Genomic DNA, 144,179 nt, shown 5'->3' on the forward strand with positions numbered 1-144,179 from the left:
TCTTGCAAACATTCACCCCAAAGCTCTCCATGAAATTCAAGCTCACCCCTTCCAGTTCGTCTCAGATCAAACAGGCAGCAGCTGTTCACCATCCCTCCCAGGGCATTCGTGCACATGCGTCCCTATGGTAGCTGTACTCAAGGTCAGAGGCACAGTTGTCCCCTCTCTTCCAGGCAACAGTGGGTCCCCCAGATTAAAAAGGACTTTTTTCTTTTTAAACTTGTCTTTTTCCGTTGCAGGAGCGTTGTTTAGTTCAGCATTTATGAAAGCACATGCTGAGGCAGACCACCTAGGTTATATTTTGGGAGGACTTAGTTAGGTTAGCCATTCTTTCTTGGCTTCAGTTTTTTTCTCATTATTTCATTAAAAGCCACTGTCGAGGGCAGCCTAAGTGGCTTAGTCGTTAAGTGTCTGCCTTTGGCTCAGGTTATGGTCCCAGGGTCCTGGGATCGAGCCCCACATAAGGCTCCCTGCTCAGTGGGGTGCCTGCTTCTCCCTCTCCCACTCCCCCTGCTGTGTTCCCTCTATCACTGTCTCTCTCTGTCAAATAAATAAATAAAACCTTAAAAAATAAATAGAAGCCACTGTCGAGTAGGACTCTCTTGGGATCCAGGTATCAAGAGAAAGCACAGAGTTCTCATGTAACACTTTGGATTATTTCTATTCTAACAACTTTTGGATTATATCTATTATATTTTGCCTTTTGTTTTTATTTTTCATTGTGATAAAATACACAGAGTTTACCATTTTAGCCATTTTTCCAAGGGAAGACTGGTTTTCTTTTTATCGTAGTAAAGAACACATAAATTCATAAATTCACCATCTGAGCCATTTTGTAGTGTAGCTTTAGTAGTTGAGGACATTCCCATTGCTGTGAAACAGATCTCTGGAATGTTTTCGTCTTATAAAACTGAAACTCCATATTAAGCAATAACTCCCCATTTCCCCCCCTTCTCAGACCTTGGCAACCACTATTCTACTTTGTTTCTATGAACTTGACCATGTTAGAGTCCTCATATAAGTGGAATCATATGGTGCTCATCTTTTTGTGACTGGCTTATTTTGTTTAGTGCATGTCCTCCAGGATCTTCCCTGCTGTAGCGCGTGTCCCCGTCTCCTTCCTTTCAAAGGCTGAATAATACTCCATAGTGGCTCTCAACCACATCCTGTTCACCCTTTTATCCACTGCCGGGCCCTTGAGTAATTTCCACCTATTGACTGTTGGGATTTATTTGTGCTATAAGGAATATTTTTGTGTTTGGGGACAAGATATATTTGAAGGAAAAGTGAGCAGGAAGGGACGACAGGCCACTGCTGTTATTTCTGTATTTATTCTAAGCAGATAAACAGTCTTAGAAGAAAGTCTTTCCACACCAGTACCTAGGGTTAGACTTTGTGACCCTCTGGTCATTTGTGTTACCAACCTTGTACAGTCCCCAGTTTTTCTGTGCTTACTCTCTAACGAAACATGAGTCCCTTGGCTAATTTGGGACCGTTTGTCAGAGAACAGAATAAAGCGTTACACAGCAGCATCAGATAGGGACACTTATTAGAGGTACTATTTCTTTCTAGTTGAGATTTTATGTAATACCACATGCTTGCAAAGTGTTGTCGGATCAATTTGGCCAGGCAAGCATCTTAAAAATCCTGTGAGGATTTACATTTTAATCAGTTCAATGCCCTGCAGAGGATGGTGAAATTTCTAGATCTAATAGGAGATGAAGAGATCGGGTTATTCCTGTCCTAGCAGCACCGGTGGGTGGGGGGTGGGAGGGAGGAGAGAATGGGATGGAGAGGACCTTCTTGATGCCCTTTCATGAAATTCACATGCTACAAACAAAGCAAAATTTTCTCTAAGTCCCCCCGAAACAAAAAACTAGCTTTGGGACTCATGCCTTTGAGTCTCTAACAACTCCTCCGCTATATCTAAAGTTCAGTAAACAATACTGTGCTACCTTAAAGTCCTTCCAGTGACCTTCCTACATCATCACCAAGGGGAGCAACTAAAAATCACAGGCATCGACAGAATGGCAGCCGATGCCCAAGCAACTGCGGTCGAATAACCAGGGAAATGAAGTGCAAATTTCCAGGAAGGAATTCACCCCCAGCCCCAGAAAGTAACCAGTGCAGCAGCCTTAGTAGTAAGCCACAGACCTTGTCAGTATCTTTATCATCAGTAACCTAGATGTTAAAGGCACCTGTCCCCAAAGCATAACTACACAGAATTCACAGTAGGGCTCAGTGTCTCACCGTGAGCTAAGGAAGTGTTGTGTTACACAATTTAGCTGCTTTGACATCTCTGGCCATTTCGTCTTTTCTCTTGGCTCATTTTCTTCATACCTGATCATTCACTGTGGTAGCGGCCATGTAATTACACATTATTACAACAATCTTACCATTCCTTCTTCTCGCTGTAAGGGCGTATTTAGCCAGAGTGATTCCATCTTGGTTAAACAGTGATTTTGTTGTTTATGCAGTAAAACTTAAACTGACCCTTCCCCCGCCCCTCACCGAGGAACTTACTTAGAAGCAAGTCCGGGAAACCGGTAAAATATGGTTGACCAGTCCCAGATAACAGAGCCCGAATGCAAGGATGAGTCAGGCCAGGTGGAGACATCTGATCACTATCTCCCTAAAGAATGCGCACTTTGGGGGCCAATTCTGACGAAGGTGATAGGCTAGTTCAAATAGCTACTAGGGGGTGAATCGTAATTCAGTTGGCCACCCGTGTGTGACCTAGCATGACTGTGCAGCTTTCTCTGTGTGTTACAATCTCATTGGCCACCTCCCTGTGGCCAGGCCCAACCACATGGCCTTTGCTCTATAAAAGTTAGTCTGTGAGGCAGGGAGGGGTCATGCTCTCTGTAAGAGATGTGGCCCCGACTGGTTGGTTTGATTCTCCATGCTGGCGTGAAATAAAGCTTTGCTTGACCTTCGCTTTGTATCAGTCTCTCTCCTTTGATCATGGACCCTAATACTTGCCTAGCTGTGCTTTAAGTCCTTTGGGGACTTTGGCTTCCTGCTGGAAGGCTCCTCTTCTTCATGCAGCCTGATCTTGACTACACTCTGCTTTTCAGTCCCTTGCTTCTTCTAATTTAAGCGCAGTGTTTGCATCGAGCTTTCAGAGTACGTCTGCACAAGGCTGTACATGGGCTGGGTGTCTCCACCAGCTCTCCATCACCCCAAATAGCCGAAGAGCAGGAAGCTCAGGAGGGAGGAATCTAACCATCAGATCACCACTCCTCAAGGGCTGGTCCCCTATGGCGGCTCGTCTCAAATGTTAGTCTGCCTCAAACTGAAGGGCATGTTGAAGTGAAGGAATGCCAGGCCCCACTCCCAGAGCTTTTGATCGAGTGGGTCTGGGCTGGACTCAGAGAAGTTGCATATCTAACAAATTCCCTGGGTGACGCTAATGCTGCTAGTCTAGGGACCATACCCCGAGAACGAATGCTCAAGGCTAAAAATATTCACATCAGAAAGAACCACATCTCCTAGTTATTGGCCACTTATTATATGCAAGACACTATTCTACATGCTTTGCTCATTTGTCTTTACAACAGCTTTTAGTTTTTTCTGTTTTCAAATTGACTGATTCAGGACTGAATCACAGAGAGGTTAACTAGCTTTCCCAAAGTCACACAATAAGAGCTGGTGCTGGGCTGTGAAACTTCCTAGTCAGTTTCAGAGCCCATGGGTTTAAATTAACCTCCAAGATATCAAGTAGAGTTTCTTGAAATGAATATATTTGCACATACATTTTGTATTTACTTGTGTATGAACCTGTAAACATTCAGAAATGATTAAGAAAAACAATCCTTGTTAATATATTAAGCCAGTTATCGCATTTCCCCCAACTCTGTTCATTTTACTTACCACCGCCCCCCCGACAGTGAACCAGAATGAAGAATGAAAGAGGAATATCATAAAATTTTCTAATTGAAAATTTTAAAAAGATTCACCTCTCAAAATGAAGAGTGTTTGTGCATGGTTCTTCTCCCTTTCTTTCAAATACCCCATCAATCTTTAGGCATGGAAGCATTTCAAGCATGGAGTATGATCATTTGTGAAGATGTGCCTTATTACTTTGCTTCTTCCCAGAGAAGGGCTGTTTGTCTCTTTTTTTCTCTCTCTCTGCTCCGCTGATCCTTTAATCTGGGCTTTTCCAGGAGCTGAAACAGAAAAACATTATTGATTTGAGAGTTTGCTGCTTGAGTGACTGTAAACTGTGACAAATTAGCGCCTCTTAGGTCTCCACACCTGTGACCATGATAATTTAGAGCAAAAGTAAGGTCTTAAACCAATACTACTGTATTCCCTTAAATCCAAGATGCTACTGATTGTAGGAAGGACCATTATTTTGTGAATCACTAGCAGAGAAAAAGAATGCTGCCAATTAAGCTGAGGCACAGCTGGAGTCCTTATGCAGTAATTGGGCACACAAACCTCTCATTACTTTGACAGTTCTTTCATCTAGTCCGAGGGACTTGGCAAGACCTCCAAATTCATTCAGGTGCGAATCTTGGCATGTAATATGTCGATGCTTCTCAGACTTGACTGGGCACATGAATCGCCTGGGAGTCGTGTTAAAATGCAGATTCTGTCTCTGTCTACCTGTGATCTCTGTCAAATAAATAAATAAAAATCTTTAAAAAAAATTTTAAATTCAGTAGGTCTGGGATGGAGCTGAAATTTTGTATTTCAAATAAGGTCCCAGATGCTGCTGGTTGTCCACCAATTTTTGGGTAGCGAGGTGACAAGCAGTCTTTACATGGACCTCCTTAGCAGAATGTAACTCCTCTTGATCTGCTCATGGACATCTCCCTTTCTTAGGCCTCGGACAGCACTTGCTTGTTGCTTCGCAAGACAAGAGAGAGCCTGCAGTAACTCCTCCAACAATAAATATTGGCTTTACAGACGTCAAACTTGGGTCCCACACCTTCACCACCAGGCCTTCCTTTGTATCCAATGACTTTTTCCATGCAGAATCATAGTGTAAACATTTTCAAGACTTTTAAAAAAGCAACAAAGCTTAACGCATTCAATAGGACAATGTGTACAGCTTAACAGAAGATAATACGGGACAACCGCAACCAAGTTCATTAACACACAGGCGATGACAGCTAGATCACAGCTGCTGCCAGGAATACAGTGAACACAGGAGGCCATCACTTGTATGACTCATTCTGATTTCTCTGCAATAATAATATGTGAAAAAAGAAGAACATAAGAAAAGTATAATGATAGTATATTAAAAGAATAGGAACAATGAGAGGGCAAGGAAAAATACTGGAAATGAAACTATATATCATACCTTGCATTTATCTATTTGTTCATGATATATTTATTAAGTATTTATTTATTTATTTTTTAAATGATTTTATTTTATTTGACAGAGACAGAGATCACAGCAGGCTTCCTGCTGAGAAGACCGCCCGATGCAGGACTCCATCCCAGGACCCTGGGATCATGACCTGTGCCGAAGGCAGAGGCTTTAACCCACTGAGCCACCCAGGTGCCCCTATTTATTAAGTATTTATTATAGGTAAGGCACTGCTTTGAGAAATTGCATTGAACAGGAGCACCTGGGTGGCTCAGCCATTAAGCATCTGCCATAGGCTCAGGGGATCTAGCCCCGCATCAGGCTCCCTGCCCAGCGGGAAGCCTGCTTCTCCCTCTCCCACTCTCCCTGCTTGTGTTCCCTCTCTCACTGTCTCTCTCTGTCAAATATATAAATAGAATCTTAAAAAAAAAAAAAAAAAGAAATTGTAGTGAACAGGCAGATCCACAGTTCCTGCCCTCATGTAGCTTACAATTCAGCAGGGAGGCTGATATTAAAAAAACATACAGTCAATTCTCAGAGACACAGTCAAACCTCAGAAAAAGACAGTTCTGGCGGATTCTGTATTTGCAAATTTGCCTATGTATGGTCTGCTAGGTCTAGAACAAGATACTACAGATGGGGGTCTTAAATAGAAATTTATTTTCTCAGAGTTCTGTAGGATTTAAGTCCAAAATCAAAGTGCTGGAAAATTCAATTTCTGGCAAAGCCTCTCTTCTTTGCTTGCTGATGACTGATTTCTCATTATGCCCTTACATGAGATTTTCTCCACGAACCTGAAAGACAGAGAGAGGGTGTCTCCTTCTCTTCTTATAAGGATACCTGTCCTTTTGGGGTAAGGCCCCACCCTTATGATCTCATTTAATCTGAATTGCCTCCTTAAGGGCCTATCTAAATACAATCATGTTGGGAGTTTGGGCTTCAACAGGTCAATTTTGGGAAGTCTCAATTGAAAACTTGACAGCCTCCTTCCTAAAATCTACTTAACCCCCAAATCCGTACTTGTCATTAATAGACATATGTAGACCATCTCAAAATTTGTGTTACCGACACATCACGTTCCCAGTTGCAGTCGAACAGGGTGACTGTTGCCTTCTTGGTTCAGTTCTCATACTCTAAACAATGTCTTCTTCATGGTCTATAGGACTTTCAATAGTGTGTTTTTCAGTCACAAATTTTGAATCTCCATTAAAAACTATCAATGCATCCAGGGACATTTTTAGATGAATATAGGTGGTTTTGGAGAATATCAGGCTCTGATAGAAAGTCATCCCAGAAGTTGGAAAATTAAGCCTTCTCCATTCTTGGTTCCTATAAAGAAGCAAAATAAAGAAAGAAATGCATAGAACAGTCTTTCTTCATTTTCATAATAATTACTTTTTATTTTTTTCCAGTTTGAAACATTTCTTATTAGAGAATTTGATCTCATATACTTGAGAGGAATTGAAACGACTTTTTTCCAGTTCCATTCACGGCTTGTGTTCTGATTTCCAACCACCAGGTGGAGACCAAACAAAACTAATTAAAATGTTCCCAGCATCTTCTGGTTTATCCGGAATGAGAGCGATTCCGTAATCTAAATTAGGGGGCACAAAGAATTTTTTTCCTCCTGTAAGTGAACCACTGATGGATCTCTTAGGGAATAAAACCTCACAGATCCAAGACCACATGCAAATTCAAAACAAACATTTTTCGTGGAGAACCATCAGGTGTTCGATCAATGACTTTTAAAATTAACATCGGGAAACCTATATTTTAAATCTGTTTAACAAAAGCAAACATATTTACATTTCTGTGCTACGCTATGGCCAGATGGAGAATGGGTGAGATGAAGTAGGAAAAAAAAAAAAAAAAAAAACAGCAAAAAGAATGGGAAAGAGGAGGAAAGAGAAGAAGACACAAACAGGCTACACACAGTGAAACACGGAGCTGATTAAGGCTGAGTTGAAACACGGAATGGGAGCTGAGTCCGACTGTGTCCCAGCCTCTGTCTTGGGGCAGCACTTTTTTGATCCTTCTCCTTGTCCCTGTGCAGGGAGGGTATCTGGGTCAGCAATCCCACAGAGATCTTTCAAAAGCTGATTAACCTTCAAGCATCCCTTTTCTGAACTGGGAATCGGGTCTGCTTTTATTTGCAAACTTCAAAGTTCAATATTAAAGTGAAGATTTTTTTCCCCACTGAACTTGTAAGATCTTCCCACCTCATGCAAAGAAATCGCTTAAGCTTTTTAACTTCCCTCTGTAACTTGAGAAGTGTCTTTAGGGGTGAGATATTTGTTATTCACAAGCAGCCAGGGAGTTTTAGGTCTGTATATGTATATTTTTAAAGTTATAGGTTTCTCATTCTACCATATTTGAAAGTTATAGTTCATTCTAGTGGCCACATAATTATTCTGAACCTTACTGCCAATCAAATCGATGGTCTGCGCATGTGTGTGAGAGCCATAGCGGGTCACGTGCATGCTGCCTAATTAGAGCCTTGAGAAGATGTTCTATGACAGGAACAAAGATAAAATTTTTCTTCTGGGAACATAGGGTAAGGGCAGATCCTGCTTCCTGCCTCTTGAGGGATCCAAAAGTTTAAGTCACTACAGCTCACCACAAAGAGGGGGAAATGGCCCCGTGTCTGTAGCTTACTTCTCCTTATTTACCAGGAACTGGACACGATAAAATTAGGACTCAGGTCCCAGCTATGCGCAGAACTTCTTTGTGAGGGTCTCATTGTTCAGATGAAACGTAGCAAACTGTCTGGCACAGTTGTCATTGTAACTCTAGAAAGTAGTGGGGATATCGCACCCAGTCTCATTGTTTTAGAAAAGCCCATCTCATAGGTACTGTGAATCACCACCGTGTATCATATTTGATACTTCTGTGAAGTCACATCATATGGAGGTTGGTGGCCCTTTAAAAAGAAATCCCATGGTATTTCCATTTCTTCCTATACCCCTTGGAGATTTAAAAAAATAGAGCAAAAAAAAAAAAAAAGCCAACACTGTCTTGTTAATAAACCAGCCTCTACTTACTTTTTAAGCACTTTAAACAAAAACAAATTTAAAGAAAAAAAAAATAGGATTTTAACAAGCAGGGGAACGTCAGGCAGAGGGAGAAGCAGGCTCCCTGCTCAGGGAGCCTAAATGAGGACTGGATCCGAGGACTGTGGGATCATGACCTGAGCTGAAGGCAGATGGTTAACTGGCTGAGCCACCCAGTGTCCCTAAACAAAAACAAAATTGCCTCACTGGAAGCCAGCTGTGTGGCCTTGGAAGTTTCTGGGCCTCTGACTCTCCAAGGTAGAACAGTGTGCAAAGATGATATACTCAGGAGCCCGAAGAAGTGTTAGAATCTTTATTTACATTTTTTTCACCTAAAAGGTAAAGAAATATATTCAGCTCTACTAATATTTTATATATAGATCATGAGAGCACAAGTGTATAATTTATAAATGTACAAATTTGGGAAGTGCCTGCTCAAAAATATTTACTTTTAATGCATCCAATAAAAAAAGTGTGATTACTGAGCTAGACATTTCAAAGATTGGGTTAGATTTAGTTGGTTTTTTTTGTTTGTTTGTTTTGTTTTGTTTTTCCAAACTGGTGGTTGCAACCTATTGCTGGGATGTACAACTAGGGGATTTTTAAAGAGTGAAATAAAATATAAAATACTAGAGTGCATGGCTCCTAGCAAGAATAGCAAGAATTGAGTATTGTTCCGTGAAACTTTTTAGATGAACACATGTGAGCATGGGATCCAACGTAAAATGTTTCTCCTGTTGTGGCTTGTGGTTAAAAAAGTAGGAAGGAACTGGACTTGAGTGGTTCTCAAAGCGTCATCCCCGGGGCCAGCAGCAACAGAAGATGGGAACTTATTAGAAAGCCAAATTCTTCAGTCCTACCTCAGATGGTATCAGAAAGTGGGACTGGAACCCAGCAACTGTGGTTTAACGAGTGCTCTAGGTGATTCTGAGGTCCTAAGGTTCAGAGCCACTGGCCCCGAGCATCTCTAGGACCCAAGTGGTTACAAAAGTTTCAGACTCAGATATTCATTTAACTAAGGCAATGTTTTTCACGTCCCAAGCAGGTCTAGGATGGGGCTTTGGAATCTTATTTTTAACAAGTGTCTCTGGGGATGCTTGTGATCAGTCGCGTTTGGGAGACACCCGACGGAGAATGTGGAGAACAGAGAGTCTGCAGAACCTCTTTTCCAGAGCAGAAGCAGTGTTTTAGAGAAGTTAAGTTGAAAGCAGGGAAATAAGCCATTCAAACCAGAAGCCTAAAAGCTAAGAATTATCTAAACATTTCTAAACTGAGAGAGATGACTTTTCTTTCATCTGGAGTGAGCAGAAAAGGAGATACTCCTCTGAAAAGCTTGCCTTGGGGTTCTGTGCAGCATTTTGGATCTAGCACACAGTGGGCACTCACGACATGCTCATGCAGTGAGCCTTGCCTTCCCATGGTATGGAGTCCTTGGGGAGGCAGGCAGCTCCTGAGCTCCAGAGTTTGGGGTAGGTGTCGCAGGAGATGGTCTCAAATTCCTACATGGCTGAATCAGGCAAAATTTCAAATGCACTGGTGGGGTAGAGACCTCACTTTGAAAAGTAACTATCACAATCGACTTAGTTTTGCTACTGCTTAAACTACATTCACTGTTGATTGTAATGAAAAGTAAAGTCTTTATAAGTTAGAAAAATAATGTCTGTACATTTTAAGTATATACTATATATACTATAATATAAGCATATACTATAAGAAATACTATATACTAGATAAGTATAAATATCTGAAAATTCTCTGACACCCTCTCATTCTCAGCCCCCAATCCCCAAGTAACTATTGCTAGCAATTTGAAGGCTATTATCTGACTTTTTAGTAGACATATATATAGTCTTTAAAAAACAAAATTAATATTTAAGTCATTCTATAGTTTTTCAGGAGACAACTGATCCTGAATATTTTCCTGTGTCTTTCCATACCTCGCCAAAGCTTTTGAACAGCAGCAGATTTTAAATGTTGAATTTAACATACACCAAACTTATTTGACCTCAGAACACTTTTAAACTGAGAATGTATTTTGAGTGAATTATCCACAAGAACTCGAGGCAGACAACATGTGCTTGGATTAAATGAGGCAGCTTAAACAATGTTTCCTGAACACATTAATACTGCAGGAAATGATATAAATTTAATTTATTGCATTAAAAAAGTTTTAACAGGAAGAATAATAAGAGTGGAAAAAAATTAAATCATTGCATTTTACAAAGAACAAAGCATACAGAGATTAAGTAAAATGTTTTCATTTTATATGTTGTTATAAAATGTGACATAAAAACAAACTCTTAAAGATAGCAATTTGGACTTACTTTATGACATAGTTTAATAGCTGCAATACTGTTTTGGGGTAAAAATCTCATATGTGGCAAGATATCACATATGTTGTCTCCAACACAATATTTTTAAAAATCCCATTTTTAAACATAAAATATTGTAACCAAGGAAAGAAGTGCATAAACAGTACAAACATTTTACAATCTCTGTGTATTCTTGATTTAGATGCTCTAAAAATCTTCCATTATCTCCTTTGATAGCTTTGATATCAAAGTTTGATAGTTTGATAGTTCTCTGCTGATTTTTCTAGAAGCTGATGCATACAAGCTTCATTTTTATGCTGACCCAGTCAAACATTTTGCTCTTTTAATTTGTGCAAAGCTTTTGAACCACAAGACTGTTTTTCCATTGGAAACTTTCTTCTTTCAGCCTTCAGTCTGTGAGGAACAACTCTGTATGTTATAAGTTCTTAATAATAAACCTCAAATAATAACCTCAAATGAACATGGCAACTATGAGAAAAGACACTGGGGATTAAGCAGAGCAGTTGTCGTCCTGGAGAGAATGTGTGAGGAGATGGCTAGATGGATGTAGCAGCTTCACAGGCAGGCACTGACCACTGTAGGATGAAAGAAGTTTCCAATGTAAAACTCTGAGGCTCAGAGGCTAACGTGACTTGTGCAAGGTCCCTAAAATTCACATGTGTATTTGTGTGATGTCGAAGCCTGCTGCTTTCTCCACCATGGCTGGATTCCCTCCGCTTGAGTCATTTACCCACCATTAACATTTTCATTGCATGTCCTACAGCTTTATTTCTTGGTTAAGATATACTTTTAAATTGACTCATTTTTTTTGGTGTGTTTTACATAAGCATATCTTAAAAAAAAAAAAGGACATTTTATATTCGTAATCTTCGAAGTGGTGAATGAAGAGTTTCCAAGTGGAACCAAGAAAAGAGAGTTTTAAGGCGATTACTTTTCAGATCCTCAACATCCATAGTTGGAAGGTTTTTTTTTTGTTGTTGTTGTTTTTTAAGATTTATTTATTTATTTCAGAGGGGCGGGGCAGAGGAAGATAACCTTCAGCAGACTTCCTGCTGAGTGTGGAGCCAGATGTAGGGCTTGATCTTATGACCCTGAAGATCATCACCCAGGAGATCATGACCCGACCTGAAACCAAGAGTCCGATGCTTAAATGACTGAGCCACCAGGTGCCCCTTCCTTAGGTATTCTTTACTAATACAAGTCTACCTGGGGACACCTTCTTCTCTTCTCTTCTCTCCCTGTCCTATTCTTACTGTGAGGCCTTGCTCTGGTGGATAAAATTCTCTGGGGTCTAAACAGCTTAGGAATTGTTTGGGTAACAAGTCCTTTTGCAAGGTGGGAATTTCTCAATTTTTATTTCAACAAAATTGAAGAAAGCCCTAATTGAATTTTCAACATGTTGATCACTAAAAATAATATCTGAGGAGTAATCACTATGTGGATTTTGAGATAGAGCTCAAATGAATTCAACGATTGATGTTGCCATAACTAAACTCCCATTCCCATCTACTTATGCCAACAAGGTTTTTCAGAGCTGACATCTATAAAAATGAAAAATAAAAATGAAATTAATTCTAAATCTGTCTCATTCAACAAGTAAATAACATTAATCCATGGATACATTAATTAACTTAAAATTATCAGCAATAGTTCTCCTATTAAGATATGTATTTCCACTAGAGCTTTTTAAGTGTAAAATTTATCCTAATTTTTAATATCTTCTGGGGTTTTTTGATTAATTGTATATTGATACAATGATACACTAATAACTTCATTGAAAAAAGTTTTAACGCCTAGAACTTTATGGTCATGGGTAACAAAAATTGTTTTAGTCTGTTCAGGCTGCTATTACAAAAATAACTTAGACCATATGGCTTACAAACAACAGAATTAATTTCACAGAGTTCTAGAGGCTAGGAAGCCCAAGATCAAGGTGCAGGCAGGTTCAGAGCTGGTCAAGACCCCTTCCTGTTCATAGATGGCCATCTTCTTACTGTGTCCTTACATGGTGGAAGGAATGAGAGATCTCTCTGAAATCTTTCTTATAAGACTACGAATCCCATTCATGAGGGTTCCAGTCTTATGACATAATCCCTTCCCAAACACTGAACACTATCATCCTGTAGTTGGGATTACAACATATGAATTTGGTGGTGGTGTGGGGGTGTCCACAGTCTACAGCAAAAATGTATTTTGATTCTTTTTTTTTTTTTAATTAATTCCCTAATTTATTTTTAGTTCCTTAGCTTTTTTTTTTTTTTTAAGATTTTATTTATTTATTTGACAGACAGAGATCACAAGTAGGCAGAGAGGCAGGCAGAGAGAGAGGGGGAAGCAGGCTCCCTGCTGAGCAGAGAGCCCAATGCGGGGCTCGATCCCAGGACCCTGGGATCATGACCTGAGCTGAAGGCAGAGGCTTTAACCCACTGAGCCACCCAGGCACCCCTATTTTGATTCTTATAAGCACTTTTTCATTGCAGTAAGTAGGGGTATAAAGACTTTCAGGCTTAAGAATGTACGTTACGGAGTCAGGGTCTCTTAACCACAATACATTATAGGACAGTTAATTCTCTGTTGGTTGTTTTGGGGTTTGCTTTCCTGTGTTCTTAAGAATAATTAGCAGCATTCCTGACCTGTACCAACTAAACAGCAGTAGCATATTCCCCAACTCCCCAAGTTATGACAACCAAAATTGTGTCTAGATATTGCCAAAAGTTCCTTGTGGCACAAAATCACCAGTGGTTAAAAACCACTGCATTAGGTTATAATTTTGTGGGGGGAGTGAAATGGAAAATAGAAATTAAAGAGAAAAGGAATCATATGCAGTTTCTGCCTCTTAAAGGAGAGCTTGTTCATCTTTAGTTACTAATGGATATGTAGTCGCTATGAGATTTAGATTCTCCTGCTCTATATCATCATATAAATGGAAAACCAATTTTCCTTGCTGTTATGGGTTAAATTATGATTTCCTCAAAAGATACATTGCTAGCCCCTGTTTCCTCAGAATATGACAGTATTTAGAAATAGGGTCATTATAGGCATAGTCAAGTTAAAATGGAGTTATTAGGGTACGTCCTAATATGGTCTGATGGTATCAGTATAGAAAGGGAAAATTTGGACACAGACACAGAATACACAAAAGGAAAATGATATGAAGATAGCCATACATGTGGGAAACAGAGACTGCGCTGATGGTAAACCAGGGATGTCAAGACTTGCTGGTCAGCACAGGAAGCTATAAGAGGCAAGGAAGAATTCTACCCAGAGTCTCAGATGCAGCAGGGCCCTGCCAACACCTTGATTTTGGATTTCTAGCTTCCAAAACTGTAAACCAGTAATTTTTCTTTGATCATTCAGTTTGTGGTCCCTTGTTATGGCAGCCCATATAAACTAATATAGTTGCCATAAAAATAAAACCATAAAAACAAATACAATAAAAACAAGACTACTCTTAAATGTTATTAAATTCCAGCCAGATGCTTAGGAATCTACTAAAGACTGGCCAGGGCCTCACTATCTCTTTATTAAAAGGGAAGAATAGCCAGTGTTACCACCATGTTCATAGCAGCATTATTTGCAATAGATAAAAGGTGGAAGTAACCAGAGTATCCAGATGATGGATGTATCCATTGTATCTACTGATGGATGAATGGATAAACAAAATATGGTATACATATACAATGGGGTATTATTCATACTTAAGAAGTTCTGACACAGGCTACCACATGAATGAACTTTGAGGGCATTATGCTAAATGAAGTAAGCCAGTCACAGAAGGACAAATACTGTATAATTCCACTTACATGAGGTAGTTAGGGTAGTCAAACTCATGGAGATAGAAAGTAGAGTGGTGGTTGCTGGGGTAGGAGAGGGGAAAAATGGGGAGTTACTCTTCAGTGGGTACAGAGTTTCAGTTTTTCAAGATGAAAGGAGTTCTGTGGATGGGTGATATTAAAGGTAGCAAGAGATGTGAATGGAATTTATGCTACAGAACAGTACACTTAAAAATGGTTAACATGGTGGGGGGTGCCTGGGTGGCCTTTGGATTTCTTCCAAAGACTCAGACTCTTGATCTCAGTTCAGTTTTTGATTTCTGGGTCATGAGTTCAAGCCCTGTGTTGGGCTCCATGCTGGCTGTGGAGCTTACTTAAAAAAAAAAAAAGAAAAAGAAAAAGAAAAGGTTAACGTGGTAATTTTTTTTTTTTTTTAAGATTTTATTTATTTATTTGCAGACAGAGATCACAAGTAGGCAGAGAGGCAGGCAGAGAGAGAGAGAGGGAAGCAGGCTCCCCGCTGAGCAGAGAGCCCGTTGCGGGACTCGATCCCAGGACCCTGAGATCATGACCTGAGCCGAAGGCAGCGGCTTAACCCACTGAGCCACCCAGGCGCCCATTAACGTGGTAATTTTTATATTGTGTATTTTACCACAATTAAAAAGACAAAAAGAATAAAAGATCAGCCAATGTTAAAAGAGACATTGGAGACCTAGTAACACAAAATTGAGGTGACTTAATCATGCGGGTTAGAAGTTAAAGAAATCTGAATAACTTTCTATGTGAGTCAGTATTTTTTTTTTTTTTTAATGGGTAAATGTCTACACAGTACCTAAAGTCATCCAACAGGGTGGGAAATGTTACCCTACCACTACAGGGGAAGTGGTAACTTCCCCTGAAAAGGGTTTAAGCTATAGAGAGCCAAGGGCCTGGGCTTGGACCTAGGCCCTTTAACTCTTATTATAGTACATTTCCTTTTTTCCCCCTTTCTAGAATTTGAGTATAGTTGACATGCATGTTACATTAGTTTCAAGTGTACAACACAGTGATTCGACAAGTCTATACATTATGCTATGCTCACCACATGTGTAGCTCCCATCTGTCCCCACACAACACAAACCATTGGCTATATTCCCTATGCTGGACCTTTCATCCCCATGAGTTTTCATCCAATACACTTTCCCCATAACACAAAAGAACTTCTATTTTGAAATAATCACACCTGGACCTCAGGTACCAGACCAGAGAAGAAACCGTGAGCCCAGTAAGCTCTGTGAGGTTCGTGGTTGGCAGTGAAGCACTCTGGAGGGAAGGTTAGAGAAAGGAACTCTTGGATAATCAGTTTCCAGGGAGAGGTCAGGGGGTTTTGAAGCAAAACTAAAGTGCCAAGGAGAAAGACAGTGACCAGAAAAAATAACTATAGGTTCTATTGTTTCATTGTGATACAACTGAGGAGGAAAAATGAAGCTCCATACTTGAAAATTGCAGTAGGCCTCTTGGAAAAATGAAGTTATTTAATAGCTATCTGTATTATTCCTGTTTTTTTATTTTTTAAGATTTTATTTATTTTTTTATTTGTCAGAGAGAGAGAGAGAGAGCACGCACAAGCAGGCAGAGAGGCAGGCAGAGGCAGAGAGAGAAGCAGGCTCCCCGACAAGCAAGGAGCCCGGTGTGGGGCTCGATCCCAGGACCCTGGGATCATGACCTGAGCCGAAGGCAGCAGCTTAACCGACTGAACCACTCAGGTGTCCCTATATAATTCCTGTTTTGCTGGATCATTCTGGGGTGTCTTGCAGCTTGGGTAGTTATTAAATGATAGCTGGAGACAGACGCTTAGAAGCATTTAATCTAGAATTAGAAGCAAGGAAGACTGGGGATGATTTTATTAAGTGTGAACAGGAGTAGCAGAATATGTTCAGACCGCATATTATTTGAAACACCAATTTTATGCCTGGATTTAGAAGACACATTTTAAACATGGGTTTGAAATTAGTTTGGGAATTGTCTTTAAGCAGGGATTGTATAAATTATTTGAAAGCTGGGTCTCGTCTCATTAAAAATGCATTAAGTAACAATCAGATACTGCGTGTCTGCTAATGTGATACAGCAGGAGGCGCAGAACACCATCTAGGAAGCTTCTTGCCAATAACGTACAGCTTGCATCTAAGCTAGCCGCCAGAGGTAACTCCAATTTACAGGAGGCAGGGGAGAGAAGAGAGAAGAAAAGATTAAATAATAACATTGGAGCTAAGATCTGCTTTAAAATACTTCGGCAAGGTAACAAAAGTAGAAGGAATGTGCATTCGTTTCCTGGGGCTGCCATAACAAACCGCCACAAACTGGGAGCCTTCAAACAACAGAAATTTATTCTTTCCATTTTGGAGGCCAAGAGTCCAAACAAGGTATTGGCGGGGCTGGATTTCCTCCAAATTCTCTAGGCGAAGATTCATTCCTTGTCTCTTCCAGCTTCCACTGACTCCAGGTATTCCTTGGACTGTGGCTATGTCACTCCTAGCTCTGCTTTCGTGGTCATACTGCCTCCTCCTTTTCTGTGTTAAGATTTCCTCGTCTCTTTCTTACGAGGACACACGTGATTGCATTTAGAGTCCACCTGGGAAGTCAGCATAGGTGCCTCCTCTCAAACCCTTAACTTAATCACACGCTTTGTTTTATAACACACTCTTTACCATATGAGGCAATGTTAACCACAGGTTAGGGATTAGGTTGTAGGCATATCTTTGGAGGGCCACCAGTCAGCCCAATGTAGAATGGAAGGCAGAATATTGATAATTGACAAATTTTTTCATTTGTTTATTTACTCAACTTCATTGAGGAATGATTGACAAATATTTAAAGTGTATAACATGATGATTTGATATACCTTATACATTGTGAAATGGTTACCAAGATCAAGATAATTAACATATCCATGACCTTACATGGTTAACTTTTCTTTTCTTCCTTCCTTCCTTCTTCTTTCTTTCTTTCTTTCTCTTTCTTTCCTCCTTCCTCCCTCTCTTTTGTGGTGAGAACAGTTAAAATCTGCTTTCAGCAACTTCCAAGTGTATAATACTGTATTATTAACCATAGTCACCATGTTGTATATTAAGTTCCCAGAACTTATTCATCTTGATAGTTAATAAATTTGAGTCACAGGACTAGAAGTGGCTTTAGTTTTAGATAAGGTTGTAAATTTTCAATATTAAAAAATATTGGATTTCTACCTCTGGCAATGATAGAGAAAATGAGATCAGATTTAACCTTTTGTCATAAACAAGTAGGACACTAGACATAGTAGATGAAACAATTGTTTCCACATACTGGGACAAAAGACATTGCAGAACTGTGATCCCTGACAGAAGGAAAATAAATGAAGTGAGCCTTATGGTCACTCTAACTTTTTGCATAGAGGTAATTTTCAGACCATTGCACCAGGAGCGAAAACTCAAATAGGACACAGCAGTCTCAGTGAACTGAGAAGACTGTGATTGGAATTTGGAAAAGAAAAGCTGAGGTGGTTGGAATTTGTAGAGCGGAGTGCTGAAGAGAAAGGAGATAAATGGAGATACAGCTCCAGATAATTGCATAGAGGTCCTACTGAATATATTGCTCAATATCAAATTGCATACATGTAAAGCAAAATTATATGAGACAGGGCAAATAATCACCAGGGAGCTGAGAGATAAATATCTCAGAACTCATTCTGAATTCCAGTCAGCCAGAGTATAAAACCCTCACTGAACATCCAGATCTTCTCTAGAGACCACAGAGGAGTTATACCTTAGAAGTGGTTGTAAACTAGCTTCAGAGTAAAGGCTATGCTAGGCCTGCCCTTTAAAAAGCTCAAAAATCAGGCTAAAAAAGATCAAGTTTATCCTCAATTTGTTTAACTGACTGTCAGAACAAAGTCTGACACTCTTTTAAGGAAGTCAACAAAATCTAGAGGTCAAGAATGTAAAATTTACAATGTCTGGAATCCAGTCAAATGTTACTAAACATGTGAAAAAGTGGGAAAATGTTACCCTTAATCAGGAGAAAAATAAGTAAATAGAAACAGACCCAGAAATGACAGACAATGGAATTAGCAGGCAAGGTTTTAAAATAGCTATTATTAGTATGCACAATGATTTGAAAGAGAACATTAACATGAGGGATGCCTGGGTGGCTCAGTGGGTTAAAACCTCTGCCTTCGGCTCAGGTCATGATCCCAAGGTCCTGGGATCAAGCCCCGCATTGGGCTCTCTGCTTGGCAAGGAGCCTGCTTCCCCCTCTCTCTCTGCTTGTCTCTCTGCCTACTTGTAATTTCTGTATGTCAAATAAATAAATAAAATCTTTAAAAAAAGAAAAGAACATTAACATGATGAAGAGAGAAATAAAAAAGGGTATTTTGTTTTGACAAATAATTAAAAAAAAAACAACCAAAAAAACCAACCCTGCAGTTAATATGCTCATCACATATAAACACTTTGGAAAATATTTCCACAGTTTTAAAAATCAAGTTAAATATACCTTTAACATAGGAACTATTCCTAGGCATTTATCCAAGAGAAATGAAAGCAATATGTCCATCCAAGGAATTTTTCATGAATGTTCATGTACCTTTATTTAAAATCCCCTAAGTAGGAAGTAGCCCAAATATTCCACACTGAATGGATAAATTGTGGAGCATCTCACAATGGAATACCACTCCGAAGTACAAAGAAATGAATTATTGACAGAGCAGCATGTATAAATCTCTAAAAACATTGTACTAGGCAAAAGAAGCCAAGTCCAAAAAATTAATTCTGCATGATTCTATGTAAATGAAGTTCTAAAAAAGGGGAAATCTAAAGTGTTAAAAAACCCAGCGTAGGGCAAGGGACAGTGGGGACTCAACTGCAAAAGGGCAGGAGAGAATTTCTGAGGCGATAGAACTGTTCTTCGTCTTGACGGTGGCTGTGGTTATGTGACTTGCAGCTTTGTCAAAACTCATCACACCATTTATTTAAAATGATGCATTTTATTGTACAGATTATACCTCAGTAAAGTTGGTTAAAATATATTACAAAAAGAGGTTATTCAAAATATTGTTTCCCTGCTTTAAGCAGTCTTCTGGAACACCTAGATTTTAACCATTTTTTCCTTTTTTATTACACTCAACTTTTCCCTCAGAGGCGGGTAGTTTGGTAGGTAAGTGGGACAGAGGAGTGCATGGGGTTCAAACAAAAGAAATAGAGTCTTTTGATATCTTATCATTAGAATATCAATATATTTGGAAGATAAATAGAATTTGAGTTTTGGAGCTGAGGAACTAAATTTCTGTTCTAATTACATATCAAATAACTATAGTAATAATACTGTATTGCATATTTGAAAGTTACTTAGAGAGTAGATCTTTAAAGTTCTCATCACAAGAAAAGAATTTGAATCTATGTGACAGATGTTAACTTATTGTGGTGATTATTTTTCAACATACACAAGTATCATTTTTATTGTGCATTTATGAATTTTATAATGTACACAATTGGATCATTATATCATGTACCTGAAACTAATATATGTTATAGGTCACATCTCAATTTTAAAAATAAAAATGATAAAATAAAATAATATTTTCTGAAGTCTGACTCCCACCACAAATAAATGAACATGATTATTTAACATATCTCTGCTAGGTTTGAAGATTATTACTTGTACAATTCTTTGCTTTTCACAAGTTAAAATTTATCTCATTGTTTTAATTCTGCATGATTTTATGTAGCATGCATATGTACAGACCATAAGCTCCAGGCAAGTATTTTGAAAGACTTTTTAGAAGGTGACATAGTGTCAACAGGGAAGAATTCCTCAGAAGCCAAGAAATGTAGAGTAGCACATCTTATACAGTTGTAAAACAAAAGCAAAAAAATCCCCAAAGACAACATTCTGGTTTTACCTTTTGCGAGGCTTATTTCTCCACCTTTTAACAGTGAAATGACTTAATAGCCACAACACAGCCATCCTCTTTTCCTAATCACATGGTGTGAAGGCAAAGGACTGAAGAAATGTTGGTTAATGTCATTCTTATTCTGAAGAAATTCTCATGCAATTGGATAAAGATGTATGGATAAATAATTTTGTTTATAGGAAAAAAATCCAGTGTCAATTGTCCATTAATAGGAAAGTGTTATGGTATGGTTTATTATACAATACAATGTAACCATTTAAATGAATAAAGATGATCCCTGTGTACTATAAAAGGAAGTCTATTGATTATTGTAGGTTTGTAGAAAGCAAGTTAAAGAAGGATATGTTTAGTATGATCCCATTTATGTAGAAAACACACACACACATAATGTGTGATGTGTGTATATCTGAATTATATGCAGCTCAACTGCAGAGTTAATCTCTGCTAATTCTCAGCAGGGCTGAGAATGAGTAGGTAGGGGAGGTTTTGCCTTTTAAAAAAATAAACTTCTTTATTAGAGTTCTCCAATGATCATGTGACACTTAAGGGAATACATTTTTCTTTTTCTAAATTTTTAAATTATTATTTTTATTATAAATTATTATTGTTATTATTATTATTATTTTAAAGTAGAATCCATGCCCACCATGGAGCCCAGTGGGGAACTTGAATTCACAATCCTGAAATCAAGACCTGAGCTAAGATCAAGTTTAGTTCTTTAATCAACTGAGCCACCCAGGTGTTCCAGGGATACACATTTCTAACAAATAAACAAATAGCACCTCTCTCCTGCACTGCGGCTCCAGAAATCAGAGACATCAGTGGCTGATTGCAGTGTGGTTGGTATTCTGTGGATGGTGACTTACCTTTCTTCATTCCAAGGAGGCTATATTGTCACATATTCTCGTTTTGCTCATTCCGTATGGCCATCTTCCTACACAGAGCTGCCTCAATGAAATAGATGAATCAATGAATAGAAATGATTTGTGTACCGCTTCAACATAATTTGTTCCAGAAAAAGGAATTACTTTTTCTAGTGATCTCTAACCCATTTGAGAACAATGGGGAGAAAAACATGGGACTTGGCACCCCACAGTCTGGAATCTAGTTCTACCACTAGCCAGATCTGAGACCTTCAGCAGGTTACAAGCATTCAGGATTCTCTAAACCTGTTTCCCTATCTGTGGAATGAGCAAAGTACTTGCTTTTCCAAACCTTATGATAGGATCGTTATGAGGATGAGATCAGAGGGAAAAAAAGATTCCGGAGGTGACCTGAATTGTCATAGGTGCTACTTCCAGGACTTAAAAATCACCCAGTTTTTTTTCCTAGACCTTTTGGTCAAAAGTGTTGTGGAAGGAGAACATGACCTCAATCAAATGGCCAGAAAGAGATAAAAAGGAAAGCAAAAACAAACATTTATTGCACCCATACAGTGGGCCAGGTCCCAGTTAAGTGATGTACATATTTTATCTCGTTTAATCCTCACAACAAACCTATGCTCTGGTTATCTCAGGCTGCATTTTCAGTTTAGAAAACTCAAGAGTAAAGAATATGTAACATGAACATGAACCCTCATTCATTCACCCACCGAGACTTCCACCCATTTAGTAACAGTACTAAGTACCAGGAATACAGCTGTGAATAGAAAAGGAGCTCTCTGCTCTCACCAAACTTTCTTTGAGGGACACCTGGTTTGAAGGTTCCCAGCTATCAAAGGGTGAAAGGGGGATTCTCATTTAGTTTTATACCACTCAGCTTCTGGCCCTTAGGCGTTGGCAACTTTCTGTGCCATGTTTCTTAGTTCAAGTCCCACATATTGGTCCCAGAATCCTGATGCCCTTTCTTCTCCTCCGACACTCTCTATGTTGTGTCAACATTTTTTAATATTCAGGAGTAGAATCTTGTATTAACCAGTTTCTTTCTCCACAAGTGTGATTATCTGAGCAGAGGAAATTTCCAGGAAAGCTGCATGCCCGGATGAGTCAGCTGTCATCACAGCAATTACCTAATCCGGAAAGGGGATGGGTTCGGGAAGCTGAAGTCAATGAAAAAGCCGAGATTCACGGGTTTAGAACTCGAGGTCCTGGAAGCAAGGGGCTGGCTGTGTTTCAGCAACCAGTGCCAAGTCATTACTTGTTCATTCTTTCTGGAGCACAGGACAAGGTAGCCTTCAAGAGTCCCACTTATTTTTATTTCCTTTTTTTAAAGATTTATTTATTTATTTGAGAGAGAGAGTGTGAGAGAGTGGTAGTGAATGAAGGGGCAGACTGGGGGACTAGCCAACCAGACTCCCGCTGAGCCAGGAGCCAGACTCTGGGCTGGATCTCTGGAGCCATGAGGTCAGAACCTGAGCTGAATCCAGGAGTAAGATGCTTAACTGACTGAGCCACCCAGCCTCCCCAAGAGTCCCCTTTAAAAAGAGTCTGGTATTCCTGAAAAGGAGCGTCTTTTCAATCTTAGTGAGTGGTTCACAAGGATAATTGACTGGGGGCAAGACAGGATGCAACGGGAAAGGGGAGAAGCAATGGAGAGAAGTAGGGCCTGAGAAAGGTGGATGAGGCGAGTGGTTTCTAGGAGGGCTGTACAGACCTAGGGTCTTGTTTCAGCTGCCTGGGTTCTTATGCTGATGTCCCAACACTGAAACCTCCTCTTGTGTCCAGGGCAATACCATAAAAATGATAAGCTGATTCTCATGGAGAGTCGAGATAAGGTTAAACAAAGGCAATAGGACAGAGGGTACCAGTGTTGCTGATCTCCACTGCATGGCTTAGAAGTAATCCTGGATACGCTGGATATCCCCCATCCCGCGCTGTGTTTCTAGGAAACCTCCTTACTTGGAAGGGTAGTATCTCCAGTATCCATGTAGTAGGAAGCAAGCACACAAGAGCCCGCTGCTCGTTTATGAACCTCTTCATTCTCTGGATTCTCAGGGCACCCTGAGGTCTTCCTGTTTGCTGATTGTGCCTCCAAGCCAGTCTCCACTCTGCAACTTCCTGCACGTACTCTCTTGAAGGTACCGTTGACTCAAAGTTACACACAGACTCAGCTGCAAACAGACCAGTGCTTAGGTTGCCTTCTCTCATCTCCCAACTTTTTGGGAGTTATTGTCCTGGCTTCTCCCTTCCAACACCTGAAATACAGCATCCTAAATCAACTCCCTTTGTTCTCTCTTCCCTCTTCTCAGAATAAATATCAGGGTGAGTCTTCCTTAATCGCTCCTTATTTATTTTTGTTCCTTTGTAGGTTTGCAAAGGAGTAAAACCGAGAAGTAAAAAGAAAGAATTAAGTCCCTGTCTTCCTTAGATGAACCGTACCTCAGGGTAACTGGATAGCTGATTAGAGCGAGTTTCTCTTCAGAGAAGTAATTTCACTTTGAGTGAGAAGGAATGATAAAATTAACAGGCTACTGGTCTAGACAGGGATTATTAATTGCTTCCCAAATCACAAAGTAGGGACAAGCTGATATTATATGATGGAAGTATACACCATCATTTAGTAATTAATCTGGACAAAATATGAACCCGAATCTGATTAAGCTTCTAGATCTAATTAACCTAATTCTAGGGAACAGATGATTCTACCAGAATACAATCAGGGAAAATCAGACTTTGGAAAAGAATTTCCAAAGAATTTGGAAAATTCTATAAGGGATTTCTATAAGGGATACTACAGGACAAACAACACAAATTTTTAAGGAATTTCAAGGGAAACAGAGGAGAGTAGGCAATCTATAGATTAAAGGAGACTTCAGAGGCATGCCAACCAGTTGCACGGTATAGACCTCATTGTGATCTGAATTTCAATAACTGCACTACAAAAAATTTAAGACAAGCAGGAAAATGTAGACAAACTAGATTTTTAAAGGAATTATTAATTTCGAAGTGGGATGATAAAAGTATTTTTTTTAAAGAATTCTTATCTTTTAGAATTATGTGCTGAGATATAATAGGAATGGAGGAAGTGTTGTAAGATCTTGAATTTGGGGGCGCCTGGGTGGCTCAGTGGGTTGGGGCCTCTGCCTTCGGCTCAGGTCATGATCCCAGGGTCCTGGGATCGAGCCCCGCATGGGGCTCTCTGCTCAGCGGGGAGCCTGCTTCCTTCTCTCTCTCTGCCTGCCTCTCTGCCTCCTTGTGATCTCTGTCTGTCAAATAAATAAATAAATAAAATCTTAAAAAAAAAAAGATCTTGAATTTGTTTCAAAATAATCGAGGATAGTGCGGATAATTGGTGCAAGTGTAAATAATACAAGATTGCTCGAGTGGATAATTGTTTAAGCTGGGTGACAGGTAAATAGCAGTTCATTATACTGTTTACTTTTGTATATGACTAAAAATTTCCGTAGCAAAATGATAAAAAATTTAGAAGATAGACCACTGGAAGAATGGACATGGAATATACAACTTCCCAAAGATCAGAGGGGTAAAATATGAATAAAAAAACAATTCATTGACTAAAAGCCAGGAAAAGGGAGAAGGGTCGGGGGGAAGACCTAGATAGCATTCTAAGGAGAAAACACAAAATAAGATGGCGGAAATACGGCCAAATCTGCCTGTAATGATACGTGAAAATGGATTAATCTATTAAACACAAATTGGAAATTGAGCTCTCATATATATATATTCACACACATACATACATATCATACATATACACATGTATATGTATATATACATTTTATATATATATATATATATACACACACACACACACACATATATATATATATATATATATATATAAAACAAGAGAAACCCCTAAGGAAATGAAAAGAAGGGAAACGAACAGGTAGAAACCTATTTGCTAGACTAAACAAATGATAATAAACCAAAATCAGGTAAAACAGTTCAATAAGGTAAGGACTAAAACTTCCTGGATAGAATTAGCAACACAGTGATCTTTGGTGGAAGATCATTTTGTGAAAAATGGCTTGGGGGCACAATGGGAGCTCCTACCAGGTGAGACCTTGTGCAAGAAGCAGTGAATGGAAGAGGAAGAAATGGAAAGGCGGAATAGGTAGCAGAAAAAGCAAGTGAAGGAAGCACATTCCCAGTTAGGCAGGGAGGGTCACTTATTTATCATGTATTTATGTATTAAGCCTGTATAAACACTGATGTTATGAAGTCCCAGGAGGAAGGGAAGGAGAGGAAACGAGAGAGAGGGTAAGGGGAGGGGAGGAGGCAGAAAACGAGATCCAGAGCACCACGGTGGACATTAGCAGAAGACAAGAAGAAAACACCTTCTATTTTATTTTATTTCTAATTTATTAATTTGTCATTACACAAACAATACATGAATGCATACTCAAAACATCAAATATTACACTTAAAGCTAACGCACTCCACCAAACTACTGTTAACAGTTTGGTTAGTATCCTTCCAGACCTTCTCTGTACATTTTTATCTTATACAAATTGGTACTTAAGAAGTACACTATACAGTATTGTGTGTGTGTGTATATATGTGTCTTGAAAACAATGGTATCACATGTATTGCATGTATTAGCCTTCATTTTCCTCCAAACTTTCAAAAAAAAATTGTATCTTAGAGATACATGTCAGTATGTGTATGAATCTTATTCTTTTTCATTGATGCCCAGTGTTGTATAGTGTTCCATCCTCTTAATGGGTATTTTGTTTTTTCCAATTTTATTCTATGACAAAGATACAATTGTACAAGCCATCCTGAGAACACAAGTATGAAAAGTGTGTTTCATTAAAAATTGGAAATGCTGGGTGACAGGGCATGCGAATTTTAAACTTTAATGGGTATCATTCGACTGCCTTTAAAGGTAGCTGTGCCAATTTATACATTTATTAGCAATGTAGGGTTCCTCTTTTTCCACACCCTTGCAGGCTTGTGATTTACATATATCTTAAGTATTTGCCAATTGGATTTGCAATAGTTTATTTTTTAATGTGCATTCCCTTTATTATGCTGAGGTTGGGTATCTCTTCATAATCTTGTAAAACGTTTTGTTTATCTGCATTTTCACAGGGAGATTTCTGTAAGGGATATGTAACCAAAAAGCAAGACTTACTGCTTGTCTAGCTGGAATTAATTTTTGTTAACTACAGATCTAGTTTTTTCCCCCGAATGGTTATGTTGTCCCAATACTATTTGTTAATAATCCATTCTTCCCCTACTGATTCGAATTGTTACTTTTATCCTTTACTCAATACATAGTTTTTTCTGGATTCTCAGCTCTATCAGATTTATTTTTTGGCATCAGACACCTGAGTTATTCTTAACTTGGTTCATTGAATGGTGGCTGGTTTTGTCAGCCATGATACTGAGTGTGCTGCTTATGAGACAATAGATAATATAACTCATGACACACAAATTCTATTCTAGTTAAGTTTGATTTAAATCAGTTTCATTATCTACAAACTTAGAGTATTAAAAAATATGTAAACTTCTTTCTTTTAGGGGACAACCCACAGCCTCGATGTAGAGATAGGAAGCTTTTCACCACGTCCCCTCTTTCTGAAAGTATTGTTTGATGTAAAAGCTTTTTGGTGATTTAAGGTTGTTTCCTGGCAATGTCAAACGGTTTTATGTGGCATGGCAATATTACTGTTGATGTACATGAACCTTCCATTCAACAGATTATATGGGGGTCCACAAACTATGACATACACTTCGAATAAACAATGGCACTTGAGTTTTTACTTTTACATTGGATGATAGCTCTGGAGTGCACAAATCATGTTCGATTTTATCTATCCCCAAACATCTAGTACAGGGTGCGGCACCTGAATTGAAATAGATTTGAAGTGCATTCAACAATGTTTCTATAAAATAAAAAAATAAAACCCAAAACTTCTCCAAAACAAAACCTATATGGGATTTACAAAGTTATACATATTTATTTTTTCCTGTTCATCAGACACCTGATTAAATTGGATATTAAATATTTTAGTAGAAACACTAGAATAAGACACTAACCTGATATTATCTCATGCCAAGTGTGGGAAAAATATTCTCTTGCTGTCCAGGGACCTCCTCAGATATTATCTATCTATAGATGCGTTGCTTGCCTGTGAAATGATGGTAAGAACTGTAATCTGGAAAACAGTCGAATTGCAGTGGGCAAGAATACTTTAGTTATATAGAAAGATGAAAAGATAAAAACTTTTTTGGGGGGGAAAGGAGAAGTGTGGCATTTGCCTTGTTTTAAAATTCAGTTATTTTTATGATCTGAGTTAGCACACCTTTTCCTTCCCTCTTTCAAAGGGGTAACTTTAGCTTATGTTGGCAGTCTTGGTCCATAAATTTAGATGCTCTGTTTTAAAGCTCAATCCATGACATCAGACCATGGGAAAATTCTCAGAATCACCTAATCTACCAATTTCCCTGGTTAGAAGAAGAAAAAATAAAGCTAACTCACTAAGTATGTTGAACATATTTTATGACCAAGTAGACCATGTTAGTGCAAAATACCAACTTAATACTTTACTATTACCAATCCTGAAAGACTATTGTACTTTTATTTATGATTGTTTTTTTAAAGAGGTCTGTGACCTTTAACTTGTTTTGTATAGTGCCTCACTTAGCATATTTCATCTGTAAACATAGCATATTATACCGATTGCAGCCCACTAAGGAAATCATATTAAATAGCACTTGTACAGTAATATTCTTCACTGAAAAAGGAGTACATACATTCAAAGAACAGATCTTGCTATAGAAATTCTGTGACTTGATATAGAAATACACGTAACAAGGACGATTCCTAGAACATTGAAAAGGGCAAAATAGGGAGCAAATATACGTCACTAAACAACAAATCATTAGTATTGCTAGAAAACAGAAACATGAGTTACTAGGTTGAGGCAGGAGGAGGTAGGAGAAAAGGTTCAGTTTTGCTTAGGCTGCAGACTTACAGGGAAGAAAGAAACCTTCTTTCTGAATTGAACTGCGTCAAAGAATGAAGAAAAAGTTGAAGCCAGCAAAACCATTTTGACGGGGGTTTCGGTATCTGCAATGGAGCCAGAACCCCTGTTGTCTTTTCTGGGGAGGGATAGCCCTGAAAGACAGGCTTTGGACTCATGCTTCTGGGCTCCTCTAATCCTAGTCACCATAAAAGGAAAAAATTTGGTTTACCTATAGGGCTGAATTTATAGAGGCATAAATGTGATAGCCAGGGCTCCTCTGATTCTCTTACCCTTTTGCTGAATTTGTGAAATTAATTAAACAAAGACTTTCATTTCATAGAGGTATATGGATGTTGGAAGGAAAAGTTTTGACTTAAACACTGTTAAAACTTGGGGTTTCAGATCTTTCTTTGGAAGCAGAAAAATAGGCACCTGACGTTGGGAATGGTACAGAAAGATCCAAAACAAACTTCCTAATGAGCATCACAAATCTGCCTATTTATCATTTTGTAATTCTGCCTGTTCATCATTTCTGGATTATTGTCTCTCCTAAATTACTTCTCCACTTCCAGTTTCAGCTCACCCATCTATTGTCCATTATTGATAACTAGAACGATTAATTTTTCTAAAACATTTTTCTGATCACAATCCCACTGCCTAAAATTATTCGATAAATTATTTTTGCTCTAGATGCCAACCTACTAAGGTGGATGAGTCAGTCTGCCTGTCTCCTGGGAAACAATTCTGTGGCTATCCAAAGAGCTTAGTTTATGCTCTCCTCTAAGCTTTTGAGCACTTTTTCTTACCAGGTGTCACCTTTTTGAGGGCATGTTCTTAACAAAACCATCCTTGACTGTTTTTATTATTGCACTGTATATGTTGGTTTATCTATGCACTCAAACTGAATCTTTAGAGCTGGGGGTTGTCCTTTTAACAAAATTACTGAAGAGAACTGAGTCATGTCACAAAGTGCCTACCACTGAACCTCCCTTAAAAAAAAAAAACTCGTGATTTCAGATCATCTTGAAAATTTATTCCCCCCAAATCAACTGGTAAGTTATTTCTGGTTCTACAGAGGTAAGTTCCCATGAAGAACAGGTATTTTTGTTACTCTAATTCTAAGGACTTGCCTCGCTCTTTTTAAAAAGGTCTAGGAGTGACTATAGAGTTTGTAACTTGGAGAGACATCACAATCTCTTACCTGTGACAATTCTTTGTGAATAAAAGCAGTTATGATTACCCCTCTCTGGGGACTTGATGGTAAAGCAGTCTGTTTTAATACTTCTGCTTAACTCATAGTATAACAGAATTGGAAATATTCAGTTATTTTGAACATACAGCAAGTAACTACATACTTAATATCTCATAACCCTTTTTTGGGGGGAGGGGATATAGCAAGCCGTAAAATCTCATTTTCTTTAGGGAAAATTAGGTATGTATTGTAGACACATTGCCATTACCAAAAACAAAAATTTTCACCTATGATTTTCCGGTTGGCTAGAGTAAACCCAACAGAAAATTTACACGGCACCTTGGTCTATGAGCATTACACTGAGAGAATTATAGATGGCATTTCTATTAGATGGTGCCCCCAAATTGGCACCTCAATAGATATTCCAATTATGTGGAGCAAGAGACCTTAAATCTCCTGAGGTCACACTTAAATTTACTTAGATTTCTAAGCAAACTAACCACTTGGGAAAATGTCTGATGTTGTTCCCAAAAGTGTATCTGATTCTGAAGAACTTTAAGCTTTTGGACGTCTAAGTCTGTCCCTGACTTTGGGGTCGGGGCATGCCTCATGAGAGTAGGTTTGGACGTGAAGACTTCCTTTCACAGCTGTTTTCAGGGGTAGATACTGGGAAGGGAGATACACAGGGAAGTGGGGGAGATGGCAGAGCAAAGTACAAGCTCTATGGTAATTTTGTATTTTTTGAACACTGCACCATGAGTTATCTTCTTCTATTATTAAACTGAAAAGTTTATTAATATTTAAGGCTCTTGATACATATTGCCAAATTACTTTCTAGAAGTATGCAAGAAAGCTTGCCTTTTCTACATTAGGTCCTGCTATTTAAAAGACAAAAGGTAATTTGTTAACTATTAATTTGCATTTCTAAGGTTACTAGAGGCTGAAACTTGAGAAACTGCCATTTATTTCTTCTGTGAACTACCCATATTTTCTGTCGTGGTGGTCTTTTTAAAACGTAGTAGTAAAAATTGTTCTTAATTACCATTTAAAATTAACATTATCAATCATTTCGTGATTACTTTATAAAGTGTTTTTCTATCCCAATAACCAAAATTGATATTTTCACAAAAATCCCAACCTTTCCTAATACTAATTTTTCTTTGCCTGTATTAAATATCACACTGTTTACATTTAAGCGGCATACCTGGTGAGCCTTCCAGTTAACATTTCCAACATGAAAATTTCATTTTCTAACTTATCTGTGGGTGACTCTACTTAAAATCTCACTCCACATCTATAGGACTGCTGCTTCAATCGTATGTCATTAGTTCCTTAGTTACTTCTAGTGTTATTAAACTTTTGTTTCTATTCAATGTATCTTCCAGAACAACTGCAATATAAAATATTTAGTGATCCCACATACACCCCAATTTATGCATTTAGGCTAAATCTAATGAAGTTTTAATTTTAAATAGTAAAGAACACTTATTTATCCTCTTCTCACAACACAGAGAGCTAACTATTTGTTCTTGTTAACTCCTGATTAACTAGCTGGCTATAGACACAAAGCATGTTAATTTTCTACAGGCACCTTTCTGAATTCAAGTAAAAGTTTTGGTAGACAAGGATTTTACTTAAATGTCACTGACATAATATGAATCTTGAGTACAAATATTGCTCACCATTCTTGCATTCTTTTAATTATTTTACTTTGAAAATTTAAGAACTATCATTAAGTCATTAGTAACACAGGTTTTCATTTAAGGAATATCTTGAACTGTGAAAATACAAATCTAGTCAAATTAAATTTTGAACACATATAGAGCCAAATATTTCAACAAAACTGCAGTTTAATTTCAGAAAATGTGTTAAAATATATATTTATACATCAATTTCTGACATACACTTAATGTGTTAGTATACACAAAATGATGCTTTCTCTTGAAACTGTATTTATGAAATGTACATTTTAATTTAAATACTCAGTATACACTGCACTTAATCTGCATGTTGCATTTATTAAATACATTAAAATCTGCAATGTAACAAAACGTTTTCTGCATACGAAATTCAAAACACCATTTTAAATGAACAAAAGATGGCTCACTTCTTTTTTTTTTTTTTTTTTTTTTTTACAACTAGTGTATAGTACACTAGCTCAGCTCCACCATACTACCTGTTCGTTCTTTTTTATTTGACATTGTTCACAGACTAGTACATATTACAATAAGAGTGCTGGATAAAAACATGAGGTACGAAAGTGGTTCAAAGATTATAGGTCATGCAGATCATGCTAGACAGCAAAGAAAATTGTGACCGAGAAAACACTAAATAAAAATACATAAAGAATGTGCATTATAAAAAAAACTCCATTACACAGCTTTGCTTCTTTGGTTACAAAGTAGGTTGAACAATTTCACAGCTTTTTATTCCCACCCGAAAAAAGAAAGTCATACGAAATGTCAAAAAGCAGAGGAATCGTGGCAATTTCTCTATTAGAAAGTAGAAACAAATGAACAAAGTTTTCTTCATCAAAATAGCCCAATTATTTATTATATCACAATAACTGGTGACTACCTGTACAGTTGCACTATGTTCTTCATACTTACACTATACAAAATTTACATTCAAGCTGGGTCTTTACTACTGAAAATAAATACCGAAGGTAAATTGCCATTAGTGTTAGAAATATGCCAGGATTCTTTTGTTCAATTATTGCCTAAACGTTTTATCTATTAAATGCAATCCTGTCTTTCAAATCCTTTACTGACACTTATAATTATTCAAAAAAAAATTAAAAAAGTTCTGTGACATTGTTCATGTACATTATGAAAATAGCAGCCCTGTAATAAATAAAACACAAATAAATGAAAACTTACGTAGGCAAATGTTACTGGTATTGAAAGAAAAGTGGCTCTTTAGATGAACTGTTATTTAGAATGTGACAGGAAGGCTCAGGGTAAATCCATGGATGACAGGAAAAACGAGAGAGCCACCAAAGCTCTTAAAAGACCCCACTCATGCGCACCAGGTAAAATGCAGACTTTGCTTGCTTTAATAAACCCCATCTATTATACTCCTCGTGTACGGATGACATAAAACGGGACACCAACAGCGCTGCATGACATCTCAAAGGGAGGAAAAGCTCCTGTAGAATGATTGTCTAATACTGAAAAGGCCAAACACACAACCGAAGCATGGCTACTTGCTTTCGTATAAAGTGGAAAGAATACCAGTGGCACACAAGGATAGATTGCTTTCAGTTTTTTTCTTAATGAGGCAAGAAAGCTTTATGCTGAGGAGACATTCGGCTGCTGTGGAGGTTGCGCTGGCTGCGGAGGCTGTGCTATCACTGCTTGCTGTTGAGAAGTGCTACCAGGATTGGCCTGTTGGGCTGGGAGCTGGGATAATTGATCATTGTTGGAAAGAGATTTTAACAGTGCATTTTCTCGTTCAAGTAAAGAGTTTCTTTCAACTAATTCTTTTATTTGTTCCTTTAGAACTTCCACTTCTTCTCTTACTGCATACATCAAATGGCTTTTCACCAGATCCTGTGAAAAACAAAATTAGTAATGTCAAAAAGAGTGAAAAGAGAAAGGTGTTGCTATCTGGTTCTGGCCTATCTGGGGCCTTCTTAAATACGAAGCATTTTTATACTGGTTTTCCTGCTCTTCTTGCTTTAAGTTTCTACTGTATCTTGACTGACCCTAAGGGAGAGAAGGATGGAAAAAAATCCCGTTTCCAACTAGGCAGCAAGCCCAGGATTTCCTTTCAAAGTCCAGAGTGATTTCCTAAAATACTAGGTTCCTTAAATTGTCAATTAGAAGCTTAGAATTAGAAAAAAAAAAGTTTAAAATCACAAGCTTAGAGGTTAGACCAAGAGAGCAAAGGATATTAAATTAATATTAAACTAGTTATAGCATTTCTTTAAGAGATAAAGCAACCTACAATTTCCAACTCTAAAACTTTAAAGAAAAGTTGTTTGAGACTAACAGTCCTTACTTATAGTCCACAGTTTTAATAAGCCTCAATCAAAATATTTTATATAATGTGAACAGAGTACATTCAAGGGAACAAAAAAATTGATAGTTTAGCAGAAATTAGAAACAGATTCAACAAGTTCCATTTATTAGAGCTAACTAAAACAGCATTTATAAAAAGGAAGGCTTCCAGCTAAAAAGTCTTCATTTTAATACTCTTTGATTATAAACTATTGTTAATGCTGAAATATTTGAAGGCACATAATGCATTCTGATTATGTACGCCCCTCAAAATGGCCCTGATTTATCAATGGTAATGCATGAAATGTGAGATGTTCAAATGGGGGGAAATATTAACTCCACTGGTATTTCCAGACTAAAAATTCTCAATGTTCTAGCATCTATAACTAAATCTGATTATCAAAAAATATACTTTGGTTATCTTGTTTTAAAGAAATTAGGTGTTTTTTAAGAATTGATAAAAACCAACTGCTTCCTAAAACCAACAACCTATGAAATGAGAGAACTATAAACTTTTACTTACCATTGCTTGTTCTATTTTGTTGTCAATGGCTACACCACCTCCCCCAGATGCACTGGAAAAAATTAGAATATTTCATTAAATTATTCTAAAAATGTAAAATTCTTTCCAACTCTTAAAATAATTAAAAACATTTGTTTTACTTAAAATCAAAAATAGTAAATTAAAATAGCTTATTAAAGCCTGTTTTCATAATTTCAGTATACTCAAAGCTCTCATTTTAAAAATAAGGGATTTCTGTTAACAGATGACTTCCAAAAATCCTTTGTGGCTCCAACATTTCTAATTTCCTTATGACATACATATGTTTTAAAAACAACTCCCAATTCTATTCAGGAGCTTTTAACTCTGTGAACTTTTAGAGATACCTTTTGAATGACCAGTATACTCTTCCCCATCTTTTAAACTTCTTCATTTACCATTTACTAATTGACTTTCATGTGGAAATTCCAGTGGTCACTTACTGCATTAAAATTCAGATGATGACTTACTTTCCTTCTATAGATTTTACTTCTGGGTTAAAAATTTCTAGAACCAGCTTCTAAAGGCCCTTTGGGCAAATGATACTGGCAGGGTTGGTTAACACCAATCTCAACATTCTGGTAAATCTTCATACTCTCAGTGTGGGTTACTGGCAAATATCACCTACAAAGGTATGTGATTTGGACCAGTTTTTCCTGGAAATATTTGGAAGCAGTCTAGCTAGTAAGTATATCCAAAGTTCAACTATCACCTTAGCATCTGTATGATAATAACCAAAGGTTCATTAATTGTCCTCTTAAATAGTAAGAATAACGAATATCTATATCCTTTTCTTGGTATTTTTGTAAATTTTGAATAGTTATTAGATTTTCCTGTAAAGACAAACCTGACAATTTTAATCTACTTTATCAATACAAAAAAGAGGTCTTTAAATAACTGATATAAAACTGCAAAATACTCTTCCATAAAGCATATTCTAAGAAAACTTAGATGCTAATAGATTTGAAGACTATTCTACTTTAGATGATGCAGGGCCTCAGACTGTTATCATATTGAGGGGTAGGAATATCCTGTCTTATGTAGTGATGCCTTTTATACTGTAATCTAAGTAGATCTGGTTATAATCCTGGTTCTGCTACTCACTACTCACTACTCACTGTGTGACCATCACCAGATCAAGTATTTAAGACCAGTTTCCTCGTGTAAAATGAAGGGATAATGCCTTAGTGGATTTCTTACTTCTAAATCCTTGAATCAATACACAGAGGACACAAGCTTGTTTATGTGAGCATTAGTCACATTAATTACTACCTTTACTTCTTGCTGCTATTTCTAAGATGCAAACAGATTTTATATACCTAGTAACTAGAAAGGATATACAGATTGTTAATACATACTTATTATATATGTTAGGCTTTAAACAGCTGTAGAGGTGTGTAAAACAAAGTATGGCTACGTGTAACTATAAACTGTAGAACAACTATATAAACCATAAGGCTTTGGTGTAAAGTTCAGTTCAGACACCACGTGGATATGTTCACCAAATATTGGCTGCAATTTGCAAAAAGACAGTGTCAGGCATTCAGAGTTTGTTTGACCATCCTATATTATACTCTCAGTATTTTTTATTTCTATGTCAATAAGGAAAAAGTGAATTAGTTTTAGTCATTTCTTGATGTAAATACATTAAACTCTTTGAACACATCTGTTTTAAACAGAACACCTTAAATGCTAAACACCAGTTTTATATATTAACAAGCAACTAAAACAAAGCCCCCTAACCCTTAAAAAGGGTTTTTTATGATTAAAATAAGATTAGTTAAGTTTCCAAACCATTCCCTTAGGCTAAGGAACATTAATCAGCACCTTATTCTTTGCTGATATAATAAACTTTAATCCTGACTCAGACCTCTTTTACAGCAATGCAGGAATAGATCTGCAAAGTGTAAATGGATCATACTGAAGATATGTGTCCCTTAAATAGCATTAATAACCCAATTTTAATAAGCATTGTGCTTAAACAATTAAATCAGTCAGATACAATTACTATCACCACAGTGATTTCTGGCAAGTCTGAAGGCTGTTTTTAAACAATTCTATATAACCTATGGCAGTAGTTCTCAAACTTTAGTATGTACCATGCAGTCATCTAGAGGTCTTCTAAAAACAGACAGCTGGGTTTCGCCTCTGGGTTTCTGATTTAGAAGGTATGGGGTGGGGCCCAGGAATTTGCATTTCTAACACATTTCCCAAGATGCTGATTCTGCCACCTGACAGATCATACTTTGAGAACCAATGGCTTAGAAAGATAAAAGCTCTAAGAGGAAAGAATAAAAAAACTTCATTCTATTTTTTAAAAACTTCTTAACCCAGAATACAAAACTTTTTACCCTTCATGACTTTGACCCCTGCCATCTATGGTCTCCTTTCTTCTCACATTCCACCTAGCCTGTTGTGTTATTACATTATTGTGTGTCCTACATTAACCGTTCAGCCTGTTAAACATAGATTGTCTCAGGTTTCCATGGCTTTGCAGACCAGCTCCCTCAGCTGCAAATGCTCATGGTTCCAGTTCATCTGGCTTTTACTTGTTCCTTAAGATGGCTCCAGTGCCACGTCTTCTGTAATGTCTTCTGATTTCCTAAGGTAGAACCAGTTATTCTATCTCTCCTGTGGTTCACTAACCTTCACAAACTTTTTATACTGCATAACCAGGAAAGGAGAAAAGCAATTCCAGCTCCTCCACATACTCACTGCATGAATTCTGGAAAACTATTTAACCTTTCTGGACCTCAGGTTTTCATCTAAAATTAGGGTTATATACCCCAATTCATAAAACTCCTGTGAGGATTAAATGAGTTTAAATACTACTACTACTATGGTTAACTCTATCAGACTGAGTTCCTTGAGAGAGGTTCCTTATCTCCCCCTCTGTGAAGAAGTGAACACAGTGCTTGGCAAGTAAGAGCTCAACAGCATACTGAAAGAGTCAGAAGAGTCAATATGACAGCAATTTGATCTGAAAAACAAACAAACAAAAACACTAGTTTATATTAGAAAGCCATTAAAATATTTTGAGTTTGAATAAATTCATAGTTCTCAAAGTATGGTCACTGAACCAGCAGTATCAGCATCACCTTAGGACTTGTTAGAAATGTAAACATTTAGGTCCACCCCAGACCTACTGAATTACCTACTCTTGAGGTGGGACCCTGGAAATCTATTAGTAACTCCTCCAGGTGACTGTAATAGAAACTAAAGATCGAGAAAGCAATTTATAATAAAAGGTATCAATCTGGCAGTCTTAAATAAGTAAGAGGGTATGCTATTTCAGGATCCTTGAACATAGTTTAAGAATATTATTTCAATGAGGGTAACAAGTTGTTTTCTATTGTGTTCAAAGTCAACATAGTGGTTTGGGTTTCACATTCTTAAAAATGAGAATGATGAACTGAAGCAGAATGAAAAATTTTCCTTTATTTGCTTCCTTGACCTAATGGTAAAGATTTATACCTTGTTTTCTTTTTTACAATTGCATTCACTACCCTATAACTTGATGTTAACTTAAGTTCCAAACTTTAGTTCCTAGCACTCTGTAACTATTCTGGTAAACTCTAAATGCTGTATAAAGGCAAGGGATAATTTATAAAATGAAACATTCTGCTTGATATGGGTCACTCTTTTAGAATAAAAACATACCATGATTGGTATTTACTACATGAATTAAAAATTGTGGGTATGGAGGAAATGGACAGAAATATAGAACTGTGGGGAAAAAAGACAAGCAGAGCTATAGTGTTACCTTTTATATGAGGAGTTTTTTTTTTTTTAAACTAGAATTAGTTAAGAACCAAATGAGCTTGAATTTAATGGTTTCTTTTTAGATTTTTTTTTTTTTTTAAGTAATCTCTACACCCATCATAGGGCTCAAACTCACAACCCCGAAATCAAGAGTCATACACACCACTGACTGAGCCAGCCAGGCATTAGGATTTAGTGTTTAAATAAAGTAAATTACAATCAAATCCACAGGAAAAATAAAACTCAATGAATCAAAGGTACATAAAGATAGCCTGGCTTTCAATGATGTTCATTTTAAAATCCACCCAAGCTGCCTCCCCACACCCTAGTTTTTCTTCCCAGACCTTCCTTCCTCTTATCTCAACAGATCACTTGGCAACTTCACTGAGAAGAGACCAGATATGAACCTCTGGCTTCAGAAATTCCTACATTTTCATCTTTCTTAAAAGACTGTTTCATTCATGCTCTCAGCTCAAGGACTTTGTACGTAACATCTCCAGTCTCTCCTCTCTAAAAATCAAAATCCATGAAAGTGAGGTTAGGCTAACTTGATCTCACTTTAAAAACAAACAAACAAACAAACAAACAAAAAACCCTTTATGAGAAATCAACTTTTTAAAATCTTCATTAATGTGGACAGAGTCATCTTGGCTACTTATTTAAAATAAATATAGAGCAAATTTCTTCTCTTACATTTTGACTATTTTGTCTTCTGTTCTGCCCTTAGCACAAATGCTAATCAGTAAAGCAACAAGGTAGAAGAAAAGAGCAATTAAATGATTGCCCACTTTTGCAGGTACATATTACTTTAGTGAGTTCTTACTGCAAGCTTGAGAAACAATCTCCCTTATAGTTGAGGAAACTGAAGCCAAGTAACTGACTCAAAGTATAATGCTAGAAACAGTACTGAAATCTAGACTTAATGGCAAAACACAGGCTTTTTCTACCTTAACAGTAAGACTGCGTGAAAGCAATAAGCAACTATCTATAATAACCTAAGAGAAATGCAGACTTACGTATATTATGAAGAGTCCTTTAACTATGTACCAAATGTCATTTGTGAAACCATAGCATGGATCCAAAATTAAATTATGTGCCTAATACACCATTTATCTTATCTAGCACATTCCTAGATGATGTTGAGCTCTAAGAACAAGGGAGGTAACTTCTTGGAAAAGGCTCTGTGATCTTTAGACAGCCAATACAGTTTACCTATTTGCTAAGAACTAAGAACTGTTCTTCTGGTTTGTTAGGAAGCTGAAGATATTTTAAATAAATTTTATGTATCTATATGCAGAATATTTAAAAAATTACCTTCTCTTGCCAAAAGACCCTTCTAACTTTCTGTGTTGAGTCAAAAATCACAATTAAAAATCCACTGCAGGAATTCCCCAAGTTATAAAATCAAATCTTTGATAATAAGAACTTCTTTGACTGAGCTGGCAAATCTGATATACTTATGTTCAAGCCCCCTTACCCAAAGACGGTAAAAATGATTTTTCATAAATTCACAAGTAGAAGCTACAGCCTTTCCAAAAAAAGAAGCTACAATCTTTCTTAGAGGCCAGACTTCAGGATTCACATACTGTTTCTGATAAATAATGTACAACCTTCATTAACCCCTCCCTTTGCCAATAAACTCTAAAATAACATAATTACAACTAAAATGGATTAATTCTAACCTAGGTAACATTTGGCCTCTTTCTTTCCTCTTTTTTTTTTTAAGATTTACTTATTCATTTTAAAGAGAGTTGGGGGGGAGGGGCAGAGAGAGAGAGAGAGGGAGAGACAATCTTGAGCAGACTCCTTGCCCAGTGCAAAGCAGACATGGGGCTTGATCCCACAACCCTGAAATCATGTCCTGAGCCAAAATCAAGAGATGGACACTCAACCAACTGAGCTACCCAGGCGTCCCTACATTTGGCCTTTTTTCTAAGAAATACATATTTTCTTTTTTTTTTTTTTTTAAAGATTTTATTTATTTGACAGAGAGAGATCACAAGTAGACAGAGAGGCAGGCAGAGAGAGAGAGGGAAGCAGGCTGCCCGCTGAGCAGAGAGCCCAAGCGGGCCTCGATCCCAGGACCCTGAGATCATGACCTGAGCCGAAGGCAGCAGCTTAACCCACTGAGCCACCCAGGCGCCCCATATTTTGTTTTCTGAAAGAAACTATTAAGTCACTGATGGCAACAAAATAAATCTAATGAATGTACAACTCAGCAAGCCTAGAAAAGTTAAACAGAAAAAAAATACATCTCTTCTTTAAGAGGAATTTAAAAAATATTTACAGCTTAACATCTAAGAGCAAATTAATAGTTCTTCTAAAAAAGAGCCAAAATAGATACGATTCAGGTAAACTTATTCTACGGCCAAAGGTAAACTTCTGTGTTTAGCAAAAAAAAAAAAAAAAAAAAAAAAAAAAAAAAAAAAAATCCAAGTTAACAGTAAATTAAGTTAAAAACTGAAAATGTTATGTATTCTAACTACTGACCTTAAGTTCTCTATGTAAAAACAAAAATGTTTAATTTCATGATTAAATTCACAAAAAGCCCCATGAAGATTTTTATTAATAACACAAAATAAGTGATTTTTTTGGTGAATGATAAAAGCTATTATTCATGATAGGCAAGCAGGTAAAATGGCTACTCACAAAACTACATATTATTATTTTCTCAAGTAACCAGTCTTACAATGATACGCAAAAGAAAAAAAAAAAAACAAAAACAAACCCAGTTAAATATTACATAATGACTGTGAATTGTTTTTTCATCTATAGAAACCAATTATGTTCTTAGCATATTTTACATTCATCTAATTAATTTAAGGTAAAAATCCTGGCCAGAAATGAGTATTTAAAGAGTAAAAAAGAATACATGCATGGATTATACCAATGTCAATTTCCTGGCTTCGCTATAGCCATGTAAGAGGTTACCACTGCAGGAAGGGGACAGGGGACAAGACACACATACAACTGGGTGAAGGGCTACATGAAGCCTCCCTATATATTTATTATTTTTAACTTCTTATGAATCAATAGTTATTTCAAAATAAAAGTTAAAGAAGATACATGCACGTGGTAAAAAATTAAAACAGAAAGTGTACATAAAAAGAGATACAATTAATACAAAGTCCCTCTCCTACCTCAGACCCCTTTTGTCCAGAGTCAACCATATCATCTGTATCAATGGCCTTTTATAAAGTCTATTTAAGAAGAATTTCTGTAGTATTTTGGAGAAGCTTAACTAGATGCCTCAAAATAGAGAAAAATAAAAAAAACTCCTTTAATAGTTTCACTAAAATACAAAATATTTCTAGAAACCTATTAAGATTAGAACCCCTATGAGAAAAATGGGTAGATTTCACATGGATAATCCACAAGACATGAAAAAAAACCCCAGGATCTCATTCATAACAAAAATACAGGTTAAAACTATAATGTAATACCATTTCCCTAAACAGACTGGCACACGTACTATAAAATGTAATACACTGTTAGTAAGGCTGTGGGAAATGGGCCTTCTCATAAGATGCTAATTCAAGCTGTATACCGGTATAACCATTATATAGAGCAATTTGGTTATATCACAGTTTTACACATACATACATTCTCACTCACTCTTATTTATTTACTCTTTGATTCAGCAATCCTAAATGTGGGAATTTATCCTATATTTCTACACATGGGAAATAATATATTTATAATGCTACTCATTATAGCACTGTTTATAACAGCAAGATTTCTAGTAATCAACAGGGAACTGATCAAATAAATCATGGTACAGCCATCTATTCAACTGAATACTACCCATCTATAAAAAAAGGCCCCACAAAGATGATTTTCTGTGTACTGAGATGGGAACAATATACCCTAAAGATCTTTAAAAGTAAAGGTGCAGATGTCTGTATATTGCCACTGTGTGAGGGTGATACAGATAACAGTATTTGCTTGCATACGCATAAAGAAACTGGAAGAATAGACACATACAAACTAAGAAAGTGGTTATCTGCCTGAGAAGTCAGGCAGATGGGGGACAGAGATAGAATACTTCCACTGCACTTTGAAGAATACTAAAAAACAAACCAAAACCAAAACCAAACAAAACCACATTCCAAAATGAAAATAACTCACAAGAGTTATAAAACCCTGTACAGTGTGAACTTAAGAACAAATGGCAGACAGGAAACAGAAAAGAAAGAAAGGAGGGGAAGAGGAGCCAACAACTCCATTTTCCTTGGGAACTACTTCATTTTGGAAGATTGGCACTTTGTTTAACATTCAAAATAACAATATAAGTAATATTTGTGATTTGTAAAATTTACTTCTTTGCCTTAGGGTGAATTATAATCACTTAAAAAATTATCATGTAAGTAATGTTTGTAACTCCTAATGTAGCTATTTCTGTTAAAAATTATTCTGGTATAAAAAAAAAAGTCTGTGATAAACATCTTTGATAATAGGCTCTATAACTTTATACAATAAAAATGTTACATTAAAAATGCATTCCAGGGGCGCCTGGGTGGCTCAGTGGGTTAAAGCCTCTGCCTCCGGCTCAGGTCATGATCCCAGGGTCCTGGGATCAAGCCCTGCATCGGGCTCTCTGCTCAGCAGAAAGCCTGCTTCTCCCTCTCTCTCTGCCTGCCTCTCTGCCTACTTGTAATCTGTGTTTGTCAAATAAATAAATAAAATCTTAAAAAAAAAAAAAAGCATTCCAGAGAAGGTATTGATAAGATTAATACTAACTTTACCTTCTTTTTCTTGATTTCTTTACATTTCCAAGTGAGGATATCTTGAGGGAGTTAACTTAAGTATTAGGCAGTAAAATTCTGATAGTTTTTTCCTCAGAGAGTCACTCTAAGGAAACAATTTAAAATCTAGCTGAACTAAAATTCTATTAAAACACTCAAGATGAAAGAAGTAAAAATTCAGTCTTGAAAAACTGAGCAGTAATACAAAAGCGAAATATGCGCAGCAACTTTACCATTACAATCCAAACAAACTAGTTTAATATTCTTATTTCAAGTTAAATATTTAAATATAAAAAAATATGCACCAGCTAGTTATTTTTTATTAGACTAACATTAGGCAAGGTTTGACAGGATGAAAATGTTATTTTCTTCCTTTAAGTCAGGACTGAAATAAGCAAGGGTGTGAGAAAGGGGTAGGAGAAGAATGGCATTTTCCTGAATGTTGGAGTGCTTACATTTAGAGGAGGCTCTCTTGAAAGAGAGTGCATTGTACTACTTACACAGCAGCAATACATAATTTGATGATAGCATAATTCATTACTGACTAAAGTGAAGGATGAGTGTCAAGGAGCTTAAGCCCAAATTAAAAATTTGCCACTACAGTCCTTATTACTTTAATTTACTTCCTGGAGACTGGGAAAACAGTATATGATTGACAATTACCTAGACTGAGATGTACACTAGCACCTTAAGAGTAAAAAAGGAGAGAGAGATTAGAAAGGATTTCAAATGTTGCCAACTGATGTCTAGCTCAGAATACCTTACAAAAATAATTTAACTATCCTGAAAGGGAATAAAGTGGATATAATCCTATATACTCATTCTAGATATTCTAAAACCATTCTTTTTATCTGCTGGAATAGAAGCTGATGATTAACCAACTTCTAAAAACATTAGAATTAACAAAGTATATATTAATCTAGCAAAAGGTTTATGTTTTTCAGTACTGACTTGAAGGACCACCTTTCATAGAAAGATGCATTCCTTCCTTTTGACTATGAAGAAATAATAGCACTTTCATCACCTAAGGAAATTTTCATGGTGTAAGTATGTGAAAATGAACAAAACTGGAGAAAGAACATGACAGAAAAGAATGTCAAGGAAAATCAAAACTAAAACTCAACACTCTTAAGATCTGCATTTCATTTCAGAGACCAACAAGAAGTATTGAATTAACTTCACCCAGCAGTGGGCCTATTATAAAAACAACCTTTTTATATAGCTAAATCCACCTAACATCGTTTTAAAATCCAACCAACATTTCTAAAAGTAATTCAGAATTCTTTAGAAATAACATAAAAATGGGTCAAAAGAAAAAAAAATCAGAACTAGCTTACTAATTTATTTCTAATGCCAACATTTACATTATTCCCTCCCATTCCAAATTCCTGTTCACAACTTTTAAACTGGATATCCTAAACTTGAGACTCTGTGTAGTTTATTCTCTCTAAATATTTCTTTGGAAATTCTACCATTCTTTCATAGGTTTCAGTTCAAATATTTTCTTTTCTGTAAAGGCTAGTTTTCCTACCCTTCCAGAAGTAGTATAGTAAGTCATGCCACACACTACCATTACAGCTCTAACCATGTATCTATCATAGGCTGTGTTTTAAGAGCTGCATCTATTTCCTACCAGACAAAACTCTATGTGCTATAAAAAAACCTAACATAGGGCCAGCAACTACCTAGTAAAGAATGCTATAGAAGCCTGGATTCACAAACTGTATAGTTGGAATTTGAGTCCTAATTAATACCTTTGCTTGTAGGGCCTCTTTCTCCAGCTAAACATAAGCTACCTGTACTAGAACACCTCCAAAGCCATTTCCCATGCCTAATGACAAAACTGACTTTTCCCAAAGCAGTCCTTGGTATCTAATGGACATGGGTAATACTAGTGTTCTGTTTGTTAGTTTTGTTTTAAATATTTTATTCATTTGAGAGAGAAAGAAGAGTATGAGAGAGAACATGAAAGGGGAGAAGGTCAGAGAGAGAAGCAGACTTCCCATGGAGCCGGGAGCTTGATGCAGGACTCGAACCTGGGACTCCAGGATCATGACCTGAGCTGAAGGCAGTCACCCAACCAACTAAGTCACCCAGGCACCCAGTTAAAATGCTAGCATTTTAACAAAACTCAAAACAAGTAATTGGGGAAATAGTTCTTAATCTTATTCCTCATTTTCAGTCAAACTAAACTTGCCATATCTTCTTGCTGCCTAATATCTAATTCATATATCTAGGTTATTCAAATTCCTTTATAGAGGCAATAGGGCATGCATCCTGAGCAAACTTTGCCTCTAATTTCCTATATAGCCAAATCTCAGGAACATTTATCTATGACACTAATAAAAAAGGATAAATTCTCATCTGTCTCCTCTGCACAATGCCCAACGCTCAATGAACACCGGCTGGAAGAATATGAAGTTAGATGATGCCCATCAGTGGGGAGATCACTAGATATGGAATTATCAAATACATGCTGATTTGCTGTGTCCTGAGGCAAGTTACTCTCCCTGGGCTTTTTTCCTTCATCATTTAGTTTCAAAGGCTTTTGTAGAACTTAGTGTAACCCGAATGTGGGCTTTTTGGGGGCATGTACCTGTGGCAGGCATGGGGGTTGGTGAGAAGGAAAGATACTAGCATTCAATAAAGGTTTAAAAAAAAAAAAAGGAATTACCTAAACAGGCAAGGAAGGGGGGAGATTATCATGACATTGCAAAATGCTTGGTCACAAGCATTAAGCAAAGAAAAATGAAATAGTGTGTACAATTGAAGCAGAGAATCTATGAGAGATGAGAGGGACGATAAAGGAGAAGGGACTCACCTACAACAAAGAAAATACCAAGGATGGCTAGAGTTTTTTTTTTTAGCTTATAAAGTTATTAGGATGGTTTGTGTCACAGGAAGGTGGCTAGATTTTAGGGTGCAGAGAGTAGGGAGTGGAAGAAGAACCTAAGAATAAAGGTGAGAAAATGAGAAATTTAAGTTTCACTTGGAGGACTGTTGAATTTTGAGACATCTGGCATGCAGACTCTCGTGGAGAAATATAGAAAGAAGGTTGCTGGAAATAGGTATCTAGAACTCTAGAGTAATTTCTGGCCTAGAAGTCTAGATCTGAGAGCTGCTGGAAGGCGGGAGGTAAAGCAAAACTGTGAGATGAGCTTGCTTAAGTAGAAAGAAGACACATGGGGCCAAAACAATGGAGGACAATAACATTCGAAAGAGTTAACGAAGATGGGCTCAGGAAGAAACTACCCTTCTTGGGAAAGTTAATTATTTCTTTCATGGAATGGCCTCACATCTGCCTCTTATCTCCAGCATTCTGTACACTATTTTTTCCCCCAACTAAACAGTTCTTGAAAAAAATCCTTTCAATCCCATTTCCACAATGAGGCCTAACCAAATGAGTGAAAATGACACAATCCTCTTGAATGCCAAATGCCAAATACCAGTGCAGAGCACAGAGACCATTTTGTTCATCTAAAGATTATCTTTTCACTTATCCCCAATCCTTGAAGATAGAAATATTATTCATAATAGCTTTACAGAAAAAAGCATACGTAGTTGTATGGACAAAGTAAAATTTTATCAGGCTAACCCTTAAGATTATGTGACCAAGACTGAACTTCTGTTTCTAGGTGATTAACCTGTCTTTATTACCTTATGTCTCTTTCTAATCTGTCCCCAAAGTCCAGGAACAGTAATAAATAAAAAGAAGGTTACCAAAGAACTGCTTCAGAAGAGGGATAAACCCAGAAGAACAGAAGTATCATGAGGTTTTTAAAGAGAGAGTTGTTTCACTCTGGTTTAGACTAAAGGAAGAGTGATCACCCCTTAATAAAAGGAAGAGAATATCATACCAGGGAAAAACTCTGTTCTAGTTTACTTGTAATAAATCAGTACGTTTTTGCAATTGGGGTACTTAAAAATTTTTGTACTGGCTTGGGTTTGAGCAAAAAAAATTGCTCATCTTCAACAAATATGAAGTATTGTTATATTCTGGCATATAAAATATATGCCCAGAAGAGTTCAAACTGTCTAGGTTATCAAGCTTACTACCACTTGCTTAACTAGCTTTTGCTCTCTCTCTCATTCTGGAGCAAGACATCTTACCTCTTAGCTGTTGCTTACGCAAAAGACTAAATTCTCAAAGAACAATAAAGTGGTTTTAAGAGCACAGGCTTCAGGGGTGCCTGGACGACTTAGTTAAGCGTCTTGACTCTTGATTCCAGCTCAGGTCATGATCTCAGGATCATGAGATTGAGCTGGAGCCCATGCTGGGCAGTGGAACCTGCTTTAAGATGCTCTCTCTCCCTTCCTCCCCCTCCCTCTAGCTCAAGTTATCTGGGGGGAAAAAAAGAAAGCACAGGCTTCAGAATTAGATAAGCTTGTTTTAAATCCCAACTTCACTACTTACTAGTGGGATGATCATAACATACTAAAACCAGTCTCCTTATCTGTAAAATGGGATCATAGTTATACCTACCCTAAAGGACTGCTGTGATGATTATGATTTTTTTTTACATAGTAAACACCAAAATAAGAAAAATACTTCCTTTTATTATCTGGATCAATTTAGACTGACACTGGGTAAGGCTTGGTATCCTAGTGTATCTTAAGAGTGCAAATGAAGCAGTGAGGTACAAATAATCAGTTATGATTAGTATTAAGAAACAGTCTTTGTATGTACACCTCACCCAAAGAATGAAATAATCCTAGTTATGCCTTAAATTTACTTGATTTCTTTCTATTCAATTAGTCAAATGTTAAGGCAGTCACAAAACATATGCTAATAAAAATTGTTTGACTTGAGATTTAAACTTACATCGATATTTATTAAGCACAGCATTCCTGTGGATTGAACATTAATGACTGCTTAGAATAAAAAGCCTTAATTTACAGTGGGAAATTTTTCCAAAGGCCACTAATACATTATTGAATTTATTTCAACTAAAAATTTCCAAGAAAGTATTTAACTAAACATCTCCCATGTGTTATATGTGTTATATTTCCCTTAAGTGTTACATGAAATTTCAACAATTAAATATTACTAAAAACAAATCAAAAGAGTGGGACCAGTACTGCTTTGCTTCTACACTATATATTATTCTAGTTGAGAATCACTGCTTTAGAATTACTTTATTCAAAAAGAGATTCTGGTATAGATAATGAAGAAAGTATAAAGTAGCACTACTGTAAAATTTAAAGGGTTATAAATGTTTTTTTCACTCAAGCAGAACTATACTCAAATAGGTAGATTTTCAGTTGCTTTTTCTCACTTCGTTGTAGATCCAAGTCCTTGAATTCTTCTAGGTAATAACAATACTATAAAATAAGTATGTAAATAACAGAACTTTACAATCATTTGTAGACCTCAATTTGTATAAAATCATTTATGATGAATTCCAGACTTACAACATGACCTGAAATTTGTTAAATCATCTTAGATTCTGAAGCTAAGACTGTCATCTGAAATGGAATGCTTCACCCACACTCTGCTCTCTTCCTTTCTTGATTCTTTCATATACAATTGGTTTTGTTGTCTTTATTTAATGTTCTTCACCTTTGAGTTAAACCGCAAAGGGAGGAACTATGTCCATCCAGAGGGTCTACTAATTCTAACTCTTTGCATAAAGTTGATAGTAAACATTTAGTTAAAGAAAAAGATAGAATAAAATAGTATTTAATGTTATCTAATTACATTTTGTAAGTCAGCATAAGTTTATGTTATGTGGGCTAACCATGCAAGGAGAAAGAACTAAGAAATCAACCAGCTATTTAGATATTAGAAACTAATGAAAAGAGTAACCTTGGAACATAGTAAAAATGGGACGCCTCCTAAAAATTATTCTCCTTGACAGAGACAGCTTAAATAAAAAGCCAATAAACCTTTTCTTGTGATATTCCTTGCATCTGATTGTTACTCACTAAAGAGGAAGCAAGTATAGTAGTTTCTGAAGTAACTAAGTAGAAAAATGGTTTAAATTTGAGGAATAGAATAGCTAGAATTCCATGGACTTTCAGGTTACTTCTGACAAAATTATGCCAGTGAAACTTAGCAGTTTCATATACAGATCACAGGAATGACAAAACTCATAGAAGACCTTGTGGAAAATAAAGTAGACTTTAAAGACTCTTACCTTTTGGATAAAAACCTTGGCAAAGATCTTTTTACATTAGAATTATGAATTTAGGGAAAATAATTTTCTGAACCCAGTGAAAGGCTTAATTGTATAATCATACATCCTAACTATCTATGGGTTCTCTCAATTGCTTGATAACATTCTCTATGGACAATTAGAATTGAATCTAAAGAGAAGAAAAGCTATCCTGAAGGTGGAAAGAGACCAAAGGTTTACTAGTTTAGTCAGGTAAGATAAAGAAGACAATTTTTATCACCATGCCTTTAAGCATGTCTCATAACAAGTGGAAGTTCTAAGTGGGTTAGATCTAGGAATGTGAAGAAATTCAGATGTATAGTACTTTACTCTTCTGACACATTGCTGGATCAGAACAGTATACAGGAGTCCTGTGAAATTCTTGCATAATCACTAGAATCAATGATTACAAAGTGGAAAAACATCCTTGTGATCTCTAAGATATTAAGCAATGTCTCCTTTGCCATTTTTAGAGCTGCATTTATATTAACACCAATAACTTTTGGCCACAAACTGGAACCCACATTCTTGATTATAGCAGCTATGAAAACAATGAACTACAGAATGTTCTCAGTTGAACGTTGACAGAATGTGCAGTGCAACTTATATTTTTACATGAATCTGATTTCTTTACTTGAATGCTTTCAGTGATGGCAATCATCTGATTTTTCTGTTCTACATTTTAGATTCTTGTTGTACATCAAGAATTTATAAAAGGTTTAAATATGAAATATAAAAAGAAGACCAGGATGTCAAGATAAACATCACTGGAGGTTTTCATAGGCTAGACAACATCTGAGAAGGTGTGTTATAGACATTAGACAAAATGAGACAAATGGCTGGAATAAATGACCACTCAATTCCCTTCCAACTCAGATTTATAATTCTAGACTCAGAAAGATAAAAACTCACAGGCGGTATCAAATAAAAAGCCTTTGGTTCTGGAATCATACCCAGGGTTTGAATCCCAACTCTATCCCTTTTATAATGTAACTTCACACAAGTTACTTATCTTCTCCAAAAAGAATAATAGGACCAGACAAGAGGATTCAGTGAGATAATGCATTAGTGTCTGGCACATATTAAACATTTAATATATTAACTATACAGTCTGTACTAGTAAGGTATAGCAGTCAAAATCTAAGTATCATGAAATACACAGGGAACACTAACTTAGAGTGAGGTTATACGGTTTCTACATTTGATTCTTGCCTCTAACTGTATACGATAATTTCTAACATTCTTTCTAGTTACTACATTTTATGATGCCACATTCTAAGGGGATTTTAATGTATTTAAACATTTATCAGATGTTGGTTATGTGCACACTTCATCAAATAAGCCATACACTAGAATTTCTGAGTATACAGTTGAGTGTAGGAGATAGATTAGAGGTGTGATAAATGCTAAGACAAAGCAAGATTTTAGAGGGTGTTTTGGGGAAATATAATCAAGATCAAGGGTCAGGAAGAATATTTTTTAAAGGAAGTGCCACAATTGGGTGGAGAATCTAAAAGGACAGAAGTCTACACACAAATGTTCTAAGTAAAAGGAACAGCATGTACAGTTAGCCATGTTAGAAAACTCAAATAATGAAGACCAGTTAGAAGGTTTTTGCATTTCCACATAAGAAAGAACTGTGTCCTGAATGGGCATTAAAGAGATGGTAGGCTTAAGTAAAACTGACAGAAACAGACGTGGCAGTATTTTGCAATTAACTGGCTATGGGAGATCACAAAAGTGTGAATGTTAAGGAGAGATGCCTCGGTGACAAGTTTGAGCACCGAGAGCATACAGATGACACTCAGAACCATCTATCTACATATTCTTAGCATGACGAATAATGTGAGAAGAGGGTTTCAACAGCATCCTAAGGACACCAGCAACACTTAAAAGAATAAACAGAAAGAAAAAACCTGCCAGGGGACTGAGAAGTAATGAGAGATAGAACAACAAACTGGAAGGGATGGTATCCTAGATACCAAAATTATCAGCCCCAAATTTAAAACTTATGACACGTATCAGCTTTGTACAAATCAGAAAAATACTTGGCACAATAAAAACTATTTAAAAGCTGTTTAACTATGATTACAATTGTTAATATCCATGCATATGTACTCCAATTCTGGAAGGGAATATACAAACACTGAGATAGTCATTGTGTTAAAAACTTGGGTTAGGTGTAACTGTTTATTTTATTTCCCAAACATTCCAAAGTTTTAATTTTGAAAAGGCAAATAGTTATTAATAAAGAAGCTGGGGTACAAATGTCTTATCTAAAAAAGGACTTTAAATATAGTATTTTCTTTTTTTTTTTTAAAAGATTTTACTTATTTATTTGACAAAGACAGACACAGCAAGAGAGGGAACAAAAGCAGGGGGAGTGGGAGAGGGAGAAGCAGGCTCCCTACTCAGTGAGGACTCTAATCATGGGATAGTGACCTGAGCCAAAGGCAGATGCTTAATGGAAGGCAGCTATGCTCACCACTATACCACCAACGCAAGATGCTTAATGATAGAGACCTAGTATTTCCATGTTCTGATGACCTATCAAGTTGTTGTAAACTTTAAACTATGATCTTGAAGAAATTAAGTTAATGCTTGATAGGCAGACTATTTCGACTAAACTGAAGAGTAAACAAATTCTTACAGTTTTACTTGTTTTTGCTTTAAGCAGTACTATTATTGTGGATTTAACTTTAAATCCTATTTAGACATAGGAACTTTATTATAAACACTTAAAATAAGAGAGGTTCTACACAAAGTAGGTGCTCAATTAAAAAAATCCATGTATCTAAAATATAAATTTTGTTGCATACATATTTTAAAAGTAAACATAGAAAAGGTATCTTTATAGAATTATTTACAATTAAGGGCAAATGGGAAACTGACATAGCACTTAGTAGGAGGTTTTACATGTGATTCATTCACCTACTCCAAGAAACATCTGCAGCTCAAAGCAGATTTTTAAACTGCTTCCCCCAAATGTCTGCTATTAATAAATCCTAAATATTAAAGGGTGAGTTCCTTAATTGTTATACTTGGCACAATACTATTCTAGTAAGTACTAAAACTTTTCTAACACATATATATTTGCTTACAATCACAAGCATTAAATCTGAATAGAAGGTATTTCTAATGCAATAAATACTTAATTATAAGCAACTTACCAAATGTATTTTTTTGACAGGTGCTTTAAAAGATGGTTTTATATATAATAAAGGATGACCCCCACTGCAACTTAAGTTCAAAGGAAATCTAATTTATGTATTCACATCTTCACTCAATATAAAATTTTCCCTTATCCTTTAAGTTCCCCAGAGCTACTCTTGGCATACCAGAATACAACTGAGAGCCATGGTTCCAGTTAGAAAGCCAGATTTGAATCCTAGCTCCACCACTAAATGGCTATGTGACCTGAGCAAGTTATCTAATCTCTCTAAGCTTTCAACTTCTTCCCTGTAAACTGAGGGTACTGGTATCTATATAATACAGCTGTTGGGAAGTTAAACAACATGCTCCAAATAGGCCGCATAGCGTGTGACACAGAGTAAGCACTAGGTAGCAAAAATAAAAACTATGCTGTGGAGAAATTCAATGAACATTTGAGCAGAGATTGACAGTATGAAATTCCTAAGCTCAAAGTGGGTAAACTCTGATTTGTTTCATCAGTCTCTCACTTATATTAAACTAGCCTTGGATAAAATTCAAGAGTTACAGAATCAGTGTACTCATTATTGAAAATTTCTTTCCTACATCATGTAAGTTGCATATATAACAAGGCTTGTCTCTCATAGATACATTCATTAGCAATGTTATTTAAATGCTTTAAAAAATCTGACAAATGCTCTGAACCTTTCACCAAAAACTGATCATACATTGAATTCCATACAGTATTTCACAGGGTTCATGATCTTCTGAGGACCACCCATCCACTGACAATTGAAGATGAATATCCTACACTAAAGAAACTAGAAATTATTTTCCTAATTACCAAAGTTATGGAGTTACGTAGTAAATGAAAAAATAAAAAGTTTATAGGATCCAAGACAACTGTTATTAGTTTGCTGCATTTCCTCCCAAGCTACTAATGATTGCAATTACTGTTTTACAAAACTTAAGTTTACAGAATATGATCAAAGTCATGGAATACCATATCAGAAACAATTTAGAATATCACTCAAAAGATAGATGTATGTGTGTAAGGGAGAGGCTGACTAAACCCAGAGGGTTAAAGATAAAGTTAGAAAAAGATATGGTAGCCTATTCAAGAATTTCAAATAATCTGTGATACACTTACAGAATACGTACACCATACTTTAATGAAAATATTAATTTTACAACTGTATGGCTTTGGACATACAACTTAACGCAAGTTGTTCTTCAACTGCAAAATATGATGATTTCAGACTGAAGACTAGGACTTCATCTTAGTCTAAACTGTATTATTCTAAGAGTCCCCTACAAAATACAGCTGTGTAACGCAAAGCCAAAATAAGCAGCTATATAAAACAAGTTTTAAAATTTTTGTTTTCCAAGCAGAATACGATGCTGAAAGGAAATCTTTCATTTTCAGGGCATACAAAAAGTATATTATTGACTTCTAGTATATTATTTTCATTTGATATTGGTTCTCAAGATAAGAACTGAGAAAGCTTTCCTGGCTTTATTTTTACAGACATTTAGAAGAAAAATAAAATCCCAAAAGCAAAGTAATTTAAACTATATTTTATGAAGAAAATGGATATAAGGTCTTTCTTTTTAAAAATAAAAGATTAATATATTAGTTCTCAAATATCTCCTGCGATAATACCTAGAAAGTATTTGGGGCCCTTAACTACACTGTAAGCATCTACAGCAGATGCCATAGCAGTATTTAAGTAATGTTTACATAACACAGGATGTCACTTTATTTTTTAAACTGATTATTAAACACCACTGCAAAGATACAGCCCTCAGCCTCATGAAATTTTGAAAGGATTACATACTCCCAAGTATTTAAAATTCCAAGTTTGAACTTATATTTAATACTATACTCTTAGTTATACAATGTGCTCATTTTGTTCATAAATAGTCATCTCAATACAATAACATCAGGTATAATACATAAAATCTAATCCATTAAGTCTTACCAATTTATGACCTGATGAGACACTCTTGTGGACAACATTCAGTCCTTAGAAGCTAGAATAACCCTCCAACCATGTGAGGGCATCACAACTTTTAAACTTTCGGCTTTCGATCATTATTATGTCACATTCCTCCTCCGATGCTGAATTCTAAAAAAAATTCTAGCAAAGAGTTTAAGTAAATAAGTGTTTTAATCAAATAGCCTTTAAAAATCTTTTATAGCAAAGTTTTATTTTTTACCATGATTACACAACTGATATTTTGTACTTAAGTATTTTTTAAATGTAAAATAATTTTATATTTAATCTGGATACTTCAAACTATAAATTTCAACATGGACTTTCAGGCCATCAGGAATACTTGTTAGTGAAGAGTCAAGAAGAAATGGAACCAATTAAAGGTTTAAGATCATGATCCAGAAATTACGACTTAACACCATTAACTTGCTACAGACAGTTTTGAGGTCCTACAGAATGTCACTTGTGTCTATTATCTGGTTCATATCCATATGAATTTCTAGACTTCTAACACAGGTGAATGGATCAGTAATAATCCATACCAATCATTTAAATGCTCAAGACACATTCAATTTTTATAACTAAATCCTAGTGTGTCTCTATACCCACCAATTTTAAAATTAGTAAACATGGTGGAAAGAATAGAATTTTATTATGCATTTTATATAACAGACGTAACAGTGTATCCTTTTCAGAAGTGGTCCTATAGTTCATCTGTGTATGACCAAAGAACAAAATTAGGGGTAGGAATATTTAATAATGGTAAAAATTACTTAAGATTAATCTTATATTTGTTAAATTTTTTACAAGAAAGCTTTCAATTAGGCATCTATTTTATTTGCTGAAGGGTAATATTACCAACATTTTCTGTGCAGTATGAATACTCATTTCTATTTTTAGTTGTCAGTAATCTGCAGAAAAGGCAACCCACAAATTTATGGGCATATTTTTGCCTAAATTAACTCCCTAAATAAAATGACATAAGGGGGCAATGGAGAGGGGGGAAAGGAAGCCATCACTGAGGAAGATCAAAATATGCAAAGCCATAGAAAACTCAAAGACAGCACTGTAAGGAAACTCTGCAGCAATCTCCAGAAATATGTAACCCAAATATAGGGGGTTGGAGTTGTGCTGTTACAGATTTTAACTTTTAATGGAATTTTTCTATTATACAATGTCTTTGAAAGTCTCCCACACAATCTGAAGATCAGGATTTTTTCCAATTTACAAATATAATCTTTCCAAATGTAATCTCACAACACATTTGACTTCAATAAAATCATACTTTACTATCTTTTGTCAAAGCACAGCCCTATGATGTAATCACCTGGTGAAGGCAAAAACCCATACTAATGAGGATAAGTAGTAGTTTAAAGTTGTGGTCATTTCACATCAACATATTACCAAAACATTTTTAGCAAGCTTTTATGCAACTCTTGTCTCCTATCAACCAAAATACTACCATAATTTAAAAAAGTTCTTTGGATCATTTACTCTTTCATGGGACAAGTCCCATGAGAAGATACAATACCTGGCCATATGTAGCAAAGCATATCCTTCCTGAAATATATGTATTTGTAATGCTAGTAATTTGGCTTGTCTGTGAAGGCTTTGATGGACTGGCCATTTGAGGGGCAGACACCTGACCCTCTGTTAAAGGGCCTGTCAACAATAAGCACGGTTATGACAAATGCCTGGAAAGCCTCTGGAATACAGAATTAAAACCAGTCATATAAAGCCAATTTAGTTATTTTCCTATGACATTTGCAGAGAAAATTTTGAAAGGGTGTGTGCATTATACAAATACAGGGCAAATTAAGGACTTAAGAGCTGTTTACATTTAAAAATACAAAAATACAAAACTTCCATTATCAGATTTTTCTCCACCATGCATTTTCAAAATTAGCTGCTACCAGAGGTTACCTTTGAAGGGTTTCAATGACCAAATTCCAACATGCAGGAAATCCTTATTAAAAATTCGAAATAAAACTAGGTAACTGAAATGTTTGTAGATGAACATAGTTAGGATTTAGATAGTCTTAAAAAATGAATTTAAAATTAGAATCCTCCCCAAAATGAATATTTAGAAACTTATTCTGATATATCAATCATAATCTCCAATCTCTGGCAAGACTGCTATCAAAAATAAATCCCAAACATTTCCCGTATTTATCACTTCATTTTTTCTTTTTTAATTTGTGAGGAGGAAAAAGTCCCACTTAACTGAGAGTGAGCTACTAAGTCATATAGTATAGTCCAGCAAATACTAGGTTTAAGTTTATTATAATTTAGCTAATATTATGGCAATTTTATATTGATAGAACAAAGAGAGCACAGGGCGAGAAGGTGGATGACCTGCAATTTCCAAGTCACCAGAAAACTGATATGGGAAATCAAACAAACATATAAGAGTTCCTAATGGAACTTGCTATTTGAATAAATGTCCTTAGCTTTGACACAAAATTTCACTTTCAAGTGTATACCACCTTCTTCAAAAAGTTCACTGTATTGTTTTGAGAAATCTTAGACACAATAAATAAATGCTTGCTTCCCTAAATGTCGGAAGTGCTTATTTTTTAAACGGAGACAAAGGGGAAATGAGGCCACCCTTTATGCTCCCAATAAATTACATATAGTCCTTCCATAGACTAAGTATTGGGGAAATGAGGCTAGGAATATCAAAGATAAGCTTGTGAAAAAAAATTAGTCCAAAGATAAGAACACTGCAAAGACAATGTGTTCTAAGAAATTCACATATAAAAAGACATACACAATTAGAGAAAACCCTTTTATCTGTGGATCAGCCAAGATATAATTTAAGATGATTAGCTATGTTAAAAACTAAGTATGAGAAATGTTAAGAAAATGTGTTTAGCAAGCTATGCATCATATCAAATGTACCTATTAGTGGAAGAAAATGCAAAATACATGGCTTAAAAAAATTCATACAGCTTCAGAAAATACCCCTAACAAGATAGGTTATTGATATTTTGGTATTTTAATAGAGCATGTTCATTAACAAATGTTTATACTCCCCATTCTTTCAAAAGGAGTAGAAATAGCCTATAGAGGATCAAAAGAAATAGAAATTGGGGGTTGGGACAGAAGATAAAAATGGAAAAACAGTAGATGGAAGCCAGTTATATATTATTCAAATACATATGTGATAAGGAATAACAGGCTTTGTTAATAGAAAGCGGGATATCTGACCGAGCTTTTACTAACAACAGCTATCATTAGGAAATACAGCTACTCTTAAAATTTAAGATAGCATGACATATTATGCTTTTAAGAGTTATTATCGCATTTCTTGAAACAAAGCATGTATGACCATTCCAGACATACGTTTAACACTATATTCTGAACTAAGTTAGCAATATCTAAAACAGAAGTAGATGCTGCAAATAAATTTTTTGAAGATGAATAGTTAACAGTCACTCTGAACAGAAGGAGTGGGGATTAGTCACACTAAACAACTCCTTCCCCTTCTTGTTACCCTTCAAATAGTGTGTAGATGTAGGGAAAGAATATGTTCTTTATCTTGATATACCACCAGGCAGATATGCAGTAAGATCCATTTCTGGCTTCCAAGACACAAGTTATATATACCACTATTTCTGAGCTAAATACCACAATTAAAAACTGGGAAAAAAAAAACCAAAAAACAATGAGCACCTTCCAAACCTTTTGGTATTTATAACCAAGATCTTTAAACTCTGAAACCAACCAGGAAACAAATTTTGCATAAAAATGCTATTTCTTAAAGATAAATATCATTGAATACATGTTCTAAATTATTACCATCTATTTAAATTTACTTCTGTCAAATATGAAAAATGTTTCAGAGTAGTCAGCTGAAACCTAAACACAGAAGCTAATTTTGGGTAAACTAATGCATTTGAATACTTTATATGATCATCACAAAAATCTAATATATATCTTGATTTGGTGATTTAGAATATTAGTACAAGTTCGCACATGTACACACAGAGAATGCCAAATAGAATACAGTCATTTCTCTCATCTAACTATGTACGAACCCAAATTAATGAAACAAAAATATAAAAAATTCCACTTAATATTTTTCTTCCCAAAAGGTTGCAAAACTATCTGTAGGTTTAAGTTCACTGGAAGAAGTATGAATTTTAAATTTTTTCATTGTTGAAGACTGGAGGGAAAATAAAACAAAATAGATGTTAGGTTTGTTCTGATTCAACAACTTCAGGCCACATATTTAAATGTCCTTTTCATCTGAACAAGTTCAGTAAGTTTTTTTTTTTAATTAAAAAGCTTTTTTACAGATTCTGCAAAAAAAAATAAATAAATTGGGTTTAGCAAATTAGTTTACACACTAATTCACACATACAAATTTCTGTTCTAGTCAAAGCTTTGGTTTACTTAAAATTATTCTGGTGAAAAGTAAAAATAAATTAACACCACCACCACAACCGTACCAACTATTTTCATCTATTTCAACTGTGTCTCAAATTTCACCCTGAAAATAATTACTATGATTTTTCAGAGTAGGCTGTGATGACTTATGTTAAGAAAATTCACTAACTAAAGAAAGTGGTAAACACATGAGTAGAAGCATCTAATAATGGATGAGCTGTCAATAATTTCCCATCACCAATTCTGACGTCTGGTTATATGATGAAAATAATGTCAGCATGGCAGGTGTCCCATTTCAGCTAGTCATAGCAAAGCTAAAAGAAGAGAAGAAATGCTTAGGATCCACTGAAACACCACATCAAGCAATGAGATGTAGATCTGTGGTTAAAAATCTGGCAGTAGACAATTAACCTTAGGCAACTATCAGAATAAAACTAGGAAGACACAACAGAATATAAAGGATAGCAAATACATAATCTATAAACCCAAGAGTTGACTAAAATGTCTTCAAATTACACTATTTTTTCCAATTCCAGATAATTAGAATCCCAACTTAATAGATATGTGTGTGTATACATATAAATCATGATATAGACAATAACTGGTACATGAATATACTTCAATTTCTGTTCTAAGAGATACACCCACATTAATGTCTACATGTTCTCCTTCTCTTGCCATCACCCCCCCCACCCACCCCCAAAATCTGAGAAACAAAAGACCTCCTCTTGTAACATTTTTCGAGTCCCAGTAGCTGTTTCAGCTGAATTTTAGGCATCTTACCTGTCTCTCCTTCCCACTCCTTATAATATGGACTTCTGTTAGGCTACTCTAATTCAAACTTTAAACAGTCCTACAGAAGACTAATGTAAAAAAAGTATTTATTTATATAAGACAGAAGGAAAAAAGACAGGTGTTTGATAATTAAATGTAATCTGTGATCTTGTATTGGCTCTTGGATCAGGTAAAAAATGGTCATGAAAGACAGTGGGATAACTGTAAAATCTGAATATAAACTCTATATTACATATTAAATAACAGTATATCAAACCTGAATTTGCTAATTAAACTGCTGTTACATAACAGAATCTTCTTAGGCAACATATGCTAAAAGTATTTTTAGGTCAAATGGACAGGATATCTGAATCTTATTCTTAAATGGTTCCTAGATAATATGTTAGGATAATAAAGCAAGTAAGACAAAATGTTAATGTTCAATCTCGGTAAGATTGCTGGAGCTCCTTTTTACTCTTGTAGTTTTTCTGTAAAACTGAAATTTTTTCAAAATAGAGAATCAAACATTTTCCCTTCTTTTTGGTTAGTAAATAATAGTCTCAGAATCGTCCAGTCTCGTAAGATCACTTGTGCTCTTCAGAGCTTCTCCTGTTCTCTAAAAGTAGGCAGTGTTTCCCAGTGGCCTGGCTTGACCCTCTTACCCTACTCTCCTCACTCTTGACAACCTCCGCCTTTCCTAAAGCTCAAACTCTAAAATAAATGGTCTTCAATATCTTCTAGCCTTAGCTTCTCTAACAAATTGTGTGTCTGCAGCTCCAGTTGTTAACTGAGTTTCCACCTTGACTTTCTACCAGCTCACTCAACCAAAAGTAGCTAAAACCAGAATCTCATTATTATTTTCACTTTTCCAAACCAATTCTTTCACTAATACTTTCTAATGGTACCACCATTCCCTCAATTAGATTTGAGACTTTGCAGTCAAGTTTGACGGCTTCCCTATCATATCTCTTAAGTTGTAACATCGTCTAATTCCTACCTTCTGTTAACTATTCTTCCCTCCTCTCCATTGCCTCATTCAGGCCTTCGCTACCTTTCTATTACCTTTGGTTTCTGTCCAATCCAGTATCTCTTCTCTGCTGTCTTCAAATGATTTGTGCACCAAATTTAACTGTCCTTATCTCATATGCTCTTTACTTTCACAGTAGCTCACTGTATTCCCCAAGCTGGAATTTTCCCTTTCCCTCAGGTCTTTCACTCTGTATGACCAAATTCTACCCACCTTTCAGGTTCCAACTCAAAAGGTCACTTCCTAATGAAGCTTTGGCCAATACCTCCAGCTGTACTTTGAGAGACATAAAATGTTTGAATTTTAAATGACAGTTATCACTTTCAGTCATGCAATGATGTTCTTACCTATCTTTTCCCATATCAAGATCCAGTTCATTGGTTTCTCTACTGTGATCACCACTTAATTGCCTCTGACATGGCATTCTTTCCTAAGGGTTTGCTAGTCTTCCATTCCTAAAGCAAATACACAGCTCTTGGAGGTTTTAAGTAGGCCAGTGTTAACTCACAACCCTGAGATAAAGACCTGTGCAGAGACTTAGGCACCCCTCTTTCATGTTTTCTGATAATCATGGCCAACAATGACAAAGCAGAAGTAACTCAATTCCAATGCTTTCCTTAACTCTTCTTTCCCATTTAGAACTAAGTGGGGGGAATAAAACTCTACAGAATAGGGATTTTTAAAAGTGGTTTTAAATCTCATTCAAGGTCAACATTGTTTACATAGCCAGGAAGACAGTTATTAATTGTATTCATGTTAATTTATAGTGATGGCAAGACTATTTTGCAGAGATGCATCCACTTGCAGAAAGTAAGCTCAAGCCTCTCTTGAAACAACCCCCTGGCTATCCAGGTAAAGTATAAAGAAAGTAGCTTCAAGTTTCCTTTGTATTTTGAATAACTATCCTATAGAAATGGAGTACAGTAGGTCTGTAATCATCTCTTCCTATTTTTTCTAGTTATAAAAAGATTGCCTAAAATTATATTAGTTTTTGTGATGGATCTGTAACTTGCTAATCAATACTGTAAAAAGCAGGCAACATCTAGGTATTTTTTACTCTACGTTCTAAACTGAGCAATCTCAACTTTCCTGAATTTACATAGAAGTTCTATCAATTTCTCAATTTCTTCACATGCTTCAGATTGTCTAATTTATAAATGCGATCATCCAATAATAGCTAACACTTCCTGTTTTAATGTCTGAACATTTATCCTTAAGTTTTTTTAAATAAATCTGAGATCCATTCCTAAAAGGTGTCAGGTCACTAAAACTTTGTCCTCTAATTTCATGTCTTTGATTATCCTCTATTGGTTATCCATAACTGAAATAGGTCAAAATGTAATCACATAATAAATCAAGTAAGTACTAAGTACAAATTATTAGAGAATATATTTGGGGGGCTTACAAAATAGTTTGGGTTCATAGGCTCATCTAATAAGTAGAGATTATCTCCTAATAAGGAGAGAATATTTAACTAGTAACAGTCTTCAACAAGTAACTCACTATGGTGATTCTTCATAATTACGTAGTTAATCCTTTAACAACATGGGTTTGAACTGCACAGGTACAGATAAATAAGGATCTTAATTATCTGTGTTTATTGACACACAGTTGATATATTTAGTTTCATGTGTACAACATAGTATAGTGAGTTACATGAATTTTTTAAGAACTTAAATGTATTTTTCTCTTATGACTTTAATAAATTTTTTCTCTTAATTTGTAAGAAAACAATATATAATACATACAACATACAAAGTATGTGTTAATTGACTGTTTATCACTAAAACTTCCTGTCAACAGTAGGCTATATAGGCAGTTCAGTTTTTGGAGAGTCAAAAGTCATACTTGGATTTTCAACTGCACAGGGGGAGGAGGGTGTTATTGCCCTTAACCCCTGCATTGGCAAATCAACTTTAGTTCAGATCTACAACTGTGCAGAGCCATACAGATGAATATCAAACGTTAGGTGAAAGAAGAGAGACACAAAATAAGGAGCTTACAATATTTTGTGTCTTGATCTGGGTCCTGGTTACACAGGTATGTTCAGTTTAAGCTGTACAAATTATGAATGGTGTACCTTTCTGATACAAATTATACTTCAATAAAAAGATTTTTAAAATGTCTTATTACTGAGCATTCAAACACTAGATTGGCCAAGCTCTGAAACCTGAGTTTTACCATCTGGGTTAGCAAGTACTGGTGGGTGTTAATGATGTACCCAAGCTTCTTGGAGAATGAGTAAAACAAAACAAATTATCTCATATAAGCAGCTTATTTCTGACCTACTCCTAACTTCAAAAATGAAATCTCAAAGGAACGATGATAGCAAATACCGAATACCTGTTTTCTAATACAAAATACGTGATTTAAACAAGAACTTTTTAAATCGAGTAATTTTTAAACTAGATGCAAACAGATGTAAGTGAATAATCACTATAATAAAAGACTAAACAAGACAATTTAACTGAAATCAGGATCTAGTAAAAAGACCATAAATTTGGACATTCATTTTAAGTTAACACCCATGTGCACTGCTGCTTTCCTAATTCATTTCTCTTTAAATAATGGTGCTATCCCAAGAAAGGACAAGCCAACTCATGGGGATAGTGCACCTAGCAACTGTTACTCTCATTTGTTAACTGCGCTTGTGCATTTTCTTCATTAAAGCAGAAATACTGCATGTGTTTGTCAATGAAGTTTAAATCCTGAAAAGTTATCCGATTTCTTCCTTTGGTCTACCTGGCAAAACTTTCTTCCTCCCTAGTGCTCCTTTACCTTACTGACCTGATATACAGAAGAGGGTAAATGTGTTTGTTATAAATTCTTACCCTCAGCTTTTTTGCAGACAAAGAACTTCCAACAAAAGCCTGTTCCCCAGTGATTAGTAAAATAAGTTTCTAAACTAATTTTGTCAATGTAACAAAGCAATGCCAATAATTAAGTTCAGAACTGTTCTTTAAAGAAGAAAAGTATAAAGTCAAAATTTAAATAAAGTTATTATTCTGAAATGCCAACAGGCTAGAGTATCACTAAGTATCACTATCACTACAATAAGATAATCTCCAGAAAGCTAATTACAGAAACTGCGTTATTCATTTTAATAAACTGTCAATGCAAACATTCTGCACTTCCTAGGAAAGGTCTGTATTATTTTTAAGCTGTCAGTATCAACTGTCCTTATATTTGGTGATGGTTTTAGCTTGATTCCTTGAGTACTCTGCAAATGACAAAAGGGGGGGAAGACAGAGAACAATGATAGCACCTATGTAAAAAGGAAAGGAAGGCTTGACAGTAGCTTAAAGTTTAGTACAATAACTGAATAAGGCATGGGCTATCAGTGGCAAGAAAATTTCTAAATACAGGCAGAGGCAAATGGGTGAAAAGCTTCTCAATTTGGTAATTCGAATTTAAATAAAGAAGGAAACAAAGGGGCCATTAGGGAACTCTGAGTCAGTGTGAGGAAAGGTATATTAATTACTTGTATTTTGATTAAGATACTCTGCTAAAAGAATCCTAGGGAAAAAAAAAAAGATTTCAGACTTTCAAGTAAGGCAAAACCAAGATCTTCAGCTATTTAGGTCAGGTTTAATGAAAACTGACACAGGGCTTAAATTTTAAAGCGGTTTCTAGTGAAAATGAGTTTCAATATTTCATAAGAACCTGAAATATGGTATCTGTCAATACTAATAAGCAATTTTATACCTCAAACTAAGTAGATAATGTAAGGGATTTACAGTCCCATAAATTCCTGAATGGTTCTGTTTAACAGAATCATCCCTGCAAAATACTTATTTGCCAAATTAGTAAAATTGTTTTAAAAATCTATAATTTATAACTAAAAATATGAACAAGGCAATTTGGTGAAATCTAACACAAAAATATATTTTTTAAAGTTTAACACACATAAATCTTCAACTCCATCTGCAATGAAAAAGAATGTATACTCCCATAATACTTTATTTGCTAATATACTTATTAAAAAGTCTGTAGGTATTTGCCAACGGAGGTCATATAGTTAGAACTAATAAAGCTAGCCCACTGCTCTTATAAACTGAAACAATTTTTTTCACGTTTTATTTTATTTAAGTGATCATTACACCCAACATTGGGCTTAAACTCATGACCCCAAGATCAAGAGCCACATGCTCCAACTGAGCTAGCCAGGCCCCTCAATTAAAAATTTCATAAGCTAGTTGCAAAGCTAAAAGGAAGCTACTAGTACTGGGTTGGACCTGTCACTTTAGTACCAAAGGGCCAACTTATAGTGAAGAACAGCTGATCTAGAATATAAATTCTGATTATAGTTTGGCATTAACATACTACTAACACACTATTAACTTCTTTGGCTCTGGATGACAGGCTTCAAAGAAAAGAACAGAAAATACTTTCAACCCATGAGTAACTACAGATAAAGCAACTTGCCTCATTTTGATACTTTAAATATTTCTGTATCTAAAAAAGAAAACAGGTAAGAAGTATTTAGCTGTAAACAAATGATGAGTAGGCAACTTCTATGGTTGTTTTATAAGGAAACAAAAGAAAACTTTCAATATTAAGTCAAAATTATAAAAAATAAAGCTCACACGTTTCTACATTGTTCTGATGAAAATAACAGCTCTTATTCATATTGATAGCACAGTAGCTTATAAAATTTAGCTATTTGAAATAAGTTACCATATGACTATCACTATTCTTACTACATCTCTAAATAGAATGCTGTTTTTCCTTTTTCTAATGGAAAAGAATAAAGTATAACCCAAAGTACTCACCCTGGCTACATCAGATAAGCTGTTTGAACAAGCATTCATGTTTGCTTCATGCCACAATTTACATTTATGTCTTAATTTACATTGATACAGCTGTACAATTTCAAAATTAAAATTATAAACACTGTACCATAAATTGTAGAACTTCTTGCTCTACAAGTAACTATTTTAAAACATTTTTGGTTAAGGAACATATCACTGAAAAGATACTTTGTTAGAAAATCTCTTTAGAGTGACACACAAACAAATCAAGCCTAAGAATTAAAAGACTGTTACCATTTGTAGGCAATGTAAACCATGTCTTAACATGACATGTACATGCACTTAGCAATACTCTTTTCTAATGAAAGAGATGGAGTTAAGTCCATGAGTAGTATCCAAACTATGCCAGAGGACACAAATGCGTTGCCAGGCAGAGTTAAAAGAATCTAACAAAGCTCTGTGTGAATTTTTAAAACAGCATTTGTGTTTGTTCTAGTAATTAAACATAGAATGATGGAGCACTAATAAATATTCAGCAAAATAACTGAACACAGCATATACTACTTAAAATGTGTTAAGCAGAAAGATAAACCAAATTATCTTTTGCTATAAATGAATGCTTAAGATTTCATTCTATTATTTTAAAAAATTACCAACAAAATTTATATAACATTTCTATGAGAAAAACTGTTTTAGGAGTTTAAAACAGTAATGCAGGCAGGTCTAGGGATTCTAACAAACAAGCTTGATGTTGAAAGTTTCTCAGCAGGATTAAACAATAACTTTCTACTTTGATACCTTGGTCTTATCCCTTTTCCAATTTCTTAATATGAAGTGACATTTCGTTTTGAGTTACTAAGGCATTCACAGAGAAAACATATAAAATAGGACAAAAGTAAACTAACTGTAGTTAATTTTATAGAATATATTTTTATATTAAAATATACAAGAGTAAGTGGATATTCCATATAATAAGATTTAATAGAATACGTAAGTCCTTCCAGAAAGTAAATATACTTAAAAGTGAAGTGAAAAATAAAGTGTATTTATATTCTATTTAAAATATAGATTGCTCTTTTGGTTTATTTTGCTGCTTTGTCCCATGCTAGATACCATGTGATTCCCCCCTCAATGGACACATAAAGTTTAGGTTTAATGATGAGAAACCAGTACAGAGCAAAGCAATTCATGCATACACTTTTGCATGTATGCATTCCATATGTTAAGTATTCATACCTATCCCAGAGGTTCTTTGATTCCTGAAACGTGTTCAAATGGAACGCTTGGTAGAAAGCAGTTGAAGGATTCCTGTGAGATCCAAGAATCAAATGGAAATGAGGTTGAGAAAGTACAGTGAAATCACTACTTTTCAAAAAAAGATGGAAGATTTTAGATTTGTAATAAAGTGTAACGACTTTAATAAAAAGAAAAAAACACAACATAAGCTTGCTTAAAACATTTTGAAAGAAATTAAAAAACTGGATGAAATCCAGCAGACCCCGACAACAATTCAGGATCACAGTTCTAAAAGGGGTAATACGGATAAAAGAGCATCCAATTATGTGTGTGCGCATATGTTTAAACACATATGAATGTGACCAATTCACAGCCTAATCAACACTACTCTATATGAGATGCCTTTATAAGTTTCTCAACATTTAGCAGTTTAGCAAAGCTGTTCCTAGGTACAGGATTCATGTAAAATAAATTAAGCTACACCTTCATAATATAAATTTTTTTAAAAAGATTTTATTTATTTAGTTGACAGAGACACAGCGAGAGAGGGAACACAAGCATAGGGAGTGGGAGAGGGAGAAGCAGGCCTCCCGCTGAGCAGAGAGCCCTATGTGGAGGGCTTGATGGGACCATGACCTGAGCCGAAGGCAGATGCCAAACAACTGAGCTGCCCAATCACCCCCATAACATAAAAATTCTTAACAGGATCTATTTGATAGAGTTTGATAATGAACAACTGAGTCCTTTTCTGGGCTGGACTGGACATGATTTCTACCTTTATAATCCATTTATTTATGTGTGGTTTCTCTGGATTAGGGTAAAACATGGTGCAGCAATTACATGGCAGCTTTCAAATTTCTTACATTAGTGTAGTGGGCCTTTAAGAGGTAAGAGCTCCCACACCTTAATCACCATCCATTTCTACCATTCCCTGGAGATATGTTCCCTAGGGCTATCTATAACCATAGAGTCTTAACTGATGGGCTCATCCTGGCGTGCTCCCAGCCTACATGATTCACCTTACATCTCTGGAGTGGTTTCTTAGGGGACTATTTAAACTTTTGACAAATCTGCTAATAGCTCCCCCTCTACCTCAGATTTTCCCATAGTTTCCCCAACCCCAACATGTATATTAGGGAGCTAGCAAAAACATGTCACATTACCTCTAAAATCCTTGACCCATGCTGTAGCAGAGTAACAGCAAGCTAAGAACATTAAGTACTTATTATATACCAGACCCAATTCTGAGTGTTTTACATTTTTTAACACAATTCTACAACAACCCTAAGAGGCAGGTATTATTATTATTCCTATCCCACCAATAAGGAAACGGGTCAGACAGAAGTAACTTGATATCACAGAGCTAGTAGGTAACAATCTGGTCCTAGAGTTTACGCTCTTAAATCACTATGCTAAACATATAGTGGAGTTCAATTTTAACCTCTCTAGGTCTGTCTCTTTATCAGTTAAATGGTGATATAGATTAGCCTTGTAGGGTGGTTAAGGAACTTAGACTGAATATAAAGCTCTTTGTATATATAGTCAATGGCCAATAAATAATAGCTATTATTTTATCATCAAAATGAAGTTCAAATACAACATGGCAATCCTGAGACCCTCATAAGCAACTTAAGAGAGTCTCTACAGTATTACTAGTACCACAAAAAAATTATTTCCAAATTCTACTGGAATAGCAATTAAATATCAATGATCAATAAGCAAACAAATACTCAACAGAATTCCATGATTTCAAAATTCAGATTAAGACTCAATCTTAATACCTACTGAATTTTTTAATTTTTTAAAAGGTATTTTTTGTTTTAACCGCTAGGGTACCTCTTAGATGATCCAAAATTAGGAAAGGCAGACAGATGATGTCAGAGTATCACGAAAGCAACTAATTGATTAATTGGCAGTATATATTGGCAGTATATATACTTCTCTTTGTCTGCTCTACCTACTTTAACTCCTTTCTATGCTTTTAACCCTTTCTCTATTTTTCTCTAGAGGCTGGGTCCAAAGTAATCAAGCATATTGATTAGATCTGCTAATATCAAGGATTAAGAGGCTGCTAACCACTATTTATTTAACAGCTTATATCCTCTCAAGATACATTTGGCAGGGGCTTTTTTCACTGTACTTGGAATCAGTCTACCAATTTAAATGAAAGTCAACTGAACCAACCGAAGACTTGATTGGCTTTTTTTTTTTTTTTTTTTTTTTTTTAAAAACCAGGTTACCCAGGACTGTCCTATATGGGGACAGGTTTGCTATTCACACAAGTCTGTCTGGATTTAAAACAGAATGACTCAAAGAGGAAAGGAGTAAATATGAGACAACAACAAAAGGTAAACCTGGAGGTTATTCTGCAAGTCTGGAATTTAAAATTCATTAAAAAGTACTTATATTTATAAGGATGACATTCTTTAAAAAAAACTTCAGATCCCCCCATTTTGGAATAATACGTATGTATATATTTAATTTGAATCAAATTCATATGCCAAATAAATTGGTTTTAAATGAAATCATATGACTATGATGAGATTCCAGCATTTTTACAGCCAGACTCTAAAAATGAAATGTTTCTCATAAGTCAAATGTAGAAGTGAAAAAAGAATGGATCTGCAGTTAGTTGTGTATCTTGGGGCAAAAAAGGAACCTATGAAATAAAATACCATAAATGTACCTAAAGTCTTCAACATGTCAGAACAAATACACTTAGGTTGCAAAAGCTGGCAGTAAATCACTTTCTACATACATTTAAAATGAAGAAACCATATGGAGTAATACAATCTATGTACTCTAGAAAAATTTAAAGAGTCTAGATTCTAAGGATAAACATTTAGACAGGCTTAAAAAATATGACACTTTTCATTTCTCTAATACTTCAGCAGGGATGTCTTCCATAAACTTGAGGGATTTTTAGCAAATAGTAACAATTAGTCTCAAAATATTGCTTAACAGGCATATATTAAATCTGTAAAAACTAACTGATCAAGAACTTCAAAAGTGCCAATTGTAAATACTAAGGGGCTTGATCATGTTTTGAAATGGCAAAAAATTGAGGAAATTGATAGCCCAAGGAAAACAGTTAACAGAGATCATTGCAACCAAGGTCATAAAGAAATACTGAATTTTATGCAAATTTGGTCACAAATTCTCTTCTGCCCAAGAAATAAAATTTGAAACCAGTTTCCTAGTAACATATTTGATGTCAGTGTTAACTATTAATCTAAATATAAAGCCAACAAAGCGCTTCTTAGGGAGACTGAGGCGTGGTTTATTCTCAATTTCAGCCACCAAAATGAAAGTGCTGTTTTCCCATTTGTGGACATTTTTCAAAATCAATAAACAAAATATATCCTTTTCCTCCTGACTTTATATACTAAATAACCTATCCTATTAATTTCTAAGTACATGAAAGTAGTACATCACAGAGTGACTCAAATATGACATACATCGACCTGCTTTGCTAAGATACTATCTTTGTAGGCTAACTCTAACACAGAGGAAAAACATTCCACACCTCAAAACTAAGCTATGAAAATTGCTGAATGTTAAAGGATGAGGTACATGAGCCCTGAACTCAGCAAATACCTTCTTCCCTTATGTCAAAACTCAACTTCAGCGATCTCTTAATAGAAACCAGGGAAGCACAACAGGCCATCTCCAATATTATTATCTAATAAGGATTTAAAATGATTAAAAACATCCTTTAGGTAAAGGGTTACAACACAACAGATCAGTAGCCACAGTAGCTTTCCTTCCCCCTATCTTATAGTAAGCAAATTAATAAAATAAAATTCTGGAAATATCCAAGAGCAATGGGTTTGGTATCAGAAGGCCTAAGTCTGAATATATGCTGTTACTTAGTAACTATGTGATTCAAACAAGGCCTCAGTTTCCTTAATCCATAAAAAAGGGAGGAACACTTCCTCACAGTTGCTGAAAAACTCAACGAGTTTATGCATACAGAAGACCTCACAAAATTAAGCTTGGTTTGTGTTTAATATAGGATTACACTTTCCAAATCATGCTATATAAAAATAAACTTTTAGTAGAGTACCTTAACATATACTCAATATTTCATCATTATTAAGGTAATATTCAGGCAAACAGAACTTAAACTTAGAGCTGGGTATACCAAACTATTTAGTATATTTCATTGGATAAGAATCCTGGCTTCTGGGACTCAGAGCTCTCATAGGATCTCTCGTACGATTTTAATTAAAAATACAACAATCACTGAAAAGCGTACTGAAATGGTCCTAAGATACATACTACTTTAACAATAAAAGCTTCAAGAAACACCTTTAACAGCAACCATAATCTTCTGATTAAAAAAATCACAATTTCTCACCATGACATTTCAGCCCTTCACTCTGGTTGCTGTCAAAATTAATCACATCATTTCCCAAAACTGACATCTCTTTCTTCCACAGTGTTACACAAACTGCCATCCTCTTCTACTCAGAAATTCATCTCTTTCTCTTAACAGTGACCTAGCCTAAGTCAGCCTTTTAAGATTCAGTCCAACAGTTAGCTTCAGAAGAATGCACAAGTGATAAAAGGTTGATGCTAAGGACAGAAACTGGGTGGCTGGAGGACAGAAGTGCAGAGAGACTTCCGGTTTATATTCCTGTATATTTAGAACTATATAAACATATTACCTATGCAGATAATAAATTAATTTTAAACAGAAACCAGTCTATTTCCTCCCCATATCATGTCTAACTATGTCCTAAATTGTTCCAATAGTACCTTATATTTTACTCCATCACAGCCTATGATATATATGAAAGCATATATTTGATAATTATCTTCATATAATCTGAGTTCTTGGGAGGGCAGGATAGTCTTTTTTTCTGTATCCCAGTACTTACTATTCAGAGATCATAAAAAGAGTTGAATGACTGACATACTGTCACTTTAAATGTTTTCTTGGGTATTCAACCTACTTGATGAGTATCTGCAAGCTTTGTTTTTGTTTTTTTGTCACATGACAGTCTGGTGGCAGAAAGGTTTAAGTTGGCAGCTACCTTATGAAACACGTTTAAATGTATCAAGTCATACACAGGCAATCTTAAAATCTGACCAAGTCTCAAATTCTAACTTTACAAATGAGGAATACTGAGATAAGCTAAAAGACTTAACTAAAGAAAGTAAGTGTTCGAAAAGCCAGGATTAGAACCCAACTGCTATATGTTTTACAACATCATGACTTCTCTGAAACACTGTTTTGGCCTGAAACACTGTCTCCCTTTGTTATTATATCCATACACCAAGTAATTACACTTTCAGATAAAAACTGAAGACTCGGTATGATTTATAGCATGTTAAGGTGGGATCTGGAAAAACAGTTTGTGGACAATGAAATACTAACATTTCTGTAATGTATGTTTGCCATACATATTATATATGGACTGTTTATAAACTACCTGCATACTTCATTTAATACTCTCAAACTGTGCAACACAGGCATTATCCCCATTTTTCATACGGGGAAACAAGGGGTTTAAAGAACTAAATAACCACCTGAAGGTCAAATGCCTCAGGTATGCAGCACAGTTGGGATTTCAGCCCAGGCTTGTCTAACTCTACTGTCTGTAATGGTCATTCATACTATATGCTAATACATAATTAAGCACACTACTGATTTTATTTGACTAAGAGCCTCCATCTCCTTTTTAGTTTTCAAAGGTTAGGTAGACCAAATACGTAGCAAGGATGGGTTTCGGATTAACTTACATAACTACTTAGTAAAACTTAATTCTAACTCTCCCTTAGAAACTAGTTGGTTTTAAACTTTGCTTTAGGTATCCTTCGTTCAAAGTTTAAACAATCTTCTTGTTTAATAATGAAGAGGAACTGCCAACATTTCACACACACCAGCATTATTTACAATAAATGACCCACTAATTACAGTTTCTCTTCTACATTTAGTATTCTTTCATCAAATTTTAGTGAAAGCTTATGAACACTATTAAAATTATTGCTCAATGATCTGCAGAATTTTCACATAGCCATCACTATAAATGTATAACTTAATGAGAGTTCATTCTTTTAAACAAATGTTAGTTGTGTATGAAGAAATAAAACTAAACACTGAAATCTAATTTTGGGCTTTAAATTTGAGAGGTGAGCAATCCAGAGAAGCATGGATGAAATTTAATTCACCTAACTTAAAAACACATTAGGAACATACTTTTTAGAAATAAAAGCAGATAATGTATCCTTACTGTTACCAGCCAAATTTGAAATGCATACGTTAAAATATATTAAGAAAGTCACATAATGATATATAGGAAGGATATGAATTGGTTACTGTTCTTAAATCTTTATGGAGGAGTTTTTGCCCTAAACCATGCCAGATTAAGAATGTGACAAATACTGAGTAATTTGGTATGTTCAAGAATTGCCGTGGGAAAAACCCAAATTATACCAATAATTCAGGTATGCACATTCTTTGTGGATACCATAATTTGATTATACTATATTAAAAAAACAGCTTCAAATCACAAGTCCACTTGGTTTAGTATAAAGAACTAATTTAAGGGATTTATTCCAATTCAGGAATTTTGGTGCACATACCCCTTAAATACTGTCAACTATTAAGGTTTTTCTTAAAAATCTGCTCTTCCCATTAATAAGAAATTACTCAGGAAACATCATCATTTGGGCCACATTTAACCAGGCAAATCCATTTTTATAAACCCTCTCCTCTTACTCATACTTAAATAGTTCAAGAGTAATGCAATTAAGAAATAAACAGTATCTGTTCAAAAAGTAAATACATACTGGTCTAAAACAATTATTTAAAAAAGGAATTAGATGCCTTTTCTTCACTAGTAATATGTACTCCTATTCCTTCTGAGACTGTATGCCATGTCATTTCACTCTCTGCTTTTCTGTCTTGGTTATCTGCCATCACTCTCTACCTCTCCCCACCCTGCCCAACTTCTGCTGTTTTAGGAAAGAAAAGTCAAGATCTGTTTATACTCCCCTATCAAACATTCCTCAGTAAAGAGACTAATTTTGGTTTCTTTACCATCTGATTGTTGGGGGTGCTCTTTGATACTAGAACACTAAAGTGCATGACTACTTCTAATCTCTTCTGCTGCACAAAAGGACTGTTAGCAAGTACTAGATCCATAAATCCAGTGTCACGTTTTACTATTTCCAAATTAGTGCTATTAGAATTCTCCAAGAACAGATTACTATTACCCTTATTCTCAGGAAACAGAAAATACATATACCACAGTATCAGTACGATAAAAAAATGACATCTCATAAAAGCAATTTAGTTCAAGATACCCTACTTCTTCCCCTACAAGGAAGAAACTGTTACTAACCAGAGTGTGCCTTACCTACACCTACCCACTCTAGAAGCCCTTGTGTTTACTAAAGGTTATCCAATGTTCAGCCTATAGAATTTAGTTCATACATGATTTTGAACAATATATAGGTCATTGTTAATTTAAAAAAAAGTACCATACTGCCTACTGATACACTTTTGAAACATTAATCTTCTTGAAAATCTATGGTAATTTCCTTTACTTAGAGCCATGGTTATGACTAAAGTATATTTTGGTAATCAGCATGGCACTCTGACGAATCCATCAATTATCAGTTTTTATACTAAATAATAAGGTCACTCATACACAGGATTTCACACTTTGATTACAAAATCCTTGGTAAGAGTACCTAAGATAATATGTAGTGTTTGATTTAAACGTCAACTGTAAAGCTGGATGGGCAAAATTACCTCCATAATTCAATATCAATAAGGAAACATAAGCTCATAACACATAAAGATTCAACTAAGGAGCTTTCATTTGTAAAGACTAAATGCAGTGAGACTTTTAGAGCTCTCATAAGTACCTATAGATTTTACAATAAAGGTAAGAGTGACAGTTGTCTCTTTATATACATTTACATAATCTCACTTAACTATCAAGTTCAAAAAACCTGCGCAAGTATGTATGTATATCTGAGATACATATATAGCCATACAAAAAATTTGTGTATTTATAGCACATACCAGGATACACCACTTAAAATTTAACAATTTATAATACATCATCAGTAGACATTAGCAAACTATACAAATAAAACCATTAATAAGATACAAAGACATCTGCCACTAAGGGATCCTTACAATCAGGTTTCCAACAATCTTTTGGTTGTAGCTGACAGTTCACAATTGCAGCCATTCATAACAGTTCCTGGAATGTGGCCTACAAGAGTTCACACTGGTCAGCTATCTGTGGAAAACGATCTGTACTGTGTTCCCTTTCCAAAAGTGCCAGTAATATTTTGCACCTCTCCCCATTTATCAAAAAGGAGTCTGTTAAGTGTGTTGGTAATTTAAACAAATTTTGTAACTTTCACCGTAAAAGTGGCTTTTTGTGCACTATATTTTCAACCATTATTATATTCTGTTTACACAAAATCAGTTTGAGAGAACAACAACTGACTATAAGTCTTTCCAACGAGAAAGGCTAGAATATTTAACTTTACGGCAATTAGTACTATAACGTCAATAGGCAGTGTTAACTGAACTTGAAAACATTTCCTTGCTTTCTATATATAACCGTCAGCCCTTCTAAAGGTACATTATTAAAATGAATTAATATATAAGTCTCTTTTTAAAAAATGAGTTAAGTCTCAAAATGAAGCTTTGTAAAAGGCAATGGAGCCAAAACACCACGAGATAGAGTTTTCAATATATCAGACTAAAGAACCTCAATCATTTTTGTTAATCTTCCATTTTCCTTCCTTTTCTCAAAGAACGAGACTATGTTTACTAACATATTAACTTTAAAAAAAAAGCAAACTGTTTACAAAATTTTCGGATCTGAAATTTGTCAAGCTATTCACAAAGTTAAAGTCATAATTACTCAAAACCTCTCACTCCAATGTTTGCATCTAAATGGCTGCAACTAAAATTGTATGTAGATTTTAATTTAAGAAGGCAACCCCAAATCACCGTATTAAAATTATGATTTTTGTTGGTATGGTTTCCTCAAATATAGTTATCTCAGTAATTTAAACATATGCCTAGAAAAACTGTGTTATTTAATTTCAAGCATACAATTTAAAATGCCCTCTTCCACAAAGACTTTCCATTAAAAACAAAAACAAAACAAAAAACTATTTCTACTTAATGGATTTATTCCTTCACCAGGTGTGTTGGTCTAGTGACAAAATAGTCAAATGTGTAAGATTACATCTTGAAAACTAGAATGTTAAATTAAAAACCAGTCAATGATTATAACAAAAATTAGAAATGCAACATTGGTAAACAATGCAGATTTTAAAAGACTGGGTGGGGGAGGGAAATACCATATTTAAGATATGACTGCATACACATCAAAACCCCTGCACTGGATTAACTATTGCCAATTGATAAGAACAGATACAGTAGCAGCTGTAGCTCATTCACCTTCCGAAATAAAATCTTAAAATTATTAACATTTTTAATAAAGTAAGAGGATGAATAATTGCATCTTTGAGGTCATACCTAAAGAATACATTCTAGAGTTTCCATTTGTCAACATAGCTCTCTGCTTCATGCCACATCATCATATTAAAATTCTGGGGAATTTTATGTGAACTGAATATGCTTTAAACTGAGAGGCATGAAGAGGAGAGAAAAATACAATTTTCATTCACAGATGGGCATGTGTTTTACGAGGGGGGTGTGGTTTGGGAAACCACTCATTTCTTGAGATATGGAGGCAATGTACTTCAGGAACAGAGGCAAGCAAATGGTTATTTACGAACCCATCAGAAAAAACTGGTTTCTGGCAGCTAGAAAAGGGGTGAACAAATAAACTCAATCTGCATTTTAGGTGTGTCTCTATGTGTGAAAAGTGAAATATGGGAGCAGATGTAAAGAGGGATTTTTCTGAATGGCTTGTGGAATCAGTTTTTTTACTTGGTAGTCCCATCCATGTAAAATTTCTCAATGACTAGCTAGCTGAGCTCACTTATGGACACGTGGTATTCTCTAAGAGTTCTCAAATGGAAAAAAGACTCCCAACAAGCAAGCCACCTACAAAAAAAGATGAACTTTGAATTACAAAAAGCAGAAAAGATGATTTCATGAGTATTTTTCAAACCACAGAAGTATGTAACAAAAATACAAGGCTAGTTGAAACTGAAAAGTTAAGAATGTGAAGGAACTCAGAAGAAACAGAAGAAAAAGTTTTAACAGATCTCATTGTTCTCTATACCAATTACTCTAGAAATCCATAATCTTTAAACATATCTGAAATCAACCTTGCTCAAAATAAAGAAACCCAACAAATAAATGCCTAACTGTAAAGTACCTGAAACCTCTGTAATTTTTAAATGTAATTCTAAAGCTTGTAACAAGTCAGTTTTTAAAAATTTGCAATATGTCAAATTTTCCTGTGGTATTTCCTGAAAATCACTTAAAATCCTCACTGAACTATAACCAAACTTCAACTGTTCTAGAATTGGTATGGCAATACACCAATTTTCACTTAAACCATTAAAAAAAGCATCCCTTAAGTAAAGAGGGAGCCAATTGGTGACAACTATTAACACTTTTACTATAAAATTACTCTAAGAACTGTAGCTTTTACTACTGTCAGAGTCTCATTTCATACTTCCCATTCTGTAGTTAAAAAAAAAAACACTGATGGAAGATAACATCTTTCCAATATACTTTTTACTTAAAAAAAAAAAAAAAAAAAAAAAGAAAAAAGAATCGTAAAGTCACCGGGAAGCCTCCTGACCTTCTATGTTCTTATATTTAAAAGGCTGGAGGATGATAGGATCTTCAAAGCCAGACTTGACATTTCACCATTCTCTCTCCAGCCTTTGCAAATACACTGGAGGAGATTCCTTACTTACATGGATCTTTCCCTACTAGAAGACCTCCGGTTTTCCAGAATGGGAAACTTCTAATTTTATGTCTTAGTCTCCAAACTCACACTGACAAAGTGTTCAAGTGTAACTGTTACCTAAGAAAAGGACAGTCCTATGGGGCATAATCTACTAGTTGCCACCTGTAAATCAAGAGAATTAAGCTTAAATCCACTTTTCTGAATGAACAAATGTTGTGTCCTTACCCAGTTGTGCTTTTAAATGAATGTGACAAGACCAATTCTCTCATTACACTTTCACATTAGCAATCTAAAACTATGCCTTTTCAAGAACTGATAAATCAACCTTACTAAACACAAACTAATTTTTATACTTAAAAACGCTAAGGGACTCAAAGTTAAAAAAAAAATAAAAGAACTTTCCTTAAGTTGCATTCTAAACTAAAATGTTTGGTCAAGCATTCCTATCAAATATTTTAAGTAAGATTTCCATACCTGTCTTCATCACCATCAACAGGAATAGCTATGCTGAATACAGAGGTGGCCAGACTGTTCATAGGTGTTAACTGAAGGGGGTTTGCCAGGGCATCTGCAACAGGAGGCTTCACAACAGGCTTATTTTCAGCAATGAGAGAAAGTGGTGGTTGAGGTAGGGGTTCTGATTTTCTTCTAGTATCGTCAACTTGCCCGACTGAAGGTTGGGTCTGAGTCTGAAACTGGCTTAGGTCAGACTGTGGTAGACTTGTTGGTGCACTGGGTGTGCCTTGCGCTAAGGGCAGCCCAACATGCTGGATTATGCTGCTGCTCCTGCTGACTGGCGTATGGCTGCTCAGCTGCTGCGGCTGGACCAGAGGCGCGGGTACATTTGGCATAGTTACAGAGGTGGTAGACACACTAGGCACGCTTGGAGCGGGCACGGCTGCAGGCACGTTTGGAACTCCGGGCAGCACGGCGTGGGGGCCGCCAGGCACGGCTGACGGCGCACCACTGCCACCCATCTGCGGCGGAGGCACGGACTGGGGCTGCCCGGTCCCAGGGGGAACCAGGCCCGGCGGCACGGCGCATCCCACAGCAGCCAAGGGCACTCCGGCCGGCTGACCAGGCGCGGCCTGTCCGCCCGGCGCGGGTCCCGGCCCCGGGGCCACAGCTTCACTGGGCAAGGAAGACACGCCCATTATCTGCGCCCCCACCGAGGCGGCATTCTGGCCGGTGCCCACTGGAAGGCTGGCAGCCGTGGCAAGGCTCGCTCCGGCGCCGGTGGAGGAGGGCTGCGCGGGGCTAGGTGGCTGCAGGCCGGCCACGTGCTGCGGTAGGTACTCACTCTGACCCGCGGGCTGGACTGGCAGCAAGTGTCCGGGCGGTAGCTGAGGCTGGGGGTACGCGAACGGCTGGGGCTGCTGCTTCGCAGGAGCGCTGACGGCTGGGCCCGGCTGCTGCGGCAGGGCCACGCCGGGCTGCGTCAGGGTTACATTCGTCAGCGGCAACCCCTGTCCGTTGGGCCCCTGCGGGAGGATGCCGGGGCCCGTTCCCTGGGGCTGGCTCGGCTGCGGGGCTGCCATCATTTGTTGCGGCCCGGTCGCGGCTCCCGGGAACGGCGGCACTGGAGCCGCGCTTTGAACCACAGCCCCACCTACGGGCGGCGGTGGCTGTGGCTGTGGCTGCCCAACGCCAAAACTCTGCGGCTGGGCCGGGGCGAGCTGGCTCATTTTCTCCGACGGGGGTAGCTGTGACACAGCAGTCAAGGAACTGTCAGTTCCCGAGTCGGGCCCATGCGCCCCCTGCATGGAGGCCACCACCACCACCACCGACCCTCCGGTGGCGCCCAGGCCGCTGTCCCGTTCCGCAGTCTGGTCGAAAGTATTGCTGTGCCTAATGCAATCCCCAGACCTGGTCAGGACGCTGCTGTCTGAATCCCGCTCATAGTATTCCATACACGTCCATCGGCCGCGGCGGTAGGGCTCCCCGCTCCCGTGGTCCAGCTTGATCACGCGAAAACGGGAACTACAAGTGGTGGGGGGCTGTGATGCGGCTGCGGTCCCTGGCCCGGCAGACGAGCCCGCGACCGGCGGGGCACCAGGTGCCCCGGAGGAGGGGGCCGAGGTGGCGGCCGCCACCAGGGTACTGGCCAGCGCCCCAGCCACGCTCCGGGCCGAAACGGCTCCTCCTCCGTTGGCGGGAGCAGCCGCCGCGGCCGCCAGCTGCCCGTCCAGGAGGAGGTTTGGGGAGACGGTCCCGGGAGTCTCCGCATCCCCAACATTGTTGAGTGTCTCTTCCGAGGAGCTGCGCTCGCAGACCTCCTCAGGGCCATAATCCGTAGCCCGAGAAACGTCGAATATCTCGGAGGAGACGTCCTCTGTACGTGACTCGTCCGGGTCGTCCAGGCTCTCAGTGTCCTCGGTGATGCTAGTGGCCACCTGGGCCGTGGTGACACTAGTGATCTGGAAGCAGCTCTTCTTCTTGGCCGGCATCTTGGACATGGTTAGGAAAGCTGGAGGGCAGAGAGGCTCGCCGGCTCCTCTGCAATCTTGCCGGAAACCAGGAAGGGCAGAGCAGGGGCCCCCAAAGACAAAGTCCGAGTCCGCGCTGGGGTCTGAGGCCCGCCGCTGTTAAGAGTCACTGGCTGATCCGGACGCTAGCCGCTCTGTGAGACATCCTCCTCCCCGTTTCCTTCTGAGTCGATCTCTACGGCTCTGCCCCCGTCGCACTCGCGCGGCGGCTCCTCCTTCCTTTTCGCCTCCCGCAGCCGCGGCGCCTCAATTCAATCCCCTCAGCGGCGGCGCGAGCGCGATCCCAGGGGCGGGCCGCCTGCTTTCTCCTCCAGTCTCCGGGGCCGCCGTGGTCAGTCCAGCTCGGCGCTCGGCGCGGTCAGCAGGCCTTGGCTGGGGGTGGGAGTGGGAGGGCGCAGGGGAGGAGGCGGCAGCGGCGGCGGCGTGAGGGGCGGTGCTGCCCCGCTCGGGCTCCTCAGGCCAGTGCCGGCGTCAGCTCTGGGCTCTCGGACGCTGAGGGAAGAAGAGGAAGGAGTGGCGAATCTGGAGCCGGGGATTCCTGATTCAGCCAGGAGCGGCGGGCTGGGGCTGGCTGAAGGTCCGCGAGCGGGCGGCGGAGCTTCGGCGCGGGCGGGCGGCCCCCTCCCCGGCTTTAGCCGGAGCTCAGCCCCAGGGACATGTCGACTGTCTCTGGCGGAAACCCGCTCCGGGGGAGGGGAAGCCGGCTCGGTCCTCCCCTTACAGGGGGAGCCACCCCGCGGGCGGCGGCGGTCTCGGCCTCCCCTCGCGGCTCCTGAGAAGAGTGAGGGGCGGCGGCGGTGGTGGTGGCGGCGGCCGACTGACTGGCCGGCGAGCGGAGGCGCTCCGGCTGTGTGAGGTAGCGGTGGTAGCTTTTTCGGCTCCTCCTCGGTGCGCCCGGTTCGCAGAGCCTGGAGAAACTGAAATTCAAACTGCTGAAGCGGCGGCTGCAGCTCCCTCCCCTCGGCCAAGATGGGGCTGAAATGGCCGCGCCAGGGATGCTGGGAGGAGCAGCAGCCCCGCTGCCGCCGCCGCTGTCGACTAAAATGCCGCCGCTGCCGCAGCCACCGCCAGCGCCGCAGCCGCCGCCGTTCCGTGACGCACCGGCGTCGTGACGTCACCGCCCCGCCCCCTCCGGTTTCCTGCAGTTTCGCGTGGAGGCTTGAGGGGGAGGCGGTGGGAGGGACTAAAGGTTAAAAAAGGGGAGCGTTTTTTTTTTAAATTTAAAATTTTTTAATTTAAAATATACGCTGTAGGTCTTTTAGACTTGATGAGCTGAAGACTCTTAAATTCCAATCCTAGAGAAGCTTACAACCGCGCCAGTCGGTTTTGTTACGAGACGCTGGAAGACTGGATGGAGGTCATGTGCTGTGTCTAATGTTTAGCAAAATCTTACAGAAACAAGGGCGATAGAAGTGGGGGTTAGGGAGATTTAGTCAGGATAAAGAGGGAGACCAACGGAAGAAGCGAATCACTTAAAAAAGGTCTTCTGGAAATAAATGTTGACCACTGTAGTAAGAGGAGTGAAATGTTGAGAGAAATGGGGATGATTAACCAAGAATAGCAAGCCAGATTGAGTCAGAAAACTGATCTTTCAGCCAGAAATTCTGTCTCCAACAATGGCATCAGGAGATGGTTACTTGCCCAGGGTGAGGTCAGTTTAAAAAAAGATTAGGGGTTACCAACATATCCCTAATTTTCCTGAGTTTTGCTGTGATTTCAGCATTGAAGAGTTCGCTTGAACTCTTCAGACTGTTTGTACTTTCAGCACGAAATCAGCTTATGGGCTCCATAAATGTAGAACCTACTGCGTTAAATGGTTATAGTTCTTTCTTTTGTTTGTTCTAAAACTCTTAGTTGGATCCAGCCAGAGTGTTACATGGTTTGAATTGGGTCATGAACAACCAGAACAAGTCAGTTCAGAGAGCAGCTATGAAGTACTGGAGATTTTATCATCTTTTAGCTACTTTCTGGCGAAAGAAAGTGGTACGGCCATTCTCTTAAACAGTTTTAAAAAAATGGGGAAGGTGGCTCTTGAACTTTGACACATTAATACATATCTAAGTAAAATGCAAGAAATCTTGCGGGGGGTGGGGATCAAGATTTCATATCACAGCTTTAGCAGTCATTATCGTTATGACTTATATAAATCAGTTAATCATTATACTCAGTTCTCTAATCTTTGAAGAGTAGAAATACTTTTTATGCCTAAGGATATTTTGATAATGATAGTTTACAGAAAAAGTTTAGGTCCTTAGTTGTAAATAGCATACAGACACATGGCTTTTAACCATAGTAAAAACCATGTCCTCCAAACCCAAGTGAAGGAGGTCAGGATGTGAAATAAGACCACATAATAACATCCCTGTTTCTTAAGAAGATTGATTGGAGAGAATAAAGGAACAAAGTGTAATATTATGCTGCTATTGTGGCAGAGGTAGCTAATGGAATGTTTCATTTCTAAATCTGTAATTTTGGTAATTGTTAGAGATATTTTCCATTAATAAGATAGATCAACTGGTTAAATCAAATATAAACTTACAAGAGCTCAATTTAACTTCGGATTGATTTACTGTATTAAATGGTGGTCAGTTTTGGAAAAATAAGTATGGGATGCCTGCTTGTCTCATTACATTATCTTACTACATAAACTTTTTGATTACTTGTTGTGATTATCTTTAATCACACAAAGGAAAAATCTAAAGTCATCTGTAAGATGATTTCTCCTTAAAGAACACTTTAAGGATTTATTATGAAATGAAAGTAATAATTTAGAAGAGATTAGTAAGGGGCTATACTGTTGGTAAGAATGGGGTTGAAGATGTTAAAAGACATCTTAGCCTAAAATAGATGTATAAAGTTAAAATGTTTTATTTATATGCTTAAGAATTTCTGTGTGAATAAAATAGTTCTTTTGAAGGTAAGCTTTCTAAAAGTCTTAAAGTCTCTAGCTTCTTTTATACATTTGCTGCTTAGAAATATAGAGAATTTATTCCATAAAATTGCTATGAAGAAATGATAAAGATTATGGTTGTTACAGATAGGTTTGAAAACATTTTATGGAGAAAAGAAAAACATAGAACTGTCATCAGACTACACAGCTATGTAATTCATGGTTGGCCCACAGAGGATTAGAAGCCTCCACATAACTAATTAAAATGTTAGGAAACCAGATGTACCAGTCAGTATATATGCTCTGGGTGTGTGTAGAAAGTTGACAGTAAGTAACATGGTAGCCTAACTCACTGGAACAGGAGAGATCTCTGGAGTCCTTCAAACCTCGAGACCAAGGGTCTTAATGCAATTATCCTGGCTCCATGCTTACACCCAAAAGCCACATGTGGAAATTGTGGAAATCCTTGATTACTGCTCCATAGCACCCAACTTGACTGTCCTACATCTGGTACTTCCCTCAAAGACTTACTTTAAAGCCATGTATGGAAGATATGTTTAGGAAGAACAATGCAGGGGGGGAGAAAAAAACAATTGCAACAACTTAGAAACTAAGGATGGTTTCCACCAATGACCAAGAAAACCAAAACCAAACCAAACAAACACCACAATTACTATAGCAAGATTTCATCTTTTCAGAGTATCGTACTCCAAATTCTACTAGGTTATTATCTAACCATATCAGTACCAGATGGCAAATTATTTCATAGTCACAAGATCCTGGAATGTGAACTGTAGATACTCAAGAAAACCTTTTTTATTTTTTCAACAAGTACATGATACATTTAAAATAGTAATAGTACATTATCTAAATACTTTGGGATAGAGAAAATAAAACCACATTTATAGGAGAACTTAAGCAACTGCTTAGCTAAGAGAGGTAGTCCTTTAGAGTTAATACTATCAGTCAGTGACATTTATTGAGCCCTCCATGTGTGCATTAAGAATTGCACAGCCTGTATCCTAGCCAACAACTTTTTCTGGGATTTAGAAATAGCTTATGTTTACTTTCTACATTTTTTTATCACTAAATTGTTAGAAAAATACAAAATGGAGGACTAGTTTTCAGATTCCAAAAAGCATTTGCTGGAAATAAATATCAGTTGTCTAAACAAGTAGTACTTGATTTATTACTATGATTTTCCTGGGGTTCCATTTCTGGAGCCATATCTTACTAATAACCCCTTGCAGTGAGGCCATTGCATAATATTATCTGAAAAGTCAAAAACAAAAACAAAACAACAACAACAAAAACTGCAGTGAAAGAAGAATAAGCCTAGTGGAATTCTATAAATACTTTTATGAAAGAAAACATAATCTCATTGAAATGCACAATATCTTCATCATTTCAGAGCGAATGATGTGTGTATAATTTTCACATTTAAGAGAAGTTCTATTAGATAGTCTTCTAACATTCAATATACTATGAAACAATAGTGTCTTTTTTAATAGTGAAGATTCCCTTGAGTCCCAAAGGTCTTTGAAGTTCAGGCAAAATATAGCAATCCGATGGAAGAAAATGGTGCATTTTGAACTAATAATAAATAGAATGTCCTCGTAAAGTCTGTTTTCTTCTATTATGGTACTTAATTTAGAATCTAAAATATTATGTGGTTCTGAAATCTAGCTTTATACTGCAATGTGATTTCAATAGCAAATCTGTTAGTAATTATCTTACCTTTAAATATATATATATTTTAATATATACATGCTTTATATTACCTTTAAATATATATATATTTTAATATATACATGCTTTAATATATACATGCTTTAAATATATATACATGCTTTAATATATACATGCTTTATATATATATTTTAATATATACATGCATTATATACATTTATATATATAATGTATGTGTATATTAATCACACACACACATATACTTTGTTTGTGACCAGTTTGGGACAAAATTAAATAAATCTACATTGCCTTTTGGAGAAAACTTGAGATCAAGAGTAGCTTCAGTTTTGTCATAAACTTGTTCTGTGACTGATGACTAATCTACTAATCCCTCAATTTCCCATCACTAAAAAGAAGTAGCATTGTGATGACGAGATGTTAAACTCTCAATCCCACTGAGAGAGTAGAAAGAGAAAGATAACACATATGGCAGTGTTTGGTGTCTTTGGAAGAAAGATGGCAACTAATGTGATACTATCGGCAGTAATATTTTCAATGTCATTTGTTAATTAAAAAAGAAAGTTACTTGGGGCACCTTGCTGGCTTAGTGGGGAGAGCATGCAACTCTTGGTCTCAAGGTTATAAGTTTGAGCCCCACGATAGATGTAGAGATTACTTAAAAAAATAAAATAGAGATGCTTGGTTCACTTGGTTAAGTGTCCAACTCTTGGTTTTGGTTCAGTTCATGAACTCCTGGCTCGTGAGTTGGAGCCCTGAGTCTGGCTCTGCCCTCAGAGGGGAGTCTGCTTGAGGATTCTCTCCTTCTGCCCTTCTCCCAGCTCGCACGCACACACTTGCTCTCTTTCCCCATCTCTCTCTCTCTCTCTCGCATGTTCTCTCAAATAAATAAATCTTTAAAAAAAAAATAGAATACAAGTCTTAAAAAAAAGTTACTAGGTATATGTGATTTTATGAAGAACCCATGTTTTTTCATAGATGAGCTAATTATTTAAAGACATTTAATGGGATATCCTTTGGTAAGGTGAATCATCACCATCTATTCTTCCTTTCTTGTATATGTGAATTTGGTGTAAGCACAGTGTAATTATGTATCGCTTCAAGTGGTAGTATACCTGTAATTTTAAGTTGTAACTTTAACACTCACAAAAGAGCATTGAAAGACATTGCCAATTTCTAGACTTCTAGGTTATAGTTCGTTCTGTATGTTACTATTACTGGCTTATAAAGTTCAAAAGAAATGTGGTTGAGTGTAGAAACTTGTATAAACTGGATTTAGACATGAAGGACGGTCTAAGTGTTGACTGATAATCTGATGGTCATTCTGATTTAGCTGATTGGACTAATTTTAATTCATAGGAACCAATGGTTGAAAGGCACAAATATAATCTCGACTACTTTGTATTAGCAGTTATATTTTAATTCCAAAATAGCTCTTTAGTTATTGGAAACAAAACACTATTAGCATTTAACTTTAGAATACTTGAAATCCTCCTTTGCAGGATTCATACTCATTAAAAGCTCAACCCATGATCCATGTTTGTACAAGGATTTGGGTGTTACTTAAAGTGGTCATGTAACAAGCTGCTTCTCTGCAAATTAATTTTAACTCCTCTCTCCCATCTGTAATCTGGGATCTTTGGAGAAGGAGGCTAGTAAGAAATAGGGAAATAGGGGGAAAATGCAAAATCAAGGTGAAATGCTAATCATACACCCATTGCAGTTTTTGGCCATCAAATATCTGATAAATAATTATAATAGTACTACCACGACAGCCATTCTGTGATATTTACCTCTTTTTTAATTAAATTGATTAGATATAAATATATTTTCATCTTCAAATATTTGGACTATGTTTTCCATCTTTACCTTCTGGATTTTGATACTAATCGTTTTTGTACAATTGCATGTGTTTATTCAATAGCTGATTTACTTATAGATTTTTAGTTTATGAATATTTCATTCATACTTGCTTTATAGGTTCTCCATCAATACAGTGGTTCTACCCTTTAAGGAAAAAAGATCAACCCTTTTACAAAAATGCATATTTTAAAGAAAGATAAATTATGTAATAATGATTCATTTACCTTTTCCACATATTCTTCTTTGAGTTTCTTTAAGCTCAGCTACTGTGTTTAAACTAATTTTGTTTACTAATATTTCATTTGCGGCATTTTATTTTGATAAAAGAAAAAATGTTTTCTAGTAAAGTCAAGCTTCTATTTTGAACAAACAGCTCCAAATATCTCCTTGTTCATTCATCTAACATATATTTAGAAGACTACTATGTGCTGGCCTCTTTTGATAGACTTGGGAAGAGTTGTGAACTAGACAAGAAAAGTAAAGTGTTTGTTCTTCTAGGTCTTATATTTCCACACAGGAACAGATGCTGAAGAAGTAAATGAATAATGTGGTAATTTCAGAGATTCATGTGTTAAGAAGAAACAAATCAAAAATGGAAGGTGGGGGCAATGGCACCTTAGGTATCTGGCAGGTGGGCTCTTTTTCAGTAGTCAGGATTTAAAATAATAGTCAATAGTCAGAAAGAGAGGCAGATACAGGACACTGGCCCTGGGGTGGAAACGAGTGTGTTATGGGGAGGGCACTGCAGGCTTCTGAGATTCAGGCAGGCACTAGATCTTATAGACCTTATTGGCCAAGTGAAGGAACTTGTAGTTTATTTTAAATGTAATGGGAAGCCACAGGAGGGTTACAAGCAGATGATTAACGTGATCTGATTTGCATTTAAAAGGAAACCTCTCTGTTTTCTTAACCTCTCATAGTTTAGAATATGTTGTAAGTTTCTTTTTATATGGCTGTAATTATTTGTGTCATACCAAACTCGTAGAAATATTTAACAAGCTCTATGTCATTTTTTTATATAGAGATTTAACAAATTTGTAGCACAAGAACTCATTAAGTACCTGTAAGATGGAAGTCTTTTTCTCAGCAAAACCTTAACTAACTTAAAGTCAGTGATTTTGATTACTCAAGAACTTGAAATGCCTTACATAAAAACAACAACAACAACAACAAAAAACCCAACAACAAAACCCAACTCTGAACAACAAAAAGGAAAACATTTTATGTAAAGGTAATTATTAGATAAGTGTGATAAAACCGCCTGACAAGGAGAACTTCTAACAAGTAGAGCTAATTTTAGGGAGGCTCAGGGGTGAACCTCATTTTTCCAATGAGATAAAAATACACATAGATAAATCTAGGAATGATGTGAAACATTCTGTTAGTCATAAAAGAGCCACAAAGAAGGGACCTTTATGGAAAAGGTAGGAGGCAAGGCCATGCATTTCCGTGTTGGTGGATTGCCTTTTCTTTCTTTCTTGTCAGGTACAGTTGAACAGTGGATGATTTTTACTGTTTCATGGGCTATTTCTTTATTAGTAAGAGAATGCTAGAGTAGCATCTTTTAACTAGGTTACACTCTGGTGCACTGGTGGTGACAACTGGTCTGGCCACTTACTCCTTCCTTTACCTTCTTCCAATTCCAGGTTTATGTGTATGAATGTTAAATTTATTCTTACCATGGTAAACTCCAAAGCAGGGCCAACATGTCTAAAGAGCTTCAGCAGGGACAGAAAGGCTATTATTTTCTCCGAAGCACACATAGTTCTTTTCCTAGTGAAACATGGGAGAAGGAACACCTAGATATTTTGTGCTACCAGCCCCAATGTAAATGTGAATGGGCTGGTATAAATGCCAAACAAAAAGGAAAAGAAAACTTGCTTATCTTATGTAATGCTTTTGAAATGCATTGTTTGTTATTTGATGGAATTTGATATTTCTATGATTATAAAGCATCAAGACTAAAAAGAGAAAAGGGTAGCATGCCAAGGTTGTTCAAATTCTTTAAAAGGGGTACACGTGTTCCCGCGTTGCATTTTTGTTAAATATCATTCCAAATCTCTTAAATTATTTTACAATTATGAAACTTACAACTATTGATCATATTACTTTACAATAGTACCTTGTGATGGGCAGGAAAATGTTACTTTATACAAACTTTATAGCCCACCCAATTAATGAACTTTACAGGTTCATTTTCAGAAGATCAAATCATTTTATTTTATTTTTTTCTTTTTAAAGATTAATTTATTTATTTGACAGAGATCACAAGTAGGCAGAGAGGCAGGCAGAGAGAGAGAGGGAAGCAGCCTCCCTGCTGAGCAGAGAGCCCGATGTGGGGCTCGATCCCAGGACCCCAAGATCATGACCTGAGCTGAAGGCAGAGGCTTTAACCCACTGAGCCATCCAGGCACCCCAAGATCAAGCCATTTTAAAGAGGAACATTTGTTATCATTTGATGATTTTTTTTTAAGGACAATTATGGTAGAATATTGAGTTAAAAACATCAAACAGAACTGTATCTTATCTTTGAAAGAAAATTGCATGTATGCATAGGAAAAGAATTTGGGGGAAATTACATCAGAATTTAAATAGTGACTATCTCTGGGTGAAGAGGTTATTAAACATTCTCACTTGATTTTTAAAAATATTTTCCAGCTTTTCTACAACAATCACATACAGTCTTTATCTCAATTACTTTTACATTACTTTTATATTACAAATTACTTTTATATTAAAAAAGTATTACTTTTATATTAAAAAAAAATGTGCCCCCATGCACCACCTAAACCTCATGTAACTTTGTAAAGGTATAATGACAGATGAGATGACAATTTTAGTCATGTGATAAATAATACTTCATAACTGCTATCTAAAAATAAACTGCCCCTCAGGGATAGTATATATTTGAATCCCATCAAAATATAGCATTAGGAACCATTAGTGCTTTTTCAGCTGGACCGAATTAATGCAAAGGTGCTTTAAAGAGTTAATTTATGAAATTAAAAAGGAATTTAAAAAGAAATTAGAAAGACATAAGTAACAGAAATATAATGAAAGTATGAAGTAAAATTGAGCAAAAATGGGGTGTTAGGAAACCTTTGGAGGCTCCGCAGTATTCTGTGCAGCTATGTGTCTTAGAACACGGGTCATGACCTCTCTGGGTCCCATATTCTTTTTCTGTAAAATAAGGAGGTCGACTGAAAGGATGACTATTTTTGGTTCTAATATTTTATGAATCTAGACTCCCAAAGGACAAGTTTGGAGTCTTGGTGTTGCATGCAACAACCAACAAATAAATGGGTCAAAATGTTTTTGCTTCAGTCGGTAATACTCAAATATGCTAATTATTGCCTGAGTCCCCCAAAGTCACTGTCTGCCTCAGGACGTTTGCATTTCCTGTACCTTTCTGCTTATTCCCTGAGAGATATGCATGTTTACTTCCCTTACCTCCTTCAAGTCTTTGCTTAGATGTTACATTCTCAGTGAGGCCTGCCATGACTACATTATTTAAAACTGTTAAGCTCTCTCATTCCCATCTTTCCTGTTTTATTTTTCACTGTAGCACTTATTACGTTTTAATACGCTGTCATTTCCTTATTTGTTTGTTGTCTGTTTTCCCCACACTAGAATGGCTTGCTCCTTGGAGGGCAAGGGCTTTCATCTGTCGTGTTCATTCTTTTTTTTTTTTTTTTTTAAGATTTATTTATTTTAGAGAGAGAGAGAGAAAGAGGGAGTGGGGAGGAGGGGCGGAGTGAGAGAATCTTAAGCAGACTCCCCAGCGAGAGTGGAGCCTAAGGTGGGGCTCAGTCCCACGACCATGAGATCATGACCTGAACAGAAACCAAGAGTCAGATGCCTAACTGACTGAACCAACCAGGTGCCCCTCTTGTTCATTCTGACATTCTCAAGGTCTATGATAGAGCCTGACACATATTCAATTCTTAATAAATATTGTATAAATGAATTTTCCATTTTTACAACATCCTACATTTTCATTCAATATTATGTAAGTAAAGCAATATTCAAAAATCATGGAAGACTGGCACAGTGGGAAATTCTCTGCAAAAATAGGTACTTCTATAAACATGTATCTTTAAGAGGGAATAAAAAAGAATTCATTTTAATTATTACACAAGTTTTCCAACCTTTTATTGAATCAATTTTAATATTTGCAGAAAGTTGAGAAAACATGCAAGCTGTACATCAGATCATATGCAGAAGTCCTTGAGAATACAGCATCTTTAGTATTTCATAGTAAGCACAGATTGAAAGTTTGATCACAAATACACATTCCTTTGATATTAGCCATTCTTAATCATATTAATTTGAGGCAAATTGAAATGATTTCAATATTTGGTATAATAGCCTAGTTTAAATAACACTTCATTTTCATAAGAAAATTTAATAAATAGATTTACTCTATGGGTAAAAAGGCCTTCCCATATGGTTTTTTATTTTTATTTTTTTAAGAGATTTTATTTATTTATTTGTGTGAGAGACAGCATGCACACAAGCAGGGGGAGCAGCAGTAAGAGGGAGAAGCAGGCTCCTCGTTAAGCAAGGAGCCTGATGTGGGACTGATCCCCGAATCCTGACCTAAGCTGAAGGCAGACTTCTAACTGACTGAGCCATCCAGGCATCCCTCATATAGTTTTAAAAATGTAGATCTATAGATAGGTCACGATAGTAACAAACTATTGGAAAGAAGTCTCTATTTTTAATTTAGAGAGTCTAAATGCTATGGGTTAATGAATACCTAGGCTGAAAAAATGTTTTTTATAGACTCCTTAGGCTTTGTTTTCTTCGTCTGTTTAGTTTGGCTGCTCTCATTTACATACTTGTGCTCATTAGGGTTTGAATTTCAGAGCTGGCCTCACTCTGCAATGGGAACAAATGTCTTGCCATGTGATACTAACTTTCCATTACATCCTGAATTATTTGCAGTCCCAGAGGCAAAGAATTTATGGTTGATACATGAGAGATGGAACCATCACATAAAAGAAGCCAAATTTGAAAACATATTTTTTCTTGGTACCAATATAGTTTCAAGATAATGAGAACTTAGAATAATCAGCTAATGACAAAAAACGAATCATTGTTAAAACACTGTTTGGGGGGCATAAAATAGCTAATGTTTCTAGCTGGTTGATAATTTTCATAGCAACCATGGTATTTGGCACGTCCTAAACACCTTTCATTAGAAGCCCTTATACGCCTTTGAAGCAGCTCATTATACTCTGAAACAGTTCTGAGAATAAGGAAAACTAATACACAAGTTTTGCTGGTATTCTGTAGCTGGGTAGAGGGCATCATGTAGCAAGTACTTAGAATGCATTACAAGATTTCTCAATAATTCTCCAGCCAAGTGGGAAATTGAGTAGATGCAGCAAGAGAGATTTGAAGTATTGAAAGTCAATCCCCAAGTTAGAGTTTGGTCAGAATTCCAAACCTAATTGTTTTATTCCTTAAAAAAATAACGAAATGAAATTGGAGGCTATTTCAATAACAGAGTCACGATTAATATCCGTAAAAATAACATGGCATCCTATTTTCAAGGAGTTCTATATACTTCCCAGCTGCTCCTTACTCCTCACTATGCTCTATGAGATTTTTTTTAGTGGCAAGTTTTATTTTAGTTTTGGCCAGAAAGTCAAGAGAAAAAAGTATTAAGAATAGTAGTCGGGACGCCTGGGTGGCTCAGTTGGTTAAGCAGCTGCCTTCGGCTCAGGTCATGATCCCAGGGTCCTGGAATCGAGTCCCACATCAGGCTCCTTGCTCGGCAGAGAGCCTGCTTCTCCCTCTGCCTCTGCCTGCCTCTCTGTCTGCCTGTGCTCGCTCGCTCTCTCTCCCTCTGTCTCTGACAAATAAATAAAATCTTAAAAAAAAAAAAAGAATAGTAGTCAATAAATGTTAGAACTTATCACAGCTCTATTCAAATTTCTGGTTATACTTTGAATTTGTGTGGTACTTTACAGTTGTGAAACTTTTACCATGTGTCATATCATTTGGTCGTTATAACCCTAAGTCTGTGTGACCTTGGACAAGTTGTTCAGCCATGGCTATGGTTCCCTTTAGGTCAGCTGAGTTTAACAGATGCCTTCTACTAAGCCTAAGAAATGCTTCAGAATTAATAACAAAATAGTTCAACACATTATGAACCCTCTAAAAGAAAGGTATTATTATAAATATATTTATATCCATCTAACTTGGGAAAGTGAAATTTAGAGAGACTAAGTGAGTTGACCCTAAGTATTTAACCATGTTAGTTCGAAACATATAGAACCATGGATTAAAATGTTCATAGTTTAGAATAAAAATGGCATGAAATTTTTTAAAAAAGATTTTATTTATTTATTTGACAGAGAGCGATATCACAAGTAGGCAGAGCAGCAAGACGGGGGAGTGGGGGGAGAAGGGCAGGCAGTGGGAAGCAGGCTCCCCACTGAGCAGAGAGCCCGATGCGGGGCTCAATCACAGAACCCTGAGATCATGACCTGAGCTGAAGGCAGAGGCTTGACCCACTGAGCCAACCAGGTGACCCCCCAAAAAATGGCATGAAATTTTATCACAAAGGACAAAATATTGCCTCCAGTGGAGAATAGTACTTTCTACAAAATGTAAAGAACTATTCATTCTGAACCATGAACTCAGTAATTTTACTTAAATGCATTAAACTGAATATGATTTCATCAGTTGTTGATCAGCATTCAGGCTACATAAGACAGCTGATGATAAAATTGCTTGAAAAGTTACCCAATTTGGCAGTTATTAATTCTGTAATTATTATGAATTATGTGAACTGAAAAGAGGAATAGGTAATATTTTTGATAAAAATGTTTTCCATATATGTAATATAATATATATGTACATATATATAATCAGAATAGCATTTTATAAGCAATAGCTAAAGTGGTCAGTTGCTATAGCTTTGTCATGTAACTTACATTTTAGAATAAAACCTCCTTAGGAACTTTTCTATGAGATATCTCAACATGTATAACATGTCATTCTTTAGCTTCTAAAGTATTGCTTGTTAAAAATATATTATCACCCAAATCTGCATGATTGAAGATTATTTATATTTATTGAACATTGCTAACATTAGGAAATGATCATTTTTAATTATTTTATTTTGAAAATTTTTATAATGGAAAATTCCAAATGTATAGAAAAGTAGAATTATATAGTAAACGACAATACATGGCGCCTGCTTGGCTCAGTTGTTAGGTAGCTGCCTTTGACTCAGGTCATGATCCTAGGGTCCTGGGATGGAGGCCCATATCTGGCTCCCTGCTCAGTGGGAAGCCTGCCTCTCCCTCTCTGCTGCCCCTGCTTGTGTTCCCTCTCTCACTGTGTTTCTCTCTGTCAACAAATAAATAAAATCTTAAAAAAATAAAAAAGACAATACATGCATATTCAACAGGGTTTCTAGAAAATGGAGAAAAAGTGAGCAGCAGAGAGAGAACAGAAAAGAATTAGTTCTTAGTGTGTGCCAGGCTGTGTGGTAGCTATTTAAATGTGTCTTCATTTAATTTCTATAGCAACTCTATGGTACAAACATTAGCCTCTCCAGTTTAAGAGATGAAGAAATTAAGCCTCAGAGAGATTGAGGATTTCCTCAAGAGTTCAGAATCAGAACCATATTTGAACGGGGTCCGCAGGCTCTTCAGGTCCACGTTCTCTCCATTTATTAGCCAGCAGATTAGAAGTTTCCAAACTTGTGAAGACAGACTACGTTCCGGGTTTTTGTCTTGTTTTGTGATCTCATGATGGTGGGAGGAGAGGCCAAGAGAAAAGGGTTGAACCTGTTGGGGGTGAATTTGAGGAGAAGAGCCGATAGTTTCTTAAGTGGAAGGAAGCAGGCAAGAGGTAGTTGCTTGCCATGTGAGAGAAGAGATGGACCAGTGCAGTTAATTAGGTGGTGTGTTGGGAACCACTGCTGTGGCTGGGTAAGGATCTCTGGAGAACTTTCTATTTATTTTTATTAAGAAGTAGTAGAACTTTTATAATATGAGATTAAAGAATTTTATTTTTCTATTCTTAAAAAAAAAAAAACAACAACTGGAGGTATTGGTCCACCATTCTATTAAAATGAAGATGCATCTTTAGCTGGAATGTATGTGTAACTGTCTTGGAATTAGACTCTCCAAGGTCAGAGTATCTCCACACAGCAGACAAGCAAATTCCCAGGATACCAGGCAATGTTTTCAGCAGGCTACTGCTGCTTCCTGTCCCAGAAAAGAGGAGACGTTGGTTCTTATCCTGGCACTGGAACTGACAAATTGTCTCACCTCTCTGGGCCTCTGTTTTCCCTCCCCTGAAAAATAAGGAGGCTGAAGTGGACAATTCCTAGACCCCCTTCCAGCTCTTCCGCTCTGTGGTTTCACGAGAACAGAAATCACAGCTATTCCTTAGGTCCTCTGGGGGGGAATAAAACCAAAACATGGCAAAACTCTCTGTCTGCTATACAAATTTTAGTGTCCAAAGATTTAAAGTCCATTTATCCTAGAGATTTGTCAGGAAGCAGGTCAGTTGATGTTTTCATACACTTATTTGGATGTATTTAAGCATTGTTAGAAAATTTTTCTGTAGGCTGAAACTTTGCTGGAAGTTAATTCCATTTTTTTTTTTTTTTTGGACATCTCATTTTGAAATTCAAAGTAATTGACTTGTTTTGGGTGTCCTATTTAGGGGCTTTCCAAATCTCAAATAATTTTTTTAAACACTCCAAAAATTATACTCCGCCCTCAGAAATTGCTTTAGGGACAATTGCCCATTATATGAAATGGGATAGATGGAAACTTAAATGTTCTACTATTTCAGTTACTCAAACACCCACACCTTAGCGATGAATGTATGCTAAGTGGAAACATATTACTATCGTATCACTGTATGCTTTTCTACTGCATAAGGTTCATTTGTTCATGAATGGATGGATAATCTTGGGGAGAAAAATGAAGAGACTTTTACATGTGGGAAAATATAGACTCATCTTCTTTTGGCCTTGTTGCTCGCTCAACACACATGTATTGACTTCCTGCTACTAGACAAGCACGACTACTCGTTGAGGTTACACTGATGAATAAGATATGCTCCCTGCCCCTGGAAAATCAAGGCTAGTAGAAGATGCTTATAGTCTGTACAGAAAAAAAAAAAGAGAGCTTAAAAAGTTTTTCTACTATACTACCTTGCTGGAACTCATGAGGTAGTATTATTATTTTCTTTATTTCACTCAGGGAAGATGAGTCTCATTAAAATTAAGTTACTGTAATGGTCAACTTGTTATGACTTGTTCATATCTGTTGTCCTATTTCACAACGCCTGGGACCTTGTCTGTCTTTTCACTCTGTAGCCCCAGTGCCTAGCACAGTACCTGGACCCTAATAGGTGCTCAATATATATTTGGCCTATTAGTAAGTACTAGATTAATAGTACATCCAACAAATATAAGATCCCAGAATGGCACTAGGAGAGTCAGTCTTCTCTCTCTTTAGGCAAGCATTCTCTCACTATGCCTTGCTGACTCTTTAATTCTATCTGTTTAGTGTTAACGGAATGGATGCTTTCGGTCTGGAAAAAGAATTATGTACTATCTAATTTTATAAATAAGGAAAGTATTTGCCTTGGAAAAGCAGAAGCTGAGCACCATTGCAAAGCACCACGATAAATCCCCCTAAACTCACACTTTGAAACTCAACCGTTGAAGTACTCTTTTCTTCATAAGAAACAATTATGTCACATGTATCAAGATTTCCAATTGCTTAATGGTTTGAAATAATTTTGAATTAGCCATTAAAAGAGATGGAAGCAAGTCTGAGAGTCTAGAAAAACTTGCGTGCTGTGTTAGTAATTTGGATGATATTTATGAAGCTCAGTTTACGGCGGATGCTAAGATACAGAGCTGTTAACACTTTAGAATATAAGAATGGAATTCAAAATGACCTCGGCAGACTGAATGTTGTTAATCCTAAATAGGAACACATGTATGCAGGAAAGACAAATGTACAATAACCGTAATATGCAACTGTGGCAGAAAGGAATTTAGAGTTCCAAATTTGGTAATCACAAAGTAAGTCTTGTATTGCATTCTTCAGACTGTTACTAGAATACTCTGGCCAGTTATGGGTCTACCTGTTTAAGAGATTTGTAACAAATCGTATGAGATTCAGAGGATACAAAAAATAATTGAAGGTTGGACATTTGGGAACATGAAAACAGAAAATAAGTCAAATTTCAGTCATGTAAGGCTGCAAAAATTTTTACCTCTCATACACCCATGCTCAGAAGCTATTTTAGGATGTGCTGCACCAAAAGGAGAGAATGAAGCAAGACAAAGGAAGGCAATGGAGATAGGATACAGGCCAGCGAGGGCCCAGGAGACAGGGAAGGGGAAGCGGGTGGCAAGTGTGTCCCAGGTGTCCAGGGCCATCTGTCTGGTCAATGCACATTACAAGGATCAAGGAGAGACTACTTTAAGAAGATGAAATTAAAAGAATCCTGATATGTTTGAACATTTTAAGAAAAAGGTTAAATAATTGTTTGAGAGTTTGCAGTTAAATTAGTGATAGTGTATAGAATACTTCACCAAACAAACAGAAAGTAACCTCAGGGAGACAAAAGTCTGAGCCAAAAAGAATAGGAGAAATATATATGACAGAGCTTAGCTACAAATAACATTTATATGCTTACTATAATATGAGGACTAAGTGCTAATTGAACCCAAATTGTGACCTAAGGATATTGAGAACATGAAGAGGTGAGAAGGGGATCTGTGCCTGATGGGGATGGAGAGGAAGCTGAAAGGAAGCTTTGTCCTTATCATTCACAGTGAGGAATCATGTTAATCCAATTAACAATATAAACTAATGTAGTATACTTAGAATTGTGGGAGTTAAGACCAAAAGCATCATTCAACCAATTAATCAAACAAAACAAATAGCTTAAACTGTTGGAAATGGTTGCCTTTGGAGTGGGGAGAAAGGTGCCAGGGGAGGAATGGAGGAGTGCTATTTTTCACAATAGGTCATTTAATTGTATTCTTTTTTTTTTTTTTTTTTAAGATTTATTTATTTGAGAGGGAGAGAAAGAAAACATGAGTAGGGGAAGGGGCAGAGGGGGGAGGGAGAATATATAGTCCTCAAGCAGACTCCCCAATGAGCAAGAAGCCCCAGACAAGGCTGGATCCCAGGACCCAGGGCCGTGAGATCAGGACCTGAGCCAAAATCAAAGAGTTGGATGCTTAACCAAGTGAGCTACCCAGATGCCCCTAATTTGCATTCTTTAAAATGTGTGCATGTATAGCTTTGATTAAAACCATAAAAAATCAAATTATTTAATGATCTAAAAATATATTTAAGACGTGACCTAATGATATCCAGACTTGGAGAAATTTGTCTTTTCTCAGGGTGAATACTGCTTGTTGTATTTATGAAGTCAAGATTTTGCCCAATGCTGTGTTCGGTAAGGGCTGTTCTATAGGAGTTTCTAAACAGATGAGGCATTTTTTTTCCTAGAGCTGTGTGGCACTAACAATCCGCACTCAATAGCCTGGCATGGCTTGGCTTATATGCAGTTAAGGCCCCAGTGCATTGCCCTGGTTCATCTCCCAGGTTCCCTATAATTCTGTGGGCCTCTAGCAGGGGTGTGGTGTAAAGGACAGAGCACTGGCTTTGTAGACACCCAGACCTGAGGTCAAACTCCAGCTCAATCATATGCCATTCATGTGACTTCAGGAAAGTTACCTAACCTCTCTGAAGCATGATTTCATCATCTGTAAAATGGGGCAGTGCAATACCTACCTCATAGTGGTGCTGAGATATTAAATGCAATTATAAAGCATTTGGAAGATTCTTGAAAAATACCCATTCCCTCCCTTCTGACATAGTAATTTTACAGGTTCGGAGAAGTAATCATTTGAATCATGTTGTGACGGTGTTTGTTTAACTCTAACACAATCATGTGGAAAATTTAAAATATGTCCTTAAATATATGCTTGTTTTTATCTTTTACATGAGACAAAATAATCGGTTCTTCCATCCCAGATACATATGCTTTAAAAATAATCAATTGGTTCAAATTAGATAGCTATTTTGATGTCTTGTAGACATAATTTGAGTGTTTATGCATTACATGTGGTCTAGTAGCATGAAAAGACTCCCGAAATGCTCAAGCCCTGTAAGTGATGGAAGAGTCAAAACATGCCCCATCCAACCAGTCTCCCAAATTGCTACATAACCCCTTGAGACCCTGTGAATCATAGTTTATAAACATCTATTCATGGATCCAGGTATTTCCCCTAGGGTATTATTTATGTGAGGCTGCTAAAGAGAATTTTTTTTTTTTTTTTTTTTTTTGGCCTTGCTAAGTATTAACTCTAGTGCCTGGCTCACAAAGGCAAAGGGATGTGAGGGTGGAGAAGAATCCACTTAAGATGAGCTCAAGAGACATCTTGCAGAGAAAAGATGTCAAAAAAAAAAAAAAAAAAAAAGTCAGCCTTGGAAGAAGTCTTCCTAAGGAACAAGAACCACGGAGTCCTAGGGTCCTCCATAATCTAGATGCCAAGAATAAATGATCTTGGTTGATGAAGAGCAAACTGCTACTCACTCAACTTCATAATTCTGCCCCAAATTCAGATTAAAACAAACAAACAAAACTCTCTATGTTGCTGCCTCTCAAATCTGCACAGATATTGACAGTTCAGTGCCTATTTTCCACATTGAGATTCTGTCATTTGATAAAAATATTTCATCTTATGCATTTTTAAAAATGCAACCAGTAACCATTTTTATTTTTTCAGAATTTTTAGTAATCATTTTTATTTTTTGTACTTGTCTGTTTTCAGAAAAAATAGAGAAATCTAGTTTTTCAGAAAATCTATTTCTGAAAAATAGATTTCTCACCTTTGATCGAGGTAAAAGAGCATTGAGTTCCTACTTTGCTATTCCCTTTTCTCTACCTCAGACTGGAACAACAATCTTTTCCATCATTCATCAATTGGATTAATCAGTTCCTTGAATTGAGCACCTGTGGGACTCTGGGGATACTAAACGGCTGGGTAACTGACAGGGAGGTGCTCTCTTTCTGTTAAGGGATGATGATGGAGGGAGAAGAACCTAGATTTGGAAATAGACAGTGATGATAAGAAGACAAAATAATAGTATGTACAAAGGTTAAAATAGCATAAAAGCTAGGAAGGCCAACCATGGGGTTTTCCAGAAAGGCTTCCAGAAATGAGGTGAAGTTTTGGCTTGGTTTCGAAGGCCTTGTGAGAACTTGCCAGTTGGGCAAAAGGAAACTGAGGACACTTGGGAAGGATAGCAAAGGAATTGTGTATGGTCAAGGAATAGAGTTTAGAACCAAACAATATTTTGGGGAATGGCATGAGGTTCCATGTGGCTAGAGTAAGGAGTAAATACAGAAAGGCGGTAGGAGGTGAGAAACAGGAAGTAGGTAACAAAAGTGACAGGCTCCAAGATGCATTGTCAGGAGAATACTGCTGACAGGAAGGATGGGCTGGAGTAGGTGAGACACTAGTTAGGAGTCATTCTGGTGAGAGATACGGAGTTCCGGAACTATGGCAATAAACACATCAAGCAGAAGATGATAAGTCATCAGAAGTCACTGAAAAATGTAAAGTACTATGTAAAATCATAAAAAGGCACTAATTATTGGTATTATTATTGTCCTAACTTGGCATGTGTTGTGACAATCCATCCCTACAGTAACTATTCCCTATGGCCAATCTAATGTATGTGTCATCTATAACCCACTGAGCCACCCAGGAGCCCCTGTCATCTGTAGAAGACATGTGCTAGCATCACTGTCCCCTCGTGACTTCCCAGAATTCATTATGAAGGCTATTTGTGGAACAAGCTCATTTTAGTCTCTTTGAACATCATAAAATAAACTTAGATTGCCCGTTTCATTTTCTTAAAGTACCCTGCAGAAGACAATTAACTTTGCTTCTAGCACAAAAGACAGTGTTGATAGAACTTTTGTGGAACTGGTAGAAGAGTGAAATTTAAGGATGTGACCAAAGATGTCTGTGATTTTATAGGCTTTTTCACTCAGATGAATGAACTGATGGCTTTGCCACTGCATTTTTAGCATTCCAGGCTTGTGATAAAATGGAATCCAGTTCAAGTTTCTTTCAACCTTCATTTTAAGGAGCTGCGTGGCACTTGTGATTAGATATGTAAACATTTGTTGATATACATGTTTGGATTTGACAATAATTTAACTTTCTGACCAAATACCTATGCTAAATCCATCAATAAGACAGCTGAGGAAAGAATTTCTGGAAGATTTTTTACTGTTCTTCAGTGCTCCTCAGCCAGGAAGTCACAGGAAATAATGTATTGTGGTGCATATTTCCCTGCAGGATTTGGTGTGTTGTTCATTGTGCAAGCATTTTACTTTCCAGCTGCCTGTAGTTCACGTTTTTGTACTTGCTTTTCCCTTCAGGATAATTTGATGAAGTCAGTTCCTCAGAGATAGAAAATGTCTTTTTATTTTTTTACGGTCGGGAACTTTCCCCACCCTGCCCCCAATTGAGAGATAAACTTGTTAAACAAAAGATTGAAGTATCCAGAATTAATTATTTTGACATATGAAATAACCATGATTGCAATATGAAATAGTCATTAGGTAATTTGAATAATCTAATAGGATAAGTGTTTCTGATTAAACGAAAATAAGGTCTGTTAAAACTGGAGCAGTTTAAGAGGTAGTAAATTAGAACCTGGAATATGAAAATGAAAATCACCCTCTTCTGAGAGAACCTCAATATTATTTTATTACATATAGTTTTTACTTTCAAGTTTCTTTGTGCTTTTCTTCTCACCTCCCTTCACCCTGTCTTTATTGGAGAGTGAAACATTTTCCCCACTTCTTGCATGGGAAAGCAGTAGAATGCTTTTAAGTCGGAACTGATATTCACAAGTTAAGCAACTTTTTTTTTTTTCTTTTTAACACCTATAGCACTGGTTTTTCAACCCTGTCTGCATATTAGAATCACCTGGGAAATTTAAAAAAAATACCTACTCACAGACTCCACCCCTGGAATTACTGATTCAGTTGGTATGGGGTGGGGCCTGGGTGTTCACATTTCTCAAAACCTCTTAGGCGGACTCCAACGTACAGCAGAGTTGAGACCACAGGGTGCAACTATTCTTCGTCCGGGTGTCCCCAAGCTCATTTTTAACCTGCCAAACTTGACTCCCCATCCCCACTTACAGATTGCTCTTGGGATAACGGTGGCAATTAAGACCAGTAGTCTCCAAGAGATGGGACCATGGTGATTTATTAGGGTGTGGGGAAATAATGAAAACTTCTATCTCTATTTTTAAAATCCCATCCTCTAATCATAGCTGTTTTTAAAATACTTCATGTTGCACATGCTGTATTAGCAGGATTCACTTCTTTTTTTCAGGTGGGGATGCACTATCAGAGAAGTTCATAACCTTTGAGGTAGGCAGAATAGAAAACGTCCTTTTCCCCATCATTTAGGTTCCATAATTCTTTGCTGTCATCAAGAGTTTCTCAAATGTCTTTGAGTCAACTGATTGATGTAGTCATTTATTTGTTTGTCTGTTTATTATTTTTTTTCCCAGTCATCTCTATATGCAATGGGTGGCTCAGACCCACAACCCTGAGATTGAGTTGTGTGCTCCACTGACTGAGCCAGCTAGGTGCCCTGCTGCAAGTCTTTTAGAGCTGTTTATGGAGTCTGACAAGGTGTTCTCCACTCCATAGATGGCCCCTTCTCTTAGTAAAGTTTTCCCTAGCCCTCAGCTATTCTAAAATGCACAAGCATGGGATACCTGGGTGGCTCAGTTGGTTAAGTGTCTGCCTTCAGCTTGAATCATGAAGGGTTCTGGCATCAAGTCCCACAGTCCCACATTGGGTTCCCTGCTCAGTGGGGAGGCTGCTTCTCCCTCTGTCTCTGCCCCTCCCCTGCTTGTGCTTGTGCTTGCTCTCGTCAATAAAACAAGATATTAAAAGGTAAAATAAAATGCGCAAGCCCTTTTGGGTGCAACAGTAGAAGGAGAGGCTTTATTATAGAAATGACTGCAGACTAGCCCCTGATATTAAGAAATTGTTTTTAAGGTATAATAATGATATTCTGATTAAACTGATTATTATGTAACTAATTTTAAATTAATTTTAAACTAGATTATCAAACTAGTAGAAGAACATTTTTAACCACAAATATTAAAAAAGAAAATTAATATGAGAATGAGAGAAATAGATGGTTTGGACGAGGCACAATTGGCTGTAATTTGATAATTATTGATTTGGAGTAATTGGGTATATGAAGACCCTTATTGTATTCTGCTTACCTTTTTGAATGTTTAATTTTCTATGACGAAAAGCTTTAAAAACCTGTTTGGATCATTTATGGTTCATATATTTAAAGAGAAAATCCTCAGCCCAATAATAAGTGCGTCCCAAACCCCCACTCTTGGGCCTGCACCATTTCAGACTGGGGCCTGCAATCCTGTTCTACAGCGACGTCTACTCCTTCTGGGTTGTCTTCGTCCTCCTGCTCTATCCTTACCCTCTTACCTCCCCCCACCCCTCACTCTCAACCTGCTATCACTTTCCTACAGTGAGTATACCCTCTTCTGTCTTTTCTCCTTCATCTGTCTTCCTGGTTTTTTTTATCAAATCATTTGAGTTTCTGCTCCACCCCCATACCCTGTCAGACATCAAATATTCAAACCTAGTCAATGCTATCAAGCCATTTTCTCACGCCACCACCTAGTTTTGCCAAGCAGCCAGATCCATGCACAATCCTCCTTTGCTGCGCTTCTGTTTTTGGGGGACTGGTATTCCAGCGGGGTGAGAAAGCAGTTTCCCCCACTTCTTTGGGGGGCTGATTCTTGATCTCATGGACCTGGCCTGGAGTCTCATCCTGTGTGTTCTGCTTCCTTGGGCCTCATATCACAATCCTCCCCATGGGGATTTCAGATATTTGCTGATTGAGAGGAGGTGACCTTTCTGCTCCCTTCTGCTGGGCCCAGTGGAAACCACCCCCCCTTCCTCGTCCCCCTGAAACAGAAAGTTTTGATGCAGTTTTCAGAGTTTCTGTCAGGGGAATTTCTAGGATGTCTATTAATCTTCCTGAGTTTTTGAGTTTTTGTACTCTTTTTAAATATGAATTGCTCTGAAAGTCCCTAAAGCATTTATCTTCATAATTGTAATTCATTCCTGATATTTGGAGGATTTCAGGGGTTTCTAATAACTTGGGCATATATAATCTCATTTGAATAATCATATCTTGTTCTTTTGTAATGTACACAGCACCTGCTTTGCACATTCCATGATGATAGGTGAGGAGGACCACTCTCAGCCACTTGGTTACAAGCTTCATTCCCCCCATCCAGATCTTGCGTCCCCCCAACAACTCTCTGATCCCCCACCCCTCGCCTGACTATTAGATATTGCTTCACCATTTCCCTTTCCCCTGCTGTTCTGCCACCTACCATGGGAAAAGTGGTGTTCAGTGTGAACAAGCTGGCATCGCAGTGTTGGCAGCCACACTCAACTTGACCTATAGCTGGGCCTGTGTTGGGAAATGGAGGGGGAGGGCCGGGAGAAGAAACGGAGAATTGTTCACTTTCTCTTCTCTCTCTGCACTTCCAATTTTAGAGAGGGACCTCAACTTCAGCTTACATTTCAAGGACACTAGGAGAGTTAAGCTTAGGACCTTCCAGCCTCACTTGCAGCCGGAGGAGGACTGAGACCAAATAGGGGAAAGGGGTAGAAAGAGAAGACACCAATGCAGGGCAGTCCTTGGGAGAGGGGGGAAGGAGGGAGAGAGGTGAGAGAAGGCACTGCCAGGTGGGAGAGGAGGAGAAAGTAGTTACTGATTCATTTGTTTCTTGTTAGAAAGAAGGCTGGTTCATCGTGTACTCTGTTAAATTAAAATGCACTTCACTAGACTTCTGATGAGGTATTTAAAATGTCCAAATGGTAGGTGAACATGCTAGGATTTGGGGGGCAAAATGAGGCAATTTTTCAGGTATTCGGAAAGCAAGAAGTTCAGGACATTGAAGAGACCGTCTTTTTTTTTTTTTTTTAAGATTTTATTTATTTATTTGTCAGAGAGAGAGAGAGCACACAAGCAGGCAGAGGCAGAGAGAGAAGCAGGCTCCCTGCTGAGCAAGGAGACCCCCCCCCCCCCGCCAAAGTGGGACTCGATCCCAGGATCCTGGGATCATGACCTGAGCCAAAGGCAGCAGCTTAACCAACTGAGCCACCCAGGCATCCTGAAGAGACTGTCATTTTTGACTCATTTCCAAGTTTCATTCACAGATCTTCAATAATTTCTGTATAGTATGTATTTCACATCAAGTTGATGTTTTGACTCCATTTTCCAGGCCATTGGAGGTAATTGCTTAAAACGCTTTCTTTTGCCTCTACAGACAAAGCCTATTTGTTGATAAGATTGGTTTATTCTTTTTGTGTAAATCCTGGCAGAAGCATATAGATAGCATTTATCCTTTTTATGTTATCTGGCCACATAAGGAAATCCAGGAAATCCAGAAAAATCACCAAAAAAAGACAAACGGTCAAAATCTCAGAAAGAATTGCTGCTACTGTTTGGCGTGTCTCCGGTCAGCCTGCTGTATACACATCCATTTCTCCCTCTTTCTCCCCCAACAGAGACCATGGTGTCCGTTCTATTCTGCATTCTTCGTTTCTTTTCATCTCACACTGAACTCTAAACACATGCTTATGTATGCGACAGAAATTTTAAAGCATGGATTTAATTGCGGTATAACACAAAAATGAAAATACACAAATTTTGAGTAGCTTGACGAATTTTGAAAAAGTAAATGCACCCACGTAACCAACACATGAATGTGTGTAACTTTCTGGGGTGCACAACAGGTACCCGAGAAACAGAGCACACCAGCTCCCCAAAGCCTCCCTCATGCTCCCCCTTCTAGGCACTGTGCTCCCTCCCAGGTATTCCTACTATCCTGACTTTTTTTTTTTTTAAGATTTAATTTATTTATTTGACAGAGATCACAAGTAGGCAGAAAGGCAGGCAGAGAGAGAGAGGAGTAAGCAGGCTCCCCTCTGAGCAGAGAGCCCGATTCGGGGCTCAATCCCAGGACCCTGAGATCATGACCTGAGCCGAAGGCAGAGGCTTTAACCCACTGAGCCACCCAGGTGCCCCACTATCCTGACTTCTGAAGCATAGATACTTTTGCCTCTGGCTTTGAACTTTCTATACATGTGTTTATAAAATGGATGGTCTGTTATAAAATATTTATAAAAACTATTGTATGTATTTTTGACTTTTGTTTTTGTCCAGCTTCTCTCATCATTATGTTCAGAGCAGCACTACTCATAATAGCTCAGGAGGGGCCAACAAAACAAATGCCCATGAAAAATAGAATGGTTAAATATGCTGCGGTGGAGTACTATACAAAAGAATCTTCCAGTAGACATGCACACTCCTTTCTCTCCTAGAAAATGATTGTTGGGTTGTATGGAAGGCATATGTTTAGCATTACTAGATAATTGCCAAACAGTTCCAAAATGATGATACCAATTTTAGGCTCTCACCAATAATGTATGTTTAAGAGTTCCACCTGTTTCTCATTCTTCCCAGTGCTTAGTAATCTCAGCTTAGAAAGGCGAGGCCATCGAAAGTAATTGGTTGAAGCTCTTCTTTTACCTACATCGATAAGGCTTGTGTATATGTTTATTCTTTTTGCATAAACCCTACAGAAGGTTTATTTATTTATAAGGTATTTATTTATTTATTTATTTATTTATTGAATAATAAATTTATTAAATAATAAATAGTATAAATGATACTTTTTTTTCCCCCCGATGATATGTTCACTTAAAGAAATCCAGGACAATGTAGGTCATTTGGATGGGTGAGTAGTGGTATCTCATTATGGTTTTGATTTTCATTTCACATATTTACCAGTCATTTGGATACTCTGTCTTGTGAAACACCTGTTCTAGTCTTTTGCTTATTTTTCTCTTGAGTTGTCTATTTTTTCTTATTGACCTGTAGGAATTCTTTACATCTTTGAATGTGTCCCCTGTCAGATTTGTAGTGCAAATATCTTCTCCCACTCTATGGCATGCCTCTTAATGGTGACTTTTCACGGAATGGAAGTTCTTAGTTTTAATGTAGTCCAATTTATCAATTTTTTTAATGGTTAGTGCTTTCTATGTCCTGTTTGAGAAATCTTGGCCTATTTTGAGGTCTTGAAGATACTCTCTTAAGTTTTTTCTAAAAGTCGTATATCTTACCTTCCACATTTAGATCTATGATATATCTAAAGTTGATTTTTACATATAGTTTGTAGCAGATGATCAAGTTTTTTTCACATATGTATTTGAACCAGAATCATTTATTAAAAAGACTTCTCCCCACACAGCATGACGTTTACATGAGTCTATGATATTCCACCATATGGTTGTAGATACTCCACATTTTAATGGAGTATTTTCTTGTATATATTCTTCCTTAACATTAGGCCTGAGTGACTTTCAAAGAAAGAAGAGTTCCTGCAGTGAGTGCTGAAGCACTTTCTTCTATAAAGAATAAATACTGAGATGCTAAAAACAACCACATGTATTAAAATATGATAAAAATTCTTAGTTACAATCTTGAATTGACTGTTATAAGACAAAAGGTAAACTTTAAAAAGTGAGTTTTAAATGAAGTCTTGTATAAAGTGATGCTTTGGAGGAGGTTAGGTTAATTCTAGCTAACAATGATATTGTTTTTATTGAATTAACTATACATTAATGTATACTAACTATACATTAACATCCATTCCATATTTTGGCAACCAGTTTGGAAGTGTAACAAATTATTTGTTGTTTACCAGAGGGAAGTTGGTTTGAGAATACATTATACTGTGAACATTTTTGATTATTACACTATTAGCATTCACTTCCTCAATAACTTATTTTGAGGTCTCCACTTTATTTGACATGAATCATAACTGTAAAGGTTTTAGAAAAATGGAAACTTGTGAAGAGTTATTTGGCAAAGATGCCTATAATTAAAACTTACTTAGCAAGTGGGTTTTGTATATGCTGATGATATATATATGAACTTCATGATTGAAATTTTACATGTTCATGTGGTTAAACAACCATTTGCATAGTTTATTAGAATGAACTTAATCAGGAAACATAATGCCAGTTTTCCAATGGACTTTAAATATATCATAATATAAAATGGTATTGGAGGAACTTGCTATTAATCTTACTTTTAGTTACTGAGAGAGTGTCAGTGATATTAATTCGGCTTTGACATGGGTCTTCACCCCCTCCCCCCGTTAAGTATATTATTAAGTCTTATGTATTTGACTTTTAAAAATTAATCTTAAAGTGTTCTTGGTAGCTCAGCCATTTAAAATGATTCTAATCAAAATAAGCAAGTTGGATTTGTAGTAAGTAAACTTATCTTTTTTTGGACTTGCTTGAGCAAAAACTATTAATTTTAATTTAAAAAATATGACTAATCTGCAGTACATAAAAATGCATTTGAGTTATATTTCAACCTTTAGTAATAGACTTCTTCTTTTTCCTAGAACTTACACTAGTTCATATTCACATATACTTCTATTACATGTATTCACCATTTTTAATTCTGTTGAAATTATTTTAAGGTGAATATTAGATTTATTGGTGAAATTAGATTTATTGAGACTTTTGCACTCTTTACCTTTATGCTTACGAACCAAACTATTGTTATCTTTTCAGAAATCCTATCTCCTTATTTAGTAAAAGCTTCCACTGAACAAAATGGAATAGGAAGCTAAAAATTACAACAGCAAGACTTGTGGGTTGTGGAGAGTGATACAGATCAGAGTTCTCAAGACCTAAACATTGCTGCGTTCAAAGCAATACAAAATAAAACACATACAATGATCAAATTAATTTGGGAGATCAAAATTAGCCAGGTTTTCAAAACGCGGAGTTATTCAGAGCCTTTAATATGCTATGGTACATTATGAGTGCCCAAGTGGTTGGGGGGTAGGGAGTGGGGGAGCAGTGTGAGAGGAGCAGTATTTGCCAGAGTTGAGGGTGTCTCCGGGGTCTAGTCTAAGCATTTCTGGGACATTCTTCAGGAAATGTTGGTTTATGGAAACCTCCCTCCCTCACCAGTTCATCCCAGCTCCTTACCACTCCCTCTGACCCTCAAAGGCCCCAAGTCTAAAGTGGACCTGATTATTTTGGTGTTTTTCTCTGCCTTACACTCCCGAACTGAAAAGTTAGTATAATCCTAGTTTCTATACAGGAGGTGCTTGAATCTCCGTCACATCCTTGAACTAGATCCCAACTCATCCCTTCCTTCCTTCCAAAAGCATTCTGAGCTCTTACTTTTCCCTCAGCCTGGGAATCTCACCCTTGATAGTCCCCAGCGTGACTGCCCTCATCTCAGTTTATTACTCAAATGCCATGATTAGGCCTCTTTATCTTGTGTTGTCCTTCCCCACCCTTACCACTTTTTTAGCACATTATGCCATTTTATTATCTTCACATCTCTTGTCCTTTTCTAAAAATATTAATCTTTGCACTTTGTTAACTGTCAGATTTACCCCCACTGGACCGTGAGCTCTGAAACATGAGGGACCTTCTCTTGTTCTTTGTCTTCCCAGTTCCTACAACTGTGCCTGATACATAATGGGCCCTTGGAAGGGTCCAGGCTCTGTGGCCAAGGAATACATGTTCAAAAGGGAGAGAGATACAAACGCAGAATCGCATATGTTACTGGCTGTGCTTGAGGTTCATGCAGGCTGCTATGGGACCTTCAAGGGGGAATTCTGCTTTGGGGCCAAAGTGCTGGGATGCACAAAGGGTGTTGTAGAAGACTCTCCACAGGCATCCTCTGACCTGAGTCTTGAAGGCCAAGTAGGACATATAATGTTTGTGGCTAAGGATACGGCCCATGCAAAGGGCTGAAGGTGAGTTAGATGACTTGGATACGTGCAAGTGGTTCAGGCAGGGCAGCTGGCAGAGTGGCGGACGAGAGGATGACAAAGCTGGTGGGAAGAGATGGACACAGGGCTGAAAGGCTGTGCTAAGGAGCTAGGACTTTATTCTGAATCTGATGGGGAGTAGTACAAGTGGAAGGACTGTAATCATGTTGAAATTAATATTTCATTTCTGGCAGCCATGGGGATGATGGATAGGAGAGCATGAGACAATAGGTAGGAGAGCCGTTTGAAGCATTTGAAACAGAATTAATTTGTGTTTGAGAGACCCGCAGCATACTTTGCCCTTTCTTTCCTTTGTTCACAGTTGTTGCTTTGGCGGAAAACACCTTTTCCTCCATCTCCATATGCTCCATATGTTTGAGGCCCAGCTCGAATGAATGAACATGGTCACTGTGGGCCAAAGAGAACCAAATATATAACCGGGGATCTGTGTCTGAAGATATGTGGCAGGAGATTATCCTGACCATTCATGAATTCCTTCTGGGCATTTGGGACTATATAGAATATTTCAATGTCTTGTTGTTTCCTACATGCTAGACTCTGTGTAGAATGCTGTATTTATAAGGATTATCTATTTAATCCTCACAACCCCCTGTACACTGGGTATTATGATTAGCTTTACATTAAGGATTAATCAACTGAAGCAGAGTTTTGTAAATAAAGTGCTCAAAGTCACACCATCATTAGTAAAGATTAAAGATAGAATCCTGGAGGATTGGTACTAGAGCCGTAATAACAGCATTATCTTGTAAAGAGCATTAGACTAAAAAGTCAACGAAGAGCTGGATTCTAGTTAATAGTTAATAATGGCCATATATCCATCTTCATAATCCACTAAGATAGGTGTCCTCATCCCCATTTCCATGGTAAGAATACCATGGATCAGAGGGTTTTAATTAATTGTACAAGGCCACGTAGCTGCGTATTTGAGCCCACATATATATGATTCCAAAGTTAATGATTTCCATCACTTGGAAATGCTCTTCCCGGTAGTTCTGGACCTCACTCATCTGAACGGTCTAGGACATTAGACTCTGAGCCCCCACCACTGTCATCTGTAAAATGGAAGAATTGGACTCAATGGCATCAAAGATCCCTTTGCTTTATGATCTATGATCTAAAAGCACCCTGGAGCCTCCACTGAGTTCTTTCTCTGTTACTCATCTTCACTACTTTGGGTTGGGTTTACTCTTTTGAACAATGAGGGAGGTATGAAGAAAAGAATGACCTGGATAGGTAGCTTGCAAGGTGAGCATGGGGTCAAGGGCAGAGGATTGGCTTCCAGCCAACTGGAAATTTAAAAAGGAATTGAGGTGGCAGCAAACCCGAAGCCAAGCTCTTTACAGCCAAGGTATTGGAGGAGAACACTGGGGAGAAGATGAGGGAGTTTCAAGATCCTTCAGAGGCCCTGTGAGAATCCTGAGGGAATAAAGGGTATGCTAGCAATGAGTGCTTGTGGCAGGTGTGGTATATGGATAGGGCTGCGAAGAAAAACCAGGACTTAGGGGATAGTCTGTTGAGACAACATTGTGTTGAGAATAAAGGACGAGAAAAGCAGGTCAGTTGGGTGACACCTGATCAAGGCAGCTTGTCTAAAATGGAAAGATCACATGCCATCTGGGGACATTTCCTAGGAAATGTGTTCGTAGAAAACCCAAGCTTTAGTAGATAAATCGTTAGGAAAGCTTTCAGGGGAAGAGATGCGGGTCATGTTTATGGGGCTAATTATATCATATAGAGCTGGGGCTTTGAGGCACACAATTAGAAATTTGCCTTCTTAGAGTTTTTAATGTCACAGAAACAAAGTGTAAGAGATGAGAGAGGCGAGGTTTTAAGAGAGTGAAGAAAAAAAGACACACGGTAAAGAAAAAAAGTAGGAAAATAGAAACCTTTGTTGTGCAATCAGTATGCAACAACTGCAATAGGTCATTAGGAAGGAAGGCCCTGTTCCCAAGTCTTTCAGGCCTCCCTATCATTGCTCAACACTGTGCGTCTGAAATACAGAGGCAAAGTTATAACCAGAACTAGTTGTCAGAGACCCAGAAACATTCTTGTACCAGAATGGTTTTTTGCAATATACATGTGATGAGATTCAGTTATTTCTAGAAGGATAAGCCTAGTCACATTTTCCCAACTGGGGCCTGATAATTAGAGATATCCCTTTCATGATCTTTCTGTCTCCTTTTCTCTATGTTGATTTAAGGTTCACTTAAGTGAAGCCTGTTTCACATAGGTTAAGGAGAGACCAATTACAAAGCCACTGATGTAATAAGTAAAGATTGGAGACATTGTGACGTGTAGATGAGGGGAGAGGAGCATGTCATTTTCATTTCTAGGGTCCCAAATGCTATGACATGATGTTCTGAAAATGTGACCTGTGGCAATGACATAAGCAATATACTTGTGTGTCACAAACAGGAGGCTGTGACGGTGAAGACAGGAAGAAATTGCGTTAGGGTGAATGACAACATGATGTAAGATAGCTCTCCAGAGGCAAGTGCATCGATAAGAAGGTAGAAACTTGAGACTTTGCAGATGTTTAAGTGTTTGGGAAAATACGGAGCCTTCCTTAAGCAAAGTAACACACATAACATGGTGCCTGATACTCAGTAGGTATTCCTGTTTCTCCCTTTTGAGGAGAATTCCTTTTGATGAGAAACTCCTGTTTCTTTCCTAGCGAACATGCGAAGAGAGACTGTGGCTTATTTTTCCAACTCTTTCACTGGACTGAAGCCAGGTTTATGTGAAGACACTACGGGGAAGTTAGCTGGTGTCTACAGAAACAGGATATATCCTTTTAGGAATAGAGCAAACAAATTAAAGTGTACTATTTATTGAACACCTATTCTGTTCCAGGAGATTTACTATGCGTCAGTGATTTCATTTTATGCTTTGGCGATCCAGTCTTGTTCTTGAAAATGAGGAACCAGAGAATCAAAAGTATAAAGATATGCCCAAAGACACATAGCTGCTAATAAGGCAAGAGTTGGAGATTGTCTCTAACCCCAGTTGCATGCTTTCCCAAACTGGCCTACGTTTGCAATTATCATGAAGGTCATTAAAGGGCAACTGTGAGGCAAAAGGTAGATGGAGCAGGAAGATTACCTGGCTGATGTGCTTTAGGAATGATGTAGAAGCAGCGCTTGCTCTCACCCTTGTGTGCACTTACATAAAACAATAATAATATTCTCTTTCTTCTTGCAAAGATAATACAAGTTATTCAAACCAATGGACAAATAAAAGAAGAAAGCAAAAGTAACCCAAATTCTGCTACTCAGAGGTAAGCAGGTTAACATTTTTGTTATATCCGTCTAATTTTTTTCTGTGCTTATGTATTTATAAATATATGTTTATATAAATATATATTTGACAAAAAATGATCAAAATGTACATAATTGATTTGTAACCAGTTTTTGCTCATTCAAACAGATGGCATATGAAGGAAGTTTTTCTACCTTAAAATGATCAAGACTGGGTATTAGAACAATATTTTGACAAATAAATCCATTTGCATTAATGGAAGTGTTACAATATTTATTTAAGTTATTGAGAGTGCCAGAGAAGTAAAACTAATGAGTGTTAATGCTATTGATATCTACTAAAATCACATTTATTATGTGAAGCATAATAACTTAATCTCACACAAATTTGATGTCCATTTAATTAATAGTTAATTAATATTAATATCAAAGTACTGAAAGGGCTAGGTACACAAAGTATAACTATATTTCCTTTGAAACTAGAATTTTTATATCCCTTCAGTCAGCAACAAAATCACCAGAGCAACTTCTTTTCTGACATTATGAGACCTCAAATTAAGTTATCACATTAGTTTGGCTGAAAGAGAAAATATTCGGAGAACACTAAGTGACATCTTACATATCTTCTCCTCTAGGGTGTTCTTAGTTCTATCCTTGGATCAAATAAGGTGTTTAGGCTATTTAGTATTTTTATATACTGAAACCCTTTACTGACATTAATGAGGATCCTTACAAGAAGCACATATGTGAAATACATTCCCACATTTGCTATAGAAATGCTATGAGGACAGTGTCTATCATACCCCTTGATTGCCCCTACTATTAAACTCCTTCAGAGAATTTGTATTAGATTTCAGTGCCAGGAAATGTCTTACTGATAGTCTGATATGTAAGTCTTCTTTCATCATAGTAACAGCAATCTGAATGATTGTGACTCCAAACATTTCCATCACCAACCAGGAAGCTTAGAGACAAATTTGATCCCAAAATCATTTAAATTATGCTAATGGTATTACCATGTTGACATTTTCCTTTTTCATAGTATTGTTTTTTATCTTCACTTTATTACCCTCATTTTTATATTTGTACATAAAGAACAATTCTTCCTTATTTTCTCTCTTAGCTTTGAAAGTTAAAGTAGATATCTTTATGTTAAAGGAATGTAATATTATAAAAATTGTGTTTTACCACCTTACTAATTTATTTTGTTCACTTCATTTTGCTGTGTATGTGTAATCTCAGAGGATTTTTCTCTTGATACTTGGAATTTAGAAAGTGCATCAGGGTGTAGCTAGGTGTGACTCTCTTTTCAATAATCTTACCTAGCCCTTAGTGAACTCTTGACCTGAAGACTAAAATCTCTCTTCAGCTCAGAGAAATTTTCTTCTTTCATTTCTCTGATGATTGTTTTCCCTTCATCTGATCTATCCTCTCACGAAGCTAACTTTTTCCTTGCAATTAAAACACTTGTAAGGTGGCCAACTCATCCCGGTTTGCCTGGGACTTTGCCAGGTTTAGTGCAAACCAGGACGGTCGGTTACCTTACACTTAGCTAAGCTATTGTGTCCCCGAAGACAGTGGTTTTTAATAGTGACAGGGAAGCTTTTAATGTTTAATTTTGAATCCATTGTGGACTGATCTTTTGAAAATACAATAAAAATTAATACAACAGAAGTGAAATTAAAAAATACAAGTCCAATTTAAAAAGTTACTTTTAGATTCAAAAGACATACAGTCATTCTGTCAAAATGTTCCAAAGGTTTTAAATGCTTTCTCTCTGTTTCTGTAGGTGGCTTGTAAGATCTGGTGTCACCTTGTGGACAACACTTTGAGGAGCCCTGCTCTAGGATTTCTCTAATCTGCTCTGATAATCCATTCCATCTCCTCCACTCCATATTCTGTTCTCTCCAGCCTGTGCTAAATGCCTCTTTTGTGCTAAAATACCCCATTACATTAAGCTGTGCTCTTCTTAAGGGAGACAGTTGGAATCTTATCTTTCCATGCCCAACATCCACCACACTGCTTGGCAAGAAGTTTGTTAGGCTGCTCTATTCATTCTTTATGGAGATTGGAAGAGATTTACAAAGTTTTAGTTATGATTTTTGGGGGGAGGATGAGATTGTGGGGGCTTTCCTTGTAGTACTCAGTATTTCCTAAATTTTCTCTGACACACATGTAGTACTTTTGAAACGGGAAAATTAAAGCATTATTTTGACAATTGATATGGAATAAGTGATATCCACCTCGTGGTTTGTGGTCAGTAAAAAGTCCCTTTTCACAGTGTAGTTGAATTGTAGGACTGAGGCCAACTTGTGGAAAAAAGAAAAAACAATGCAAAATAATCCCTGTCTTCACTGAGAAACAGGATCCTATTCTCATGCTATTTGGATTTGGAGAGTCCTCAAGAGAATGGAATGACTAATTGAAGGCTACAATCCAGAAAATATTGTATAAATTTTCTTTAAAAATAGAAGATAGAAAGTGTTTCCTTTTCACACTGTGTCCCTTTTCAAGTGGCCTGTGATGTTATGAAGTTCAATAATCACTTCATTTGCATGATTCAGACTCCGGAATAACCGGATGGGATCATTTAAACTGTGAGTGATGGGGCCCTGACTTCCCTACCTAGACAATAGTGCTATTTGAACTGGCAGTTAATCAGTTTAAAAGTGACTTATCGGTAACATACAATATGACTAATTTAGCAGCTAAGCAGTTTCATTGTGATCTTGGTGTTAGTGGAATTCCTGTCACCTATCCAACAGTTAAGTCATATTGCATAATTGTTGGGTGACATCACCGGGCTGTAAGATTATTGGCTGAAGAAATGAAAAAAAAAAAAAGTTTCCCGGAGTGTCAGCCTTTCCGGCATCTGAACGGACGGCTTGCCCTGTGACTGCAGTACAGCCGGCAAGCAAAGTAAAATTGCGAGTTGAAGTGGCCGGCTTTTGGTGTGTCATTGAAAACCAGTCTGTAGCACTCGGGAAGATTCTCCAACATGCCTAATTATGAGGTCTCTTCCCTTTATGTGGGACTTCACAGTGCCAGTCATTAAGGTATGGGGTGAGAGCGCCAAGACAATGGCACTCTCTTGTAATGAGGGCATTTAATTTTTCTGAGAACTTTAGTCTTCTCTTTGGGGAGAGCAGTTTTAAAAAAATGCAGCTCACCATCTGCTATGCACATAGACACTGAAAAGACGGTCAGCTGGGACCTGGCTGAAAACCTTTTATGGTTGAAAGTCTGGCTTATTTCCAAAGGAACGGGTAGTTCAGGTTAATCACCATAGAAGACATAAACTTTAAGTTTATTTAATTGTATAAAATATCGAGCTTTAAAATGACCCACAGAAATGCATAAAAACTGGAGCTATGGCTGATTTATTTATACCACTGAAGGCTAACGTTTATTGTTTACTGTGCATCAGCTTTACGTATACAAATTTATTTCATCTTTTGAAGTGGTTACTATTATTACTCCCAATTTACAGATGAGGGAATGGAGACCCTGGGATCAGACAACCAGGGAAGAATAGAACAAGGATCTGAACCCAGGTGGTTCAGCACTAGAACACATACCCTTTCCTTCTTTCCTTCCTTCCTTCCCTCCCTCCCTCCCTTTCTCAGAGGGAGAGATAGAGCGAACAAGCAGGGGGAGCTACAGAGGCAGAGAGAGAAGGAGGCTCCCCACAGGGCAGGAAGCCTGATGCAGGATGCCTGATGCAGGACTTGAACCCGGGACCCTGGGATCAAGACCCAAGCTGAAGGCAGAGACTTAACTGACTGAGTCACCCAGGCACCCCAGAACACATAGTCTTAACCTTTGCCCTCCACTGCATCTCTTTAAATCATAACAACAACAACAACAACAACAACAACAGAACAACTATTATTTCCACTCATTGAATGCCTTTCATGTGACAGACACTGTCCTATAATCACTGTATCTTCTCTCAACTCTCAGATACAGGCTGCTCTTACAACCCCCACTGACAGATTAGGAAAGTGAATCACAGAAAATTAGTTACAGAGAGAGTAGATAATGAAAAAAGGATTCAAACCCAGATAGTCCAGATCCAGACTCCATGCTTTTAAACCACCATGCAAGACTGCTTTTCATAGTTACTATTTACTGAGTATCTATTAATGTGTAGTAATCCTTATGACAATCCTGTGATACCCATGATCACAATAATACCTGCACTGCAGGAATTATTAACCCCAATCTATAGATGAGAAAACTGAGGCTACAACCACTGGGTAACCTTCCGGCTTCTAAGTAGCAAGCAGAGCCAGAATTCTTCCACCTCCGTTGGACTCCACCAGCCCACACTACCGTCTGCAATTCTGATGCAGGGAGATGAAGGTATGTCAGGCAAAGGGCTGGGATCTCAGGAGTCACTGAATGTGAGGAGTAATATCTTAGTCTGGGCATCCCCAAAGGATGGAGCCTGCTAAAGAGATGCCAGAAGGTCCTAAGAGTCAGCGTCCTTCCTTGAATGCACTCTCTCTATTTGCGGATTCTGGGTGATCTCCTGAATGTGCTGAGACTCCCCTCTCCCTCTTAAATTCCTTTGCTCTTTTCCGTCTTCGATATTTCCTCAACTGCACTTCCCTGCCCTCCTTTGGTTAGAACCTCGCACATGCTCAGTTCTCTTGCCTTGTAAGGGTTTCCTCCCCACCCCCAAGCCTCCTTTCCTTTAGCAGCACATATTCAGTTCTGTGGAATGCGGCCACCCATAAGCATGACACACATTTTCAAAAGGCTTTGGAAATGAATGAGATTAGCAAACTTAATTCTGTTAAAGGGGAAATGCATCAACAGGGCACATGTGTAATCTATTACTTTTACAGTATTGGTGTCCTGCCTTCAAGGGTGTAATAATTTTAAAAAGCTGAAATCACAATAAAAAGCAAGCCCAAACTAAAAAACAAACAGAAGATTGAAAAATAGCTTGAATAGTACAAAAGTATTTACCTGCAATTTTTCAAGAGTAAAGAGTTCTTTTTTTTTTTTTAAGATTTTATTTATTTATTTGACAGACAGAGATCACAAGTAGGCAGAAAGGCAGGCAGAGAGAGAGGAGGAAGCAGGCTCCCCACTGAGCAGAGAGCCTGATGGAGGGCTGGATCCCAGGGCCCTGGGATCATGACCTTAGCCAAAGGCAGAGGCTTTAACCCACTGAGCCACCCAGGTGCCCCTAAAGAGTTCTTTTTAAAATGTTATTCTAGTAAAAGAAATCAAATGTACCTGTTTGTTCATTTAAGGAATATTGATTGTGAAAAAAAGAAAATTTATTTTGAGGAAGTAGAGATTAAAATATGTATGACACATCCTGACATACCTAAATCCTTCAAGAACAAACTCAAATGCTGTAAGAGTGAAACAAATTATCAAGTGGGGTTGGTCCAATTAAGGAAGTGAACTCTCTGGAGGGAACGAGCAAGGAAACTTCTTGAAGGAGCTGATACTTGGCTAGAACAAGGAGAACTGGTAGAATTAGGATAGGTTGATACTAGATGTTAAAGAAAAGATAGTCCGTACAGGGAATTAGTGTGAGACAGAAAGACAAGATGAAGTTATACGGCTCACAGCTATTAAGTAATATGAGAATCTTCAATAAAAATCTGCAGGGATGGCCAGTTATTTGTTCTGCTTTTATACCAAAGATGAGGATGTCACGGAAAATGTGTCTCATCCCGAATTAGGAAAGGGAAAATCTTAACATTTTGATGTGCTATGAGCTGGCTATCCCTTGCACACATGAATCTCTCTTTAATAAAGATAGGAGAAGGCTCAGCATTCTGAACAGCTCAACAGCATCCAGCATCCAGCTCATCTAAAATTCTCAGTGGAGAGGGAGTCTACTGCTGGGTCATCTGTCCTTCTTAGTGACCTCAGGTGATTCACCCTGTCTTCCTTGATCTGAGTCTATATTCTTTAAAAATGATAAGGTCCTTCAATTATGAGAGTGAGTGAATAATGTATTGGAAACCTCTTTCAAGCAATTTTTGTGGTCTTGGTCAATGTCAGGGGATGACTATTATACTTGAGAGTGCCTTAAGAGAAATAAGTTTGTTTTGGCTCTTTAATCACTAAGTACTTTGGGATATGGTCCAGAGGTGGTCCATTCATTCGTTCGTTCATTCATTCATTCGTTCATCCATCCATTCATTTATACATTGAATATGTGCCTACTGTGTTTGTCAGCCTCTAAGATGGTGCCCAGTGATTCCTGCCTCCTGGTACGCATGCTATGTGTGGTGCCCTTCCACATTTACCAGGATAGCTTTGTGTGATCATCAGCAAAAATGATGGTATGCCATATTTGAGATAGATTATTGAAAAAAAAAAAAGTGGCTTCTGCCTTACTTTCTCTCTTGGATCACTTGCTCTGGAGGGAGCCAGCTACCATGTCATGAAGACAGTCAGTGACCTATGAAGAGCCCCATGTGTTGAAACTGAGGCCCTCTGTCATCAGCTGGACTAGAACCTAGGACTTTTGTCAAGAGTTACTATGAATAACCCATCCTGAACGCAGATTTGACAGCCCTAGTCAAGCCTTTGGATGACTGCAGCCCTGCCTGATGCCTTGGGAACTTTAGGACACCTGAGACAGAAACTATTCTTCTAAGCTGCTCTTGAACTTCTGACCCCTCAGAAATTGTAGTAGATGATAGTTTATTGCTTTAAGTTGCTTTGATTTTGTTTTGTTTTCACATTGCAATAAACAAGTAGTATGTCTACCATTTGTTTATTTCTGTGACCAGTGCTGGTGATGAACAGAGCTTGAGTTAGCCCTCTAAAAGCTAACAGTACCCAGAAAAGCAACAACGGATATATAAGCACTTATGTACAACACAGTACAATGGATGTTATAAGGGAGACCCCTTACAAAAATGCCATAGGAGGCAGGAGATAACAATTAACTCCATTTGGAGAGAAAAGTGTCCCCAAAAGACAGAAAAACAGACATTTGGAAATTAATCTCCAAGGAAAATCAGGACTTTCCAGCAAGGAAGAGGGATAGCAAATGCAAGGATCCAGAAGTGAGAAACCATCGCATGTCTTAGGGAAAGTGTTCTATAGGATTATGGCCAAGGATTCACATGAGGATCCTTGCTAGGGAAGGTGAATTTCTTCTAAGATATGAGAAGCACTTGACAGGGTTTAAGTGGGAGATTGACATGATCAGATATATGTTTTAGACAGACAACGATTGTGAGTTTCACCAGAAAGGCCCAATAGGACCAGAAGCGGGAAGAAATGGAGGTCATAGAGAAAACTCCAGCAGTTCTTCTCCAAAGCTACTCCTGTTAGAGACTAGTGAGCTTCTGATGCAACTGTATCACCCATTTTTTTATTAATCCTCTAATTAAGATATATATTTTAAAAATAATTTTTATTTTTTGTTTTCCATTTGAAATTTTGATTTACCAAAAGGTTGCAAAACTAGTACAAGGAATTCCTATATACTGTTCACCCAGCTTTCCCCAATGTTAACATCTTACATAACTGCAGTACAATTATTAAAATTAGGACATTAACATAGCACTTTTAACTAGTCTACTGAACTTATTCAAATTTCACCAGTTGTCTAATTAATGTGCTTTTTTCTGGCCCAAGGTCACATTTTGCATTTATGTCTCCTTAGTCTCCTTAATCTCCTTTAATCTGGAACAATTTCTCAACCTGTCTTTGTCTTTCATGACCTTGATACTACTGAAGAGTACTACCCAGTTATTTTGTAGAAAGTTTGTCAACTTGGGTTTAGCTTATCTGATATTTCCCCATGATTAAGTTTAAGTTATGCATTTTTGGCAAGAATACCACAGAAATGATGCTGTATGTCCTCAGTACATCATATTGGGAGTCACATGATATGTCTCATTATTGTGATGTTAATTTTGATAACTTGGTCAAGGTCGTGTTTGCTAAGTTTTTCCACTGTAAAGTTATTATAATTCCCATTGTAAGTATCTTGTAAGAAGATACTTTGAGACTATGCACATTTTCTGTCTTATTTTTTTAATCAAACTTTTGCCCAGGAATTTTGACATCCATTAATACTGAAATAATGATTACTTTGGGGCTTGCCAGATGGTGACAGTCAAGAGATGTTGAATTGTGTTGTGTGGTCATTTTAAAACATGTACACAAGTTCTTTGATACTCCGTTGTTCAAGACAGGAAGACTAAATCTCCTCTCTTATTTTAGGCTACGTTCAATGCCTCTCTTCTAATGAATAGAATGTCAGAAGAGACTTCAAAGACCAGGTCAGAAAGGACACTATGATTTCCTCTTTGCGCCTCTCTTAGATCCCTCACTTTTGGAGAAGCTGGCTGTGATGTCTGAAGACACTTGAGCAGCCTTATGGAGGCTAGCATTAACTTGCAGGCATGTGAGTGAGCTACCTTAAAGTGAATCTTCTGGCCCCAGGGAAGCCTTCAGACTGCAGCCCTGGTAAACACCTTGACTGCAGACTTGTAAGAACCCTTGAGCCAGAACCACCCAACTAAGGCACTCCTGGATTCTTGACCTACATTAATTAGTGTGAAAGATAATAAATATTTATGGTTTTAAGCCACTAATTTTTGGTATCATTTGCTCCACAGCACTAGATAATGAATTCATGCTGGTAAGTAGAAATGAAATCATGAGAAAAATGTTAAGGAAGAGCAAATGGTAGGAAAGTAAGTGTACCCAAAAGAGAGGGAGTAGGAATGCATGTTAGAATGAAAATGAGATCCTACTTCTCACCCAATAAGCCAAAATTTAAATGTCTGATAGTTCCAGGTATAAATAATTCTCAAACACTGCTGGTCGGATTATAAATTGGTGGTCATTTCAGAAAGTAGTTTGACATTATCTAATAAAGCTCAAGATACATATACCACCAGATAAGTTATCAGAATTCTACTAGACACACACACAACAGAAAAGGATATGCATGGATGTCAAGAGACACGTACATTAAATGTTCATGCAGTATTACTCAGAATATCCTGAAACTGGAAACGACCCAGGGATCTATCAACGTTAGAATGTGTAAGCAAATTGTGGAACATTCATTCACTAGAATGCTGTATATAAATAAAAATTAACCAACTGCAGCTATAAACAATAATCTGGATGAATCTTAAGAACAATGTTGAGTGGAAAAGATCTTAGCACAAGGGAATTCATATTGTATGATTCCATTTGTGGAAAATTCAAAAGCAGACAAAATTAAATAATTTTTTTAGAGATGCATAGTTAGATGATAAAGCCATTAAGAAAAGAGGCACCTGGGTGACATAGTCAGTTGAGCACTGGACTCTTGGGTTCGGCTCAGATTGTGATCTCAGGGTCATGTGTTGGAGCCCCATGTCAGGCTCTGTGCTCAGTGCTGAGTCTGCTTAGGACTCTCTCTTCTTCTTCCGCTGGACCCCTCCCCCCTCAACTCTCTCTCTCTCAAATAAATAAATAAATCTTAAAAAAAAAGAAAACGAAAAGCAAGGAAAGTGAATGTCATAGAAGTCAGAATTATGGTTCCTTTAAGGAGGAATGTAGGAAATGTGGTTGGACAGAGGACAGGGGTAGGGGCTTTGGAAGTGACTACAATATCATTTCTTTTTTTCCTTTAGAAATCATTGCTATTGTGGTTTAACTCAAATGTAATAAAACTATTGTAATATTTTATATATGTATAATATATACCTATGCAATGTGTAATGCTAACTGTATTAGTCACATAGATGTCGACTTCATAGTAATTCATTAAACTATTCATTTATATTCTATGCACTGTGTGTGTTAGTTATATTTTATAGTTTAAAAAGTTACAAATAAGAGTTTACATAGAGTGGAGGATCAGAGGTGACCATCAACTGGCAATTAGGGTTCTGTTTAAAAAAGACACATGTTGGGAACTAAGAATGAAGGAAGCACTCAGTGGAGAAGAAGCTATTCTCCTAGCTCATATGTGGAAACAACACCCTGTGGACCAGGGACAGATCCTGACTGCCAAGGGCAGTTCTTAAACCTGGGCAGTATGCCTCATGAGCTTTTTACCCTGAGAGCAGAAAGCAGATGGGCCCAATAGAAGGTAGGCTTGCTGCTATCAAAGTTATGAAGAAGATGAAGTCTTCAACATCTTATCCCATCTGTGTCTTTGCTGGTGTTTCACTTCTCCACACCTTCTTCAGATACACAGCAGCTTATATATTTCTCTCCCTTCCTTCCTGTCAAACCCATATCTGAAGTCAAGGCAAGTCTAAAGTCCAGCTTTGTTGACTCTTGGTCTAGTCAGGGATATCACATTGGTGGAAGTATTTGAACCTTAATCTATATATTTGATTATGAATGAAAGGTTTTATGGCCCTTGGTGAAATTTCTGTCACAAGTGACTGGTTGTATGAGGTATGTTTTGGGTGAAGTAAGCCTTCCTACATGGCATACTGTAAGGTCTGGTATGGTATGCCTTGGAGAGAAGGTGTCAGGTAACTTTAAAAAAATCGCCCCAGGTGATTCAGATATGACAACCTGTATCCTGTATGACAATCTGCCTTCTTTCCACGCCCCATCCGTCACTGAGAACCACCTATTTACAGGAAGGCCGCTCACTGAGCAGATATAATATTTATCCATCCATCCATTCATTCATTCATTAAACAACTATTTCTCGAGCTCTAACTATGTGTCTGGCCCTGGGTTAGCACTGGTGATTCAGGGTTGAACAAAAACAGACACGGGCCCTGCATTCTTAGGATGGTTTAGTGTACAAATTAGTGAAACCAAGCAGAGAAGTGTAAAATCACCAGTCAGGTAAGTGTTATAAACTTGGGTTTATTCATCAAGAAGAGAGCTGAATGAAGAGTAGCTTAATCATCAGGATTTTTCAAGTATAAGATGAGGAAATTATATGGAGGAGAATGACTATTTTGAGAAAAGACATTTAAAAAGTATCAAAAAGGAGATTTACTCTGTAACAACTAAAACTGATGAAGATCATTGTTATCATTATTATTTTAAAATATTATTTATTTGTTTATTTTACAAAGAGAGAAAGAGACCATGAGCCAGGGAAGCTACAAGCAGAGAGAGAGGGGAATCAGGCTCCCCAAGGAAGGGAGCCCGATGTAGGGCTCAATCTCACAAACCTTCGATCATGACCTGAGCTGAAGACAGTTGCTTAACCAACTGAGTCACCCAGGAGCCCTATATTTCAACCTTTTGAAGAACTTCCAGGCTACCACTTTTTCATTCCCACCAGTATTGTATAAAGTGTCCTTCCTAACTTCTCTGCACCCTCACTGGTTCCTGTTGTTTATTGTCTGTCTTTCTGATGGTAGCCATTTGAGTTGGATTGAAAGGGCATTTCGTTGTGATTTTGGTTTGCATTTCCCCGAGGGCTAATGATCTTGAATATTTTTTTCTGTGTTTATTGGCAGAATACTATGCATGAAATGATAATTTTTTTAAAATGGAAGTTACCAATACTTATTAAAAGCCTAAGACTATGTACCAAACTGCTAGCCGTGGGTAGCGCTGTAGAATAGAATCATGGGAGATGTTGGCTTCTTAAATTTTACCTTCTGCATTATTGATTTTTATAGCAACAGGCAAACACTCCTTTTATAATTAGAAAAACAAAGCATAGTTAATTAAACAAACAAACAAAGACAACGAACAGAGACAGACCATTTCTAACCCTGGAGGATCAGAGCCAGACACTGTGTTGCCTTCTCCTTGGGTCCAAAAGTACAGAAAGCATGGAGGGAGTGTGGTTACATGATTTCCAAGCCATGTTTTGGAATGCAGTTCCTCTGGGTGACAATGTTATAAACATGGTGATTTCCAAGGCTAGCCCATTCTGATATAGATTAGGTATAGATTTCTGAGGCTATATGGTAAACTCAACTACCAAATTTAATATTGATCCCAAGGATATATCTGTTCTTTGTCAAAAGCTCAGCTTTTAGAATGCATTCTTATAGTCAGTAAAGAACTGCTTAGATAACTAAATATATGAATAAATACAAGAAGTTTGAGTGTGAATGTGGCATGTTATGGCAAAGTGTTCAATATTTTTAATTCTCTTTCACCATGGAATGTTTCTTTGATTTCTTGCTTGCTATTTATGTAGCTTATGAAAGCAATTATATTTCTGTTTTAGTATTGTGAGAAACGAAGTTGATAACAGAATGTATAAACTTTCAGAACGTATAATACTTTTACTTGTTTACAAACAGATCCGTTTTTCAGAATATGGCAAAAATAAGCAATTCCTTTGGGAATGGACTTTTTTTTACTCCCAGACAGTTATCCTGGAGTGAATATTTATGGTCTATATAGAATCCCCTGAAAGCAGATATGTTGTCATATTCTTGTTTGTATGTAACACTTATTTATTACAAATGGCAGGAAATGCTAATTTAAAACTAACTCAATAATGAGTTCAGAGAAGCTTAGTTCAGAATTAATTTATAGCTTGAACGCTGAGGGAATATTTGGGTCAATTTATTATTCACTGAGATTGTTGAAAATTTATATGATGATTATTCTGATTCCATCTCTAGGCAGAAGGTTACTCTCAGTGGAAAAAACCCAACAACATCCAAGGTTATTGAAATGCCATGCATATAAGCATCCAAGCTCTTTTGGCAATTTGCATATGTATGCAGGGTATGGTGTGTTCCCACCCTAACCCCCGTCCCCACACACGATCCTTAAAATTACCTGGAATATTAACAAATAATATCCTTCCGTTCCATGTTAGTAATATCAGTCAGAGAGACGGTCATTCGTGAGACTGAGCATCTTGCTAATGGCTAGTTTTACATCCTGACTTCACCATTCTGGGCCCACCATGGTTTGCCCACATTCAGACAGTGAGCTAGTGACAGGCTCTGAGGAGAACAGAGCATGTCTCTGTCCACAGAATTCCAGGCACCAGGATGAACACATATGCACTGTATACTTGGAGTATTTTTATGACTCAGTATAAATGTATACATTCATAGCCTCATGAGTGCATGTCTGTAAATATGGGGGTCTCAATAGCTTCATGCATTTTCCTCACTAGCCAGTAAGTTCTCTGTTATATTTTATAAATCCTCTACTATTCCTGGATAGGAAGTACTAAATTTCTGAGGTTTTAACAAATATCATGTTTCACTTAAACTGTGTAGAAATTATCCCAGTATAAGTACTTTTAAAAATGTTTTTGATTTAAATTTTATTTAAAAATAACATAAGTAATTCATGTTCATAGTGGAAACATATAAAATACAGGTAAGTAAAAAAAAAAAAGTCACACCTGATCCCACCACCTGGAGACAGTAATAATCTTAATAAATTTGGTGTATAATTTTGTATATTTTTTCTGTGTCCTTTTATGCTTATATAGAATTTTTCATAAAAGTAGATTATTATACAGATGTCTCAAAACTTCTAAACCCTGCTTTTAAAATTTAATATACCATGCATACTTTTCCATTTCCAGCATAATATTTCATGACTGTGAGTCCAAGGGATTCTAGTTATATGGTATCGGGAAACTCCTCGCCCCGAAGCATTCAGGCCCCTCAAGGGCATTGCCTCCTAAGGGAGTGGGCTGCATCATTATGGAATCAAAATTTAGCTATCTCAGGTGGCTGGATGTCCACGTGAATGTGAGTGAATGAGTGTGTGGGGAGGACACTTCACAGTGTAGAATTGGGGGATCTGGATAGAAAGAGGGGTAAACTCTAGGCCAGGAACCAGGGACCAAGAGCCAGGGTCTGGGATTGGATATCCCTACACTACCATTGAGAATTCTAAATTTAGTCCTCCTTTCCAGATAATTATGAAGCTATCTTTTCCAAGGGAAAAAATAGAATATATTAAATAGAATATTTTGTTAGACTGCCTTTGTAACTTCAAAATATTTTGTGTATGTAAGTGTGTGATTCTCCATTCATATTCTAAGTGGGCCCCCAAAATGTTAGGAGCAGGCCCAAACACATACATTCTTTGACTTCTTCTTTCTAGAATATATACTTTGTTTTGTTTAGTTTAATTTACATTTTCCTTATGGATGAAAGGGAGTCGTATGTAAATGAGTATTCTCATTTATTGACTAGTTAAGATTCAGCTTAATATTTTTATTGAAGCCTTACCATACTTCTGCACTCCAGTGGTTATAGGGACAAGAAGTAAAAATAGATAGCCAGGCCATTGTGGAGCTCACTATATCCTAGGGATTTCAGACAGGTGAAATGATTACTACATGGAGTGGTGAGTACCTGAGTCAAGTGTGGACATGGGTACAGAAGCCACAGAGAGAAAGGAGGCAAAATCTGTAGGTCAGGATCCTGGGATCGGCTAATGAACCTGACCTACTATACACTCATAGAAATCTTAAAAGGCTGTAGAAACCATCCCATCCAAGATGAATGTTGCAAACTTTCTTTTTCTTTTTTTTTTTTTTTTTTTTGAATGTTGCAAACTTTTTAAGGGGTTCAAATTTTTGGTAAATTTGGTAAACTGGTCACTCGACAAAGTAACCATTCAGGAATTCACTTTCAGCAAATGACTTTTAGCTAATTGGCTTGCTTCCTCCAGGGGAAGCGTCATTCAAGCTGGGATATAATGAATACTTAGAAGTTTGAATGGGAAGGAATGCAGTGCCTTACTGATGAAAAATATTCTGTGAAAAGGGAACAGCACACGTGTTGTCTTGGAGGCAGGGAATGGAATGACATGTTCTAAGAACAGTATTTAGAAGTGCTAGAGTAAAAAGAGTGAAGTGGGAAAGCGAAAGGATTCAAAACTAGAGAGAAAGGCAGAACTGTGGTCTGGAGAGTTTTGTGGCTCTGGGTCCCAGGGAGTAGGAAATGGAAACTGAAGTCAAAGAATCTGAAGCCAGGAAATGAGAATATCAGATTGCATTTTAGACAGATCATGATGGCAACAGTACAGAGGAAGAATTAGAAGTGAGTAGTCGGGAAGAAGGGAGTCCACTGCTGAGAAGGCAGAATACTCCAGGGTCACGATGAGGGCAAGTTCTGGATTCAGACTGCTGGGAGTCAGCACCTGTTTCTCCCACTTAGCATCTGTGTCTTTGGGCAAGTTCCTTAGCCTGTTGACCTGGTTTCCTCATCTATACAATGCAAATTATAAAAGTTGTGAAGCTAAAAGGAAATAATACTTACAAAGTGCTCAGGGCAGACACTGCCATATAGAAAACTCTCAATACTTGCTTCCTACTGCTATTACTAGTAGTAGTAGTAGTAGTAGTAGTAGTAGTAGTAGTAGTAGTACAAATAATTATCTCTTAGTAGTTCCAAAGAAAAATAACGATGGTCTGACCTGGGGCACAGGCAGTGGAAAAATGTGAGGAGCGGAAGGGGATGGGAAAGACGAGGAGTGGGTTTGACAGGACTTTCAGTTGATTAGGTTCAGGGGGGAGGTAGGAGGCGATCTCTTGATCTCTAGCTTGAATGGCTGAGTGGATGGTGTTGGTACCAAAAACCTTTGGGAAGGCAGAAGCTGGGACAAGCTGGGTGGTGGAAGATAATGAATTCTGCTTCAGAGATGTTGAGTTTTAGATACTTGTGGGTCATAAAGGTGGAGATGTCCCAAAGGCAGAGAGATGCAGGCTGGAATTCAGGAAGGAGAGGTAAAGTCCACTGAGCAGAGTGCCAGGATAACAGACTATCGACTGGAAGGAGTTGCCTTTGACATGCAAATGATTTTTCCTCCATTTGGTCCTTGATGCATGACTTAACTTCTGTTAATATCCAGAAGGGAGGACCCCTTTGTGGCTATCTCAAGTGCAGCTTCCGTTGTAAAATCTTTGCAGATCCGCCTAACCAGATAGGGTCTCTTTATTCTGAGACCCTTTGTTAAGGACTGAATGTTTATGTTCCGTCCAAATTCACATATTGAAGTCTTAACAACAACCCCCGCCCCCCCACCCCCACAGTGAGTGGGATGGTATTTAGAGATAGGGCCTTGGAAAGGTAATTAAGATTAGATGATGTCCTGAGGGTGGGGCACTGGTCTGATGGAATTAGTGCCCTTGGAAGAAGAGAGCTCAGAGAGCTTGCTCTCTTACTCCAAGTACCCAAGGAAAGGCCACATGAGCACACAGCAAGAAGGACGCTGTCTACAAGGCAAGAAGAGAGCTCTCACTAGAAACCAATCCTGCTGGATCTTGATCAGAGACTTCTAGCTTCCAGAACTGTGAGAAGTAAAGTTCTGCTGTTTAAGTTACACTGTCTATTTTGTCACGGCAACCTGAGCTACCTAAAACATCCTTGTACAAAGGCTTCATTGTATTTCTTCTGTAGGTTGGCCCTCCTTTAACTCCAGTAATGCACATTTCCTCCTACTGCTTCCAGATAGAGGCATCTGGAGGGCGGGTCCTTTGTCATACTTACTGCAGGTTTCCCTGCAAGGCCCTGTTTTGCCCATAGTAGATGTTTAATAAACATCTGATGACCTGAGGTCAGCTTGGAAAGACTCAAGATCATGCAAGACTTTGTATGAAGAGGGTCACAGAGAATTTGAGTGTAGAGTACAAGGCAGAATCCTCGGGTCAATCAAGATCGGAGTTTAGGTGGAAACAGGATGATCTCAATATGAAACTGGGGGACTACCAAAAAAAGTTTCTCAAAGATTAAGGGGAAGAGCAAAATGGCCAATGTTTCCACATGAGGCATATTTTTCATGAGCATTTTGTACTAGACAGACCACTAAGTAAGATGACATGGTAGCCTATTTCAAATTGCCTTGAAAAATCATTATAGTTTTTGAGGTAGGGTTTTTCTAAAGCAACTGAATTTAAGGGTTAAATCAACAATGGTTCAGACCCCTAGTAGTTTGATTTTATTCTGTTCAAAGAACAGTCAACCAACCAACCAATCAATTCAGCAATGACAGTTTCCCTCCAAAGAGATGAAACAAAAACAAAACAACACAGATTTTGTTTGTTTATTTTTCTTAAAGATTTTATTTATTTATTTGACAGAGAGACAGCAAGAGAGGGAACACAAGCAGGGTGAGTGGGAGAGGGAGACACAGGCTTCCTGCTGATCAGGGAGCCCCATGCAGGGCTTGATCCCAGGACCCCCGGGATCATGACCTGAGCTGAAGGTGGACGCTTAACCGACTGAGCTACCCAGGCACCCCTGTTTGTTGCATTTCAAACTCTCATCAGCTTTACTGGGAATCATTTAAAGTTGACTGAGTGCTCTTAAGTGAAGTCTCAGGGATGATGCTATGAGTCTGTGTATTCTCTGTGGAATGCCAAGTGTGTGCTGGCAATCATGGTAAGAAATACAGCTAACTTGCCCCAAATCTGTCAAGACACTCCTCTGTGAGGATGGGGGAAGTGGGAAGATTTATTTTTTTCTCTGGAGCGTCTTCCATTACCATCTTGCTAATCTCTTGAGTGCTGTGGAAGCAGGGAGTTTCTAGCAGCATCCTCTCTGAAGCCCAACAGTATAGAGGGTAAGAGTGGAGTGTTTGTGCTGACCTATCCACCTATGAGAAACCAGAGGCACATGGATCAATGGACGACACTTAGAGCATAGAGCTGTGGGAACTCCTAGACTTGAACTCTGATACGGGCACCACTAGCCCCAAGTGGCTAAGGAGTACTGGACACTTGGCTAGTTCAAATTGGGATATTCTCTGTGTAAAACATGCCCCCAATTTCAATTCCTTCATTTACAAAAGAACATAAAATAACTCATTAATACTTGTTTATATTTATTGCAGGTTGAAATAATATTTGGGGTATATTGAGGTAAATCAAATATATTATTAAAATTATTTTTTACCCTTTTTATTTTTATTTTCTAATTTGGCAACTAGAAAACTTAAAATTACATATGTGGGTGATATTATATTTCTGTTGGACAGAGTCTAAGACTTACACCATCATGATATACATTCTGGTCTTGACAGGATATAGAGCTTAGAAGAATTTGTCTCTTCTCACGTGAATCATGCTCAGCTGTGTATAAAAGCAGTTTTATTGTTTGTGTAATAGCCCTATATATTCAGAGAGTCTTTCATCTGAGAATCTCAAACGTTAATTAATTCTCACTGAATAGCTGAGGAAGACTGGTATTCTTAGTTCTATTTTGCAGATGAGAAAACTGAGGCATGGAGAAATTTAAACAATTTGCCCAGGGCTACTCAAGGTAGAATGACAGAGCTCAGAATAGAAACTGTGAATCATTATAATTAATCACACATCTAATCAGCAAACAATATTTTGTCTTCCTGATAAGGCAAATATCTTCAAGGTTGGGACCATACTTTTTTTTTTTTAAAGATTTTATTTATTTATTTGACAGAGAGAAATTACAAGTACACTGAGAGGCAGGCAGAGAGAGAGAGAGAAGGAAGCAGGCTCCCTGCCGAGCAGAGAGTCCGATGCGGGACTCGATCCCAGGACCCTGAGATCATGACCTGAGCCGAAGGCAGCGGCTTAACCCACTGAGCCACCCAGGCGCCCCTGGACCATACTTTTTTAAAATGCTATTTCCAGCTGGTAAAATACTGAATGCTCAGTGAACATTACACAACCATAAGAGTCATTGCTTCCACATGAACACATTAGGACATTAACAATTAGGTAATGTACAAGAGGTAAATAAATGGTCTTTTTCCTTCTGGGGAAGGAATCGTTATTATACCTTACTTTGGAAGCAAATAAACAAATACTAGCTTTGATTAGTTCACTTGTTTTTAAACTAGATTTCTAGGTCTTATTTTGATATTTTGAAAAGAAGACATTCCAAACAAATAGCACGTTGGTCTAGATCTGGATTCCAGTCTTCCTTCCAGAGGAAGGAAGTGCCTTGGGAGCTGTATGGTGCCTCTATCAACATTCTTCCATCACCTTCTCCCTGTGAAATAGCTTCTCCCTGTGAAATAGCTTCCTTTCACAAGCTCGGGCATCATACACATCGTCTCACAAGCTCTGGAAGTGAGTTTTCTCAGAAGTGTACACATTTATCCAGCTTCTTTTGGAGAGAAGACCATCAGAAATAAACATCAGGCTTCCCAAGCAAGAGCCACATAAAGCAAATAGTTTCTTTTCTCCAGTCTTCATGTTCATTTTCCTTCTACTGAGTAGGGAAAAAAGAAAAACCTATTATCAACTTGAGATTACATTCCTTTTCAGTGTTACCTTAAAACATTGGACCACTAAAGTACATGAGTTGAAAAAAAAAAAAAAGTACATGAGTTTACGAGTAGATTCAGAGGAGCACTTGCCTGGCTTAGTTGGTAGACCAGGCAACTCTTGATCTTGGGGTCTTGAGTTCAAGCCCCATGCTGGATGTAGAGCTTACATGAAAAAATAAAAATAAACAAGAAGTAAAATGTGAATAGGGGTAGATTTAGGGAGTTCTAGAAACCATCCATCCATCCATTCGACAATGCATCTCCTTTTTTATGCATTCTAAAAATATTTATTGTGACTACATGAGTGAAAGGTTACTATATGCCTGAATTCTGCTTCTTATAAAAATTATATGAATAAAATGTGATATTTTTCAAGACTGGTTGAGGAAGGTTCATTTTTGCCAATGCATACACACGTGCCCAAGAGAGTACATTCACCTGATGCCCTCTCTACCTTCCTTGCCAACAGCGTCAAACCTAGCTCAGTTCGCAGTGTGTCATCTTGTCCTTGTGACAGGAAGGATGACTGGAGTGCTGAAAGGTTTTTAATTACACTCGCACTCAAATAATGATAGCCTACTTGTAGGCACACGTCTTAGAGAAGAATCATAGTCTGTGCTTTGTGCACCAGATTCCTTCATTTCCTTTGCCTTTTGCTTGAACCAGAAAAATGGCTTAGAGAAATTCATGCACACTTCCCTGCCATCCCCGCCCTCAGTGGTAAGGCTCAGTCAGTGGGGAAGAGTTTCAATGTCCTTTGGTATCTTTTTTTTTTTTTAAAGATTTTATTTATTTGACAGAGAGAGAACACAAGTAGGCAGAGAGGCAGGCAGAGGAAGCAGGCTCCCTGCTGAGCAGAGAGCCCAATGCGGGACTCGATCCCAGGACCCTGAGATCATGACCTGAGCCGAATGCAGCGGCTTGACCCACTGAGCCACCCAGGCACCCTGTCTTTGGTATCTTTGACACGACAGGCTCAGAATGGTGGGGTGGGGGGGTGGGGCGGCGAGCTGAAGGAGAAGGGGAGTGGAAAACACTGCAGACTATACCCTAGACAGTGCTTCGGCACTTGACATTTCTCATTCAAAGTTGGTGAATTCCACTTTTGGAGAGCGATGGTGGGGGGAGGAGGATCGGTGGGGTAGAGGAGATGATATGTGCATGCTGCATCTTTGACAAAATTTCCCCCTAATGGTCTTTGCATTAGCTTAGGTCACCACTTCCTGCCATTCAGTTTGCCCCAGTGTATTCATACAGTCTCTGATGGGACAAAGCATTCCACCATCAGAATCGTGCGACACTGGTTCTAACACAGCTCTTTTGGCAGAGAAGTCAAGGAGACTTTTTAGCAGTGGTCATTGATGAGTTCATGCCAGTGAGAAATCACAGAGAACAGAGGCTTCTGTACCTGGAACAAAGAGAGTGTCATTTCATGGATTAATGCCTCACAACCTCTAGTCTAGAAAAGGTCTGGGGGAAAAAATCTTCACTCTTCTAGCAACTGGGCTAAAATCCCTCGCAGCGAACCTACCAGGGAGTATGATCTGAATGACAGTTGAACAGACAATGGGGAGAATTGTTTCCCCAACCTAGCTCCTAATTTGATAAAGCTTTATGCAAAGGATACATTCTCAAGTGATGATAAGTTGAAGTAGGGAGACTATAATCACACTCGAGTGGGGTTATTGAAAGGATGTTATTTTGTACCAGGAGAGGAGAGAAGGTGGGGGGGAAATAATAGACTAACGAAATTTAAAGGCGTTCTAAATTCAGAAAACAAATCTCTTCCCCCATGATGGGCCCTCTAAGGACAATTCCTGAATCATGGCCCACAGGAGTTCTGTAGGACGGCAGCCCCTTTTCCTTACCACCAGCAACAAGACATCACCAGGGCAAGAGTGTGGCGCCTTCTGCCCAGGCTCTAATTCATGCCGACAGAATAACAATCTGCTCTCCGTGCACCAGGCACAATGAAGGCCCTCTAAGCTGCCACTCAAGCGGGGCCTGCTAACACTCCCGGCCCTTGTTTCTGGCTCTTGGCATTGTTGGGGCAGAGAGTGTGGGGAGAGCTGCACACGTCCATGCTGGGAAAGACAGGGCCCCTTGGCGGCCCCAGCCCGTTAGCAGATGGCCTAGTCAACAGCAGTGGCCAGACAAGCTAGCAAGGTCCTCACAACCCTGGGCAAACTTGCCGAACATTCAGGACCTCGCAGATTGTGGTTTCAGAAATTTTGGCCTCTGCCTCCTCATCCCCCAACTCCAGAAAAAACAGAACAAAACAAAACAAATCATTAAAAGTTCTTTTGGTGTAGCAGGCTGCTGCAAATTTGGTTGTAGCACCAAGGTCTTCCTAACAGCCTGTAAACGACAGGGCTGACAAATTTCCAACGGCACCGGGGCAGCCCTCAAACTATATAATCTGGACCTGGGTTGGATAAAAGGTGATGCTAGCGAAGATGACTGACAGGGGATTATGATAAGCAGACAGATGACATGGTGAATTGGGGAAGTAGTGAGCTTATTGCTAATCTTTACACTGTAGGTAAAAGAAGAGGCATGCTGGAAAACATCACACCCAGGATATCTTCGTTATAGGAGGGAATAAAACATGCTTAAACTCAAGAATGAAGCTGTACACTGGAGGTCATCCTCAAAGCTTGTCTCAAAGCAAAGACTGGTGTTGATTCCCCAGCCAATTTAAAGGATGAAAGGGCCAAGAGACTGATGTAGGGTATAAGTAATAACTACTACTTTTTAAGCCCTATGTTGCAGGGAGTTTTAAATACATTTGCTGATTTAGGCTTAATGGCAGCCTTGGGAGATAGAGACCATTACTCCTGATTTATATACAATTGGCAATTGTGAGTCCTGCTGCAGTAGGAAAGTTCTGCCCAGCCAGAATATTAATTTAAGAATTAACTTTAAAATTAATTATTATTAATATAAGAATATTAATTTGTGGGGTGCCTGGGTGGCTCAGTGGGTTAAAGCCTCTGCCTTCGGCTCAGGTCATGATCCCAGGGCCCTGGGATCAAGCTCCGCATCGGACTCTCTGCTCCACAGGGAGCCTGCTTCCTCCTCTCGCTCTGCCTGCCTCTCTGCCTACTTGTGATCTCTGTCTGTCAAATAAATAAAATATTTAAAAAAAAAGAATACTAATTTGCATCTCTGGAGCTAAAAGGAGACGCAAAGCTAGGGACACAAAGGGAATATTTGCTTAGTTTTGTTTTCTAAAGAATTCCAGTTTTCCTTGGGCCTGGGTTGAGCTTTACCTTAAAGAAGTAATCACAGTTGTTCTTTGCAGGCAAGCTACAACATCTACTGTCGAGAAAAGCAGTGAGCCTTTCCACTTCTGCTGAGTGTGCCAAAACTGAACCAATAAAGTCTAGCCTTTGTGACAGTTTCTTTGTCTCTTCTAAGGCTAAAAATGTCTGGACACACTGAGTCAGTTGGAGGGTCAGCTCTCTCTTGACCTGGCACACAACATAACATGAGTCACTAAAAGGATTTGAAACTCAAGGTCAGGAAAACACTGCCGTTAAGTTGGTGCAGCCAAAAATATTCGGGCGTCAACCGTGTGCTTCTGGATGTAGCCTGTTCATTCATCTGTTTGTTTATTCGTTCAACAAACATCAATCCTAACCCACTCACATAAATATAAAAAATAGATAAAGAGTTTCACAAATACCAAATAAGACAGTGAAAGGCAAGTTTCACTGACCACAGTCCTCCAGATTTTCTGCTTAGGGACAACCCTGGACACCAGTTTTCTGGGGATCCTTCTAGAGGTGTTCAAGGCATAAATGAAACTGTTGTTGAATCCTTGCTGTAGCCTGGATACTGGTTTCTACAAAGTGATGGCCAAGATTTGGTCCTAGCTCCTACGGTTGTGTAGACACATAAGCCAATTGCCACCGTAGGATTGAGGAGTGCTCTGATTGGTCTGATTGGAGTAGTAGTGGTCTGAGTAGATCAGGGCTGAAATGCCAATGAGTCTGATCAGCTAGCACAATAAATTGCTGTTACTGGTCTTTGCAAATTATTATTTTTTTAAGGTCAGAGTTTATTTTTATGATAATCACTTATTTCTGTGATATCACATTAATATTCTAATTTGCTTTTGTGAGCGGGAAGGAAGGATGTGGAGGTCAAACTGGTTCGCTGAGAATTGCGTGTGGCCCTGGGCATTCCCAGGGGATGTCCTCTTGCAAAAGTGACCTGATGCACGTGCCGGGAGGCTGAAAATTTCAGACATCCAGTGTTCAAGGAAGCCATAAAACTTTCAATTTCTGGGGCACCGCTAGAAAGCTTTCCCAAAAGATTTTATGCTTCTCCTTTAGTTGGGCTATCAGACTTCTCCTTGCCTGGTTTCAAAATATTCATACTTGTAATAGCAGGGAAGTCAGGAAGTGGAGAAGCCGCCCATCTGGATTGAATACAGCCCGGGACAGCAGTTTGTGCACGGTGAGACAGATAACATTTTGCAGATTTAAGAGACAGCTGAATCTGATGCATGTGGATGCAAGCTACTGGTGGAAGGCTTGGATCAACCCTTTCAGTGCAGCCTGGATTTATGAGAACTGCTCAGGCGCTTGTAGTCTTTGAGGAAGGACATACAGTGGTTATTTTGTTCACAAAGATTTTACTTCAGTTGACCTGGATTCTCACCCCACATTGAGTCTGACTTCCAGTATGAATGTAAACCAGCTCCAGACTCAGATGCAACCTCTGCTTAATGTCTGATAGGGAGTTAAAGAGAGAAAATAAAAAATGGCATAAAGAAGTTTCACATGATTTCCCAATCCAAGTTATGAGTTGGCTCTGTTTCGCTCAATCAGCCAGGGGCAGACGAGAATTTTGCAAACTTCAGTGGCCCTTTGAGAAAGCCTGGTCTATCCTGTTTTTGAAAGAAAACCCAGAACCTGTCAGATGTGCCCTATTTCTGTTTCTGTGGCAGCTCCTCGTAGCTATTCTAAGATAGAATGTGGCCCAAGTACATTCATTGTCTTCTTTTCCTTCCAAATGTGCCCCTCTGAGGGGCAAGACGTTTTGCTGGTTATTTTAACCCACGAGGTAGAAATGCATCTTGGAATGATGCACATCTGAGTTGCTGAGGACAAGACCATAAAGTTACAATCCTTCCCAAGGATTTCCTTCCTTGGGAGCCCAGTGGCAGCCAGCTTGACAGCAGGGTCTCTAGGCTCACTTAGGTTTTCATATCATGTCAGAAAATAGATATAGAATTTTCTCTCCTCACTAAAATCCCATAACTCAAATTTGTATAGTTAAAGAAACAAATCTCAAAGTCTCTTTTTTAAAGTGCACTGTAAATGCTCTGATACAGGGTATGGACTTGGAGAGGGTTTTTCCCATTCCCTCCCACTGATCTATCCCTCCCTTCTCCCCCTCTCCCTCCATCCCCCCTCCTTGCCCTCTGCCTCCCCCCTTCTTCCTTTTCTTCCTTCCTTCCTTCCTTCCTTCCTTCCTTCCTGTAACATGAAGCAGATCTGAGTGAAATCTTGCCTTTTTTGCTCAAATTTTTCCCCCTAGCTGAGTTAGAGCGCGGAAAGACTCTATTTTCCAAGTACCTTATGGGATCCTGACAATTTATTTCTTCCCCCTTGCTTTGAAAATGACCCCCAAAGAGATAACATTGTTTGCATTAATTCTACAGAAAAGCAGCCAAGGTTTATTAAAAACACTGCCCTTTGTCTTCTTGCATATTTCTTTCCCTCTCTATATGGGAAGATATCAACTGTAAAGAAACAAAACAGAAGACGCTGCTCCTTTCATCTTTGCCTCAGTTTCCAAAGTCATTCAACACATTACCTTATTCTTAGTAAACTTTACAAAGGACCAAATGGAATGCTGCGTTTGAGTTTTGAGGGCTGAGGACTTGGGATAGGCTGTCTGCATTGTGTCATTCATTAGATTCTCTTAAGATCTTCTCACCCTGCATTGGTCCTGGCAAAGCATTATTATACTTTGGAGAACACATCCAGACTAACCAGTTTCCATATAAAACTCAGTTCTGGAAGTTCATCTTCTTTGATGTGACTGGATTCTTTAATTTTTGAGAAAAAAAGATGAAAAGTATCATTGATACCTGGTTGAATAAATAAACTTTAAAACAAGGTTAGAGGGGCGCCTGGGTGGCTCAGTGGTTAAAGCCTCTGCCTTCGGATCAGGTCATGATCCCAGGGTACTGGGATCGAGCCTCACGTCGGGCTCTCTGCTCAGCAGGGAGCCTGCCTCCTCCTCCTCTCTCTCTCTGCCTGCCTCTCTACCTACTTGTGATCTGTCTGCCAAATGAATAAAAATCTTAAAAAAAAAAAAAAACAAGGTTAGAATTTCTCTTTCAACATATGTGATATATTATTCAGTATTACTTGGAATAGCAATACTCTAAAATACATATAAGAAATAATTCAATGATGAAATACAGTGATGAAAAATAATATAACTAAAAATATGTGAAGGCTTCAATTTTTTTTTTTTTACTATTCCCAGCCTAAGTTTGTTCACTAAAACCTGTCCCTGTCAAAGCCACCCCTAAAAGCCATAATTATGAAGTAGACTATGTAGCAAAAAATAGACTTTTGTAGCAAAAGCTTGTAATATATTAAGGGAAAAAGTTCAAAATATTATGTTTTTTAAAGAAGACTAAAAGAAATCCTAGCAAAAGACTCTCCCAGAATTATTTCTCATAGCTGTCTTTCTTTTCTTCTTCTTTTTGTAATTTGGAACAATCACTCTTCTAACAACAATAACAAAAAGATCAGCCATAATCTTTATATTTTTCGTGGATCTGATTTATCCTGGACCACCCTGTACTTGGAGTTGTAGGCCCCTGTCTTTAAAAAAAAACAAAACCACCACCAACAACAAAAAAACATACTTTAAACTTTGAATAGCTTATCAGAAATTGTAGTGGTACCTGAGAAAATCTCAGCCCAAACAAAAAAATACTGGAGGGGTATAGTACGTGCTGGAATAAACAGCTTGAAACCACATGAATAATGAGGTTACTGATTCAGTGATGAGCACACCTGAGTTTTGATAAGCATGACCCAACTGCATATGGTGAAATCCTTGATTCACAGAGAGTGTCTCATCTTTACTGAACTCACCAGAAGGAGCATTTAGTCCCTATAAAGCAAGGTGCAATAAATCAGGGGAAAGCTGCAGATCCTGTCAGACCTGCCTGCATTCCTTTCCCCTCAGTGATTCTGTAGTTCAAGAGGGTTCATCCTTTGGGAATATTTCAACACCCTTTTGCAAGCTATGCCAAAATCCAGGGATTTGACAGCTTGATAAAACCTCATTTATCCTGAGCTAGAGAAAAGCTGACCCTGGGAAGGACTGTATTTTCAAAGACAGTACCATCTAGCTGTAGGTAGGTTAACTGTAGGTTAACTGGCAGATCTTGTGGGGCTGAGGGTGCCTTTGAACTTGCTGGGAAGTTTAATGGCAAAGGTGCAGGTTCCTGGGAGAAAATCTGTTACTGGAAGAAGACAAAGAACTAGTAAGCGGCTTTCCAGCCAGGCAAAAAGGCAGGAGATAGAGTCCATAGGTGCTAGAATCCATATTACATTCTTACACTGGGGGAGAGAGTAAATGCAGAGAAATGTATGGAATGGTATTGAAAATAGATACCACAAACAAGAAGTTGGGCAGATTCATTTTCCTTTAGTATTATGGACTAGAATTTAAAATATCAGTTTGAACAGGGCATTAATTGGACTTGGTGGAATGACAAGTCGAGAGCCATTGGGGATCTGGATGGTGATTTACTGATGCCAATGCTGAGTTCACCTCCATTACTGGGGACTCTCTTTGAAGTCAGGGGAAGTTGGGAAGGGGGAAGGCAAGGGAAAAGTTGGGAATTAGAATGAGAATGGCCTTTGTAGTCGTATCATTTCCCTCAACACATTTATTGCTTTTTCCCTTCCTTTCCTCATTCAGCAAATATTTCATGACCTCTCTGTGCCTGGCATTCTACTGGGCATTTGGGATTTGGAATGAATACAAGAGAATTCCTGGTCTTGAAGGGTCTGTCGTAGGTAATGGCAAATACTGACTGACTCCCATTCCCTTTCTGATGAGGAGTAGCCCTGAGGAAGTGATGCATTTGCCCTGGTGTTTCTCTAATCTTATGTTTCGAATTTCAGAATTTCTCATTTCACATATTTTTACTTTTATTATTAAAGGCAACTAATTAAATGTATTGGGTTTAATTTTGATGTTATCTATAAGTATTTTCACCTAAATAAATTAACTCATTTGGGAAAAAAATCCCAAGTCAGACAACCTTCCATTCTGCTTATTGATTTTTTAACAATATGGCTTCTATGTTGATTTCATGAGCTGCGTTTTCCCTATGTTGGAATCTGTGGAGGGCACTACAGATTTGATGGGGAAAGTGAATTATTTTGTATCAGTTAGACATCTAGCCAGTCTGAAAACAACCAGTAAGGATGTTTGTTTTTTTCCTATAAAAATATTGACAACCATGCAATCAAAATGTTAAGGTTAAAAAATAAAAATATAAAAAACTCTACTTTGTCCTATCCAATCTTCTCTGAAGGGTGTGGGAAAAAACTTCTGTAACTTTCCAAGAAGTGAAACCAAATGACATTTTAAGAAGTCACATTATACCCATAACCAGTAATATTTAAAATTTTCAGATCACAGATCAGTCACAATATGAAATAGGGCTCCAATACTTATTTCCTTCAAATGCTTAAGTTATTTTGCTTCACAATCTCAATATTGCTCATTGTATGGCAAAGTTTTTGTTTCGTAAGGATGCTATGGGGCTAGAACATCGAGGTCCCCTCGTGATCCCTGCCTCATGCCCTGCATAGCCACCTCCAGCAATCCACTGCTTCAGGATTGGTCTATGTGACAAAACAATATGGCCAAAGTAATGGTATATCCTTTCCTGGGCCAAATCACAGAAGACATTCCGGCTGCTGCCTCTCAATCTCTCTCTTTGTGTCTTCGATCATTCCCTCCCAGCGACACCAGCTGTTGTGTTGTGAGGATAGTCAGGCAGCCCTGTGAATCATCATGTGGCAAGGTACTGAGGCTTCCTGCCAACAGCCATATGAATGAGCCATCTTGAGGCAGAACCTCCAGTGCAGCCTTCAGATGACTGCAGCCTCTGCCAGACAGCTCGATTGCCACCTTGACAGACCCTGAACCAGAACCATTCGGCTAAGTCATATCCAGATTCCTAACCCACAGGAACTGTGTGAAATAATAAAGGTTTGTTAGTTTGAGCTGCTAAGTTTTGGAGTAACTTGCTGTGTAGCAATAGATAATGAATAGAGGGGTCCTTTTAAACCTGAGATTCATTGCTTTTTCTGGTTCTTATGTCACACTCATGATATCTTGTATGTGAAATATTCTTACTGGGAGTCTTGGGAAGTTGTAAGTCTCCTTAGTTCCTTGCATAGCTCATGCAGTAATTAATACATATATTGTATATGCATAAACATAAAGTTAATGTATTTTTTTCTAAATGCTTTTTATTTTTTATTTTTTTAGGGAGAGAGAGGGAGAGCATGCCACTGTGAGCAGTGGAGGAAGGGGGCAGAGGGCAAGGGTAGAGGGACAGGGAGAGAGAGAATCTTAAGCAGGCTCCACACTCAGCATGGAGTCGGATGAGGGCTCGATCCCATGACCCTGAGATCATGACCTGAGGTGAAATTAAGAGTCAGATGCTTAACCTACTGAGCCACCCAGGCACCCTCTAAGTGCTTTTAAAATTTATTTTTCATTTTAAAGGTAATACATGCTTATTAAAGAAAATGTGGAGGAAAAGTTAAAATAAGTTACCCATAGTTTCAACTACGAGAGAACTATTGTTAACACTTGACCTACCTTTCTTCTTTCTTTCTTTCTTTCTTTCTTTCTTTCTTTCTTTCTTTCTTTCTTTCTTTTGTTTGAAAAGAACTTGTGGCCATACACTATATGCCATGCTTTCAATAAGCCAAATTCATTTTCTTTAATAACAAAGCCCAATAATGTGCCTTGCTCGCTCTTGTCATTCAGCTCCCTGCTTCGAGTGACAGGTTCCCAGGGAAATCAGATGTGACTTTGCCCTGAGTGTTCAGGAGGCCCGTGAGAGTGTCATGGGTTTGGAGCCAGAGCCTGGCAGGGAGTGATTGGTGCCTGGGAGCGCCAGACACATGGAAGATGATTTATACCAACGACCAGTCGTCTCTGCACACATTCTTTTTATTTTCAGTACTAACATGTGTGTAAAGGGCCACTCCCTGCCCAGCAACTCATATTTATATCCACGAACTTCTTAACAGAAACTACACTCCTCTTCAAATAGGGCTGCAGAGAAATGTGAATTTATTAAGATGCTGATGAAGCATAAACAGCAGGGCCTTTTCCAAGACCTTGGGAGGGGTGTTAGCAATATGTTCACATGGTCATGGATTTATAGAAAATTTGCAAAAGTGAGAACCTTTAATCACAATTGCTTAAGACTGCCATCTCTTGCTACTCTACTCCTGCCCTTCAGCATGCCTATACTTTCCTTAATCCAAGGTGGTATCTAGTGGTCACCAGCATATTATTTTCATAAATTTTGTATTCTTTCTTTTTTTTTTGATTGGGCCCCCAAAATTGTATGATTCAGGATGTAAGACATTGGATATACATCTTGGCCTCCAAATTGCAAAAGATGCATGTTTAAGACTGCATTTTTCAATTTGACTGCAATTTTCAATTGCTTTGTACTGTAAACAGAATTTATTTATTATTTATTAATCTTATGTGTGAAGTCATTGGGAATTTCAGAGCTGGGAGAGTCACAGACTTAGAGGGCCTCAAATGAGCTTAATCTATTCTACATGGTTTTATGTAATTGCTAAGACTGTTTCACTCAAATCCATAGGTGCTCAAGAGTTCCTCCTCTTTGCTGACTCCATCCTTTGACTCTATTCCTTCATTGACTCCCATTCCTTGACTCTATGGATATTTTCACTATGACCCTTCCATCAAGAAAAAAACGGCACCTGGGTGGCTCAGTTGGTTAAGCATCTGCCTTCGGCTCAGATCATGCGGTCCTGGGATCGAGTCCTGCATTGGGGTCCCTGCTGGGTGGGGAGTCTGCTTCTCCCTCTCCGTCTGCCCCTGCTCATGCTCTCTTTCTCTCTATCAAATAAATAAATAAAATCTTAAAAAAAAAAGAAAAAATAACCAAATTTAACCTGCTTAATGCAACACCTTTGAACAAAAAATGAATGCAGAATGAATAGTACCAACTAGGTGAGTGATGGACTTTATGAAAGACTGTGCAAAAGAAAAAAAAAGAGAGAGAGAGAGAGAAAGAGAAATAAAAAACCAAACTCTTAAATACAGAGAACAAGCTGGTGGTTGTCAGAGGGAAGGTGGGGGGAGGGATGGGTGGAAGAGGGAAAGGGGAGTAAGAACACACTTATCCTGATGAGCTGGAGTGATGGATAGAATTGTTGAAAAAAAATGAAAAAGCAAAAGAGGAGGCTGTGCTACTCTGAGTGTTTATTCATTTCACCTGTTGATTAGAGGAATTTATTCTCCTTTTAATCACCTTTTGAACAAGGTACAGATCAAATCAATACCTGCCATGGCAGCCGTGGAGATACTTTTCAGATGTCCCTTTAAGAGAACCTGTTGGGGGTGCCTGGCAGAATGACAAGCCCAGCTGCCACATCCTCGATGAGCCCCACTCTTCTGGGCTGCTGGCAGCCATTGACGGAATGAACTCTCCTGAGGTACCAGGGTACCAGCGCTGGTCCTCCCTGCCTGACACAGGATTCTTTTCTCGGGCAACTTTTGCATAGAACCTCCCCATCAGCCCGGCAAGGCTTTCTGAGAACTGCTCCAGGGTCTGAGGCTCTTCCTCTCTGATCTTTCCTTCCTCCTCTACCTTCGCAGGTAGAGGACCCGATCACAGCTGGACCCTCTCCCTGTCTCTTCCTACCCCTATCTCCCTCTGTCCTGCACAGTCTTCTCCTCAATAAACCTTTGGCATGTCAAATCCTGTCTTAGCACCTGCTTCTCCGTGCATCTGAAGTGACACACATACGCATTGTTAAAAATGACCAAATCCAGAAGGGCTTAGATGAAGTAGCAACAGTTCCCTGCCCCCACCCTGAAGAACCCCTTCCCCCCAGTCTTTCACATGGGAAACACTTTTAACACTTTCTTTTTTCTAGCTCTTTTGACAGTTATTATATCTCTAGAAGAATATATTTGTCACATACTGTTTTTTATGTATTTTGTTGTTTATTATTTGTTGTATATTTTATATATTTGTGTTATATATATTTTATATATACATATATATTTCTAATTCCATCCACTATTGACAGTATCTCTTGACTCTTCACTTTGTGAGCACGTGAACATATAAATGTCCTTATTCTTTCCTTCATCTCATTTCCTTCTTACCACAATCAAATGCGTCATTTTAACTTTCGTTGTCAAGAAAGAAAACATGAATCTTGTTCTACCACCAGACCTAAGTCTTCCTTTTGCCTGGCCTGTGGATTGATTCCAAAAGCTGTGAAATGATCAACAGTGTGTAATATAACATTTTTCTATGTAAAGATTGCTCACATCTTTTTTACATAGTCTCGTGTGTTTCTTGGAATTTGTAATTGTCTCTTTCACCCCACCCCATTTCCTGCATTGCTGCATTTTTTACAACTTGATATCCCAACTTCTTCAAGATAGTATCAAATCTCTGAATTCTTTCTGGTCATATACATTTTCTTTCCAGACGCATTTTGGAGCCACCAGCTCCAAACTGGACCTTTGTGTTCTTCCTTTGGTGAAAAGTTCTACCCTAGGTCTTCCTTTCATTTTCTCCTGATTGACTTAATTGTTTCTTAAATCCACATTTTTTAGTTTTCTCTCTTATTTTGCTGGA

At 37.7% G+C, this 144,179-nt stretch overlaps 1 protein-coding gene across 4 annotated transcripts; it reads right to left on the reverse strand.

Moving 5' to 3' along the window:
* Positions 1-31,302: 31,302 nt before the first annotated feature.
* On the reverse strand, positions 31,303-79,362 carry TSC22D2 (TSC22 domain family member 2). 4 transcript variants are annotated; one of them, XM_032345618.1, is made up of 4 exons: positions 77,353-79,362; positions 66,002-66,073; positions 33,995-34,046; positions 31,303-33,021 (listed from the first exon to the last, which is right to left on the reverse strand). In XM_032345618.1, exons 1-4 carry the CDS (start codon positions 79,332-79,334, stop codon positions 32,761-32,763), a joined length of 2,367 nt encoding a protein of 788 aa, XP_032201509.1. In that variant the 5' UTR covers positions 79,335-79,362; the 3' UTR covers positions 31,303-32,760. The 4 variants fall into 4 exon arrangements, with proteins under 4 accessions (XP_032201509.1, XP_032201511.1, XP_032201514.1 ...); XM_032345620.1 differs by lacking the exon at positions 66,002-66,073; XM_032345623.1 differs by lacking the exons at positions 31,303-33,021; positions 33,995-34,046 and adding an exon at positions 53,834-53,965.
* Positions 79,363-144,179: the final 64,817 nt, after the last annotated feature.

Source organism: Mustela erminea, chromosome 1 (assembly GCF_009829155.1).
Source record: "Mustela erminea isolate mMusErm1 chromosome 1, mMusErm1.Pri, whole genome shotgun sequence".
Taxonomy (NCBI): Eukaryota; Metazoa; Chordata; class Mammalia; order Carnivora; family Mustelidae; genus Mustela; species Mustela erminea.

What these genes read in the sequence shown, in the direction of transcription:
- TSC22D2 (XM_032345618.1), bottom strand. Translation starts at nt 79,334, where the DNA reads ATGTCCAAGATGCCGGCCAAGAAGAAGAGCTGCTTCCAGATCACTAGT. An exon ending in GTTGATGGTGATGAAGACAG is followed by an intron (nt 66,074 to 77,352) that starts GTATGGAAATCT and finishes TGGATCTCACAG; the next exon opens with GAATCCTTCAACTGCTTTCT. An exon ending in ACAAAATAGAACAAGCAATG is followed by an intron (nt 33,022 to 33,994) that starts GTAAGTAAAAGT and finishes TGTTTTTCACAG; the next exon opens with GATCTGGTGAAAAGCCATTT.